Genomic DNA, 144,179 nt, shown 5'->3' with positions numbered 1-144,179 from the left:
GCGGAGACATATTTGTGAATATGTTTGCCAAGGGCCCTTGAGGCTATACTTGTAAATAGCCCGAAAGTCATATATGTATAAATATGACTTAGGGCAAACAGTTTTTTGTTGTTGCTTAATTTTCATGCGAAGTGAGAGCAGCCGAGAGAGAGAGAGAGAGAGAGAGAGACGAAGAGGTCGTTGCCTCTGTGTATTGCCGCCGCCTGTGGCGAAGACAGTGAGCTCAAGGTTGTTGCCTTGTAGCTTCACCAGTGTACATCCCTGTTCATAGTGATAGTTGGAGTTTGAGGACTCCCGTGGTTTTTCCCATTTAGGGTTTTCCACGTAAAACATCCAGTGTACCTTTCTCTCTATTGTTTTGTGCATTTTGTATTTCCTGTTTTCTGTGAGTTGATCCTATTCCTCGGTTGTGGCCGAGCACTGTTTTCAACAACATGGAGACCTCAAAGAAGAGATCTCCATGCATCAACCGGAAGGATTTGAGAAGAAAGGGAAGAAGCACCTGGTTTTCCAGCTGAAGAAGAGGTTATATAGATTGAAGCAAGCTCCCCGGCATTGGTACCGGATCGATTCCTTCATGACCAACAAAGGATACCACAAGACGCAGGCCCATCACTGCATGTTCTTGAAGAAATTTGATGGAGGAGATTTCCTGATACTCCTCCTATATGTGGATGATATGTTGATCATCGCACGAGACCAAGGCAAGATTCGGATGCGAAGAAGGCTCTGAACCAAACCTTCTCAATGAAAGACTTGGATCCGGCAAGACAGATATTGGGAATGCACAGCATCCGGGACCGGTCAACGAAGCTGTTGTGATTGTCACAGGAGAAGTACGTGACAAAGGTGCTTCAACGGTTCAACATGTCGGAGGCGAAACCGGTCGGATCGACACTTCCGACAAACTGCAAGCTATCCGGAAAACAAAGCCCGAGGAGAAAGGCAGAGAAGACGGACATGATCAAGATACCATATGCCTCAACTGTTGTTACCCGTTCCTTTGGGTGAACACCTTCGATAGATCTGCGGCTATTGGTATTCAAGGGTGTGGTACATGAAGGCTCGTAATAGAGGCGTTGAGGGAGAGACAGTGCTCAGAGAGAAAACACTAACGAGATTTGGACAGGCGTGGGCGGCACTCAAATCATAGGTATGAATCAAAGCACAGACTCATGGAGCAAAATGGGCACAAATCCGATATATTACTGTGACAAAAAAGATTACAGAACACGGCCTATGGCCGGTGACCTTACAAGTTTATCTAGTTACGGGGGACTAAGCTAGTGCTTCCGCCTATATTTTTCTTCTCCCTCCACTCTGAGGTACTGGTCCTCGTTTAAATAACTTTTCCCCTAATACACAGCCGAGCCGTCGGTGGCCCGTGATACTCGGACTCGGCGTTTGCTAATTTCCTAATTTTACATTTCTGTCCTCTGGACAACTCCTAGCACGCCCGTGGGACAAGACCTTGTCCGTTGGACCCACAACTTACAAAATACTAACAATATTAAAAAAATTGCCTTTTAGGCGTGATCCTCGTTTCATTCCTCTTTTAAGATGTCGAGGATGTTTTCGGGGTTCGGGGTGGTGGCAGGGTGGTCTGGTTGGACTGTCGATGCGGGGGGTTGAGTTTGGTCCGGGGGTGTCATATCTTCTCGGGCGTCCGCCGCAGGTGCGACCGATTCTTCTAGTGGGGGTGTGGGTTCGAGGGCGCTGACCTCTACTTCGATTGGATCTGGTACCGTGTGGGCGTCCATGGGATGTCTGTTGGCCTGGGCAAGTTCCTCCTGTGTCGTGTCCGTGATTTCCTTGCTGGAAGGTTCTTCCTTCTGCTCTGTGGCCGTTGGAGGGCTGGTGCGAATGGTTGCGAGTTGTTCTCGTTCGAAGGCTTCTGCTTCCACGCGAAACAACATCTGACCATCATTAAAGTCCTCCATTATTTGTTCGATTTCCGCGGTGTGAGATTTTGCCAAGGAGTGGTAATCCTCGGTTAAATCTGCACGTAGGTTTTGTATGCTGGCTTCATCCATTTTGTAGAAGCCGCGGCCCTCCTTCCATCGGTTCTCGGCGTCGGCGCGTAAAATATGCAATTCGGTAGCTTGGGCTGCCCATTCGTCTCCTGCGCGACTTAATGTTTCCTCGACCTTTTTGGTAAGGTGCTGGCGCTGTTTCTCGATCAATATTCTGATGCGTGTCTCATCCATGCCATGCTAATTCCTGTTTTAAGCCGTCGACCTCGGCCTGAATCTTCTGTGCTCTTAGCTCATAGATGGCTTGAGTGTTCTTTGCATCCGCGGTTACGAGCTGGAGAGCCTGCTCGTAGCGCTTGGTGAGTTCTTCGGTGGCTTGCTCCCGTTCTTTTTGACACGTGGCCCGGATTTGTTCCCGTTCGACGATTCTCTCTTCTTGTAGGGCGAAGTAGGAATCCGATAATTCGTCTTTTTGCTCCGAAAGTAGCTTGCATTTGATGAAAAACTCGTCAGCCATTTCTTTAAGGGTCGTACGCTAACTCTGCAGCTCGGCATTCTCCGCGATCATCCTCTCCTCCCGTTGGCGATTTCTTTCCTCCTGCCGATGGTTCCAGTCTTTCGCATTGTCAAGCGTGGCCTGTAGGTCTAGAACCTCCTTCTCTTTCTTCACCATTGTGGCTGCGTATTCCTCCAGCTTGCTTTTGAGTTCGGCTTCTTTGCCCGCGGCTTGCGCTTGTGCCCGGCCCAGTGCTTCGTTCTGCTCGTGTATCCTTTGGTCGGCCTGGGCTCTAATCTCGGCCATTTGCTTGGAAGCTTCTTCTTTTAGGCGAGCCATCGCCTCTTGATGTCGTTGTTCGTGTCTCTCGGTTTGCCGTTGTTCTTCTTTAAGCTCCGCGCGGTAATCCCAGAGCGGGGGTTCTGTCTGGGTTGCCACCTCCTTGGGTGCCCGAGGGGGTGGTATCTCGGTCTTTTCCATGGGCGTGGCTGCCTCGGTGTTGTGCAAGCATCGACCATTTGTAACGAGTCCGTTTGTGTACTGGCCTGCACCATCAGGATTGAGTCGGTGATGGTGCTTTCGTCCATCATTGTTATGCGTGGAGGCGTTGGGAGGGCCTCGGTGGTCGTGATCGGAAGGCTCAAGAGTTGTTGTTCCGGCCGGTTTTGCTCCCAGCCTGCCAGCTTCTGGTTCGCAGCGTGCCATAATTCTGTAGCCATCTTAGCCTGTTTTTGGGCTATTTTTATCTTTCGGGTCATGTCTTTGGCTGCCTGCGTAGTGCGATCCAGGTCCCGATATGCCTCGATAAGGGTCGTGTTCAACTCGGGGACCTCCATGAGGAGAGCAACTTGTTTTGCCTGCTTCTTTCTCCTGATTTTTTGTAAATCCTTGTCCTCCTGGGGCTCAATTTCACCTATTAGCGCACGTTGAATCATTTTTGTTTCGGCGTGCTCCTCCGCCATTCGAGCAGCTGCCACGACTTGGGCTTTGGCGAGGAAGTCGACCAGCTCGAATGTCGTACCGAGGCGTAGGAGCGCACTAAATTCGTAAGCCTCCGCGGGGAGGTCCTTATACCCGAGGACTTCATCGTCCGAGATCTACGTTGTCTGCCCATACTCGATCTTTCCCTGGTTCAGCGATGCCTCCTGAGGGATGATGGCCAGGTTGCTCTGTCTGAAACCTAAGGCTTGCTCCTGTTGTGGCTCTTTCTAGTCTTCCGAGGACTCGCGGCTGAGTCGTCTTCTCTTGCTCGGCTGTGTTTGGGGTTCCGGGGCCGGTAGTGTTGTTTCCTCCGCCTGCTTCCTTTTCTGGGGTCGTGGTGGTGCAACCTGTTGTGTGTTGGGGCGTGGGCTAGGCCCTGGGGAAGTTACCGAGGGGCGCGACGTTGGCTATCGAATGGTGATGTCATCGGCCGTGTGTCTTCCGCGGCTACCTCCTCCCATTCTTGGCAGATCTCGGAAACTGCCCTTTTTCGTTGTGGTTGGGTGGGTGGTGGTGCAGATGTGGGGTTTTGGTCGGCGGCAGGAGGTGAAGGCGATGTGGGCTCCTCCCATGCTTCGTAGCTGATGGCAACGAATTTCTCTCTCTGCCTTCGTGGTGGTGGTGGGGACGTGAGTGTGCGAGGGGAAGGAAGAGAAGAGGGTGGGTATAGAACCATCAAAAAGTGGGTAAGAATAGACAACATCTTCTTACCGGACTAAAATGAAGCTAAGGCGGCGCAGAGTCCCTCGCTTGTGATGATTCCCCAATCGATTATGTTTCCTTCATACGTGCTGATGATGATGGCTGCCTTGTTCTGCGGCATGCTCGTTGGGTTCGTATGCACGAACGCATACTCCATTAATATACGAGCAATCTCCCCGAAAGCTTTGTTTGGACCGCCATACGTGCGATATGCCTTCCTTGAGGCTGAGTACTCACCAAAGTACACCTTCATCTTTGATGCCGGGGGTATGTCGACCTCATGGTCCCCTCCCCGTTGCAGGTCCAAAACAACCCAAAACACGTTGTTGGTGATGGCTTCGGGACTTATACGTTTAGCCACACCTTGGGCATCTAGGTGCGCGGAGGCATCAATGATCTTCAGGTAACCGCCCATTCCTCGTTCCTGGAGCCATGCGCGGGTTTCTGTTGAAGCGGTAAGAGGCATGGTGGAGATGGAGACGGGGTTCGACTGTGTGGAAGTGTGAAGAAGAGTGATGAGGCGAGGGCGAGACACAGAGGAAACAGCAGGAAGGGGAAGTCCAGTAGAGGGGTTATGAGAGCGAACGAGGGCTTGAGAGCAAGAGCGTTTAGCGCGATGAGAGTGAGACGGGGTTTCTGAGCTTGAGAGCGATGGAGATGGGGAGCGATAATGAACTTCTGCGTCTGTGCTGCGTTTTGGAAATGGTTTTAGTAACTTACTCCTAGGGTTTTGTGCCTGAAGCGAATCCTGAAGATTCTGAGTCGTGGGTGCCATAATAAGTGACTGGCACCACGTGTCCTGAAGGTGAGTGGGGTGCTTCTAGTGCTTTGCATGTGCTTAAATAGGTACTAAATGAGTGGTGGCGAGGGGTGCTCCTAAAATTGTGGGTGCCTAGGTAGGTGGTGTAGGTGTAGCTAATTGGTGGCTAAACTATGGTTAATCCTTCCTACTACTACTTTTATTAATTTCAAGAAGGTGGGTGAGTCCTTATTCAGGGGGACACGTGGGCTCCTCCGTGCTGGTCTCCCGAAACTCGTTTGTGCCGTGTGGCTCGGTAAACGGGTTTGGTGGTGTAGTCCCTCGATATGGTCGAAGTCGGAAACCATTGGCCCAGCTTTTGACAGTGTCGCCGGCGAGTGTGCCGAGCTGGAACGTCCCGTTGAACTCGTCGATAATCCAGAATGGACCGGTCCACCGAAATCTTAATTTTCCCGGCATTGACCCGAGTCGTGTTTGAAAAAGAAGAACTGGTTTGCCGATGGTGAGCTCCTTCTCCAGCCCGTGTCGATGTCGATCCACGAAAGCCTTGCGTTGCCGTTGGCGTTGTTCGAGCTGGGCCATAATCTCTATCCTATCTTCGCCGAGTTCGAGGAGTTGTTCCAGCCGGGATTGCTTGGATTGGGCCTCGGGGAGCCGTGCTTTGACTTGAACTCGGAGGCTCGGGACTTGGAACTCGACGGGCATTACGACTTCTAACCCGAACGCCATTCGAAAGGGGGTTGATTGGATGCTTGTTTTGAAAGTCGTACGATACGCCCACAGCGCGCTCTGGAGTTTGTCATCCCAATCAGTCTTGTTTTCATTGACGATCTTCTTCAGTATGGTTTGGAGGATTTTATTGGTCGATTCCGCCAAGCCGTTCGCCAACGGGTAGTATGGGGTGCTTTTATTGTGCACCACCGCATAGTGGTGTGTAAGCTCACGTATTATATGATTGATGAAGTGCCCACCTTGATCACTAATGAGCTTGATTGGGCATCCGTAACGGCACCAGAGGTGCTCGTACACGAATTTAGCCGTGGATGCCGCCGTGTTATCTCGGAGTGCCTTAGCCTCGACCCATTTGGTGCAGTAATCCGTGGCAACGATAATATACCTATTCCCTGTTCGGGCCGCGGGTGGTTTGAAAGGGCCTACAAAATCAAAACCCCATTTTTGAAATGGGTCCAATGGAAGAATCGGCTGGTGTGGCATCCGTGACTGTTCCATTGGTTGCCCCAGTCGTTGGCACAAATCGCACTGCCGGCAAAACTGGTGAGCGTCTTTCTTCGTTGTCGGCCACCACAATCCACTTTGCCAAACTTTCCTTGCCGTGGAATCCCCGGCGTAGTGCCCCCTAGCTACTCCCTGGTGGGCTTCCTGAAGAACGACGTTCTTCTCGAATTGCCGAATCGCTCGGCGCCATATGCCGTCCGAGCCTTTGTGGTAGAGAAAGTCCGAGACGAGGCAAAAATTCCGGCTACGCACTGCTAGGCGTTTTCTCGTGTCAAGGGTCATGTGCTCGGGAGGTACACCGGTAGTGAGAAAATGGGTCATCTCCGTTATCGTCTGGTATCGTGGTCAGGTTAAATAGGCTGGCGTCCGGTAGCTCGTCGTACGTTGTTTTCGCCGGTTCTCCTGACTCAAGACGGCTCAAGTAGTCGGCGACGTCATGTTGTACCCCGGGTCGATGCTGAATCTGGAAATCAAACTCTTGTAGTAGGAGCATCCACCAAGCTAACCGTCCGGTGAGGGCTTGTTCATTGACCAAATAAAGAAGGGCCGAGTGATCCACGTGAAAGGTAAATTTTCGGCCCAAGAGGTAATGCCGAAATTTATTGATGCTATAAATCATACCGAGGGCCTCCCGCTCGGTGGTGGAGTAATTCTTGTCCGCGGTCGAGAGCCGTCGGCTGGCGTAGTACACGGGCCTATACCAAATCGGGTGTGCATTGCATCAGGGCACCTCCAATGGCGATGTCCGAAGCATCTACGAAGACATGAAACAGTTCGGACCAAACCGGGGACTGGACCACCAGGGCATGTGACAGCATTCGTTTCAGGGTCTGATAGGTCGTGTCCTCGATTGACGTCCATTGGAAAGGAAGGCGATGGACTGCCGCGTGTAAAGGTGTCGCGAAATCGGCCAGGTGTCGTATCATTCGGCTGTGCCACCGGATTTGTCCCAAAAAACGGCTTAGTGCCTTAGCGTTCGAGGGTGCGGTGGCGGTCAGGATTGCCTTTACTTTATCTGGGTCCATAGTGATGCCTTCTTCACTGACAATATGGCCGAGAAGGTTGCCGCTGGTGACTAAGAACGCGCATTTCGCTGGGTTTAAACTCAATCGAGCTTGGCGACATCGGTCCAGGCAGAGTCGTAACTGGATCATGTGTTCCCGTCGATGGCCATACACGGCAAAATCGTCGAGAAAGACTTGCATGAACGCCGGGATGTAGTCATGAAAGATTTCGGTGATGATGCGCTGGAACGTAGCCGGCGCCATTTTTAGACCGAACATCATAACTTCTGCTACAAAAACACCCCATTCCGTGAGGAAAGCGGTTTTCTCCTGATCCTCCGGGTGCATTCCTATCTGGTTATAGCCGTTGAACCCGTCGAGGAAACTGTAGCATTCGTTGCCGGCTACCGTGTCGAGGACGCTATCCGTGAATGGGAGAGGGAAACCGTCGGTGACTGTTGCCGCGTTAAGCTTCCGATAGTCGACGCAGACGCAGATTTTTCCGTTCTTCTTTGGGACAACTACGATCGGGCTCAACCATGTGGCCCGTTTAACAGGGCGAATGAAGCCGACTCGGAGTAGTTTGTCAATTTCCTCTTTGACTTTAGCGGCGTAGTTGGGTTTAATCCTATAGCGCCTCCGCTGAACCGACCGAGTGTCGGGTAAGATGTGAATTTGATGTTGGTAGTATTGAGGATCCAGCCCCTTCATATCACTATAAGACCAAGCGAAAACATCCTGGTAGTCAGTGAGTAATTTTACGAGGCATGCCCGTTCTCCGGTTGGTAGATTATTGGCAATTTGTAACGTACGGGGATTCTCGTCCGAACCGAGGTTTATTTTTTCCAGGGTTGATGCTTTCACTTGTTGTGAAATGGCGAGTTCGCGTTTGAAAGCCTCCCGAGCATGACGTAGCTCGGCAATTGTGGTTGAATCTGGTTCCTCCTGGGGTGGTGACTCCTCCATGACTTCCTCGTCTTTAGATGGCTCGATGGTTGGTAAGGCATTGATTTCGAAGAGAGGGATGATCGTGGGATGATCATCTAGGAAGTCATCGACCTCCTCATCGGCCAACCCGTCAAGCATATGGACCCCTTCCGCGTATAACGACGAAGTGTTGAGGGCGACAGGGACTCGTTCTTCAGTGATGATTCAGACTTTTGTCTTTCCTCTTCGGAACGAGATCATGTTGCGTTGCCAATGTTGCTTGATATTCGTTGTACGCAACCATGGTCGACCTAGTAAAATTGGGTAGGCGCCTTGTGTCTCCAGTCTTAGCACGACGGCCGAGATCGTGAACATGTGGCCTCCGAGTGTGAAGTCGAGATGGCGGATTAAACCAATGGGATGAACGGAGCGGGTGTCGGCCATCCGAAGCCAAAAGGGGCATGGTTCCCATTGATTCAGGCCGAGGTAACCACTAATAACGTTTACGCCGGATCCGCCGTCGATGATGCATCCGTGCAGGTCTTGTCCCTTAATGATGATTCACACGGCTGGGTTCTGAGAATCCATGAGTGGTGGACCGGTTCCTGCTTTGGTGAGGTGTACCGGTGGCGTCACCGGCTTACTATTGGCCTGGAGTGCCGCCAGGGTGTCCCGAAATCTCGGCATGAGTGGTAACAGTTTATGTAGGGACAACAAGATGCGGGAGTTGGTAAGAACATCCCATAGTTGGTCTTCCTCCGACGACGTGGATGGTGCCAAGGTTTGTGGTACTTCACTGGGCCCGTCTCTCATGTCAGTTTGCATGCGTACGACATTATTTTTATTGGCCGTGTCGATCCATTCTTTTGCTACCTGACGTACTTCATCCTGGATTTGCCACTGAGTAGTTTGCGCTTTACTCCGGGTAGTGACCGTTTGAACATCGGCCATGATACTGTTCACCGCGGGTGCCTTGCCACGGTTGGTTGTCGGACATTGCATGGCATAGTGGCCTGGTTGATTACATTTAAAACATGTCACGTTGGCCGAGCTGCTGGTGTCCGCTTGGTCATTGTGTGCAAGCTGTTGTTGTTGATTCTCGGTCTCATTTGGTGGTGGGTTGTTCCGAGGTGCATTGGAGTTGCGCTGTTCATTTTGAGGAGCGTCCCGTCGGCGGTTGTCATTAGGTCTTCTATTGTTGCGTGTGTTGCGGTTGCCGTTTCGCCGATCAATGCGTGAGTTCCTTCGGTCATACCGGTCATCGCGATCATCACCATATCGAGCATAATCGTCGTGCCGGTCATCGCGATAATGATCACGGCGGTCATCACGTCGGTAATCGTCGTCTCGGCACCGTCGATCCGGGGATCGCGGTCGGTCGTTATCCTGGTCTTGGTAGATATAACGCTCGTCCTGCCGAGAGTATGTATTTCGTGGCTCGATCTGGCGGACCGGTGCCGCCGTTGTGCGGTTCAGCATATTATATTCGCACTGCTCGACCATGTGAGCTCGAGACTGACAGATCGAACACTGTGGCCGGTGGGGACATTCGAGGGCCAGGTGCCCTGATCCTGAACACGCCGTGCATTGGAGGGCTTGGCGAAAGCGATTGTCCTCTTGGGGAAGACCGTTTTGCAAGGATGTCATCGAGAAGGCCGCGCCGTGCTGGTTCCGATCGAGGACGAGAACGCGCGCTATGACTTGTTCGATATTATGGTTGGCGAAATTTGTAAGTGCGAGAGTCGTTCATAGAGGCTCTCGTAAACTGGATAGGAAAGTGTCTGGTATATGTTGTGCCGAGACATCGTCGGCCACTTGTCTGTAGAGATCCTGGAACCGGATCGTGAACTGCGCGACCGTTTCGTGCGGTTCCTGGCATATAGAGAAGAATTGCCGGAGCAGTTCCCATTTAGGCACCTCGCGATGAAAAAGTTCAAGGAACTTTGTGCGCACGATTTGGAAAGTGGTGGCCTCTCCTATTTCGAGGCGAGAGTACCATCGTGCGGCCGGTCCATCGAGGGAGAGTGTGAACTCAGCAATCTTTGAGGCATCGATTTCGGCCGGCGTGAGGCGGTGCGTGGAGTGGTTAGCTTGCCACGTTGATATGAAGGCACGGATGTGTGACTCCGCGTCTGGTCCGTCGGTGTATCGTGGGTATGGGTACGGCATGATGTCGTACTGTGGGTCTTCTAGTAGCACCGCAAAAGGGTTTAGTTCCGGTTGATTGACCTCCGAAGGGCTCGACGAGGGTTTTGGTGGTGAATCAACTCGCGATCGAGTGTTCGGTGACGAGGATTGCACTGGACAAGCCTCGGATTGATCAAGAAAGGATTGGTCAGTGACAGCCGAGTCGGAAGTTCCTTCGACTGGCTCAGGGCGTCGGGCGGGTGGCCGAAACCTCGTGGTGCGAGAGGGCGCTGTAACGGCGGTTGGTGGTTACCTTCAAAGAAGTTCGTTGTGCACTCACAGCTGTAACCGGGCGTGCCAAATTGTGTTACCTGTTCCTTTGGGTGAACACCCGTTCCTTTGGGTGAACATGTTTGGATTGGTCAGTGACAGCCGAGTCGGAAGTTCCTTCGATTGGCTCAGGGCGTCGGGCGGGTGGTCGAGACCTCATGGTGCGAGAGGGCGCTGTAACGACAGCTGGTGGTTACCTTGAACGAAGTTCGTTGTGCACTCACAGCTGTAACCGGGCGTGCCAAATTGTGTTACCCGTTCCTTTGGGTGAACACCTTCGATAGATCTGCGGCTATCGGTATTCAAGGGCGTGGTACGTGAAGGCTCGTAACAGAGGCGTCGAGGGAGAGACAATGCTTAGAGAGAAAACACTAACGAGATCTGGACAGGCGTGGACGGCGCTCAAATCATAAGTATGAATCAAAGCATAGACTCATGGAGCAAAATGGGCACAAATCCGATATATTACTATGACAGAAAAGATTATAGAACACGGCCTATAGCCGGTGACCTTACAAGTTTATCTAGTTACGAGGGACTAAGCTAGTGCTTCCGCCTATATTTTTCTTCTCCCTCCACTCTAAGGTACTGGTCCTCGTTTAAATAACTTTTCCCCTAATACACAGCCGAGCCGTCAGTGGCCCGTGATACTCGGACTAGGCGTTTGCTAATTTCCTAATTTTACATTTCTGTCCTCTAGACAACAACCGTCGGAAGCTTGATGTACGCGATCGTATGTACCCGGCCGGATATCGGATATGCGGTCGGAGTGGTGAGCCAGTTCATGAGCAATCCTGGAAAAGAGCACTGGAATGCGGTCAAGTGGATACTCCGGTATCTGAAAGGCACCTCGAGTATGTGCCTCTAGTTCAACTCCAGTAATCCCCAATTTGACGGATTTACGGATTCAGATATGTCGGCTGATGCGGATACCAGCCGGACAACATCCGGATATGGCATGACTTATGCAGGGGGGGAGCTATTTCGTGGCAATTGAGGCTGCAGAAGATGGTTGTGTTATCAACCACGAAGGCAAAGTACATGGCATCTGTGGAAGCCGGCAAGGAGATAATCTAGATGAAGGACTTCATCGGAGAGCTAGGAATCCAACAAGAGGAATACCGGCTCTTTTGCGACAGTCCAAGTGCCATTCACCCTGCAAAGAACGCATCCTACCATTCCCGGACGAAACATATCCAGAGGAGGTACCACTGAATCCGGGAGAGAGTAGAAGATCAAGAGTTCATTCTGATGAAGATTCACACGGAGGAGAACGGGTCAAATATGTTGACCAAGGTGTTGACAACCGACAAGCTGGATGTGTGTTGAAAGCGGATCGGGCTGACGAGACATCTCATGCCGGAGTGAAGGGGAGATTGTTGGGAATTCGGTCCCTCTGGATGGGATCTAGTTATGAATGAAGAGGACCCGGTGAGAACCGGAAGAGATCCAGAACCCGAATAGGATGGACCTAGTGAGAACCGGAAGAGAAGACATATTTGTAAATATGTTTTGAGTAAGCCTATTGAGGCTATATTTGTAAATAGCCCTGTGTTCATATAAGTATAAATATGACTTAGGGCAATCACTTTATGTGTGGTTGTCATATTGTTGTATAGAGAGATAGGAAATACAGAGTTATACTCTGTTGTAACTACCGATTGGTGAAGATATAGAGCTCAAGGTCATTACCTCCGAGTGTCTGATTGTATCTTTCCTATATATAGTGATAACTTGGAGTCAGTGGGCTCCCGTGGTTTTTCCCATTATGGTTTTCCACGTAAACATTTTGTGTACTCTTTACTTCCCATTTCTGTGTTTCATTCTCATTGAAGTGATTCATTAGTCGGTTGTGGCAGAGCAATATTCCGTGCTATTCTCCACAGAGAAGAATGTGATCTATGTCGACACTTGGGGCAACCTACGGAGCTTGCAAGAATGCCTGACCAACCAGTACTCCCGCTTGACCTGTTTCAAAAATGGGGTCTCGATTTTGTCGGTCCCTTTACACCGGCATCAGCACGGAGATGCAACAAATACATTCTCGTGGAGATAGATTACTGCACAAAGTGGGTAGAAGCCAAACCATTACGGGACAATAATGCAACGTCCACGGCAATATTCCTTTATGAACACATCTGATGCCGTTTTGGTTGCCCAATAGAGCTCATAAGCGACCAAGGGAGCCATTTCTTGAATTTGGTCATCCACGAACTCGCGAACCATTACGTCGTAGTACACAAGAAGAGTACAACATATTGCCCACATGCAAATGGGTTAGCAGAATCCACGAATAAGACACTACAGACTATCCTGAAAAAGATAATGAATGAGAATAGAACAAAGTGGGACACAAATCTGCACAATGCCTTGTGGGCATACCGAACGAGGTACAAAACGAGTATACAACCCACACCTTTCCGGTTAGCGTTTGGGTTAGAGGCCGTAACGAATTCCAGGTACCCAGTTTGCGGATTCAAGTACGCGACAGACTGCCGGAAGGCTAGTCCGAGCAGACCCGGCTGCAACAACTTCTCGAACTAGGCAAAGCTCGGGTCCACAACATGGCCATATTGGAACAAGAGTAGTGACGGCGTAAGGCGTTCGTAGATCGACATCGGGGCACACGAGAGAAACACTTCAAGGTTGGGAAAGTCATACTGGTGTTTCAAACACACATGGGGCTAATGCCCGGAAAGTTACGATTCAGCTGGACAGGGCCGTACTAGATAATTGGGGCAGAAAATGGGACCTTTCAATTAGGTACCCTCTCCGGAGAAGTATTACGCCAAAAAGTGAACGGATTCTGATTGAAGCCTTACATGGGATCTACGTCCCCAAACCCGTTTCACGCCGTAACGGAGACGGTGAATGGATCCCACACTAACCAATAGCCGGGACCCACTAGTAACAAATGAAACAGTAATGTTGTACTTTACTATTGAAAAAAAAAAGAAAAAAAGAGAGAGAAGATATTCATGACTATTAAAAGGACTTTATGCATGCACAAATCCCAAAACCAAGAACACGTGTCACCACGATGTCACACAGGCCTATGAACCCTAAGGCACAAAAAGAAGGAAACAAAAGGTTTTCTGCACATTACAGAAAATAGCCTCCAGCCTTCTCTCTCCTTGTGCTCCTCGCTCTCCTTGCCCTCGTGCATACCACAGGCACCACGCACAATGCAGCTCACGTGCTTCACCCGTTCCACACAAATCTTGTCCACCCATGATGCCGATCACCATCTCGGCACCCTTGCGCAGGTGGCTCCTGGAAAAGGGGTTTGAGGGGTACATTCGGGTAGCAGAAGCGCCACCGCACCCTGATGCCCAAGACATCGCCATGAAGCTCAACATCGACACGGTGACAAATGCTAGTATCTGGAAGAAGTTGTTTTTGTCTACAACGGGTGAGAATCACTTCGAAATTCCTCCATCCGACAAATTGGAGAAGTATTTTGGACAATATTCGACATCTGCCAAGGCATACAGAACAAACAAAATCCCGAATCCATTTTTTCGGGAGATTGCAAAGTTCCTACTGGAAGTCGAATGCATACATGTTAACACCTACGGGATGCCGAAACAAAAGGCAGGCATTATCATCGACACATTTGAAGGTCACGCAGTAGATTGGGGAGTAATTACGGGATCAACGCTGCGAGAGGGACTACACGCATACCAAGCCGGAAAAAAGCTAAGGTTGATCATTCAACAGTACCATACGATATTGTTTCCACCGCGTGGACTTCCCGCCCCACCGACTAGCAAACCTACGCCCCCGTCACGATCAGCAAAACGACGACTAGTGGACCTGGCAACCACGGAATGGGAAGAAGAACCACAGCCTTCCGACCTCGTCGTGGAACCAAAGCAACCGGAACAACCAGTAGAGACCGTCGAAGCACCGACAACAAAGAGTGAGCAGGAACCGGAACACAACCGCGGAAGCCCAAAGCCTAAACGTCGTAGGCTAGATCGGAAGGATGGGCGCGGACTAGTAAAAGATACAGCCGCACCAAATGAAACTTCCACCCCCACAGAGCCCACAACTACATTCGAGATAAACAGTGAGCCATAGCCAATCATTACGGCTCAGTCTCAACGTGGCAAAGGAGTGCTCATAGCATAAAGAGAAGTCCTAAAATATTTGGACATTCCAGATACGGCCCATGAGTTCGGTGCACTATTGCAGTTTGGAACGACATACAAACTCATGGAATTCTTGGTGACACAACAGATCAAGGTGTCCCAGACAATGGCTGAGGAGCACGCTAAACAACAAATTATTGAGCGTGCGCTCACAAGCACGGCGGAAAGCAAAGATGAGAGGCCCCTTGCCAAGGTAGGCAGGGAGCGTAACGTGGGAATTCGCCATATGGGCATCGAATTACCTCCATTACATGCGACCCTGGTCGAGGTGCATAGAGAATTGGCGAGAGTCAGTGTGGGCGCCAAGGATATGGCTATTAAAAAAAAAATGTCTAGAAGAAAGTCAAGCTGACTCAAGACTAACTGCAAAAGGCACAAGAGGGCATTGCGCAATTAGAAAGCAACACGACAACGACGCAACATATCCCCGGACCTACCCCCAATGATAAAGAGTTGAACATTTTACGGGAGGAGGTTGAAGCTCAAATCTCCATAGTCGCAAAAGCGAAAAGGGCTACGTAGTTAGTCGAGACCAAGATCGACCGACTCCGCGCAGAACTCCGCTAGTCATCAGACAGAGAAGCGGATATCAGGGCCAAAGGACGGAGGGTAGCCAAAGCACTTGAGGATAAGGCCGACGCAGAGATAGCAGCCCATACCAGCACAAAGGAAGAAAAAAGAAAGTTGTAGGAGGAAGCAAAGAAGACAGAGGCCATCATTACGGGGCTTCACGAGTTAATAGAAAGTGTGGTACAATGAACAGCTCGTGCATGAACATGAACAAACGCATCAGGTAGAAATCTGCTTGAACAGTGAAATGGGACGACTCGAAGAACTACACTTAAAGGAGTCCCAAATATGGGCAAAGATGAAGAACCGCTATAAGGAAGCAACAACGGCCAATAAGCGTAACATCGAAAACCTCAAGAAGGCCTTGGATGAAGCGCAAGCCCGCTCCCAAATGCTAACGGACAATGTACATGTCCTCCTTCAAACAAATCGTGAGCAGTTTACAACGCAGTTGAAAGCAATGTTGGACAAAGGATGGGCGACATGGGCTACGCAAGCAATGGAATTGCACACCTACTGGATGGATTGGGAGAACCGCCGCAAAGACGGCAGAGGCTTCTACAAGTTAAATGAGGAAAGCATTGTGGCGGTACGAGAGTACCTCGCGCAGGATTATCAAACGCTAGCCGACCAACACTCTGAAGAACTCACGCAACTGTTAGAAGACTTCGGGGAAAGTCAGGAAGAAATCTTCCACTAGTTAATGGAGCTCGACAGCAAGAGCCAGAGGGTGGAGGAATTGAAAAGGGCGGAAACAATAACAGTACTAGACAGCGACACCGCCGAACAAAACGAGCCCTAACCTAACCCAAATGAGTAGAGAAGAGTAGCAACTACACCCATCAACCCCACAGACGTTATGAGTAGAGAAGAGTAGCGCTCAAATGCCTGCCCACGCCAAGAAGAGCCGTAGCCGGAGCTGAACATCCTCGACATTTTGGGCGACGAATAGGAAGCGGATGGGTTCAACATGCCATGGCACTGTGCCACAGGCATGTCGGGTGTTGTCCGTTGGAATTGTAACCGCCGGACATAATGCATGGAGAATAGAGTATTATATTAGGAGCGTTAAAGTAACGCGTGTAACGGTTGTACGCAGGGAGCATAACCGATTAGAAGCTCTGTGTATATGAGGAGCGAGAGACCATTGTAAAGAGCTAGCGTATTATGAGAGCTTCATTTTAATACAGTTTTATCTTTTCTGATCTTGGTATTCTGTCTATTGTTCTAGTGGTCGCTTGTGTCCGTACAAGACTGTGTTGCAGTAAACATAAGGTAAGTACAGGTTGGGTGCTACGCCCCTATGGAGGTTAGGTTGTAGACGTCTTCCCCTTACGCCTTATAAATCACACACTACGCATCCTTACTCCCTTGCACCACGATCACCTTGTAAGCTACCCCGAAGGACTAAGGGTGGACTGTGTTCCTAACTGGTAACACTAAGGTCATCAAAACAAAGCCTAGGATGACCACTCTTGTTGGGTGCTATCATAGAAGAAACGATTCCACTAGAGCTCATAACCGGATCTCATCGGGAAATGTTTGCATTCGATCTAATTTTTTCCCCTTAGCATCTTGTCATTCTAGGGTTTTCTTGGTTAGCGACACACAATCCCATTGTGGATTGGCGTAGACAATCCCTCAACTTCACAACTCGGATGGGCAAAGCTAATAGTATTGTGAAAGTTATTCGTGACACTGGTGCTTTACCCTTTCAGGTGAAATTGCTACGATGATCAAACCTTCAAACTCAATTCTTTCAAAACATTAGGAGTTCATTGATGTCTTTGAGAAACGGAATGTTGATCGATTGTTAGAGCATTGGTTGTACGACTGTCCAGTCGACATCCAAGACAGTGCTTGTCCTCCCTTTGGGCCAATCTACGAGTTATCCAAGGAAGATTTGGATGTGCTCTGTTCATTCGTCACTCAAGATCTCTAGCCAGGGCACCAATCTTGTTCGTCAAGAAAAAAGATAGCTCGTTCCGTCTATGTGTTGATTACTGAGAACTTAACAAGGTAACGATCCACAATCGCGACCCACTACATTTGGTTCCAGAGCTTTTGGATCGCCTTTAGCTCAAACGAGTTGTTGTTCGATCAACATTAGATTACTGTGACCGACAACAGAACAGTGTTGAACATTCTTTCAAGAAACTGTGGAAATACAAATGGAATACAAACTAATTGATTATGCAAACTACGATACAATATACTGTGATCGACTAATTGGCCTAATATAATTAGTAGTAGATTATAACTGAGTTGAACAGAACAATAAAATACTAACAGACTACTTGATGTACGCAATCCATCTGAGCATCGTGAGGTTCAGAGTTGTGCATTCAGAAACCATGCCGAGAAGGCAAGCAATCTATTGTCGTGAAGATTTCCGGCTACGGTGCGAAATCTAGATGGAATGGGCAAGTCAGCGATCTACAACATGTGCACATGTATAGTAGGAAAATGTGTATAGAATAAAAAGGGGGGATATTTATCCCACATTGTAATGTCCCTAACTCCTTGGACTATAAAATTAAGGAGGGGTCTCTTGTGAAGGGGTTGCCTATTTTGAGTTAGAAGGGTATACCACTTTGATCTAGGGTTTGGTAGTCTCTCTCTTCTTCGTTAGGGTTTCGGTTGGTCTAGGGTTCTTCTTCACCATATTCAGTTTATGGTTTCATTCTTCTTTTTTCCTATCCGGTTAGGGTTTGATCTAACGGTGTTTATATATGGCCTATAAGGCCATGTTTGTAAATGGTATGATGGTTTTCTTAAGGTAACTTGTCAGTGATTCTCGACTCGGTCTACTTCTCTTCTGTGTTAATCTCTTCTTCTTTCTCCTAACCCCTTTCTATTCCAAGACCCCCACGGTCCCGCCTAAGATCCTACACGTACCCGTGGAATACCGCGACACCGTCTCAATTATTACTTAACACCAGATCATGTGGAACAAGTAATATGTCATATTCTCTTTTGCTAGATGTTGGTGAGATGCTAAAAAATGCCATAATTTAGCATAATTTCGAAAATGTACAATGCATGCGTACCAGTTTTACGAAAACATAGTGGAATATATAACTAAATAAAATCCAAACAAAAGGTGAATTCTATACATCTTGTTTGTGTATCCATATGTAGATTATAGAGTATAACTGTATGCTAGTTTGAATACTAAACCTCTTTTTTTCGTATCCATATCTAAATTGTAGAATAGAACTATACGTTAGTTAAATTTTATTAACTGGTTTAGTGCTGAGGAAGAAAATAGTACCCCACTTGTGGGAATGGTATATCGATAATTTTATTGTATATTGTAATATAATCCATCACAATGTAATTGATGAGAGTGTCAATTATCTACTATTTGAAATCAACAACCTTTGAATGTATGTCGCTTGACACCTTCTATTATCAATATCATACAATCATTCTACAAGAAATGAGTAAGTATAATATCATGTTAATACCCCAAACTAGAAAAAAGCATGGTGACAATTCCTATTTATATAAAATTTATAATTCAAAAAATGATTAAGAAGTGAGATAATGGACCAATGAATAAATTAAACCTTAAATGATTTCTATTGTTCATGTCATATTCAAACAAGTCTAAAGTCAAAGATAGACATTTCTCAAAACTCCTCAAAGTATACATTATGCCATATAAATCAATCTGTAAGCTGATCTGGTATACTAGGCTCTTCAGGCACATCTGATTGTTCAAGATTGTTCTCATTAGTATCATCTCCATGCTCTCCTGAATCTTGCGTATTTTCAAATTGCGTTACATCTTCTAGGTCCACACGGTCCCTTGCTTCATCAATTGGTTCCATTGGTTCTCGTGAAGTCATTTGGAACGTCTCTATTTCATTGATGTGCTTAGCTCTGACTTCTTCATCTTGATCCGGATAGTCCTAGATTCCTATCATCCTCATTTTGATGAAGTTTACTTGTGCAGGGTCCTTCTCCAACGCAACACAGTTTCGGAACATCTTTAATGCACAAGCTATAGTAGTACCTAATAGCCGAATGGATGCGAAGAAGTACATATAAGAATTATAGTCTTAAACTTGATTGACAAAAATCTAAGTAAATTTACATTATATACTTGTGTCAGAGAACAAATCTAGAACCCAATCGCTTGGGTTCGAGAAGAGCTCTAGAAGGCGGTTGATTAATCTTTGAGGTTTTTTATAAGGGTTCACAAGACTCTTATCACCCGAAACATGTCATAATTTCTTTCTGACAACTAGGCACATGATATAATTCACCATGTTACGTTCGTTCACATGTGCTCTAGCCTTCTTCTTTGTTATTGAATCGTAGTAACCCACTCAAAAATGTTCGACCGCAGCAACCATACGGTCATCAAGCTACATGTGATATTTATTTTAATCCTATTGAGAAATAAATCCAATGAAATGGTTTAAAGGTTAAAATTTAAACATATAAAAACAAGTATCATAATGTGTAAAAACAAAGTGTAACACACCAATGCATGTGTTCGGTGGCATGACATTGTGACTTCAGAGTTGTTGTGATTGATAATGATTGACCCATGCTATGGAATATGATTATCCTCCATAACGGGGCCAATGTCAATTCTCCGACGTCCTTTACCATCTTCTCGATCTGGGGGGTTCTTGAAAGGCACATCAACATATGTTGATCCCGTAATTCAGAATCCATATGGTATGTCAGCTATAAGCAATGTGTAGTGCCTTCTCGGTAATCACTCGAGCATATTTGCCACTTCCCCATTGAATACACTGTAATGTAACTGTTTATGAGGATCAGACCTATGCAAAAAACTTTTCACTGTCTCCGAATCCTCTGGCAATTCCATCTCTTTTCCTTTGTCATTCTCTTCTCATACTTAGCATGTTCTAAGTGTGTGATAAAGGCACTTGGAATGCCATCATTACTATCAGATACTTTTTTTTTATCGAGGTGATTTCTGCAAGTATCGATTTTGTCAAGGGACAACATAAAATTTCAATGTATTTAAATTCAAATGACACCTACCCATTCTCTACAAACAATAAAATATTCCTCCGGTGCCTTGTAGGAAGAAGTTATCGGGCACGCTTGCTCCACTTCTTCCCATGTAGGTAAACTCAATTTTTGCATCATGAGTTCCTAAATCTTCATGTATACCTTGTGACTATAAAATAAATTTGAAATTTGAAATTAACAATCTATGGAAAAGATGAAGCAACAAATTATAGAGTATAACTTTTGTACTTACTTTTGCAACTCAGTGACCATCTCGTCTAAGTTGAATTCCTTGGCAACAACCCGAGATAGCACAAATATTAACAGTCTGTCGTCTTTAATACCCTGTAATGACCTCCAAAGTAAAAGCTTCATGTCTTCTATTAACTCTTCAATTACAATGTTACTTTTACGAGACTTCAATTTGATCTAAAGTAGTGGATCAATCATTCCCTTCTTTGACCTTTGCCCTTTCACCTCTTTACACTCCCACATGCGGAATATTTTGTCCTGAAGATCCCATACCTCTCCGGTCCTAAAAGCTAGTTGAAACCAGGAGTCATATTTTCGTAGCCCTTTCGATTTAGTACTCTCATCGATTGCAATCCCCACTTCAAGTAAACACTGGTGAGGCAAACAAGGGTGCAACTTCAAGCTAAAACGATCCAATGCATCTAGATCCTCATGATGAAAGAATTGGATCCATTTGATGCAAGACATTTTCTGCCTGTAATCATTATCGTTGAGGATATTCTTTTATTAACTATCTATAGGCTTCGGCCGAATGAGATCCTCCAATTACATAATATGTATAGTCATCGGCAGAGCTATACTTGAAGTTTGCTATTGTTGGACATTGATCTTGATCTACCATTACTAAAAATGGCATAACAGTAGCATAAGGATTAATCTTCATTTTTCTCTTCAAGTTCTGCACATGAAAAACGTGTGGCTCTCTAATTTCAAGGGGACATCTTCCCGTCAATGGATCGATTGTGTCACAAACGGGTAGACGGGGATAGGGACAAGAGGTTGAGCTAAATATTAAGAGAGAGAGAAAGATAGATATATAGATAGAGAGAGCATAGACAAGAGAACAAGAGAGAGAGAAGGTAGACAAAAGGGCGAGAACTCAATTATGCTTCCGTAACTAGTGTTGCTCACCGAAGTATTTATACAAGAATGTGGTGGTATGCATGTAAGCTAGGAAACATCTAGAGAGTGCATGAAGATGCATTCTCTAGAAGTTGTTTGAAAGTTCTTGTGATTAACCTACAATGTAATAAGTTGAAACTTATACAATAATGTATAGATGGATATAGCTCAACTGGTAAGGTTTCCCAATAAGGACAGGAGATCATGCGTTCAACCCCTTACATTCCATCAGGTCTATGACATTATCCTCCCTCTAAGGTCGCCTCCCAGGACCTGCGGCGGGCTTATGTGGGTATTGTTGATAAAAATCGCGAATGGCCTCCAGAGCATTTTGTAAATGTGTAACTGGTTCCCATGTGGCGACCAAAATGGGGTAACCTTTCCATAAGACCAAATATTGGAGTTTTCGACGACGATAGTGAGAGTCGAGGATTTGGTCAACCTCATATTCTTCCCCCGTCGACAATTCCACAGATGGCGATGGAGGAGGTTGTCGTCCGGTAGAGTTCAAGGAGGGAAATGTGAAAAACATCGTGAATCCTGAATGTTAGAGAAAGTGCTAACTGGAAGGCGACCGGGTTGATCCGCTCGATGATACAGAAGGGGCCTAGTCTTTTCTAGTCCAATTTTGAACAAGGACGTGTGGTGGCAATGTGGCAACATAACGGCCAAACCATCTCCCCGACTGCAAACGTCGGTGCAGCCAAGCGATGTCGGTCTGCTTAATCTTTATACTGGTCGCCAGAGACACGGAGCTCCAAGGAGAGGTCACCATGGACATCATGTAAAGTGCGGGCACGCATCTCTGCCGAAGGATTGACTGAAGTTGCAGGTATGGAAATGCTGAAACGAGGGTGAAATCCATAGTTTGCAAAGAAGGGGGAAACCTTAGTCGAAGCATGGATACTATTATTGTAGGCAAATTCCTCCATTGCAAGCAAGTCCACCCAATCCTCTTGTTGGTAGCTCACAGTACACCGAAGGTATTGTTGAAGGATTTGGTTGACTCGTTTGGTTTGTCCATTAGTTTGAGGATGGTATGCTGAGGACAAGTTTACAGAAGTCCTGAATGTTTGTAGAAGTCATCACCAAAAGTGGGAAATGAACTAAGAACCTAGATCAAAGGTGATATTCTCCGTAAACAGTGTAATCGAACAACAATTTTAAGAAGAAGGTTCACTATCTCTTCCCCCGAAATGGTTTTGGAACATGGGACAATGTGATCCATCTTCAAAAACTGATCGACAATGACTAGCACCATGTCATGACCACCAACCAAAGGGAGGTTGGTGATAAAGTCCATGGATAGAGAGACCCATGGCTGACTTGGAATGGGGAGCGGGTGGAGAAGACCGTATGGCTGATGGTGAGGTGTTTTGGACCAAGCAGATACATCACATGTCTTGATAAATTCCTTGACGAATTTCCAAGGTTGGGGCCACCAAAACCCTCAAGATAGCAATTCCATGGTTTTTGTGACCCTAAAGTGGCTAGCAAGAGGATCATCATGACAGTTTTGTAATAGCTGTGTACGACATAATCCTTGGGGAACGTACAAGAGATGATTACGATATAGTAACCCATCCCGGATTGTAAATTGGTTGAGATATGAGCTTTTCATGTGCGGAGATGGGTCATTAATGTGGGCTATGATTTCTTTGGCGAATGGGTCTCACGTGATTGCCGTGGCGATCTCGTTGAGCAAAGAATCATCATGCAACATGCAAGTGGCGAACATTTGAAGTTGATCAGCCCGCAACAAACAATGGGATTGTTGCGAATATGTATCATCTCTTGGGCACAATGCAAAATCAGGTCGCCAACAGAGGGCATCAACTTTCCCATGGTGAACTCCAGGTCGAAACAAGATCTCGAAGTCGTAGTCGGCGAGAAAAGATGACCATCGGGCTTGCCTCCGATTCAATGTACGGCTGGTGGTGAAGCAAATTAGATTTTTGTGGTTGGTCAGCACCTAGATATGATGTTGGGCCCCAGCCAAATAGGGCCGCCATTCGGCGAAGGCGGATATGATTGCTGCAAGCTCCTTGTCGTAGACCGGATAATTGATTTTCGGGATGATAAACTTCTGAGAGTAGAAGAAAACAGGATGTAGCGTGCCCTTGTCATTTGGTTGGGATAGGACAGCTTCAATGGCAAAGTCAAAGGCATCGGTTTCAACTTGGAAGGGCCTTGTGGGGTTGGGGTGGACCAACACTGGGGCTGTGAGAAAAGCTGCCTTCAGGGCATCAAAAGCACTTTGCACCGCAGAGGTCCAAAGAAATGGAGTATCTTTACTAGTAAGGATGATTAGAGGTTACACTAAAGATGAAAAACCATTGATAAATCATTGATAGAAATTTCCAAAACCAAGAAATGATTGTACCTCTTTCAACCGAGTAGGGACAACGTCAAATCGCAAGTTTCAAGAGAGTTGTCACCAACAACGTCCAAAGGCGGGTCATCGAGCTTCAAGAAGGGAATACAACATGGTCTGAGTTCGAGAAAGCAATATTAGCGAAGATTTGTCAAGGATGACTCAACATGTCTTGATGAAGTGGATAGAGAAGAAAAATAAGAAAATGAGCGCCTTGAGGGTATACGCCAAGTTTGACTAGATGTTTAATCATCTCCCCGCCACGGACCAAGTGCCACTTGAGGAGGAAAAGACTTTGTACTTCCTAAAAGTTGTGGATATGAAGGAAAGAAGAGAATTGGGGACTCTCCTCGAAGATGATGCCCAAGAAAACGGGCTTGTGGCAGACTAACTTGTGATGAAGTGAGCATGCAACAAGATCGACAAGCGTGGCCAATGGCTTGATGATATTGACTTGGTAAGGTCAAGCGTGGAAAAAACAAAACCATCTAAAGAAGTCGAGCCGCCAAAACAAAGCAACCTACATGAAAAGAAGATTGATGATGACTCAAGGATGAAGAAGGCCGCTTTGAGGGAGGATGAATGTTTCGGAACACACAACATGTTCAAAACATCAGATGATGGAGCAAGCTTAATTGAAGCTTGCATCAAGGAAGATAAATAGTGTGAGGTCGACATGATGGAGGATCTAGCCAATAAAATTGACATCAAGGAGGTGGTTATGAACAAGACAACAAGCATCGACAGTGACCACGGCCAAATTTTCTCCGCACTTGTTCCAAAGACTTGGGCGGTTGCATCCATGAACCAACGTGAGACCCAAGAGATGGAACGTGTCAGCGAGGAACCAAAGGTCAAAACTAATACATGCGACAAAGAGAGAAGCATAATCAAAGCTTGTTTTCATGAACATATACCAAAACTCCAAGAATTGTAATAAGGATTCGAACCCATGACCTTGTCAAAGATAATGTGTAGCTTCAACCACTAGGATACATCATATTACATTTTTTAAATTGTAAATTCTTATATTAGATCATGAAGAAATATATCTAATAGTCTGAAATGTGGCCACCACATAGGCTAACGCATGATTACCAAGTGTCATGCTTACATGAATGCCAAGTGGCATGCTTGCATGAATGACAAATGGTGAGCATGCGTGCCTATGAAGTGGCGAGCATGCATGTATCCAAAGCATGCTATATAAACATATAGCGAACTATTGATGAACCATTTCGGTTCAACGCCAGTCTTCGGCGTACTCTTGTAACCCTTGTCTCATTGCTAATACATGTTCAATATCTTATTTCTCTCTCATTCCTCTCTTATTTTCTATTTCTCATTCTTTTCTTCATGTTAAACTTGTCTTTGGCTACGGCCCTGACAGTTTATCCCCTTCCTTTGACGACGAGTTCCACGAGTCGCAATGCATGAACTAGGAGTTGGCTTATTTGGATATCGTTGATGAAATTCAGCTACCAGTTCTTTGGTATTATTGAGATTTTCAGCTGGCTTCCACGTTCGATCCGCGGGTGTATAACCCAGCCAATCAACAAAGTAATACAATTTTTTCTTCACAACTTTGGAGTCCAAAATGGATTTTACTTCATATTTAGGGCCTTCATCAAGCTCAATAGTAGGTGGAGGGGGAACAAAGCGATCTGGAATAGAGTTTGAAGTATAAGGTTCCAAGAGTGAGACATGGAACATTGGGTGAAGACGCATATGAGGAGGGAGATCGAGTTGAAAAGCAACTCCATTGATCTGTTTAGTGATTAAATATGGACCAAGGCGTTGATAATCTAGCTTGTTACAAGGCCTAGTGGTCTTCACATTACATCGTAAGAGCCATACACGGTCTCCAACTTGAAATTTGGGTTTTTCCGGTGATGAGTTGAGTTGATGGCGATCTGCAAATTTCTTATGGGTGGCTTGAGCGTGATGTAAATGATAAGAAAGAGCAATATGAATTTCTCGGATATGGCGATCCTCCGCAGCGGGGTTTTTCGAGATTCTTGGGTGGTCAAGAATTGTCCAACGGGGATGAACACCCGTGTTGGCAAAGAAGGGAGTAATTTTGGTAGAAGAATGAACTGAATTGTTGTAAGAAAACTCCGCAAAATGTAAATAATCTACCCAATCATCTTGTTGATAATTGATGAAGCAACGAAGGTATTGTTCCACGGTTTGATTGGTACGCTCGGTTTGACCATCAGTCTCTGGGTGATAGCTTGACGAGAGTTTACAATCAATTTGGAGGAGCCCAAACAAGTGTTTCCAAAATGTTGACATAAATTGTGGTCCTCGATCATCAGGAAGACCATGATGCCGAAACACTTCACGCATAACCAAATATGCCGTCTCTTGACTATTAATAGTCTTTGTGCATGGTAGAAAATGCGCCATCTTTGTGAACCAATCTACAACAGTCAGGATGGAATCAAAACCTTTGGAAGATGGAAGATCAGTAATGAAATCCATAGATAAAGACTTCCAAGGACCATCAGGAACTGGTAAGGGTTAGAGTAAACCATATGGTCGATGTCGAGGACACTTGGACCGACAACATGCATCACAACTACGAATGTAGTTTTCAACATAATTACGACGATGCGGCCACCAATAATTTCTAGAAACTAATTCCAATGTTTTGTGAACTCCAAAATGTCCAGCCATTGGCATGTCATGGCAATGTTGTAAAATAAGGAGTCAAGAGCGGCCATCAGGGACATAAAGCAAATTATTTCGAAAAAGTAAATTATCATGCCAACTGAACTGATTATAATCTTTACGAGAATTCATCGACCTTGAACAAGAAGCACGATCTGGAATAATATGATTCAAGACATCTTGGGCAAATTCATCTGCTTCAAGATCAGTACGAATCGTACTTATAAGTATCGAGTCCGTAGGTGTCTTAAAAGCATTAGTGACCATCACTTGTAAACGATCAGGACCAAGGAGGATCTGCTTTTGATGATCAAAAGTAGGTTCCCCTAAACAGGGTGCCATGTACGAACGCCAAGATAGCGCATCTGCCTTTCCCTGGTGTATTGCAGGGCAATACACAATCAAGAAATCAAAGCGTGTAAGAAATTGTGCCCAACGTGCCTGTCGACGATTTAAGACTTGAGCATTCTGGAAATACGTTATGTTCTTGTGATCATTATAGACAATGATTTTATGGGGAAAACCTTCCAAGAAGTGGCGCCAATGCTCAAAAGAGTCGACAAAAGCCAAAAGCTCCTTGTCGTGAATCTCATAATTAATTTCCGCAGCTTCAAATTTTCGCGAATGAAAAGCAACTGGATATAATAGCCCATTTTCTTTGGGTTGTGACAGGACACTCCCGAGTGCAAAATCTGATGCATCAGCTTCCAAAATAAAAGGCTTGCCTTGGTCAACATGGATCAAAATAGGAGCTGATGTGAACGCATGTTTTAGGCTTTCGATTGCCTCAGCAACACTAGAATTCCATATGAATGGTTGGTTTTTATGTGTTAATTGTGTAAGAAGCAACACCTTCTTTGAGTAGTTCCTGATCAATTTGCGATAAAAATTCGCAAATCCCAAGAAACATTGGACATCACGCACAGATTGTGGTGTTTCCCACTCTTGAATTGTTTGCACCTTTGCTGGATCCATAGATATTCCTTCTGGTGATACTATGTATCCTCGGAATTCCACTTGGTTGCGATCAAAACTACATTTCTCGCGTTTAGCATAGAGACCATATTCTTGTAATCGTTGTAGAACTTGGCATACATGCTCATCATGCTTTTCTTGAGTCTTGGAAAATATCAAGATATCATCCAAATAAATGATGGTGAATATATCCAAGAAGTCTCGGAAAATATCATTGGCCATATGTTGAAAAATCTCAGGAGCATTTGTAAGACCGAATGGCATAACTGTATACTCAAAATGCCCATTTCGAGTGCGAAATGCAGTTTTCCATTCATCACCCGGACGAATTCGAACTAGATTATAAGCACCTCTAAGATCGATCTTTGTAAGGTATTTGGCTCCACTCAACCGCTCCAAAAGTGTTGGTATTAAAGGCAAGGCATACCTGTTTCGAATTGTGATTTTGTTTAATCCTCGATAATCTACGACCAAACGAAGCGATCCATCTTTCTTCTTGACAAAAAATATTGGTGCGCCAGCAGGAGATTTGGAATGACGAATAAATCCGGTAGCTAAATTTTCATCGATATTGTCGCGAAGAACCTTGGGCTCTGCAGGTGATAAACTATAAATGGGTCCCCACAGTGGATCTTTTCCTGGCTGAAGATCAATAGGACAATCATAAGGTCAATGTTCTGGGAGTCTATCAGCTTTGTCCTTATTGAAGACATCTTGGAATTCTTGATACTTGGTTGGAAGAAAGGTACTCGACTTTTGTTGAGTTGGTGTTGGCATTGTTATTATCGCAAATATAAACATTTCTTCTTTGTCTCCCTCTTTGCGTAAGTTTTCCAAAGATATTGTTGAGATCTGATGGCATTCTAAATTTGGGTTATACGTAATAGGGAAATCTGATATATGGTTTTTCATGGATTCTAGGATAACTCGTTTTCTCCAGTCAATCTGGGGGTTGTGAAGCTCAAACCAAGGTAGACCAAGGACAATCGGATGCTCCAAACTATGTATGATATTGAATGAGATGACACAAGCTAAATCACCAAGAACTACACGAACTAATTTCGACTCTTCAGTTATATTTCCAAAGGCAATGGGTCGACCATCTATTACTGTGACTGATATTGGACAATGCAATGGTTTTAATAAGATATTATGTGTCAAGGCAAAATTCCGGTCCATGAAACAAGAGTTGGCTCCGGAATCTAAGAGAGCATATGCGAAGACCTGATGACATCTAGAGGTACTAAGCTCGACATGTGCGACAAAAACCCTATTAACTTGGTTTGATGAAATGGAACCATTACTATGGACTGACTCTACAAATTATGGGTTATCCAACCAAATGGCTCCTATTTTGGCTGGATTTACTCGTTTAACACCTCATCTTGTTGGCTAAGTACTTCAAAACGATTTGAAGGTGTAGGGCTATTAGGATTGTTAGATGTATTTGGAGAATTGAGATCCAAGTTAGTATTAGCACTTACTTGGTAAACTTGACGCCTAGGTCGATGGGGACAACTTATCGCTATATGTCCTGGACCACCACAATATAAACATAGGCGGCTCACCCAACGTCTCTGCTTTTCAGCTTCTGTTAAAGGTCCTCGACGACGTGTAGAATCAATTTCCATTGGAGTAGGACCACTTATTGAGCTAGATATAGGAACATGCATAGTTCCAGATGTAGGTAGTGATGTTACTGATGCATATGTCTGCTCTGATCGAGGTCGAGACCATTGTTGACGCTCACAGCGTCGCTCGAATAATCGATTGTCACATCGTACAGCTCGACTAATTGCCTGAGTAAGAGATTTTGGATCTTCATGAAAAGTGAGAAGCAAGTCTTTCACATCATTACGAAGTCCGTGACGAAATTGGTCCATCAATGCCTCTTCATCCCAAGGAATGTCACATGCAAGAAGGCGAAAATCAGCCGCATAGGCTGAGGCTGGGCGATCCCCTTGTCGCAACCTTCAAATCTTATTAATAGTTGTTCTCATGCTATCAGTATCTCCAAAACAAGCTTGGAACTCTTTAATAAACTCATCAAAACTATCCAAAATAGGGCACTTTTTCTCAAGTAACGACGCAAACCAAGCCAATGTTGTACCAGTTAATAGAGTTCCAACCAACACTACTCGTGTTGAATCTGTTGGTTATCAAGTGGGATGCATTTGAAATACTAGACGTACCTGATTTAGAAATCCTCGAAATTGTGATCGAGTACCATCAAACTTCGACGGGAGACTTATCTTGGGTTCTTTTGTCGAATTCGGTGCTTGTAATGCTTGTTGTCGCAATGTTATTAATGCCGCTTCAAGTTGGTGAACCCTTTGAGTTAATTCCTCTTGTTGTTGAGCTTTCTCGACATTCACTTGTTGTAAATCCCCGAGCAGCCTTTGATTCTCTTGCTCCAAAGCCATGAACTTGGTGTTCAAGCATTCAAGTTCACCTAGAACGCGCATATATTCTTGTTCACTTACTGCTGCCATGGTTATGAGAAGATAGGATGAGAGCTTCCTTGGAAAAGAAAAAAATTACAATGAAGAAGGTTAGGTATTCCGGTTCAAACTGTCAGGGCCGTAACCAAAGACAAGTTTAACATGAAGAAAAGAATGAGAAATAGAAAATAAGAGAGGAATGAGAGAGAAATAAGATATTGAACATATATTAGCAATGAGAACAAGGGTTACAAGAGTACGCCGAAGACTGGCGTTGAACCGGAATGGTTCATCAATAGTTCGCTATATGTTTATATAGCATGCTTTGGATACATGCATGATCGCCACCTCATAGGCACGCATGCTCACCATTTGTTATCCATGCAAGCATGCCACTTGGCATTCATGTAAGCATGACACTTGGTAATCATGTGTTACCCTATGCGGTGGCCACGTTTCACACTATTAGATATATATCTTCATGATCTAATATAAGAATTTACAATTTAATAAATGTAATATGATGTATCCTAGTGGTTGAAGCTATACATTATCTTTGACGACGTCATGGGTTTGCATCTTTATTACAAGTTTTGGAGTTTTGGTATATGTTCATGACACTTGCTCGATCAAGAGGGTCAATGGGTACAAGGCCCATGAGATTGAAGAGATAGCCACGAAAAATGACATCAAGTCAGAGGTGGCTATGGACGAATTAATGGCAGATGGCCACGTCGAGGATTCCTTCACACATGTTCCGGGGACTTGGGCAATTGCAGAGATCCAAGATGAGACCCAAGAAATGGAAGGTGGTAGTAAGGGGAAGGACCAAGATGGTGTGCACAACAAAGAGGCCGAGCAAAGGACAGAAAGGGATGACAATGGCGAAGTGGGCCATGTGGATCCAAAGGATGTGGTCGTGACATCTATTGTGGAGAACAATGGGTGCGACGCCTATATAGTTGATGAGGAAGCCACAAACGACAAGGTCAAGGAGGTGGGTGTGACCATCACAACAAGGACAAACAATGACCACATCGAAATTTTCTCCACACTTGTTCCAAAGACTTGGGTGGTTGTGTCCGAGAACCAATGTGAGACCCAAGAGAAGGTGATGACGAAGAACCAAAGGTTGAAGTTAATACATGCAACGAGGAGAGAAGCATAATCAAGGCGTGCTCGATAAAGAGGGTCAATGGGTATGAGGCCCATGAGTTTGAAGAGATAGCCATGGAGAATGACGTCAAGGCAAAGACGGTGAATGGCCATGAAGAACCTTTTCCTGCACTAGTTCTAGAGACTTGGGCATTAACCAATGTAAGACCCAAGAGATGGAAGGTGGCGGCAAGAAAGCAAAGGTCAATGCTGATTCGAACAACTTTAAGATGGAAAGGGCTAAGGGGAGCACGAAAAAGGCAAGCCATGGAAATGTATGGATACCTCCATGGTTGTTCTAGAGACCTGGGAATTAACCAATGTAAGACCCAAGAGAAGGACAGTGGAAGCGAGAAAGCAAGGGTTGAAGCTAATACATGTGTTGAAGAGGCCAAGAAAAGCACAACAAAAAAAATGCGAGGGCCAAGCGGCCCAAGAAGATTTGAAGGGTGTTCCTCAAGATACTGATGTAACATTCAACGTGAAGGAAGATACTATCATGACGATTGAGAAAGCAATGGTCAACTCTAACTTGAGAAGATACCACAAAGATGGACGAAGTGGGAAGCATGAAATATGGTTGCATAAGGACCTGCACTTAAAGGTACTACATGGGGTAGTCGATGCCATTATTAAGATAAAGACTTGTGGAGGAAGAAACAAAACAAAAATGCATGACGGGTCAAAGTGCCTTGAGCAAGAAGATGATTGAAACAAAGGTGGAACATGCATGAAACCTAAATGGTTATGCTTAAGAAGAGAACAAGGGACCATGACAACTAGTCATGCTAAAACAAAGAATGAGTGAATGATATGGTAGATTGGGTGGTGACAAACCTTCGAATAAAAAAAATAATGGACATGCTCGAAATGAAGGAATCGTATAATCACCATAGCCGAAATCTCGCACTCTCTCTTCTTGGCACGTACTAGAGGACGTGCAATTTGGTGGGGGGGGATGTCGTGAAGATTTTCGACAACGGTGTGAAAATTGTTTGGAACGAACAAAATCGAGAAGGTGTAATGTGTGCTCAAACATTTGTAAATATAAGATTAAAGCCTAGTAATATTTTGTGCATACATAGGGGTACAAGTAAGGTTTTGAACCTTGCACCTCAAAGATAAGACCCAATAAACTTACCCTTAAGCCAAGTCATTTTTTTAAAATTGTATTTTCATCATTATACTTTTCACATGTAAATTCTCATACATGAGAGCTTGAATGAGTGACATGGTTATCATGCATCACATGTAATGCATGAGCGACCAATGGCAAACATGCATCACATGCATTTCATGCATGTCTTGCACCCTCACATGCATCATATGCATGGGGGCATCTATAAAAGAGTGGAGGAAAAAGGAAAGGATATCAAGCAGGCTATGTATTAAATCAAGAGATTATAATAATAATAATAATTTAGTTATCCAATTGGAGATGTATCTTGTCTCTCAAAATTGAAGTTAAGTTCAATCTCTCTTTCTCTCTCAATTCCTCTTAGAATTGAAATCTTCGTCTCTCAATCTCTTTCTATCTATCTTAAATACTTCTCGCTAAAGCTAGTACAAACTTCGAATCCTTCTAGTCCAGGACCCTGGTGGTCCGGCTTCATTTCGTGAACACACGAGGATTTCCTCGACAACGGTGTCGTGAAGATTTCCGGCTATAGTGTGAAATCAAGGTGGAATGGGCAAGTCGGTGGTGTGCAACATGTGCACATGTATAGTAGGAAAACAGTGTATAGAATAAATGGGAGAATTTATCCCACATTGTAACGTGTCTCCCTCCTTGGGCTATAAAAGGAAGGGAGGGGTCTCTTGTAAGGGGTTGCCTATTTTGAGTGAGAGAGGTATACCACTTAGGTCGAGGGGTCTCTATTCAGTTTAGGGTTTCTTCTAGGGTTTCTTCATCCTCTTCTTTACTTAGGAGGTTAGGGTTTCTTGTAGCCGTTGGGTTTTTGGCCTATGCCGCCATGGATGTATTTGTTTGCGGATTCATAATATAACTTGCTTGCGTATCTTGTCTTGTTGAGGAATCTTGCCTCCGTCTATTCTATGTTAATGTGCTACTCTTCCTCTTCTCCTCTTGAGCTAAGGTTCCATTTTGTGTCTTATTCCTTCTCCTCTACTCCCAGTCCAAGACCCTTGTGGTCCCACCTCGGATCCTATACATACTCGCGGAATATCGCGACATCTTTGGTGAACCCGACGTGAAGAGGCGGCAAGGGAGGACGGAGATGGAAGACGAAGACTTCGACTTTGAGGAGATGATGGCGAAGATTGTGATGGATGCCCGACGGAAGAAGGTGAGGAAAGATGTGGCTCAACAAGCCGTCGAGAGGGTGCTTGATCGAGTCAGTCGATTCAACGGAGACGATGTCCCGAGGTTCATTGAAGCGTACAATGTTGAGATGACGAGGAGGGGTGTGGACGAAGCGATGCGGCTAGAATATTTTCGTCCAGTGGCGATCGTATCAGTGCACAAAGAGGTCAAGGAGCTTCAAGAAGCTCACGAGTCGTGGGAGTCCTTTGAGGGAACTCTACTGGAGGCATATGGATACGCGAAACCGGAGTGGGTATGCCGGCAACCTGATGGGGAGCAGTCGGCAACAACGTGGCCCGCGAGCGGCGGAGAAGAGAGGGCGGTGAGCGGCTACGAACTACCGTCGGAAGAGAGCTCGACGCGCGATCAACCGGAGGAGTACGACCTAGAGGCGTTGGTATGGGAGGTGTGCGAGAGTGTGAAGGCGAAGTTCGAAGCCGAAGAAGGGCTTATTATGGAGTCGGGCCGGAGACGATCGGAGGATGCGGAGGAAGAAGCCTCCCTATGCGTGGACGATGGGGCCTATGCGGAGGCCGGAAGAGCATGCAACGGCGACGATGTGGGAGAGGGTGCAGAGCAAGCAACCCTCTCGTCTTGCAGAAAAGGGACGGTCGTGGATAAGGCCGGTGACTACGAAGCGGGGAGCGCCACTTCGAGAGTGGGCGGAGGATTCGGGACATGGTGGCGGGGAGGAGACAAGCGGTGGTGCCGGGACCTTACCTACACCGATTCTAGAGACTCCGGCGTCCGGCCCGAGTGTTGGTGTGAGACCTAGAGTGACGAATGGTGGCGGCGGAAAGGCGGGCAACCAAGACGACGGCAAGGAGATCGAGGAAGAGGAGGCAACAAACGTAATCGAGGCTTCCGCGATCAGAGATGGGGTAACCACAAACAATGACGTCCAGATGGAGGTGGCTACGGACATAATGAGCAGCGGTGCCGGGATCTTACCCGCACCGGTTCTAGAGACTCCGGCGTCCGGCCCGAGAGCTGGTGTGAGACCTAGAGTGACGAACGGTGGCGGCGGCAAGGTGGGTGACCGAAACGAAGAGGAGGATGCAAGGCCCGGAATGGGCATATACAAGAGGACCGCAGGGGGTGCCCAAGAGCGGCAACAAGGAGAGAGTTGGGAACCGGACGGTGAACTGGGAAAAGAATGAAGCGGGGGCCGGTCAACTGGGCCCGAACCGAAGAAGAGTCGGCAAGACCGGAAGTGTTCGGTCGAACCCTTACCGGCCGATTACAATTATGGAAAAAAGCCGACCAAACCGGAACACGATCGGTCGGGACCGAACCAGGCAAGGACCAAGCCAGCATGATTGGAGATCGGGGAGGACGAGTCGCAACACATGGTGGGAGCCGGTGAGTGCGAGAAAGAGGCCAACGGGCATGACGACTACGGTTCCATGGACAACCGAAAACGGGCGGGACCCTCCACACCTATTCTAGAGACTTCGGCGATTGTGAATCGACGTAAGACCGGAGAGACGGCGGATGGCGGCGGAGCAGATGAGGTTACCGGAGCGAGTATCTGGTATGAAATAATGGACGAGTGGGGCCAAGACGGCAAGCCCGAGTCGGAACGGGCTACGGCAACAAAGGGAGAAGAGGCCGATGCGGAGATCAGGTCTACGGCGAGTGAAGGGCATAAAACGGAGCATGCACTACGGCCGGCGAAGGGCCAAGACGCAAGCATGCACCCAGAAGAGCGGCAACGAGTGACCGACAACGGCGAACCGGTCAAGCCTTTGAGAGGCAAGCACACGGCGAGAGACAGAGCAGTAAGGTGCCGTGATCGGCGTATGAACGGCGGGAGAGAAGGATGGTGCACGGAGAACAGAGGAGTACATGCCGGGAAGAGAAAGCGCATAGTCCCGGAGGACATGCAAGGTCAAGAGGGCGCAATTCGAGGTGAAGCAGTAACAAGAGCTGCGAAGGACACTGACATAGAGGTCGGTATGATGGTACGCTCTACCGCGAGAGAGCACAGCAAGCAAGGGAGAAGGCAGGAACGCGTACTGGGGTCACCTAAGGACCGAAGATCGAGTGCGCATTTGGGGGACGACAATGACACACGGAAAGAGCCTACGGAAGGTGAGCGCGGGATGGAAGGAGTTGGCACGAGGTATTCGGGAGGAGGAGACGGTCGAACCGAAGGAGGCACACACGCGACGCGGTATGCGGTACGCGGAATCCGGCGTGCGATCGGAGTGACCGGGGACCCGATCAGAGGACATACGCGGAGGACGAAGGAGGGGTGATCAGATCGGCAACGGGGTCCGGGAGGACCGATCGGGGAGGAAGGTGCGAACGTCGGATGGAACCGGCAGTTCAGGGACGTACGACGGATTGGGAGGCTACGGCGGCTCGTTTGGAAGGGACTGGCATGCTCGAAGTGGAAGACGAAGTCGAGCAAGGTCAACAAGGATGGCCGCGGAGGTGAGTTCCTAGAAGGAGGATAGGCGCGGTTTGGAAGTCGACGGGTCGGGGCCGGCAAGGCGGATCGGGTCCGATAAGCCGGCGAGACGGTTGGATGCCGGTAAGGCGGAGGACCAAGTTGATCACCGTCGCCGAAATATCTCACCCTTCTCCTTTCTTGGCACATACCGGTGGATGTGCGGTTTGGTGGGGGTGGATGTCGTGAAGATTTCCGGCTATAGTGTGAAATCGAGGTGGAATAGGCAAGTCGGTGGTGTGCAACATGTGCACATGTATAGTAGGAAAATGGTGTATACAATAAACGGGAGAATTTATCCCACATTGTAACGTCTCTTCCTCCTTGGACTATAAAAGGAAGGGAGGGGTCTCTTGTAAGGGGTTGCCTATTTTGAGTGAGAGAGGTATACCACTTAGGTCGAGCGTCTCTATTCGGTTCAGGGTTTCTTCTAGGGTTTCTTCATCTTCTTCTTTACTTAAGAGGTTAGGGTTTCTTGTAGCCGTTGGGTTTTGGCCTATGCCGCCATGGATGTATTTGTTTGCAGATTCATAATATAACTTGCTTGTGTATCTTGTCTTGTTGAGGCATCTTGCCTTCGTCTATTCTATGTTAATGTGGTACTCTTCCTCTTCTCCTCTTGAGCGAAGGTACCATTTTGTGTCTTATTCCTTCTCCTCTACTCCCTAGTCAAGGACCCCCATGGTCCCGCCTCAGATCCTACACGTACTCGCGGAATATCGCGACAACGGGTGTCAGAAGGGTCGGCATTGAGCTCCCCACCTAAATGCGGCATTGGTCAAAGTACACATGGAGCTCGCTTGGTCACCATCAGCGCCAAAGATATGGCGAAGGAAAATAAAAATCAATGGAAAACTATAAAACTAATGTAGCAACAAGTGGAGAATGTGCGACAAAGGATCACAGAGCTAGAGCGCGGCACACAAGAACAGGCAGAGCCAACTCCCATCTCCTCCTCCCATACACTGATACTCTAGACACTACGGTAGGAGGTCGAAGCCTAAACGGCGATCGCGGACAAAGAAAAATGGACCACAAAGAGGGCCGAAATGCAAATCGAACGGTTCTGGTTCAAACTTCGGCAATCATTGGACAGAGAAACTAATATTCGGCAAAAGGGCGCAAGGCCATCAAAACACTTCAAGAAAAGTTGAATGTCGAGATCGTTGCGCACAAACAAACATCCGTTGAACTCAACAAGCAAAAGGAGGAGGTAGAAAAGAAAGACGGAATCATCACATCGTTACCCGAGGCAACAAAGAAGAGGCGGGCGTGGTACGATGATCACCTCAAAAACGAACGTCAAGTCACTCAAGACATTGAAACCCGCTTGACTAGGGAAATTGGCTGGATGGAAGAACTCCATGAGAAGGAGTCACAAATATGGGAAGGGATGAAAGCTCAGTATGAAGAAACTACGATTGCCAACAAATGGAAGATCACCAACCTCAAGAAATGTCTCGAGAATTCACATGCACGTACACAAATGAGCATGGAGTGCATTCGTATCCTCCTCCAAACAAAGCAACAATGATTCACCACCCAACTACAAGCCACACTAAACAAAGGATGGGACGGATGGGCAACAAAGGCGGCTAAGCTCCACGCCTATCGGGCCGATTAGGAGAACTGCTAGAAGGAGGGAAAGGGCTTCTACAAGCTGAACGAGGAAAGCATTGCCACAATCCATGAAGACCTTACGCAAGACTAACAAACCTTGGTAGAACGTCATTCCGAAGAAATCACGTAGCTAATGGAGGCGTTTAGCGGTAGCCAAATCGACGCCTCTCTCCAACTCCAAGCCGTCAAAGCCAAACAGTGAAAGGTTGAAGATGAGAAAAGAGCGGCGGCAATCGTACTTCCAGACAACAACTCTAGGGAGCGTACGATTGACGATCCTACGCGAATAGACGACGAAATACCGGAGGTTACCATGGCATCGCAACCACCGGAGCCCACACGACGTGATCCCCTACACACACCAGAAGTCACGACCGAGGAAGCAACACGGGAGGAACCACTACTGGAATCTTTGGTCGAGGTCTAGCACAAGCAACAGGCGCCACTAATGTTTCCACGGACGAACCACCACAATCACAAACCCAAGAAGTAGTGTCAGAATCAACGGAACTTGAACACCTCCCTGAACCTACGGAACCAGGTGCACTACAGGAGCTCGGAGTGCCCGAGCCAATCAACGCCACGACAAACCCCGTCGTGACCGACATGAGCGACCGCCACGAACTAAATATCCTCAATATTTTCAACGATGAATAGAGGGAAAAAGTGGGTCTGACGTGCTAGCATTGTCCACAGGCGTGCCATGTGTTGGCTGCCTTGTTGCGATTTCGGTCCCTCCGGATGGGATCCGGATGAGTATTAGGAGGATTGGATCGGAAAAACCAGATAAAGAAACTCGATCCAGGAGGGATCCGGATGAGATCCGGAAACCGGAACCAGTGAATCCGGATGGGTCCGGTGTGAATCGGATCCAAGGACATATTTGTAAATATGTTAGGGTAAGCCTATTGAGGCCATATTTGTAAATAGTTGAAGGTCAAAAACAGCGCTCGGCCACAACCGAGCAATAGGATTACCTCACAGAAAACGGGAAATACACGAAATGCACGAAGACAATAGAGAGAAGAGTACACAGGATGTTTTACGTGGAAAACCCTAAATGGGAAAAACCACGGGAGTCCTCAAACTCCAACTATCACTATACTCAGAGATGTACAATGGTGAAGCTACAAGGCAACAACCTTGAGCTCACTGCCTTCGCCACAGGCGGCGGTATTACACAGAGGCGTCGACCTTTTCCTTCCTCTCTCTCTCTCTCTCGGCTGCTCTCACTTTGCTCTCTCTCGACTGAAAACATAAAAATGAGCAACAACAACGAACTGTTTGCCCTAAGTCATATTTATACACATATGACTTTCGGGCTATTTACAAATATAGCCTCAAGGGCTCTTGGCAAACATATTCACAAATATGTCCCCGCATCCGGATCTTTCTCCGGGTACATTCGTCATCCGGCTCCGTAACCGGGGTCTTCAGCATCCGGCTCCGTAGTCGGGGTCTCTTCATCCGGCTTCACGCCGGGTACTCTTCATCATCCGGTTCCGTAGTCGGGGTCTTTTCATCCGGCTTCATGCCGGGTACTCTTCATCATTCGGTTCCGTAACCGCAACCGGGCTTGCCGTCATTCATCTCCGGACATCCCATTCGGAGGGACCGAAATCCCAACAAACTCCCCCTTCACTTCGGCATGGGATGTCTCTCCAAACCAATCCTCTTCCGGCATGCTTCCAGCTTGTTGGGTGTGAGCACCTTGGTCAGCATATCCGACCCGTTGTCGTCCGTGTGGATCTTCGTCAGCACGAACTCCTTGTCTTCTATCCTTTCCCGGATCCAGTGGTATCTACGCTGGATGTGTTTCGTCCGGGAATGGTAGGCCGCGTTCTTTGCAAGGTGGATGGCACTCTGACTATCGCAGTAGAGTCGATACTCCTCCTGCCGGATACCGAGCTCTCTAATGAAGTCCTTCATCCATATTATTTCCTTGCCGGCTTCAACAGCCGCCATGTACTCCGCCTCTGTGGTTGACAACGCAACCGTCTTCTGCAGCCTCGACTGCCACGAAACAGCTCCCCCTGCATACGTCATCACATACCCTGATGTGGACCGGCTGGTATCTGCATCAGCCGACATATCCGAATCGGTAAAGCCGTCGAGTTCGGGCTTACCAGAGCCGAATCGGAGGCACACGTTTGCCGTGCCCTTCAGATATCGAAGTATCCACTTGACCGCGTTCCAGTGTTCTTTGCCGGGATTGCTCATGTACCGGCTCACCACTCCGACTGCGTATCCTATGTCCGGTCTTGTACACACCATTGCGTACATCAAGCTTCCGATGGCAGAGGCATATGGTACCTTCATCATGTCCTCTTTCTCAGCCTTTGTCTTGGGGCTTTGCTTGCTGGACAACTTGCAGTTTGCCGCGAGAGTTGATCCGACCGGTCTTGCTTCCGACATGTTGAACCGGTGAAGCACCTTTGTTACGTACTTCTCCTGTGACAGCCACAACTACTTCTTCTTCCGGTCTCGGATGATGTGCATCCCTAGTATTTGCCTCGCCGGACCCAGGTCCTTCATTGAGAAGGTTCGGTGAAGAGCCTTCTTCAGCATCCGTATCTTAACCTGGTCTCGTCCGACGATCAACATGTCGTCCACGTACAGGAGGAGTATTAGAAAGTCTCCTCCTTCGAACTTCTTCACAAACACGCAGTGGTCGGACTGCGTTTTGAGGTACCCTTCGTCGGTCATGAAAGAGTCGAACTTCCGGTACCATTGCCGGGGAGCCTGCTTCAGTTCGTAAAGGCTCTTCTTCAACCGGCATACCAGGTGCTCCTTCCCTTTCTTCTCGAATCCTTCCGGTTGCTGCATGTACATCTCTTCTTCGAGGTCACCGTGAAGGAATGCCGTCTTCACGTCCATCTGTTCTACCTCGAGGTCCATGCTTGCTGCTATGCTCAGCACCGTCCGGATGGAGGTCATCTTCACTACCGGGGCAAATATCTCGTCGAAGTCGACGCCCTTCTTCTGCTGAAACCCCTTCACCACGATCCTGGCTTTGTATCTCGGGGGGTTTCCGGCATCTCCCGGTTTCAGCTTGAACACCCACTTGTTTCGAAGTGCCCGCTTTCCTTTCGGCAACTCCACAAGTTCATATGTGTGGTTCTCATGCAGGGAATCCATCTCCTCCTGCATGGCACTTAACCACCTGCGGCTATGGGTGTCATTCTTTGCTTCTTCAAAGCTCTCCGGCTCCCCCTCGTCGGTTAGCAGCACGTGCTCAGGTTCTGGAAATCTCCGGGGGGGCCTTCTCTCTCTTAGAGGATATCTCCGTTCCGGAGCTTCGGTAACCGGTTCTTCCGATTCTTCTTCGTCCGAATCCATTTCGGGATCGGGGCCGGTTCCGGTATCATTTTCATCTTCTTCGGCCGGTTCTGTTTCTTCACCGTCTTCGGCCGGATCCTCGAGTGCTAACCGGTCCCTTGCCGGTCGGGACTGCTCCTCGTAGAGTTGATTCTCACCGGTCGACTTGGAGCTCTTCATCTTCTTCTCCGACTCCCAGTTGGCGAGCGTCTTGTCCTCCATGAAGATGATATCTCGACTCCTGAATATCTTCTTGTCGACCGGGTCCCATACTCGGTAGCCGAACTCGTCGTCGCCGTAGCCGAGGAATATGCATGGCCGGGTCTTTGGATCTAACTTTCCTCTCCGGTCCTTTGCAACATGCACATATGCAAGACACCCGAACACCTTCAGATGCCGGTAGGATAATTCCCTACCGGTCCACACTCTCTGCGGCGTGTCTCCGTCCAAAGGTACTGAGGGTGATCTGTTTATCACGTATGTCGCCGTCGACATTGCCTCAGCCCAGAACCCCTTGGATAATTTCGCATGCGCCAGCATACTCCGGACCCTCTCCATTATGGTCCGGTTCATCCTCTCGGCCAGCCCGTTCAGTTCCGGCGTCTTCGGCACAGTAAACTCGAGCCGGATTCCCTTCGAGCGATAGTACTCCTCGAACTGCCCCCGGTATTCCCCTCCGTTATCCGCTCGTATCGCTTTCAGCTTCTAGCCGGATTCTCTTTCCACTCTCGCGTGGAGTTCTCTGAAGACGGACAATACTTGGTCCTTTGTCTTCAACGGTGCCGTCCACAGCTTCCGGCTATGGTCATCTATGAATGTTACGAAGTACTGGGCTCCGCCATGTGACTTCGCTTCTACTTGACACACATCAGTGTGCACCAACTCCAATGGTGCGCTACGTCTCGTCGGTGGCCTTGAGTGGAAGGAGGCTCGGTTCTGCTTACCGGCCAGGCAATCGGTGCACTTCTCCAGATGCACATGCTTCACTGGAATGAGGTTGTCTTCTGCAAGCCTCTTCATCCCCTTCTCGCTCATGTGGCACAGTCTCTTGTGCCACAGCTCACCGGCAGTGTCGGCTGCCACGTTCAGCTCCTCCGGACATAGCCGGGAATTCATCAGGTACAGTGTGTTGACCTTCCGTGCCCGAGCCACTATCAGGCTCCCCTTGCTGAACTTCATGACACCGTTCCGGATGCTACCCGTGTAGCCTTCATCGTCTAGCCTGCCGGCCGAAATCAGGTTCAATCGAACCTCCGGAACGTGTCGAACATCCTTCAGCAGCATCTTGCATCCGGTTGATGTCATCAGCCACACGTCTCCTATGCCGGCGATCCGGCATGTACCTTCATTTCCCATCCGGACACAGCCGTGCTCACCGGCTGTGTAGGATGAGAAGTATTTCTTCTCCGGGGTCAGGTGGAACGATGCTCCGGAATCGACCACCCAGGTCATATCTTCGCCGGCAAGGTTCAGCTCCCTTTCTTCGGTAATGAGCATTATCTCTTCTTCACTTGCCGCGAGTGCCGTCGTTCCTTTCCGGTCCTGCCCTCGCCGATCCGGACCTCTCCGGTCCGTGGATCCCCGGTATGCACCGTTTCGATCCGGTGACTTCTTCGAATCGGTGTCGTCGGCTCCGTTGTCTTTTCGGTAATGCCGACAATTCTTCCGGAAGTGCCCCGGCTTCCCACAGTGGAAGCATGTGGGTCTTCCTCTTGACTGCGACCGGGTCCCCGACTTCTCCCGTCTTTGCGGACTCCGGTTCCGTTGTCTTCCCCGTTCCGATTCGGTAAGCAGCGCCTTCGAGTCGGAGGCCGGTTCTTTATCTCTCCGACGCGCTTCTTCGTTCAAAATACTTGTCTTTACCGTTTGTAGGGACAAGTTATCTTCGGTGCAGGAAGTGCTGAGAGTCACCACCAAGTTCTCCCAGCTTTCCGGCAATGTACACATCAGGATGATGGCTTGCATTGCATCCTCCAACGGGAACTTGATCGCCGCAAGCTGGTTCACGAATCCCATGAACGTGCTCACGTGTTCCACCATATTCTCGCCGTCCCGGTACTTGAGGTTCACTATCTTCCTCATCAGGGAGGTCCGGTTCAACGCATTCTTCCTCTCGTAGAGGCCCGACAGCTTCTTCCACATCTCATATGCGTTGGTGTCGTTCGCCACATGTTGTAGGACGCTTACATCGACATATTGCCGGATCGTCGCTACGGCTTTCCGGTTCAGGAGCTTCCACTCCGACTCTATTACTCCCTTGGGTATCTCGGCATTGTCGATCGGTTCGTACAGGTCTCGGACGATGAGAAGGTCTTCCATCTTTATCTTCCAATCGGCGTAGTTCTGTGAGTTCAACACCATCATGCCCGGAGGCCCACTACCGCCGCCTTCCATTTTCTGTGTTACCGTCGCTCTGATACCAGTTTGAAGGTCAAAAACAACGCTCGGCCACAACCGAGCAATAGGATTACCTCACAGAAAACGGGAAATACACGAAATGCACGAAGACAATAGAGAGAAGAGTACACAGGATGTTTTACGTGGAAAACCCTAAATGGGAAAAACCACGGGAGTCCTCAAACTCCAACTATCACTATACTCAGAGATGTACAATGGTGAAGCTACAAGGCAACAACCTTGAGCTCACTGCCTTCGCCACAGGCGGCGGTATTACACAGAGGCGTCGACCTCTTCCTTCCTCTCTCTCTCTCTCTCTCGGCTGCTCTCACTTTGCTCTCTCTCGACTGAAAACATAAAAATGAGCAACAACAACGAACTGTTTGCCCTAAGTCATATTTATACACATATGACTTTCGGGCTATTTACAAATATAGCCTCAAGGGCTCTTGGCAAACATATTCACAAATATGTCCCCGCATCCGGATCTTTCTCCGGGTACATTCGTCATCCGGCTCCGTAACCGGGGTCTTCAGCATCCGGCTCCGTAGTCGGGGTCTCTTCATCCGGCTTCACGCTGGGTACTCTTCATCATCCGGTTCCATAGTCGGGGTCTCTTCATCCGGCTTCATGCCGGGTACTCTTCATCATTCGGTTCCGTAACCGCAACCGGGCTTGCCGTCATTCATCTCCGGACATCCCATTCGGAGGGACCGAAATCCCAACAATAGTCCTAAGATCATAAGTATAAATATGACTTAGGGCAATCATTTTGTATTATGCTGAAGTTGTAGAGTCATTTAGTGTATGCATGTAACTGTTGTATAGAGAGAGAGAGAGAGAGAGTGAGTGAGTGAGTGAGAAAGAAACTAAATTAGTTTCGGTTGTAACCGCCGCTTGGTGAAGCCATAGAGCTCGAGGTTGTTGCCTTTGAGTCTCTGCTTTTTACCTTTTCATATAGTGATATTGTTGAGAGACAAGCTCAACATCGGCCGGATCGGCTGAGCAAGCCGAGGACCGGATTAGTTGGGACCGATCGGTTAGGTCGGACCGGCGCGTAAAACGAATACGCAAACCGGTGCGTAACGAGAGGCCGTATCGGTGCGTAAACCAAAAGGCCATTAGAAGAGATATTCCTCGTAAGGAATAGTTTGGGGAGTAAGTGTCGAGGCTCATTTATGAGCAGTCAAGTACTGTCAGCACTTGTGTCAGCCCGATTGTCAGGGCTTGTATAAAAGGTGTGATGGAAATAAACGAAACTTTCCACACTTCTCCTCTCGGCCACAACCAAGGAAACACACGAATCGTTGTTGCAGAAAATGGGAAATGCGAAAAATAGAGAGGACACACGATTTATCGTGGAAAACCCTGTACGGGAAAAAACCACGAGAGTACAAGACTCCAAACCAACACTATACAAAGAGAAGTATACAATGGCGAGCTGCAAGGCGACGACCTTGAGCTCGCTGTCCTCACCACAGGCGGCGGAAATACACAGAGGCGTCGTCCTCTTCCTCTCTCGCGCTCTATCTCTCTCTCTCTCTCACGGCTGCTCTCTCTTCACTCCTCTAGAGTGGAAAAACAGAAAAATGAATAGCAACACAAAAACTGTTTGCCCTAAGTCATATTTATACATATATGACTTTGGGGCTATTTACAACTATAGCCTCAGGGGCCCTTAGCAGACATATTCACGGATATGTCCCTGCATCCGGATCTCTTCTTCGGGTACATTCGTCATCCGACTCCGAAGTCGGGGTCTTCATCATCCGGTTCCGAAACCGAAACCGGGCTGGTCGGCATTCATCTCCGATATCCGACCATCCCATCCGAAGGGACCGTAATCCCAACAAACTCCCCCTTCACTTCGGCATGGGATGTCTCTCCAATCCGATCCTCTTCCGGCATGCTTCCAGCTTGTCGGGTGTGAGCACCTTGGTCAGCATATCCGACCCGTTCTCGTCCGTGTGGACCTTCGTCAGCACGAACTCCTTGTCTTCTATCCTTTCCCGGATCTAGTGATATCTTCGCTGGATGTGCTTCGTCCGGGAGTGATAGGCCGCGTTCTTCGCAAGGTGGATTGCACTCTGACTGTCGCAGTAGAGTCGGTACTCCTCCTGCCGGATACCGAGCTCTCTAATGAAGTCCTTCATCCATATTATTTCCTTGCCGACTTCAACAGCTGCCATGTACTCCGCCTCCGTGGTTGACAACGCAACCGTTTTCTGCAGCCTCGACTGCCACGAAACGGCTCCCCCTGCATACGTCATCACATACCCTGATGTGGACCGGCTGGTATCTGCATCAGCCGACATATCCGAATCGGTGAAGCCGTCGAGTTCGGGCTTACCGGAGCCGAATCGGAGGCACACGTTTGCCGTGCCCTTCAGGTATCGGAGTATCCACTTGGCCGCGTTCCAATGCTCTTTGCCGGGATTGCTCATGTACCGGCTCACCACTCCGACTGCATATCCGATGTCCGGTCTCGTACACACCATGGCGTACATCAAGCTCCCGACGGCTGAGGCATACGGCACTTTCATCATATCCTCCTTTTCAGCCTTTGTCTTGGGACTTTGCTTGCTGGACAGCTTGCAGTTTGCCGGGAGGGTCGATCCGACCGGTCTTGCTTCCGACATGTTGAACCGTTTAAGCACCTTTGTCACGTACTTCTCCTGTGACAGCCACAACTACTTCTTCTTCCGGTCCCGGATGATGTGCATCCCTAGTATTTGCCTCGCCGGACCCAGGTCCTTCATTGAGAAGGTTCGGTGAAGAGCCTTCTTCAGCATCCGTATCTTGACCTGGTCCCGTCCGACGATCAACATGTCGTCCACGTACAGGAGGAGTATTAGAGAGTCTCCTCCTTCGAACTTCTTCACAAACACGCAGTGGTCGGACTGCGTTTTGAGGTACCCTTCGTTGGTCATGAAGGAGTCGAACTTCCGGTACCATTGCCGGGGAGCCTGCTTCAGTCCGTAAAGGCTCTTCTTCAACCGGCATACCAGGTGCTCCTTCCCTTTCTTCTCGAATCCTTCCGGTTGCTGCATGTAGATCTCTTCTTCGAGGTCACCGTGAAGGAATGCCGTCTTCACGTCCATCTGTTCTACCTCGAGGTCCATGCTTGCCGCTATGCTCAGCACCGTCCGGATGGAGGTCATCTTCACTACCGGGGCAAATATCTCGTCGAAGTCGACGCCCTTCTTCTGCTGAAACCCCTTCACCACGATCCTGGCTTTGTATCTAGGGGGGTTTCCGGCATCTCCCGGTTTCAGCTTGAACACCCACTTGTTACGGAGTGCCCGTTTTCCTTTCGGCAGCTCCACAAGTTCATGTGTGGTTCTCATGGAGGGAATCCATCTCCTCCTGCATGGCACTTAACCACCTGCGGCTATGGGTGTCATGCTTCGCTTCTTCAACGCTCTCCGGCTCCCCCTCGTCGGTTAGCAGCACGTGCTCTGGTTCCGGAAATCTCCGGGGGGCCCTTCTCTCTCTTAGAGGATATCTCCGTTCTGGAGCTTCGGTAATCGGTTCCTCCGATTCTTCTTCATCCGAGTCCATTTCGGGATCGGGGCCGGTTCCGGTATCATTTTCATCTTCTTCGGCCGGTTCTGTTTCTTCACCGTCTTCGGCCGGATCCTCGAGTGCTAACCGGTCCCTTGCCGGTCGGGACTGCTCTTCGTAGAGTTGATCCTCACCGGTCGACTTGGAGCTCTTCATCTTCTTCTCCGACTCCCAGTCGGCGAGTGTCTTGTCCTCCATGAAGATGATGTCTCGACTCCTGAATATCTTCTTGTCGACCGGGTCCCATACTCGGTAGCCGAACTCGTCGTCGCCGTAACCGAGGAATATGCATGGCCGGGTCTTTGGATCTAGCTTTCCTCTCCGGTCCTTTGCCACATGCACGTATGCGAGACACCCGAACACCTTCAGATGCCGGTAGGATACTTCCCTACCGGTCCACACTCTCTGCGGCGTGTCTCCGTCCAAAGGTACTGAGGGTGATCTGTTTATCACATATGTCGCCGTCGACATTGCCTCAGCCCAAAATCCCTTGGGTAATTTCGCATGCGCCAGCATACTCCGGACCCTCTCCATTATGGTCCGGTTCATCCTCTCGGCCAGCCCGTTCAGTTCCGGCGTCTTCGGCACAGTAAACTCGAGTCGGATTCCCTTCGAGCGACAGTACTCCTGGAACTGCCCCCGGTATTCCCCTCCGTTATCCGCTCGTATCGCTTTCAGCTTCTTGCCGGATTCTCTTTCCACTCTCGCGTGGAGTTCTTTGAAGACACACAACACTTGGTCCTTTGTCTTCAACGGTGCCGTCTACAGCTTCCGGCTGTGATCATCAATGAATGTTACGAAGTACTGGGCTCCGCCATGTGACTTCGTTTCTACCTGACACACATCAGTGTGCACCAACTCCAATGGTGCGCCACGTCTCGTCGGTGGCCTTGAGTGGAAAGAGGTTCGGTTCTGCTTACCGGCCAGGCAATCGGTGCACTTCTCCAGGTGCACATGCTTCACTGGAATAAGGTTGTCTTCTGCAAGCCTCTTCATCCCCTTCTCACTCATGTGGCACAGTCTCTTGTGCCACAGCTCACCGGCAGTGTCGGCTGCCACGTTCAACTCTTCCAGACACAACCGGGCATTCATCAGGTACAGTGTGTTGATCTTCCGGGCCCGAGCCACTATCAGGCTCCCTTTGCTGAACTTCATTACGCCGTTCCGGATGCTACCTGTGTAGCCTTCATCGTCTAGCCTGCCGGCCGAAATCAGGTTCAATCGAACCTCCGGAACGTGTCGGACATCCTTCAGCAGCATTTTGCATCCGGTCGGGGTTGTCAACCACACGTCTCCTATGCCGGCAATCCGGCACGTACCTTCATTTCCCATCCGAACACAGCCATGCTCACCGGCTGTGTAGGATGAGAAGTATCTTCTTTCCGGGGTCAGGTGGAACGACGCTCCGGAATCGACCACCCAGGTCGTCTCATCGCCGGCAATGTTTAGTTCACCTTCTTCGGTGATGAGCATGATTTCTTCCTCACTTGCCGCGAGTGCCGTTGTTCCTTTCCGGTCCTGCCCTCGCCGATCCGAACCTCTCCGGTCCGTGGCTCCCCGGTATGCACCGTTTCTCTCCGGTGACTTCTTCGAATCGGTGTCGTCGGCTCCGTTGTCTTTTCGGTAATGCCGACAATTCTTTCGGAAATGCCCCGGCTTCCCACAGTGGAAGCATGTGGGCCTTCCTCTTGACTGCGACCGGGTCCCCGACTTCTCCCGTCTTTGCGGACTCCGGTTCCAGTGTCTTCCCCGATCCGATTCGGTAAGCAGCGCCTTCGAGTCGGAGGCCGGTTCTTTGTCTCTCCGACGCGCTTCTTCGTTCAAAATACTTGTCTTTACCGTTTGTAAGGACAAGTTATCTTCGGTGCAGGAGGTGCTGAGAGTCACCACCAAGTTCTCCCAGCTTTCCGACAATGTACACATCAGGATGATGGCTTGCATTGCATCCTCCAACGGGAACTTGATCGCCGCAAGCTGATTCACGAATCCCATGAACGTGCTTACGTGTTCTACCATACTCTCGCCATCCCGGTACTTGAGATTCACTATCTTCCTCATCAGGGAGGTCCGGTTCAATGCATTCTTCCTCTCATAGAGGCCCGACAGCTTCCGCCACATCTCATATGCATTGGTGTCGTTCGCCACATGTTGTAGAACGCTCACGTCTACGTATTGCCGAATGGTTGGAACGGCTTTCCGGTTCAGAAGCCTCCATTCCGACTCAAGTACCCCTTTCGGTATTTCCGACCTGTCAATCGGTTCGTACAGGTCCCGAACAATCAGAAGATCCTCCATCTTGATCTTCCAGTCGGCGTAATTCTGCGCATTCAGCACCATCATCCCCGGCTGCCCGCTGCCGCCGCCTTCCATTTTCTGCAGCAGCTCGCTCTGATACCAAATTGATGGAAATAAACGAAACTTTCCACACTTCTCCTCTCGGCCACAACCAAGGAAACACACGAATCGTTGTTGCAGAAAATGGGAAATGCGAAAAATAGAGAGGACACACGATTTATCGTGGAAAACCCTGTACGGGAAAAAACCACGGGAGTACAAGACTCCAAACCAACACTATACAAAGAGAAGTATACAATGGCGAGCTGCAAGGCGACGACCTTGAGCTCGCTGTCCTTGCCACAGGCGGCGGAAATACACAGAGGCGTCATCCTCTTCCTCTCTCGCGCTCTATCTCTCTCTCTCTCTCACGGCTGCTCTCTCTTCACTCCTCTAGAGTGGAAAAACAGAAAAATGAATAGCAACACAAAAACTGTTTGCCCTAAGTCATATTTATACATATATGACTTTGGGGCTATTTACAACTATAGCCTCAGGGGCCCTTAGCAGACATATTCACGGATATGTCCCTGCATCCGGATCTCTTCTTCGGGTACATTCGTCATCCGACTCCGAAGTCGGGGTCTTCATCATCCGGTTCCGAAACCGAAACCGGGCTGGTCGGCATTCATCTCTGATATCCGACCATCCCATCCGAAGGGACCGTAATCCCAACAAGGTGCTCACTGAGCACGGTGTATGTACAGAGAGTTAGTATTTTTTGAATTGAGTTTTTGTGTGTTCTCTCTCTGTCTCTCCCGCGTACTGTGCATACTCAAGCTCTCCATTAAACTTTTACTGTACAGAGAGTTAGTATTTTCTGTGTGTTTGGTTTTCTATTGCTTCCGCACATAATCTTTTACATGGTATCAGAGCGCGAGGGTTGAGAACCTCTACAGCCAACATAGCTTGAAAGAAAAACCAACCAAGAAGAACAGGCAAAACCGATGGATAGAGGCATGGCTAGCTCGCTTCCGACGGAAAAGCTCGATAGAAACAACTACGCGTCTTGGTCTTACAAGATGCACCAATACCTTCTTGGACACGGTTACTGGAGCTATGTCGATGGAGCAAATGACACAGCACCCGATTCGACACACAAAGACTTCCCGGCGTGGGAACAATCGGCGAGCAGAGTGTGGTACTGTTTCGCATCTTGTGTGGGCGAACAACTATTAAGCTACGTTCGGGATGCAAAAACGTTGAAGGGTGCATGGGAAAATCTGAAGAAGATCTTCGCCGCGAACACCACAACCTGGAAGCTTCAGCTCCGACAGGAGTTGAGCAACCTACGACAACGCAATTTGTCGGTGGCCGATTATACCTCGAAGATCAAGGACATATGCGACTCCTTAACTTCCATCGATGTGAACATTGAGGAAAGCGAAGTCTGTCTCGGGGATTTGGCATCAAAGTTCGGAGCATCCGAACTGCTATGTGTACACGGGAGAATACGTAGTCGATGCTCCTTATAGAGGAGAACCACGCGGGTGCGTCGACAAGCACGCATGCCAACAGCAACATGCTGTACACGGAGGGAGATAGGCAATGGAGATGGCCGACGGGATCAAGGAAGCAGGCACCGAAGTGATGCCGACAACAATTATGGACCCTCCGGAAACAGGGGGGAGTCGAGGCGACGAGAACCGGCAAGGGAAATCCGCCGCGGAATGCTGGTACTGTGGCAAGAAAGGCCACAGGGAGAGCGAGTGCTGGAAAAAGTGCGCCGATTCAGAGAGAACCGAGTCCGGAAAAGGTTCCGGACAGACCGACAAAGGAAATCAACAACGATCGCACTACGCCGAAGGATCCGGAGAAGCCGGGAAAGGGTCTGTCTTGGTGACGAGACACAAAGCAAACTCGATGAAGAAGATCACCCCGAAGTCGGAGGAGGTGTGGTACATCGACTCTGGCGCGTCAAATCACATGACGAGCCATAAGGAGTGGTTCTCGTACCTAGAAAAACCGATGCAACCGGGAGTAGTCACAACCAAAGACGACACTCTGCATCTGATCCCGAATGTCGGAGAAGTTCCCCTGAGCCATGTCGGGCAGAAAGGGAAACTCATGAACGTGCTACATGTTCTGACAATCACGAAGAACTTGGTGCCGGTCGGACAGATCGTCGACCAAGGGATGGAGGTCTGGTTTACACACCTCGGGTGCGTCATTGAGGAAGAAGGCCGTGTTATTGCGCAAGGGCGCAGAGATGGGAGGATGTTCATTCTCGACTCTACTGACGGTGGCGCCGCAATGTTCGCGAAGGGACAAAAAGTCGAGTCGGACATGGACTTGTGGCACAAGCGGATAGGCCAAGTCAACTACCAGCGGCTTCAGGACCTGCAATCAAAACAGGTGGTGTTCGGATTGCCCAAATTTAGTGGCCGGAAGGCACAAATTTGTGAAGCCTGCCAGCTTAGGAAGCAACACCGACTTCCCTTCCCCAACGAGCATAACCGGAGCCGGAACAAGCTCGACTTGATACACTCCGATGTGTGGGGGCCGGCACAAAACGTTAGTCTTGGCAGGAGCCGATATTTCGTCTCCTTCATCGACGACTACACGCGGCACACGTGGATCTACCTCATTGAGAGGAAGAGCGAAGTCTTCGACTATTTCCGAGACCTCAAAGGGTTCGTGGAAACGGAAACAGGAAGAAAGATCAAGTGCCTGCGGTCGGATGGCGGCAAAAAATACTTTTCCGGTCAATTCAACGGTTATCTACAATAGATCGGAATTCGGCGCTAATTCAATTGTACATACACGCCGGAGCAAAACGGCGTGGTCGAGAGGAAAAATCGATCGGTTGTGGAAGCGGCACGAGCAATGCTAGAGGAGAAGAGCTTGCCCAAGTTCTACCGGGCCGAGGCTGTAAGGACCGCAGTATACATCCAAAACCGGATCGGAGAAAAAGTGTCTGTGTATGAGCTGTATTTCGGAATGAAGCTGAACTTGCGACACTTACGAGTTTTTGGTAGCATTATGTATGTGCATGTGCCTAAGGAGAAACAGAGAAAGTTGGACGCAAAGGCCGAGAAATGTATCTTGGTCGTTTACTCGGACGAGCATAAGGGTTATAAGTGTTATAACCCGCGCACCAAACAAGCGCGTGTGAGCCGCGACGTTGTGTTTGACAGGTCCGGGTCCTCGTACTTGCCTCCGACTCCGGACCTCACCTCCAATCCGAGTTCTGACGATGAGGTCAGCGAGATTGAGATGCCTCCAGATGAGCCTGAAATTGGGACCTGCGAAGAGAGTCCGATTTCGTTTCGGTTAAGTGGACGGAATGGACAACTGAGTCGGTTCGACCAGTCCGATGTAGAGCCAGCGAGTAGTGGAGACTCGATCGTGCATTCCTTGTGCAGGAAGCCGAGGAGACAGCTTACGCGCAAAGAGAAAGGGAAGAAGAAGGTGTCGAATTCCGGCACGGATAGGAACGAGTCAGACCGACGCGAGTCCGACTCCGAGGGAAGCGGTGATGGGTCTTCAAGAGCGAAGCCGCATCAGCCGAGAAGACCTCGACATCGGCTAATGACCGATTACGCCAATCTACCCGCCAGAAGAACCCAGTTGTGCGGTTCGGATACAACGAGTAGATGGCGCATCATTATGTGTACATGACCCGTGTAGCGGAAGTGTGTGAGCCGGAGAGCTACGTAAAAGCGGTTAAGGACGCAAATTGGCGCGCCGCGATGGAGGAAGAGATGCACGCATTGGCGGAAAACAAGACCTGGGACCTAGTTAACGCACCGAAGGGTGTGAAGCCGATCGGATGTAGGTAGGTGTACAAGGTCAAGTACAACACTAACGGCTTGGTCAACCGATACAAGGCCCGGTTAGTGGCAAAAGGCTACACGCAGAAACACGACATGGACTATGATGAGACGTTTGCACCAGTCGCGAAGATGACGATCGTCCGTGTTTTGCTCGCGGTAGTTGCGGCAAAGGGGTGGCACTTACATCAGATGGATGTAAAGAATGTGTTCCTACAAGGTGAGCTTGAGGAACAGGTGTACATGGAACAGCCCCCCGGATTTCACTACGGAACGAACACGTCGGCAGTGTGCCGATTGAAGAAGTCCCTTTACGGACTAAAGCAAGCACCGTGTGCCTAGAACGCGAAGATCACGCAGCAACTGCATCGGATGGGCTTTGCAACGTCAAAATCAGACTCTTCCCTGTTCATCCGGAAAGGTCGACTCGGTCCAGTCAATATTTTACTATATGTTGATGACTTGGTCATCACCAGCGCAGACCTAGGTGAAATCGACCGCGTGAAGCTCCAGCTTGCTGCATCGTTCGACATGAAGCATCCGGGGAATCTTCATTACTTCCTCGGGATCGAAGTGATCCGTACCCCCGAAGGCATATTGATCAGCCAACGCCATTATGTGCTGAGTATGCTCTTCAAATTCGGGATGACCGACTATAAGTCCATCTCGACTCCTCTGGATAGAACTGTCAAGCTTCGCCCCAATTCCGGAAAGGTATGCGACCCGACGAGGTTCCGACAAATTGTCAGAAGCCTTATCTACTTGACAATCACCCAACCCGATCTCAGTTATCCGGTCTGGGTGATGAGTCAGTTCATGGCACGACCTACCAAGGAGCACCTTCAGTGTGCGCAACGCGTACTGCGGTATGTAAGCGGCACTAAGGACCGAGGACTGCTATATCGGACCCGTACAACCTTGCAGTTGGTCGGCTACACTAATGCTGATTGGGCTGGCAACGCCGCCGATCGCTGATCCACGTCCGGATACGCTGTCGAGGTATTCCTCACGGATGCGTGGAATGAGGCGGGGCCTCGGGGGTCTTGTACCGAAGAGCAAGAGACAAGGGAGAAGGGAAAGGACCCACTACGCACGAGCGTAGATTCACAGGGACACGACCCTTCGACACAAAGACGCGAGTGGGACACCGACGCCGAGAGACACGAATGTATGTATATATATATATTAACAAAGACAAACAACAAGAAGCACGAAGTCGGTTACAACCGACCAAGCCGGCGAACAGATGCTGATGCCTGTTCGTAAGCGCTCAGAATGAAGGGAGTAGGTTGGAGGTGCTGCCGGAAGCACTCGGGCATTCCTCAGAGCAGCGCGAGCCTCCCGAAAACCTGCACAGAAAGAAGCTACGGCGTATGGAAGAGAGAGAAGCCTTCGGCTGACAACCGGACAACACTTCTTCCTCTCTAACCGCGATCCCCGTCCTCTCTTCGTCTCCCTCCTTTTATAGGCAAGGAAGGATCTGTTTCCCATTAACTTCCTACCTACCGAATCTACCTACCGAATCTACCTACCTAGGATCTTCTATGTACCTAATTCTCTCTTATGTACAACATACGGCGTTCGTGCATGAAGAGCCGGTTCCTATGCTCCGGTGCACCGATTCCGCTTGTGGACGGTTTTCTTCATGACATCCGCCCCCACCTAACCGCGCATCCACCGGCATGCGCCAAATTGAGTTGGGACGGAGAAAACCGGTCCAGCCTTCATTCCCCGCCCGTCGGTTCTTCCTCGGTTTCGGATCGTTCGTCGTCGCGGTCCAGGTTAACCGGATTCGGCTCGTCGTCGTGACGCTTCTTGAACGCTTTGATCCGCTTCCCAGCTACCGGTATCGCCATTCTCGTGCCGTCAAGTTCCGCCAGATGGTAAGTCCCGTTGTCGTTGGCGCTTTGTACCACGTAAGGCCCGAACCACCTTCTTGCGAACTTCCGTGTCGCTCGGTGCTGGTTGTCGAGGCTGCTGTCGTAGACTAGCACCCAATCGCCTTCCTCGATCTTCTTTGGTCGGAGCCGGTGCGTCCGGTCGAACCGGGCTTTGTTCCTCGTCCTTGCCACCCGAAGCTTTCCCACAGCCTGCTCCACGTCCTTCGGTCTTCGCTCGAGCTGTCGCATGCGCGCCGCCAACAGTTCCTCCCGGCTCATCTCGTCTCTCCAGTCCACGGTTGCCCATGAGGAGATCGTACGTTCCATCGGCATGATCGGCTTCTGCCCAAACATGAGCTCTGCCGGCATGAATCCGGTTACCGAACTGTGCGTAGTTCGGTCCGCCCACAACGCGTAAGGCAACAGCTACGGCCAGTTCCCGACTTGACCTCCGCATGCCCGAACTAACGCCTTGACGATCGGTCCGTGTCCGCGCTCCACCTTCCCATTCGCCTCCAGATTGTACGCAGTGGTAAGCGAGAGCTTGACTTCTAGCCGGTCGAATAGCTCCTCGGCCTCTTTGGCGTCCAACTCCCCGCGATCAGCCACGATCTTCCCAACACACCCGTACCGGCATATCACGTCCTCGATCAGGAACCAACATACGGCCGCGGTCGTTTTGTTCTGAAGGGCTCGGCCTTCCACCTGGTTCGTCAGATCTTCCCGAGCCAGGACCAGATACCGCATTTGTCCTACTCCCATCGGCATCGTCACGAGATCTACCATCCATTTGAAGTGGATGGTCGGAGGGTACGTAGGGTGAAGCTCGTCCCGATGTCGGACTATGGAGTGCATCTGACAGCTCTCACAAGTTGTCACGAACCGATGCACGTCCCGGTACAGTCCCGACCACCAGTACTTCCCCTTTATCTTCTCGAACGTGGCCCACGTTCCGCGGTGTCCAGCGCAAGGGCTGTCGTGGTAGGCCGTCAGCAGCTCCTCTTGTTCTTCCTTCATCGCCACCACCCGGAGCGGGACGCCGTTCCTCTTCTTCGGGTGCTTCCATAAGTATCCGTCTCGGAGAAAGAATCGGTATGCTTTCTTCCGGATCCGGTTGGCCTCATCCCTCGTCCATGACGCATCCGGCGTCATTGTCCTCAAAAACCCACCGATCTGTAGCCACTCGCCGTCGTACTTGCTCTCGTCGAAGCTGTTAAGTGCCGGAGTGCTCGCCCCATCGGTCTTCATGTACACCGCCTCAAAAAAGTCCACGCCGACTTCTTCGTCCTCCGAAACCATGCCGCCCTCGTCATCAAACCTCGCCCTCGAAAGCATGTCGGCCATGGCGTTGTCCTTTCCGGAAATGTGTCGTATTTCCGGATCCAGGGACTTGATGTACGTTATCCACCTGAGCATCGCCAGGTCCGGTGTCGCGCATCCGGAAACCATGCCGAGAATTGGGAGGCCATCCGTCTCGATAATCACTTCTGTCCCGATCAGGTAGTCTTTGTCAGCCTTTACTGCCGAAACGATACCCCAGAGTTCGCGTTTAATCTAGGCGTACCCTCGTTGTCGCTCACTGAGGACCTTCGCGCCGAATCGAATCGGGAACCGAATGCCGTCCTCGTCTTCTTGGTTGACGACCCATCCGATCCCGGTCGGACTCGTATCCACCGTTATGTATACCGGGGTACCCTTCTCGTAGACAGCCTTCCGGAGCGTCGGTGATGCAGCAAGAGCTTCCTTCAGCTTCCGGACCGACTCCGTGTGCTCGTCTCGCCACTCGAATTTTCGCCCTTTCTTCAGCAACCCGTATAGCGGCTCCGCAATGTGGGCGTAATGCAGGATCCATATGTGGTAGAATGCGCACGCCCCCAGGAACCTCCGAACTTCCGTAACCGAGCTACAGTCGGTCTTCATCGTGGAGATGGCTTCTACTTTTGCCGGAGACGGCTTCTGGCCATATGGTCCACATAGGTGTCCGACCACCAGGATTTCTGATTGCCCGAAGGCCGATTTCTCCCCGGAGAAGGTGAGCCTCGCAACCTCTAGCCTTTGTAGCACCTTCTCGCAGTCGTCGATGTGTGTTGCCACGAATCGCCGGCATCCGTCCGGCCCGAGTGTCTCGTCCTTCTCTTCCACCGGGCACCCCTTGATCGGGATGTCGTCTAGAAATGGCATGGTGATGTCTGGGATGCAATCCCTCAGTACCTTGTTCATTGCATTCACCATGTGGGCCACCGAGTTGGTCCCTCCTTGTGGCACTAGGCCGAGGGGGGTTCGCATCGTCGTAATGTCTCTGCTCTCCACGGCTAGCTGGAACTGGTCGTACCCCGAATACAAATCACCGACCGAGTAAATCGACCTTCCGGCGAGACCTTCCCGCGAAGGCCTCCGCGAACTCGTCTATGGTCAGTCCGATTCCTGCGTTCCGAATGGTCACTCTATTGACCGGCTGCAGGTCTTGAATGAAGCGCAATGTTCCGTTTTTCTTTGGTACGGTAAACCATCGGTTCGAGTATGGGGCACTTGACGGTTCGAGAATGCCCATATCGACTTTCTGCCTCAATAGCTCCATCAACTTCGGGATATGAGCTCTCGGTACTGGAATCGGCTTGAGATTCCACGGTACATGCGGTACCGTGAATATCACCATCGGCTCCACGATTGTCGGGTCTACGCACCCGATCTCTTCCGGCGAGAATGCGAAGGCTTTCCCGTGCCTTCCGAGCATTCTCCGAAACCGGTCTTCCTCCGCCGGCAGTAAGAACCCGCCCCCACCGATTTTGAGCTCCCGGAGCGTCCCGTCGGTGAAGGTGTGACCTATGCAGACCGGATCTCGTAAACTGGGGTCCGACGCAACCCCTCTGATTCGGGATTCTCTGCCCTCCAGTAAGGGTGCCGCGACTGGCCTTACCTTCCGGTCCACAGTCTTGTACTTCGTGCTAACTCGGGCCGTCCGATCCGGCTCGAGCCCCTGACTGAAGTTCGCGATGACTTCGTACATCTCTTCGGAACATACCGGTATCGTCCGATCTTCGTTAAGGTCTTCTCCGGCTACCTTCCTCAGCATTCCCAAGGTGTCGTCGAAGGAGACCGCCTCCACGGCTCCGCTGATTTCCTCGTCCGGGCCGAGAAATCCGCACGCTCGAAGTCGCACTTCCGCCCTTGCCTTTTCTCGGCTAACGATGCCGACTATCATACACCCTCCGTTGTTGGAGACGCAAAATTTTTTACTTATCGTACAGGGTTTCTTCGGTTTTGGTTCTATCGTACAACTGTGGGGTCTTTCCCGAGTGTCCGGACTGTCTCGGCCCCACGCCTTGGCAGCCCTCTCTAAAATCCTCCCGGTTCTCGCCACCGAGGGATTCGCGGTTTCGCTCGTGATTCGGTCGCACCGTCAGGAATTGGACCGAATGGCGCCCGTCCTGGCTTTTGACCCTCGTGTAGGCCGAACCGTTGTCTACCACCTTGGTCTCCATCCGCGCCGCCGTGATGTATGGTTCCCCTAATATGACCGGGTGCGAAGACGTCTCCTGTACGAAGAAGTGCTGGTCAATCTCGACGTCGCCGATCTTGACTCGCACGTTCGAGCAGGCCCAGTGCAGTTCCTCGGTGGCGCGCGCCGCCGCCCGTATCTTCCACCTGTGCTTGGTGTTGATCGGCCACTTTCCCTTCTTATAGAAGTCCATGGACATCAGGTTTATTTCCGAACCGTGGTCCACCAATGCCACCACCGGTTCCCGAACATCTCCGATCTTTACCGGGGTCTGCGTGGTCGCTCGGGCCCAGTGTGGCCTTGAATAGTGGCTCTCCGCCCACATCTTCCAGTGCCAAGTCGTCGATGTGCGTCGTCCGTACCTGCACCGGTCTTTCCGGTTCCGTCTCCGTCGATAGCCTCTTCCGCTTCACCAAGTCCACAATGGAGTCGTGGAACTCCTTCTTAGCGATCCCTAGCACCTCCCACAATGACATCTCCACTTTGCTGTCGAGGATCCGTTCTTCTAGGACCTTTCGTAGGTCCGTGGTCCTTTCTATTTCCATCCCCAGTCGGTATCCGCCCTTCCTGGGGTTATCTTGCGCGCTGGACCCACCGGCATCGTTCCGTCGTTGCCCAAATCGGGTCTCGTACCGTTGTGAGGGCCCGGCCGCTCCGGCTTTCCCCACTCGTTTGTCTTCTACCAGAGCCTCGTAGTTCCGGCAGGCGGCTTCTACGAAGCCCGTCTTCTCCTCGACCGGGTCGCTCCACCCGGTTATTTCCCGGACCCGTCTCTCAGCGCGGTCCGCTTCATCTTTCCTCAACCGTGCGCCGGCGAGGCCTTCCAGCATTGCCGACCAGGATCCGTCTTTGCTCTCCTTTCGGGCCTCGCTGCCCCCGACCCGAATACCGGCCGACGCCGAGTAGTGGATGGCCTCCACGTGTCGGGCCGCTGCCTCTTCCATCAGTCTCTTCATACCTCCTCGCCCGTCATTCCGGTTCAAGGCCCTTCTAGTATCGCCGGCGTGCACCCGGCCTTCCCATAGGTACACCACCCAGTTCCTCAACGCCTCTATGAAATCGCCGCAGTCCTTCCGAATGTGGCCGACCTCGTCGCACCACATGCACCTGTTCCCTGCTGCCGGTCGTCGGTCACGAGCCAGTTCGCCGCCTTCCCTTCGAGTCTGGGCGATCTGGAGATCCTTTAGTGCCCGCGTCAACTCCTCCAGCGTTGCTCCTCCGGACGAGTCATTGATCACGCCGGTCGGAGCCGAACCGGTTTCGAGCCACTCCCAGGTCTCTGCCCTTCGCCCTTGTGGTGCCGGTTCAAGCCTCCTTGCTGTGACAGAGCCCGCTCCGGTCGCCCCATTGTCAGCCCATTCTCGCCGTTTGTCGAAACGGCCACAAACTCTCTTCACCGCAGCCCAGTCGGTCGTCAGCCCGTCTTCGGTTTCTAGCAAGGAGCCGACTTGATCCCGGTCCCGCTCGTCCACCGACTTGACGAACAGTAGGACCCGGCTCGTATCCAGAACGGTTCGGTCAAGCACCGAAAGGCGCGCAAAGCGTTCCTCAAACTCCCGAAGGAGTGCCGACGCGTTTCTTCCCTTGCCGGGGGACTCCACCCATTCCATGAAGTCCCGTTTCGAAAGCCGGAGCGCGTCGTCCAGCCCGTATTTTTCTAGGAGTCGGCCTTCGAACTCCTCCCAGGTACGGCTCTCCGCCCGTACCTCGAGCACCTCCGCATGGATGCTCGGCATCGCCACTCGAGGGAACCCGACAAGACGCCTCTCTTCCAGAATGTCCCGCATCAGCATTTCTGCCCCGTAGGACGCCAAATACTTCGTGGCATCCTTTCCGCTGAACCGGCCTATCGTACCAACGACCACCTCAATGGCTCTGTCGAGGGCGCCGGTGCCCTCGCGTGCGCTCAATATCCGATCCACGGCCGAAGCCATGGCCTCCGCAAGATCCGACCCCTTCATCTTCTGCTCTTCTGCCGCCTCCTTCACGTCGGGTTCACCAAGATGTCGAGGTATTCCTCGCGGATGCGTGGAATGAGGCGGGGCCTCGGGGGTCTTGTACCGAAGAGCAAGAGACAAGGGAGAAGGGAAAGGACCCACTACGCGCGAGCGTAGATTCACAGGGACACGGCCCTTCGACACAAAGACGCGAGTGGGACACCGACGCCGAGAGACACGAATGTATGTATATATATATATTAACAAAGACAAACAACAAGAAGCACGAAGTTGGTTACAACCGACCAGGCCGGCGAACAGATGCCGATGCCTGTTCGTAAGCACTCAGAAAGAAGGGAGTAGGTTGGAGGTGCTGCCGGAAGCACTCGGGCATTCCTCAGAGCAGCACGAGCCTCCCGAAAACCTGCACAGAAAGAAGCTACGGCGTATGGAAGAGAGAGAAGCCTTCGGCTGACAACCCGACAGCACTTCGTCCTCTCTAACCGCGATCCCCGTCCTCTCTTCGTCTCCCTCCTTTTATAGGCAAGGAAGGAGCCGTTTCCCATTAACTTCCTACCTACCGAATCTATCTACCTAGGATCTTCTATGTACCTAATTCTCTCTTATGTACAACATAAGGCGTTCGTGCATGAAGAGCCGGTTCCTACGCTACGGTGCACCGATTCCGCTTGTGGACGGTTTTCTTCACGATAACGCGTTCTCTCTTGGGAGTGTCGCGATAGCGTGGAGCAGTAAGAAGCAGCCGACAGTTGCGTTGTCGAGCACCGAAGTTGAGTACCGAGGAGCGGCTATCGTGACATGCGAAGCCATATGGTTGCAGTGGCTACTTAAGGACCTACAAAAGGAGGTGTCCGATCCGACGACGATCTACTGCGCCAACCTCAACAGCATCTAGCTCGCGAAGAACCCCGTTTTCCACGCACGGACCCAGCACATTGAGGTGCACTACCATTTTGTCCGTGAGCATGTCCTTTCTAGTGAAGTTGAACTTCAGTATGTTCCGACGGATCGGCAAACTGCCGACATCTTCACCAAGCCTCTTGGTCTGGACAAGTTGCGTCAATTCTCGGGTACGCTTGGGTTGCGTCACCTCGACGTGCCGAACGTCTGGGGGAGAGACGTCCCAAATGACCACGGAAGAGGGAGAGAAGTTCTGAAAGACGAAGACCGCGACACCGAGTCGGATGACGAATTCGACTTCGGATGATGAAGAAGCCGAGGGCGGATCCGCGGAAGAGTCCAAAAGCGGACGTAAGGGGAGCAGCCGAAAGAAAGAGCCGAAGCGAATCAAGTATGGGGGAGATGACGCCGTCAAGGGCAAGAAGACCGAAGACGAGTTGGAGATAGCCAACTCGGATGAGAGCGAAAACCGGTCGAAGGTAGCCGAGTCGGCTCGGATGTTTGATTTGGATACACTGAATCAACCGAGGGCCAAGCAGAAAGGAAGGCAGCAGGAGAAGCGCCAACACCGCGACAACAAGGGAGCTATGAAGGGCCGTGGGAGTAGACAAGCCGACCGGAAGGGTCGAAGTGCGCGGAGTCGAACAGGCTGAGGAGCATGAGCGAGGCGTGGAGCTAGGAGGAACCGGAGTAGTGATCCGGAAGATCCCTAAGAGCCTCAAGTTGAGCTTGAGGGGGAGTGTTAAGAGACAAGCTCAACATCAGCCGGATCGGCTGAGCAAGCCGAGGACCGGATCGGTTGGGACCGATCGATTAAGCCGAACCAGTTGGGACCGATCGATTAGTTCAGAGTTCAGAGTCTGTGGGCTCCCATGGTTTTTCCCGATTAGGGTTTTCCACGTAAACATCTTGTGTCCTCTATTGTTCACTATGTACATGTATTAACCTCTATTCCTGTTTACTGTGTGTGTTCTTCTATCCAGTGATTCAAGACTCGGTTGTGGCCGAGCAATATTCCGCACTAGTTCTCATCACGTTGTCTTGAAGATCCGTGACTACGCGCGGATCGTGAGGCGGAACCGCCGGGGTTCTGGACCGGAAGGATTCAAAGTCGGTACAAGCTTTGGCGTAAGCTTTAGCGAGAAAGTACTTAAGATAGATTGGGAAAGAGAGAAGTTGAGATCACATGATTGAGAGAGATTGATTGAAGTTTTAACTTTAGATTTAAGAAACAAGTTACACGATCAATTTGATAACGAATTTCTTCCTCTAAATTTTCATAATAAAAAAAACCGTGTCTTTTCTCCTCCCCCTTCCCTCTTTTATAGATGCTCTCATGCATATGATGCATGTGAGGGTACAAGACATGCATAAATTGCATGTTTGCCATTTGGCGCTTATGTATTACATGTGGTGCATGATAACCATGTCACTCATATTTAGCTCTCATGTATGAGAATTTACATGTAAAAGAACTATGATAGAAATATAATTTCAACTAAATAGCATGGCTTAATGGTAAGCCAATTGACTCCTAACTTGGAGGTGCAAGGTTCGAATCCTTACTTGCCTTCCTTGTATACATATATGTATATATATTTATTTATCTAGTCGCCGGATTGCCGTCGGATCACCGGCTCCATCACCGGTCCGGTTTTGGTTGGCCAAAATGCTTTACGAGTAGCTAGCCCATCTCCACTCTTAGTTCAAGTTACCTTGAACTCTCTATGCTCCACACATAGACACAAAGATAATATCTTTTGCTCCACCTTATATATGATGAGAGTTGTATTTGTCGTGCCTATGTGGGATATCTCACAATTTTCTCCTTTCCTTTTACAAACTTTATACCCTCATATCTTGACATTTAGTTGTCTATTTCTCGTGTAATACCGGATGTCGTCGCCGGATACCGGTGCCGGATGCCGGTGCCGTCGCCGGATGCCGTCGCCGGATGCCGCCGCCGGATTGCCGTCGGATGCCATCGGATCACCGTTGTCGGATCACCGGCTCCATCGCCGGTCCGGTTTTGGTTGACCAAAACCCTTTATGAGTAGCTAGCCCACCTCCACTCTTAGTTCAAGTTACCTTGAACTCTCTATGCTCTACACATAGACACAAAGATAATATCTTTTGCTCTACCTTATATATGATGAGAGCTGTATTTGTCGTGCCTATGTGGTATATCTCACAATTTTCTCCTTTCCTTTTACAAACTTTATACCCTCATATCTTGACATTTAGTTGTCTATTTCTCGTGTAATACCGGATGTCGTCGCCGGATACCGGTGCCGGATGCCGGTGCCGTCGCCGGATGCCGTCGCCGGATGCCGCCGCCGGATTGCCGTCGGATGCCATCGGATCACCGTTGTCGGATCACCGGCTCCATCGCCGGTCCGGTTTTGGTTGGCCAAAACCCTTTATGAGTAGCTAGCCCACCTCCACTCTTAGTTCAAGTTACCTTGAACTCTCTATGCTCTACACATAGACACAAAGATAATATCTTTTGCTCTACCTTATATATGATGAGAGCTGTATTTGTCGTGCCTATGTGGTATATCTCACAATTTTCTCCTTTCCTTTTACAAACTTTATACCCTCATATCTTGACATTTAGTTGTCCGTTTCTCGTGTAATAAAGTGCATTCGAAACCTCCATCATTTTGTACTTAGATATTAAATCTATTTAAAATGTTATCTTCACAATTATTGTACTATGTGATTCATACTCGATTTCGTACGTTTTATGGGATTTTCACACTATTGCCGAAAATCTTCACGACAACGCCTAAGTCGACCAAGTGGGAAAAGGTGAAGGAAAAGGAAGGCCCACATATAGGGTTAGCTGTAGCGTTGTCGTGAAGGATTCCGACCATAAAGTGGAATGGGGCCGGACGCGCGTGAACAGGTATGTGCATGGATGCACACAAAAGTTAAGCTATTATGTATGAACATATGTAAATAACATAGGACTAGTAAGTGCTAAGGAGTAGGATTTAATGGGTACTTTAAGTCTCGCACGGATAGAGAGAGGAATATCAGGATTTGATGTGAGGAAATCGAGGGAGATCTCTACCGGAAAATGACTACCTTTATTGGTGATGGAACGGCTCCCCATGCCCTGTGCACTATAAAAGGGGAGGCTCGAGATTGTGTTAGAAATCGACGATTTGGGGAGGATGAAGCATTGTCACTTTGAGGACAAGCTCTCTCACTCTCTCTGTGTCTTGTGCTCTATTCTAAAGGTGAAGCCTCTGATCATGCAGGAAGCCCGTGAGCTCTCGACTAGAGGTTCATCGTTCCGTCTCTATGCGTGTGTGTGTTCAGAGAGCACGTAGCTTTGATACCGATTGTATACTCCCCTTGCTTTAATCTATTTCATTTCATTGTTAAATCTTATTGCTCTCTTCATATTGCATTCGCATCCCCATCCTACCTTTGTCCGCTGCTCACATTTACCTGAGTCCTGAGTCGTGTGATTGTTGCTCATTATTCGATAACCGATCTGGCACATACACACAGTAGACCTTCCTACTCCCACAGGCCCCTTGGTTCAAGACCCCTGTGGTCCCGCCCAAGATCTTACACATGCCCGCGAATTTTCGCGACATCTTTGGTGAACTTGACGTGAAAGAGGGCTGCAAAGAAGTTCAAAATGGGGGGAATTGAACTCGCAGAGGCAATGGCGGTGGCGGTGGCGGTCAACCGCCTGGTGAAAAGGAGGAAAAGGAATAAAATCCCCTTAAATCATGTTGTGCCTCTTTCTACCCTTTTGGCCCACGCCTTTACTTCATCCTTTTTCCCTTGTTTACATGCATTTCCAACACTCGGCACATCACATAACAATTGAGCGTCCACGTCGGCTTGTGACAATCTTTGTGACACATGGTTTGCCTGCCGTATGGTAAAGAAATCAAGCACATGTGCTTCAGCATCAGGCTCGTCGTTATACTTTAAGGGTAAGGAATTGTGTCTTCTTCTTGAAATCTAATTGGCTCGTTGAATTGGTCATTCGGTATTAGGGACTCGTTGCTTGTGTGGCAGTTACTTGATTGTTCAACTTGATTGTCAAACGTTTCACCATCCGAACTACTGTCAGGGGAAATCTCTAAGCTAGGAAATACTGTAAAATCTTCTTCAACCTCTTGTCAGATTCGTTCCCGACATGTTGGATTTGGCCAATTACATGGTGCTCTATGTCTCGCAGATGTGTTGTCATCACTCAGATTGAACAACATCCATCCTCCAATGTTCACTGTCTCACACAAATCAAACCTTGCAAGAGAAATTGTGTTGTTCTATTCTCTAGAAAAGCACGGATCGAATCCTTGATCCCTAAGTATCCATCACCAAAGGTTGTGGTTGGAGGTATGGACTTAACAATTAGAAACTATTAGAAAGGTTAAGTTCATAAGTTATGCCGGATCGGCTACTCAAGATAGTTGTATAGAACACTGCCCAAATCACCTACAACCAATCGGCTCTGCACAATACACTAAGAATTATAAACTCAAAAAACATAGACACAATAATCTCCAAACATAATTCTCTGTTAAATCAATAACAACTTATAGACCAATAGTTTGTATAATGCTCATGCATTACATCAAGAATACAATGTCGTTTTGACAACTAACACAATAGTTATAACTACCTAATATTTACATTCGGCTATATATATATATATATATGTCGACATATAGTAATTTTCGGCATATAATATTACTTGGCTATTCAGTTATGTTCTTGTTCGGCTTCACACTTGTCCGGCTACATATTCTTTGGCTATACTTCATTTAGCCTTTTGGCCCTTTCCTACTCTAGGTCGACCTTCCTAGGCAACAATACGTTTGGATGAAGCGGTGAGGTGACTGAAGCTTCTTCTGATGATGATTAAGAGATGGAGCTACCTCGTCCATATGGATCTGCCGATGGTATGGAATTTAAATCATTGATTCAATTGTTTATTTACGTTGATTCCATTTGGATTCGATGACGGTGTATAGCGAAGGTAATCAATGAAAGTACAGTGAAGGGGGCCGTCCTGCCAGTGCTCCAAGGATGAGCAGGCTCCTGGGGACCACATTTCTCTGATGAAGTTTCAAGAATTTAACATTTCTATTATAACTATTGAGTACATTTAAAAAGAGCTTATACATTTGGTTTTCAAGTGGGGCCAGTTACCACTTGAGTGTGTTGGTTCATTAGAAGAAACCTTTACTCCAAGTCTATTATTTCTCGTGGAGGCTCATGCTCTTCATTGTTATGGGATGTGATCCTTTGTTGTCGATATGCGGAACTGTGAAGTTTCACTTGGCGTGTATAATACGCTAGAATGACAACACAAACAAGGCCGCAGAGACCTGTCGCAGTTCCCATCGCTATGTTGTACTCTGGTTGGGGAGCTTGATCCCCAAATGCTGCAAAACCTGCAGTTATAAATGCTACCGTGGCTCCCGCCAATGAGAACATGAGGAGAAATGCAATGTACATGATACCCCTTTGAAGCTCGAACACTACTTGGCCGATGTAGATCGTGGGTGTGAGTAACAGGATCCCGACGCTTAAACCCATGGCTGCAACTGCGAAGACGAATGACAAGCTGTTGGTGATCCAGAAGGTAATCATCGCCCTGTTTCCGAACACATGCGAGGGCACTTGCAACCATCCGGCAAATGTGATACCTGCTATCAATGCCGAACCCACCAAGATTGCATTCACAGATTGCACATACACTTCCCTATCCTTCAGCAATTTGTCTTCGTATTCATTGAATTCCTTCTGCCTCATCAGGGTCTGCATCATTACCTCATTCTTCTGGTTAAATGCGATATGGAATGCTGTCATCCCTGCACCATCCACTACGCTCGGGCTTGGTTTCTTGAACCTCATCCGACAACCGACCATCTCTTGCTTGTGCTTCTTTCCCTTGCAACAGCTGAGGGAGCAGATAAAGAGCCTGTCTACAATGTCCACTCGATTGTGTATCACTGCCCAATGCAGGCATGACCTCTTCTCCACTGCATCCGGTTGATTCAAAGTGAACTCCAATCTTGAATCCAGTATGAAGTTCAAGACCTCGTGTTTGCCAAGGTAAAGAGCCAGATATGCAAGGAGAGAATTCGTCCATGGTTGCTTCAGGACTTGCTTTGCCTCGCCGCCTACCTCCTGTCTCCATTGCTCGAGTCTATACAGAAGCTCCCCTTGCATAGATTCCAAACGGAATTGTGAAGTCGTCCCATCAGACGCTAGTTCATCATATAGCTGTCTGTTGCCCATGAAAGCTTCGTATAATCCACAATTCATGACCAACAGCTTTGTGAAGTCCCGTTCCTCCCCAATCAGCCCCTCGAAGATCACCTTCAACATATGCTTTCCGGCCTTGTGCAAGAATGGGTTCCCTTCTTCATCAACATGCTCTAATACTTCCTTACTTGATGGATGACCTTGTAGATGTTTTGGCCGAATACCGGCTGCAGCTAAGTAAAGCCTTTTGAGCAAAGATTCATCTGTGCAATGAAGAGCGGCATAATGCAGAATGGTTTTGCAGGGGTACAACTTTTCCCTGTAATACATCATCTCCTTCTCGATTCTCCTATCGTCGATGCGCGAGAAAAGGGCCCGGAACATCTCTGGATCTTCGCAAAACCCCAGAGGAATCATGTTCTTACCATTTTGGAGGGTAAGCGAGGCTCCTGCTTCGACGAGTCGGGCAGCGACCTCTTTGTGCCCATGAAGAACAGCGAGGTGCAAGGGTCTGTTGTAACTCACCTCATCAGGGAGGTTGCAATCAGCAGCAGCAGGATGCTTGCTGACAAGCCACTCCACAGCTTCAATGTTCCCATGGAGAGCAGCTAAATGCAAGGCAGAGTAGCCCCCCTTAGTTCTCACATGGATGAGGTCCTCCCCATTTCTTTTTGTGCAGATTTGACCCAATACATCCAATCCATGGCCATTCCTGACAGCCACATGGAGAGGAAGCTCTCCGTTACTCTCATCGAACTTAGTGATCACGGTATCAAACTTGGAGTCAGAAAGTTCCCCAAGGAGATTCACGATCTCTTGGCCACGACCTTCCTCTGCATACATCCGCAAGTCTCTTGCAATGTTGTCTATCCACATCCTTTGTCCTTGCCAGTAGTAATGCAGAAAGAAGAAGACACGCTAACGTCAGTTAAAATTCATCCACGCCTGCATTTATATATATGAATGAATGTATGTACATATGTATGTATTTTTATGCATGTATGTATGATTTATGTATGTATGTATGTATGTATGTATGCTGCATGCATGCGTGTATGTGTATGTATGTATGTATCAATCCAAACTAGCTGTATGTATCAATCCAAACGAAAAATTGCAAAATAAAAACCAATCGACTAAAGTTTGAATTATTCTGTCCTTCATATTGAAATTTCTCTGTCGTTTGTCTTCATTTGAATATTGTTTCAATTGCTATTCATCAATGCTACTGACCAAATAAAATAATAATCAATTGGATGCCCAAAAAAGAAAAGAGAAAGGAGAGACTTGAGAGCATGTGCTTAATCATTGTTCACTTTTTACTACGTCATGGGTCCATGTGTTTTGTACATGTAGCTTGATCACAAGTCATCTTAGTGAGGATTGTGAAGATCAACTTACAATATATATGTCAGGTTTTCCACTAATCTCTCCCGTCACAACTTTTTACCTTTGGCCCAAAATTACATTCGCTAAACTTAAACGAGCTAAATATACACTTCTGAAAATGACATTATTATATTTATTGGTGAATTATAGATAAATTGACTGTTATATGGTCTCAAGCTTTCAATTATTCTTTGCCAACTATCGATATTAAATTAGGCTTACTTTTACAAATGTAAATCAAGCTCCTTTCCTCATTTCTATCCTCGAATAACAATATACAAATTTGTTTCAATAATTGGTTCAAGAGCATGCCAAAATCTTATCCAAATTTCTATAGAGGCCAATAAAAAATTCATGGAAGGAAAAGGAAGCAAGGCATTGCACTTGAAAAGAGGAAGAAAATGCCCCCAAACATTTGAATTTATGCTATGTATAAAACTTCAATGTGCCAAAACAACAAGATGCTAAAGCCACCATAAATGGGAATGTAAATTGGATTTGTTGTTTTCTCGTTTATCTTCATTGGAATATATCTATCCTATGCAGTTCAAGATGGAGGATGCTTGCTCATAAGCCATTGTACTACATCAATGTCCTCTTCAAAGCACTTAAATGCAAGTAGAGTAGTCGGCCGTTAGCTCTCATATTGATGATGTTTTTTGCATTTCCTATATTCAAAATTATGTGATTCAATACACCTACATCAGTCATTTGTGTCGACAATAGAAGCTCCCCTATGCTCTCATCAGATGTCATGATCACGAAGTTTATGTTCGCTTGGTCTTGGTTGCAAAGCTCGTTCATGGCACAGCTAATCTCACATATATTGGCTATCACAAAATACTTGTACAAGTTTTTTGCGATCTCTTCTTTCGACATTCCTTGCGATCGTGATCTCCCCTTATTCGTACTACTCATTGCCATTGTGGCAAGTCGCCCAATGTCAATTTTTTCTTTACAAAAAATAAGATACACTTGAGAAGCTAACTAGACTTAGACTATTAGCATTGAGTGAGCACTCAATATAGAACCCCATATATATTGTCTCGCTTCAATGCCTTCGCTAGTCATGTTCAAGATGTACTCCACACTTTGAATAGAAACATGCAACAATACCCCCATAATTAATAAATTTGGGGTGGAAGTAGAGATCACCCCACCACGTCATCTTGTTGATGTCATAGTTGATTGAGCATACCATCACTTGCAAAAGTCACCATTATTACTTGTCCTGGGATCAAATTTTGAACTCTGTGTCATTCAATTTTTGAACTTTTTGTCAGACCTAGGACAACCAAATGCACCATGTATGTTTGTGTTTGTACGTATATATGTATGTATTTGTCAATCCTACCTAGCCTTATTCCAAAATTTAGCTCCATGTTATTTTCTACTTCTTGGTCATCCTTCACTTCCACTAGTAAGTCTCCAATCAGACACAAGAACAAGATACTGAAGTAACTAGAAATGGCAAAGTGAAAACCAACCAAAGAAAGTTTGATTACTTCTCTTACTCATATTGAATTTGCTTTCATTTGTCCCGATTTGAATAATATAGCTTCACTTGTTATTCATCAAACATGATACCCACCCCATGAAATAATAATCAATTGGATAATCTAAAAAGAAAAGGGAAAGGAGAGAGAGGATCTGCTCAATCATCACCAACTTTTTACTATGCCATCCATATATATACAAAATGATCATTTGGATTCATTTGCAACTTCATTGTCTAGTTGCTGGTGATGCTCAAGATCTAGTCCACGGTTTGAATAGTAAAATGTAACAATACCTCCATAAATGAAAAAAATTTGTAGTTGAGGTAAACACCATGCTTCCCACCACATTATCTTGTCGATGCCGTAGTTGACCGACCATACCCTGGCAGGCAATTTGGAAGTCAACATTATTAGTTGCATGTAATATGTGTATGTATGTCTGTATGTATATGTGCGTATGTATGTCCGTGTATGTATGTATGTATGTATGTATGTGTATGTATGTATGTATGTATGTGTCAATCCTAGAACTGGAAAGGTTTGAGGGGTTTTCAATTAACTCTCTCCGTCTGTTAATTAGACCAGACGAAACAATCAGATCACTTAGGTTCATACATATAATTATCATGGCTGCAGAGGCTGCAACATCCCAGCATCATCATCATCAACAACAACAACGTCAGAATCTTCAACCGTCTCAGCCTTTAAAGGCTGCAGTTCTTGACAGTTTGAAGCAGCTCTTCCTCATCCTTCCTAGATGAGGAGACTGTAGCTCCACCTAATCATGATCATGATCAGAATCTTCCACCGCCTTACCGCCTGATCAAATTTTGTTGGGATTCCAATGAAAGCGGAGATGCGTGTCAGAAATCGAAGGAAGCTCTCAAGGATTTAAACCCTCTCTCAATTCCTTGGGAACCACAGCTAGAGCAGCGGCGCTCTCATCTCATGAATGATCTCAGCGATAAGAACCTGTTCCTCATCCATATAGAGAGAGGTAAAACAATAGAGTACGTGTCAGTCATACTCCAGGGGCGGACATGATTGGGGGAGCAACGACATCATGGTCAATTTAAGAGGTGACACTACTCCGGAGCAGAGGATGAACTACCTCAAGTATGCCGCCAATTTTAGGGGTGGAGCAGTTCATCTCCCGCATCTAACGGTTCTCACCCGAGAAGAACAGTCCGCTTGGCTGGATGCTCTCTATCGGTCTTCAGAGCGTAATGAGGCGCCAAAGAGCCTACTCGTCTCCAAGTGCGATTTCGACCTTTATGAGGTCCTTACTGCCTTCAAGAAGTTCAAAGGCCTCGACCATCTTTCGCTGCAGTGGATGAGGATTAACGATCAGTGCATAGAAGTGTTGCGCGACTTTAGCTCCCTCACTAGCTTCCACCTTGAAGGTATAGACGTCTCCGGAAAATTTGTTGCAGAATTGGCAGAACTTCGTCCGTCACACTTATCCCTCACATCCTCTCTCCAGAGATTGCATATAGATTCCATATCCATTGACTGGGGAAGGAGCATTGGTTTTCTGCACAATTGGCCGAAGCTCCAAGAGCTCTCTCTAAGCAGTTATACTAGAGATATGAGAGAGGAGGAGCTAATCAATTTCATGGAGCACCTAGCACCACCGTTCATAGGAGAGCAGACATCTGGCAGCGATTCAGCATCGCCTCTTCACTTATACAGCCTTGATATGCAGCGTAACTCAGTAGAGAGTCCTCATTTAGGTTACTCCTCAAAGGAATTAAGCCGATCTGCTGTTGTTGCGGTCGTGGATGCTCTTGCTCGATCTGGCCTTCCTTTCTTTCAGTATCCTAAGATGGATCCCGCCATCCAAGCCCAGCTATGGAGGAACCAGCGCAATCACATCCTGAGATTAGGTTGGGAGCTGGTGCCTGCCACTTCCATGCCATTGGTCATCTGTGGAGATCAATTTTCAGGCAAAACACTCACTCTCTAACATTTACATTACACTACATTATTTGATCTCAGAAGCCAATTTAGCCTAAAGCTTTCATTTTGCATAATTTCTTTGGCGTAGGAAAGACTACCTTTGTGTCCACCTTGATTTCCATCTATGAACGCATGCCGTTTCGCAGACGTCATAAACGCAGAATTTCATCTTTCCGCACACGAGCACGAGGAATCAAGGTCCGCACCACCCATCCACCCTGCATACCATCAATGAGAAGTAAGCTGAGAGATATTAGAATCCCCCAAGGTACCCAGGCTGACCCCATACAGAGAATCGCGGTCAGAGCCATCGAAAGAGAGGGAATTAGACTCTCGCTGTGGGTCATACCAGGCCAACAACAATTCCCTGCTTTCCATGATTGTATGTTCCCCGACATGCCATCGCTGTGGGTGTTTGTTTGGAGTCCTGTGCTGAGCGAAAATAGCGATCGACCTCACCTATGAAAACTATGGCAGACTTCGAAGCCAGCTTCAGGTACTGGCTCAGGTTCCTCGCCTCCAAAAGGCTGTGAAAAACAGAGACAGGGAGAAAGAAGAATGATTTCTGAGTTTTCTATATTCTGGTTGTTCTTCTCTCTACATTAGAGAGAAGCGTGTGTTGTTTTAATACAAGATTTATGTGACTCTTCATATCAAGAGTCATAACTGTTTATTTTTGTTATTTTTACAATTTTATTCTTTTCCTTATTTTCCAACACTCCTCCCTAAGGAAAATAATCAAAATTCTAAGCTTTGATCTTCGGCTTTTGTATGATTGAGTAGTCCAATGTTTTTGCAACATTGTAGATGTTTATGACTTGCTACTGGCTTTGTTAAGAAATCTGCCCACATCAAAGTTGATGGCATAAACTTTATGTTGATCTTCTTTTCTTCAATCATGTCTCTTAAGAAATGATGCTTAAAAGATATGTGACGTATGTTGTCGCTGATTCTTGGGTTGCTTGCTAACTTCAAGCATGACTGATTGTCACAGTAGATTTCTATTGGTTTTTCTTCGTCAAAGTTTATTTCTTCTAATATGGCTTTTAGCCAAATTCCTTCTTTTGCAGCTAGGGTAGCGGCAACATATTCTGCTTCTGTCGAAGATAGTGAAACTGTAGCTTGTTTTTTCGATCTCCACGCAATCGCTCCTCCGGCAAAGGTGTAGACATAGCCACTTGTGGATTTTCGGTCATCCACATCTCCTCCCCAGTCGGCGTCGGTCCATCCATGAAGCGTAGTTGAGGGGTTCATCCATCCACACAAGTTTGATTGGATTGACGCCGAATGCATAGATTGAAAAGTAAGACACAAGTGTTTAGTATGTTTAAGATATCTAAGAATTCTCTTAAGTGCTTGCCAATGTTTTGGACCAGGGTTTGTCATAAAACGTGATAGTAATCCTGTACTAAAGCATAAGTCTGGTCTCGTGCTGCTAACTAGATATCGTATGGAGCCTATTACTTGTCTATATGGAATGTTTTCCATTTCAGTTTCTTCTATGAGTGATTTTGGGCTATCTTCGATGGACAACTTAAGTGTGGTAGGAAGTGGGGTAGATATGGGTTTGCAATGTTCCATATTAAAACGTTTTAGAATATTATCAATGTATCGAGATTGTGAGAGTGAGATTTGTCCTAGACTTGTATTTCTTTTTACTTCTATTCCTAGAAAATAGGTCATGGGTCCAAGATCGGTGATAGGAAAAGCTGATTTCAACTCTTGTTTACAAAGATTTAAATAAGATAGAGAATTTGATAATAAGGGAAAATTGTCCACATATACTCCTAATATGATGAAGTTGGATGCCGATTTTCTAAGATATATGTTAGGTTCACTTTTAAGTCTACAATAGCCACATTTTATTAGAAAAGTGTGGAGACGATAGTACCAGGCTCGGGGTGATTGTCGTAGGCCGTAGATAGACTTCCGAAGTTTGCAGACGTGTGTTGGAAATTGTGTATTTTGAAAATACGGGGGTTGCGCCATATAGACCTCTTCTTCAAGGTCACCATGTAAAAACGCGGTTTGAACGTCCAAGTGATGAAGCTCAAGCTTTTTAGCCGCAGCGATGGCCACAAGTAGTCGAAAAGATGTTATTCGGAGTGTGGGACTAAAAGTATCTGTGAAGTCTATTCCGGGTACTTGTGTGAAACCTCGAGCAACTAGTCTTGCTTTGAAACGGACAGGTTGTCCTTGGGGGTCATACTTTATTCGGAGTACCCACTTGCAAGTGATGATTTTACGGTCGGTGGGTTTTTCCACTAGGTCCCATGTTTTATTTTTTGTGAGGGAATGCATTTCATCTTTCATTGCGGTTATCCAGTGATCTGCATTTTGGCTTTGAAGTGCTTCTTCGACGTTGGTAGGTTCTTCAAAATCGGTATGTGGGCTATCTACGTCGTCGAGGTTGGATGTATGCCCCGTGTCGAGATCGCTAAAATGACACTCTAGTTCGTCTAATTCTTGGTAGATGTCCGATAGTTTTCTTAGACGTCTAGGAGGTGTAGTGTCAGTGTTAGGGATGGGCTGATGTTTAGTTTGTGGAGCGTGTGGAGAGTTGAAGTCGTTGAAAATCTTTGGGTTTGACAGAATAGGTGGGTGCCCAATGTTTGAGTGGTCATTTCTGTTGTGGGAACTGAGTGAAGGATGCGGGATTGGTGACGTGATTTTCAGGTTCCGGCTGTGTAGGTCAGCGATGGGCTGTTCAGAAAAATCGCGATGGTCTATCTGTGTCGGTCGCACGAGGCCGTGACTGTCTTTTCCATCCTCGTCAGAAGACCTGGTTCTGTAGGTAGTAGAGGATGAAGCCTCATCATTTGCAGGCAGGGGCGACTGTGGGCGAGGGTTAAGCAAGCGTGCAGAGGATGGAGTTAGTCGGATATGATCATCTTTCTTGGCCTGTTGTGATGGAGAGTTTCGGACAGGTCGCTTTGCCGAGGTAAATTTCTGATTTTTGTTCACATTATTATTGTCTTCACAGAAGGAGGACGATTGTGCATCATGTGATGAGTTTGTTTGGGTGTCCAAAAACGTGGAGTCATATTCATCATCAGAAGAATGATGATGTGAGGGTGCTGTCAGGCTGAGAGAAATTGAGGATGGTGTGGCGGCTATACTAGAGAAGCCGTGATGCGGATCATGTAGAGAGTGTTCGTCAAGTTGTATTGGCCAGGAGGTGACATTACCTTGATGGTGTTTATCTGTTTCTGTGTTTGTTAAGTAATTGTTGGGACTCTTATGTTGTTGAAGAATGTTATCTTCATCAAATAGGACACTTCTACTGAAAAAAAATGTGTTTGTATCAGGGTTATATAGGCGATAGGCTTTGTAACCATGGGCGTCGCCATAGCCGACGAAGATCGCTTTCTTGGCTTTTGTGTCAAGTTTCTTTCTTTTGGTGTCTGGTATGTGAGCAAATGCAGGACAACCGAATATTTTCAGATTTTGGAGGTGTGGTTTATATCCATACCAGAGTTCGAATGGGGTGAGGAAGCCTAAGGAGTGATGGTAGATTCGATTTTGGATATAGCAAGCGGTCGCAATAGCTTCTTCCTAGAATTTCGATTCTAGTTTTGCGGCATGTAGCATGCTGCGAGCAGCATTTAACAAGCTTCTATTTTTTCTTTCTGCAGTGCCGTTTTGTTGTGGTGTGTGAGGAACAGACCTCCAATGGTGGATTCCTTGTGATTTGCAGAAGTTTATAAATTCCGTTGAGTGATATTCCCCTCCACCATCAGTTTGTAGGGATTTTAGTTTATGGTTAGTGAGATTTTCAGCGAGGTGAAGGTAATTTTTGAATGCAGATAGGGCTTGATTTTTTGTTTTTAAGAAAGTAATAACGGTGAATTTACTATAGTCATCGATAAAGCTTATGAAGTATACTGATCCACTAAATTATTGATTTTGTAGGAAAAGGGCCGCAAAGATCACTGTGGACGAGTTGTAGGGGTTGACTACTTGTGGTTTGTCGGCGCGGAAAAGGATGTTGGGGCATTTTTCCAAGAATGCACCCTTCACAGATTTTCAAGTTTGTGAGGTGGGCTTTTGGAAGGCCTAGTGCCATATTATGAAATTGCATATTTTTTATGGCTTGTAGATGAGTGTGTGTGAGTCGATGGTGCCACAGATTCGTTAAAGTAGATTGTTCATTTGTTGATGTATAGTGTGCTTCTAAAGTGATGGTTGTGGGTGTGCATGGGATGCGATAGAGTCCATCGTCTAGATGTTTACAGATGTATTTAGTTATCTGTCCATCCGGGTTTCTATGCTTAATTTGAGCATATGTTTCTTCGAACTTAATGGAGGTGCCATTTTTTGTTGCTTGACAAACGGATAATAAATTTTTTGTGATTCCAGGGACAAAATAAACATTGTCTACTATGAGAACTTGATTGTTTCCCAGAAAGAGGTTTACGTCCCCTTTTCCTAAGGCATTTAGCCTACCATTATTACCAAACACGACGGGAATTGGTGATGGTAAGGGGTTATAGTTTGTTATGGATTGTTTGTTATTTGTCATGTGATGAGTGGCACCGGTATCAAAATACCAGGTGTTGTCAGATTTCTGTTTTGTGTTGATTCCTGCTGTTAAAGCTTCAGCAAGGAATGCTTGCATGAGGTCATCATAACCGTCGTCAATTTTTTCCTTATTTGTTTCAGTTTGGTATGATTCATCTTCTGAAATTTCTTCAGCTAAGTGGGCTTCTACTCGAGATCTAGATCTCTGATATGGTTGTTTAATTCTGGTTTGTCTAAACCGACATTGACTGTTTGTATGTCCAGATTTCTTGCAAATGGTGCAGAAAATTTGTGAGAACCGAAGGCCTCCGGTTTGTGATCTAAAATTTTCTGGGTAATATCTGGGCTTGTGTTCAATTCTTTGATTTTGAGAGGGTTGTTTGCTACGGTATGCTATCATTGCTAATGTGTGTTGTGTTTGTTCCGGTCGACGTGCCTTTTTCATTGCCTCTTCTTGTCTTATACAGTTTATGAGGTCAATGAGGGTTGTGTTTGTGTTGAAATTTTGGGTGGTGACGAAAGTGCTCCATGATGGTGGCAGTGCACCTAATAGGAGAAGTCTTTGCAATTTGGACTCTATTTCAACTCCGGACGTAAGACAATCATCTAGTTTGCGTTTCCATGAATTTATGAATGCACACATATCCTCTTCGTCTTGCATCTTTAAAATTACTAACGAGTTTAGAGTCATGACCTGATTTCCGTCTGTGGTTGGTTCGAATTCGTTTTTCAGGTCGATCCACATGGCGTTTGCAGTGCAGCAATTTCTGATCGCGTCGGCTTGTTGGTCCTCCAGATTTGACATAATTTCTAGCTTTGCTGCTAGATCTTTTTCTTCCCATGCCGCGTAGTTCGGGTCTGACGTTGTGGGTTGTGTCTCTTTGCCTTCAACAACTGGCCATAATTTTAGTTGTTTGAATATGAGGGTCATTTTGCTGCTCCAGACTCTGTAGTTGGTGCTGTTCAATTTGCTTAGTGCTGTTCAATTTGCTTATTGTTGTTTTTCTATACAGGAGGTTTTGGGATGATGAAGGAATTGCTTGAGCCATGGTTGAACAGAAAAATCAGAACAACCAGGAATGTACAGATCTTTAAAAGATAAGAATTCTGGCCTGCAGAATGATTTATTGATTCTGTTGGTTGTTTCTCTATGAAGTCTATGAGAAAAGATAGAATTCTTGAATAATTTGTTGATTCTGTTCTCTGTTTTTCTATAATTGTATATAGAACCTTGCTCTGATACCATGTGAAAAACAGAGACAGGGAGAAAGAAGAATGATTTCTGAGTTTTCTATATTCTGGTTGTTCTTCTCTCTACATTAGAGAGAAGCGTGTGTTGTTTTAATACAAGATTTATGTGACTCTTCATATCAAGAGTCATAACTGTTTATTTTTGTTATTTTTACAATTTTATTCTTTTCCTTATTTTCCAACAAAGGCGCCAATCCAACACTACTCTTAAAGTGATGGTGGTGTTCACAAGAGCAGATCAAATGGTGTCGGTCTCAAGATCTCTCTCACCATGCATTCATTCACTTCGATCAGATTTCCTAGGGGTGATCTACATTGCCGACCCTCCTTTCGAAGTTGATGCGAGACAGGAGGACTCCGTCAAACCTGTAGCAGAGCATTTGTTCAAAGTTGCCAGAGAGATGCTCCAAGGTGTTAAGCAGTACAGAGTTTGCGCAGAAGTAAGCAGACAATTGTCCAAGCATTTGAAGAGAACAAATGAGCGAATCATTACATGGAGCAAGTTTACTAAAATTTGTAAGATGTGTAAACCTTCTAGTCTCAATGGTTCAATCAATTTGAATACGATTGCGTCAGATTTGAGCGAGTTGGGAAGCATCATATACACCAACAAAACCACGGTCATTATTATTGATCCCAACTGGTTCTACAATCACATCATTGCCAGCCTGGTTCGCTTCACAAAGTCTGAACCATCTGATGATACCCTTGTGTTTAACAATGGATGTGTAGTTCAAGAATTCCTAGAAGAGAACTTGGGATCCACTATTGGATTTAAAGTAGAGGGATCACTTGTGCTAAGATTGATGAAAGCTATGCATTTATGTTGCAAAGTTGGCATTGATCATGCCAGTGCCTATGAAAACAATGTGGACCTTATCTTTATCCCAGCCATATTGCCAAATGTTGGTGTGCATCAGCTTCAATGGGATTCACCATGCAACTTAGATGATAATGATGACAATGATACTTTTGTGTATAGGGGACGGAGGTTAGAGTGCGAAAATAAAGACCTTACCTTTCTTACACCAGGAATCTTTCCTAGGATTCAAATCTTATTTAACAATGCTTTCGAATAAAATGCTAACATTATGCTTGGGAGAGATTCCATATCCATCCGTTTTGCAGACAAGGAGATCATTGTGGTGTTGTGCCAAGCAAAATCAAACTATGTCATAGATGTGTTGGTTCGAGCTGTAAACAATACTGAAAATTTAGAAGATATGCCAAGAACCTTAGCTTACGTGGAGAAGCATATTATCAATAGCTTGATTACAATACTAGCTCAACCCACCGGCATCCAAGGGGTGAAGTTAATAGAGAGCGTCATTCGACCCGAATGCTTACTTGATCCATCAAGGGCACAAGACCGAGAAGATCAATGCATGAAAATAACTTATTTAAAGGAACAACTAAGAGAAAAGCTTGAACGAGGGGAGCCAGAACGTTATGATTGGAAGTCACGCAATACGCATATGCCTTGTCCTCAAACGAACTATGATTTAATTGATCTCCTCGGTTTTGAGAATTATTGGGGAATTCTTATTTCATGTAAAGCATGGCTGGAGCTAGTGTCGGGGGATGGATTACTGAAACATGAGGAAGACAATGTACTTGAGCAACCCCAAAGTCATCAAAATTTGACCATCACTAGCTTAAAAAATAACCTGGCACAAGAGCGTCAAATATTAGAAGACGCAATTGAGGTACAATGTAGCAAGTTCGCGATAAAGGTAAAATCAGAAGAGGCAATTGAGGTACAATATAGCCGGTATATGGGAACAACCATCTCAAATTTATATAATAATGTGGATGCCACTAATAATGAGTTCTTACAGGTAGCCAAGAGGCTAAGCGAAAACAATAAGAAGCTAGGGGAAATACATGAAAACTTTCAATGTGTGCGGAAGGATGTGATGACCAAGATTAAGAAATCTATAGGTAAGCTGTTGAAGCTCCCTATGGAGAATGAGGATGTGATGCAACTCCCTCGTGTCGCCATCCTTACGACCAATGGTGACAAAGGAATAGCTAATCCAGTGACTTCACTCTCAGGAGTGACCTCGGTGAGAATCCAATTGTATTGCGAGGATCAGATACTGCCACACCCAGTGCAAAACCAACCTGGCATCACCCTCACCTCCTGGTCAAAATCTCAATCAGAGTGTCTCTCCAAAGCTCTTTCATATATCAATGGTTTCTTTTATGTTTTGAGTGTGGCCATGATACTGGGTATTGACTCTATTGATCCCCTTCCAAACCCTCCTATACCTGATTGGAGTAGCCATCGCGAACTGGCAAAACAGTATCCTCTGCTATCAAGTACAATTGAATCAATAATGGATATATCCACCTCTTCAACAATGTCTTCCCAATGTCCAACCATGATAGAATGTTTCAATGAATGGCAAAAGTGGCTGGAATCCGTCCTGGTGGAAAATGGAGGTCTGACAGACCAAAACATAGCTGAGAGGTTCGGTCTCAGGCGAGCAATTTATGATGATAAAATCAGCGGGAGTTCTCAAGTTGCATGGTTTAATTTAATTTCAGAAAGAAGTCCTAATGATACTTACAAAGACCCTTATATTCAATAGGATAAACAGTGGCGTTCTAAGGTGAAGAAGTGAGAACAAAAGGAGAGAAGAAAAAAACCGGTACACATAAAAATCCCGTCCCGTAGGTGTTTGTTTGTGGCACATGAATTCGACATGCTCCAATCGACAGCCATACAAACTTCGATTGGGCTGCAAATTCTGAGGGGTTATTCATGCCATCAAGAAACTCACATCCAATGGTTGGATCGATGGTTTCCTGTCCTCTATATCAGGTTCTAATGATTTGTGTCTCTTGCTCGTCTCTTTGTTGTTCTGTCTTGTTGGATGGAGATTGTTGCATATTGTCAATAAAGAAGAAAAAACTATTATTATGAATCATATCATAGGCTTATGGTGTTCCCTCAGAATATTATTTATAAATTCACATTTAAACTCAGTTAAATTAGTAATCTTCAATATGTAAAGATGATGGTTTTTAGAAAATGTTGTATAAATCAATACGACTGGATTCAAACCCAAGTAATTATTTGTTGTTGCATTCATTACAAAAACTTACATCAATATCTTCTTATTTGCTCCTACAAAATTGTTTTAAAAGATGTTTTGTCCAATTTAAAAGAAGTGAAAATAATAGTACTGTAATGCCTACACTTAAAATCAGCACTTTGGGTCACCAATTGATTTGGTCTATGTTTTAATCTTGATCTCTAGAATACCGATGGGTTTCCTTTAAATTGGCGAACACCCTTGGTCATCCAAGGAAATAAAGGAAATTTTGAGTTTTCTTTACTTTTTAAACACTAAGGCTTGACAAACGAAGATATGGTCGGATGGGGATGTCATGGGCATTGTACAAATTGTTCAACCTGTCTCTAAAATCTCAAAGTTACAAGAAAATATTGCAAGGTACAAATGCAATTGAATGGCACAGATAAATTTTCCACCTAGTTCTATACTAGCTTTGAGCATGGGCATAGCTTTCCATAGATTGAATATGTGCACCATTGCTCAGGCAATTACTATGAGATCAAAGAATGATACCACTGATTTCAACATAGATTTTTTAGTGAAGGATGAAAAGCTATTGCTAGATCATAGTCTATAGATAAGCCGACATGGAGAATGCCTATCGTAGATAGGATGATACTTTGAGTGGCTGAATAGTTGTTAGATTATAGACGATGAATTATAGAAATGAGCACTACCACAGGAGATGATGATCAGAGAGTCACAATATGTTGTTACATGTGGACCTCACATGCATAGATCAGCAGGTCACTTCTATTTCAGACACATATGGATGGAGCCTATGCATATGGAATTCGATCCCTATCACGTGAAATCGTCCATCATGATCTGAGGTATCCCTAGCTAAGTGTAGAAAACGTGGCTCCTAACTATAGCTACCCATTTAGCTTTCATGCGTCGAGTAGAATCAAATAATATATATGGACTCCATTTTCTTTTGAATCAAAAAGTTTAAAAAAGAAAAAACAGTCGAAGAAATTTAGTGCTCTGTTTCTCTCTCCGTCTATTCATTTCTCATCTTATTGTTCATAATAGTGCATATATCAATCGTAAGTTGTGAATGATGCAATATACATCTTTTGGGTTCTGTTTCTTGCCCACTTGAGTGATGAATGGAATGATTCTATATCCTTACTCTAGAATTTTCAATTACTAAGCAAATGCCTAGAATTATACATTCCATGTAATAGAATTTTTGTTGCATCTAACCCACTATAATAAGTGTATGTAAAATATTGACATCTTCTGCTCCGCAGTTTTATCCATCTCTTGATACTTTGATTCATGACGGAATTCAGGTTAATCTGCCAGGGTAAAAACAACCCAGCTAAACAATGTCTTTCAACCCATTAGTGGAAGTGTCTTGGTGGTAGAATTCATCTCAATTGGAAGCACAGGTTTGAATCTCGCTTCTGTCTCAATTCTCAATTATCATTCCTTGGTTTTTCTGGATCCCACATTATTTAGAATTTCATATGTTATGGTTTACAAAGTTCAGAAAGATCAGAAAAGGATAGTTGTGTCATTGCATTTTCTCTTTCTCTCTGCCTCTCTCTCTCTCTCTCTCTCTGTCTGTGTCTCTCTCAAGTTACTATCTCATTCTTATGATTCATCTACAATTGATCCCGTCTATAAGTATATGTACTATTAATCACAGATACAAAAAAGCAAATCAAACAATTATGCGAGGCACACCACGAAATGCGATATAAGAAATCGAGATTCAGTCAAGGATGTAGCAGAATGTATCATCAACGTTGATTTTGGAGCTCATCTAAGAAAGCATGCATTGTCCGCATTGGGACAAAGGGAGCATCAATTTGAATCTACACCTATGTTTCTAGGGCAATGACAATCAATTTGAATCTACACCTATTCTCATGAATGTTTCATCCTATGTAGACTTTGTTTGTCTTAGGCATGGAGTAATAATGAGTTTGTTGGAGGTGTGCCTTTTCTTTTCTGGCCATAGATCTTTATAAACTAGTCTCCATACATTTTGCTCATAATTTGTCTTTATGTAGCTTTTTGATGGAATATCTTTGTAAACTATTGTAATTGTTAAATTTTACTATGATGAAATGATGTAAAGAATGGGAAATCTATGAGTCATTGTGTTGTACCAACCATTGACACCCACCCTTATAGCTCAATGAAAACATCAAACTAAAAGAAATACCAAACTAGGCTTTAGACCGCTTGGAAGAACTCTTTTTTTGAATTGTGTTTATTAGAATGCATTGTGGTTGGTATTGTCAATAGCATGTGCCATGAACTACTAGGCATTTTGGTTTTAAGAGTGTTACGGGCATGACCATATAATATCCCGCGGTGAGAATTTACCGTAGTATTCTATACATGTGGATAAGTGTGAGGATTAAACGAGAGTGTAAAGAAGGGGAGGATTACTTTTAATCCTTGGGATTGAGACAACCCATTAAGCCAAGTGTGAACTTGCCTAGGAGCCTTGGGTATCGCTATAAATAAGAGGCCTAGCTACCCTCATTGGATCATCTGGTTGACTACGTCGAGACTCTGTCTTGTGGTGGATCAACTCTTGTAGCGAGTGCGCCAGCACCAACTACGACTCGACGCCACGGTGGTGGTATGGGACGTCGATCGAGGCTCGAGTCCGTCTCGATCCCTTCGTTCGGGGGTGGTCGGGTGGATCGGCACCTTTCTTTCTCTCTCTCCTTTCTATCTATTTATCTATTTTCTATCCTTATCTCATGCTTACATTAGTCTATGTCTGTAACAAAGAGAGTCATCGTAGAGGATGTAATTTGGAATTGTGGGTATTTAGAATGCATTCATGGCACCCTTGTGATCAACATCAAACACTTATCCATCAATCATTAATAATCTTCGGTAGAGTTCCTAATCGTGATAATATAAGTTATTAGATTAATATGGCCATTGCCATAGGCTATGCAATCTTATCAAGAGTTTTATGAATATCCCAGTAATAACATACTCGAACTGTTTGGACTCTTCCTCTCCTCTGATTCAATGAGCATTTGTGGTCACTTTGACAAATACTTTTTTTGCTTCAGTTTGGAGGTAGGGTTGTGTTACATGAACATATATTGATTATCTATGTACGTATTTCTTGATAATCTATCTTTCTACATTTATTTATCTATGTATCGATCGATGATCTAAGGATGTATGTATCTTTGATCAGTTTATGAGGTTGCTATGATGAATGAATTTGTTTGATGTCTCCTGAATAATTCAAGGCTAAGGAGATAAACTTTGGAGGGTGATGATGGAGAGAGGTAGAGATATTTGTGATCATTTAGGTAATGTTAAGGTTTCTTTGTACGTAAATCAATTTCATAAATGTAACACAAATTTCATACATTTTGCAGTCAAATAAATTTTGGGGTTTAGTTATACAAATGCCATGGTTCACAACCACTTGAAATGTGGCTCGACAGAGACTGGGAGAAGGAGATGGGAAAGGGAGATGGAATGGGAGACAGACATACATACACAACATGAGAGCGGAAGGAGAGATATACATGAGAGGATCTTCATGGCTACTTCAGAGAAGGTTTGCACCACTGCTTCATTTTCTGGTTTTGGTTTTGGGGTAGGGAGTATGATATTACAACTTGGGATTACTTGGTGGTTGCTATGTCTTAGTCCTCTCAATTGGAATGATTTGTTCCTTTATTTAAGAACAACCTTAAACAGTACCTAAATAGAAATGGTACAAATTGGAGGTTCATGTAGACTAGTGGTTTACTACGCATGAAATCAATAACCATTTACTTTTTGGAACTGATTGTGTATGGAAAATTTGATGACTACCAAAGATGTTGTGTAAGATGATGTTTCAACAGATTTTAAACTTCAGTATGAAACTATTTTTAATATGTAGTGGTATGTCACTTGCAGGTTGTTCATGTTGTAGAGGAACAAGAACTGAAATTTCGTTTGAATCTATAAAGAATCAAGAGATGGATTCTTGTGAAGCGGAAGAGATGTGAGTTATGTGTGTGTGTAAGAGAGAGAAAGAAAGAAAGAAAGAAAGATGTATTAACGTCTTCTAAGGCCAAATTTGGCCCATGAGACAATTGGTTTACAACAATAGAGTATTTATCCAGTCATCATAACTAAAAATAAAATTAAGTAAAAAAAAATAGAACTTAAACTAAAAGAGTTCTAGTAGTGTACAATATGTAGTATACTCGAAAGTGACTATACACTAAGCCTAATTTTATTTCCACCCAAGCCTCTCGAAAAGAAGTGGGGGGTCAAAGGGTCTTGATGTGGGTTCCAATGTAGAGAGTGCCCTAGCCATGGCTTCTAGGTGGTGTAGCTCACGTTCCCTTATTTTTAATATTGCTTCCACATCACGTTGAGTTGTTTTGAAACCCGGCACCCGAGGACGTCTGGTTCTTCTCTGGTTTTCTGCCTCATCAATGGAAAGGCCGGGTGGTGCAAGTGTATCGGCATTCGTTGTCTCTTCAGGTTCCTGAAAAACTGCATTTGTTACATGTTCGTGATCATTAGCAACATTATTGTCAACATTTTGTAATTTATTCTCTCTGTGTTGTTTTAGCTCTAGAATGTATTTGCCTAATTTCTTTATATCTAGAGTATCTAATAGTTTGGGGAGGGTGGGAGATGGACCAAGTATGTCTTGGTATTTTGCCCTTATCTCGGCATAGGTTGGACACTTGCATGTAAAGTGGTACTCATCCTCTATCTCTATGTGACATAACCTACATATCCTTTCCTCCCTAGGGACTCCACTAGTACGGCCATTTTCAATCTCAAGTTGGTGAGACGATATTCTAAGTTGTCCAATGGCAACCCTTAGTGCATGTGGTAAGAATACATCTAGATATTTTGGCCGTGTGATAAAACCTAACTCAGAGAAGTGCATGAAGTGTTTCTTATAGTACGACATTTTAGATGGGAGTGGCTCTAGTGGGGTGATCCATTTACACCGAGTGTAAATTTGCCATATTTCTTGGCGTATTACTTTATTGCGGTTCTCATGAGAGATTAAGGTGTTATCACTCGTGTGGTTGTACCTAAGGGGAGGTAGGTTATTAATGTCTAGACCATTCGCAAGAAGCCAAGTCACCATCATGCTATACCATGAGCTAGTATAGCCGGACTCATACAATGATCGAGAGGCCTTAAAGGCTTGATGAGATATTCTATCATGTGGTTGGCTATGTATCCTATCAATAAAGACTACAAGTTGAAAAAGTGCCTCTACTAGCATTGGGGGTAACGTGAACTCGGCCCTAATAATGTCATGTGGTACAGTCGATTTGCTTCGGAGTTGGCGTGATAGCATCATCACCAATGGTCTCTCTAATTGCGTCCACATGAAGGATGGTAATCCTGGAGCCCAAACCGCTGATGCATACATGAGGGAGGGGGTCACTAATGAGTCAAAGAGCCACCCTTTAGTCCGTGGCTCTTGAAAGTGTGCTTGGTGGCATTGTCTCTCTAGGAGTGAGAGGGATGCATGTCCTCTCGTGAGTCTATCCTTCGCTGCCTGTGTCATCGAAAATTTACCTGAGCGGGCACTAAAAGTGACTCCGAGATATACGTACGATCCAACCACCTCGACTGGGCTATGAGAGATAGTTAGGTGACACTTAGCTCTAACTTGGGCCGATGTGTGGAAGATAAGGACTTTCGTTTTCCCTAGATTCACTACCAATCCTCGTTGTACACAAAAGTCATCTAAGGCATTGAGGTGCCTCTGTAGGTCGTGTTCGGATTTAGAGAGCAAAACTATGTCATCCGCATAGAGCAAGATACGAACCTGCGTATCCCCAAGGACCACTCCGGTGCCTCCCTCACGAGCAATAAAATCTGTGATCTCATCAATGTAGATCCCAAAAAGCGTCGGTGATAGGGGGCAACCTTGTTTTACACCAATAGTGCTAGTGAAACGATTGGATAGGCCACCTGGGCATCGGACACACCCGGACACTTGTTCATATAGTGCGTAGATGGCCCATACCATATCATCTGGTATCCTCAAGCTTTTAAGTCTATCAGACAACCGATCTCTAGGGACTGTGTCAAAGGCTTTGCGGAAGTCCACAAAACAACAATATAATCTCTTCTTGCGAGCCCTAGTTTGGTCAATTAGGCATCTAAGTGTGAAGATGTGATCAATAGTGGAGAAGGCTCGTCTAAAGCCAGCTTGTTCAGGTGCACGAAGGTTTAGGGTCTCCATGTAGTCGCTAAGCTCTGCTTCCATTACTGCACCATATAACTTAGCAAGGGTATGGCCTATCATAATGGTCCTATATGTATTTGGGTCCATGGGGTCCCCCCCTTTATGTATGGGGGTCACTGTATTCATAGTCCACTGTGGTGGAAAACCCTCCGCAAGGGCACGATTGAAGATTAGAGTTAGCAAGGGAGCTAGGCACTCTCTCGCATATATAATGTGTTCTGCTCGCAATCATGTGTGGTCCATGGACTTCCTATGTTGTAATTTCTTTATGACCTTCATGACCCTAGAGGTCGTGAAAAGTGTCCCTGTGGTAGGCCGGGGTGTGGAAGGCATTGGAAAAGGTGGTTGGTTTGGGATTTGGTAAAGTCTCTCTGTATATGTGTGCCAAGTTTCGGGATCTTCGATGTTTGTGGTCTTGGCTCCCGTAGTCTCTTCCATGCCGTGGTGCAATCGCTACTCATGAGCATATGGTAGAGTTCCCAGTATTGGGATGCCTCCCACGCTCGTCTCTTACGACGTGTCATCTTATGCATTTCTTTGCGAGCTTGTGTGGAGGTAATACTACCATTGAGTTGCGATACTGTAAGTTTTCTATGTAGGTCCCTACAATCCTCGTCATACCATTTATTTTGTGGCATTGATCCTGATCTACCTTGATTTGAGTGTTTTGTATATGGGAAACTGCTAGCTGCTGCGGAGTGAAGGATGTGTGTGAGTTTTGTACTAAGGCTTTCTAACGGTAGAGAGGGATCAATGGAGGGGAGATGGGCCTGAACATGTTGACTAGAGAGAGAGAGAGAGAGAGAGAGAGAGAGAGAGAGAGAGAGAGAAACACAGAGAATACGCAAGGTAAAAGTCTATTGACAAAGGAGAAAGACTCAACATTATACAAGGTGGGAGGAGGGTGCTTTATGTAGACACCCTCTCTCTTCATTAACTACAAGCCTCATGGAGCATGGGGAATGTGAAAGCTCATAAGTTATGTGTCATAGAATATGATTCTATGACTCATACTAAATGCTAGAATACAAAGTGGTGACCATTGGAGTGTCTCTTCACTCTTAAGGCGAGTTCACACACTAGACCAAGTTGAGCTTGATTCTCAACACGCCCCCTCAAGCTCAAGTCAGGTCGGTTTCAGACGGTATCCGAAATCCGCTTCAACTCGCGTTCCGAAGTCCGCGTCAACTCGCGTCGGCTCGCTTTATGCGGAGTTGCGGAATCCGTGCTCCAACTTGCGTTGTGCAAAGTCTTTGCTTCGGCTTGTGTCTTTCTTCGTGGCTTTGCGCGGTAGATCGGCTCTTCGCTGCTTCGTTGCGTGGTTGCGGAATTCACGTGTTATTGCGTAGTGTCTTCAGTACTCCCCCTCAAGCTTGGCAGGTCAAGGATCGTCAATCCGAGATCGGTCATGAATTGCCACAGCTTGTCCGCTCCTAAGGCTTTAATGAAGATGTCGGCCATTTGAAGATTGGTGCTAATGTGTTGTAGGTCGACATCGCCAGCCAGAACGCGATCTCGGATGAAATGATAGTGCACTTCGATGTGCTTTGTCCGCGCGTGGAACATCGGGTTCCGAGCTAGATAGATACTGCTCATGTTGTCGCAGTAAAGGGAAATCAGATCCTTGATGGGTACGCCCAGATCATTCAAAATCCTCTTGAGCCATACGGCTTCACACGTAGCTACGACTGCACCCCTGTATTTTGCCTCCGTACTCGAAAGAGCGACGGTAGGGTACTTCTTGCTACTCCAGGATATTGCTCCGCTGCCGAGGGAGAAAACAAATCCGGAGGTTGATCTTCTATCAGCTTTGTAGCCGGCCCAATCGGCATCTGTGTATCCCTCGAGTCGTATTGGCATTGCGGTCTTTTAGAGGATGTCGTAATCCATTGTGCCGCTCACGTATCGTAGAACTCGCTCAGCGCAATCCAAGTGAGTATCATGTGGTGTTTGCATGAATTGGCTAAGGAGACTGACCGGATAACTAAGATCGGGTCGAGTGATCGTGAGGTAGATGAGGCTCCCGATGAGTTGCCGATACTGAGTCGGCTCACACGCTTTGGTGTCGGAGTTCGCATCTAGTTTGAGATTACGATCGAGCGGGGTTGCCACCGATTTGCACTCAGCCATCCCAAACTTGTATAACAACTTGAGGATGTAGTGTCGTTGAGAGATCATGATTCCGGCCGGAGTCCGAATTACCTCGATGCCGAGGAAGTAGTGGAGCTCCTTCATGTCCGTCATCTCGAACTTGTCGGAAAGGAGGGATTTGACCTTAGTCATTTCGACGAGATGCTCACCTCCAATGACTAGGTCATCCACATATAAAATGATGATGATCAGACTTGCGGAATCGCTTCGTATGTAGAGGGAGTTGTCTGATTTTGACATACGGAAACCGATTTGATGAAGATATTGCGTTATCTTCGAATGCTAAGCACGCAGTGCTTGCTTGAGGCCGTAGAGTGGCTTCTTGATTCGGCAAACAGCTTTCGGATGGGTGCTCGAGTTGAAGCCGGGTGGTTGGATCATGTACACCTCCTCTTCTAATTCGCCTTGAAGAAAGGTGTTCTTGACGTCCATTTGATGGAGGTGCCACCCTTTCACCGCGACAATCGCAATTACGGTCTGTACCGTCGTCATCTTTGTCACCGGGGCAAAGGTCTCTTTGTAATCGACACCATGCGTCTAAGCGTATCCTTTCGCTACGAGTCGAGCTTTGTAGCGGTTTACGGAGCCATCGGTGTTATACTTCACCTTTTAGATCCATCTGCATCCGATCGCCTTTTTGTGTGGTGAGGTGGGAACGAGATTCCACATCTTGTTCTTCCGTAGTGCCTGCATTTCCTTGTTCATTGCTTCAATCCATCGTAGGTCCTTTGCGGCTTTCAAAAAGGTTTCCGGCTCCCATACTGTCGCTACCTTCATCATAAAGGCGTAATGGTACGCCATATAATCGTTGTAGCCGAATCGGCTTACGGGGTTCTTTTCACAAGTGGATCGGCGGAGCTTTTCATTTGCAGAGATGAGGGCTTTCTTAGCTCCGATTGGTACCTCGAAATCGTCGAACTCACTGTCGAGTGAGTGAGTTGAGTCATCGTCGTCGAAGCGATCGTCTTCATATTCTGCCATTTTCGCCTTGCCTTTGTCCATCTTCGGGCTACGCCGTGATGTGCTTTGATCGCTTAACGGCTCTTGTGGTCCGCTCAGTCGGGTCGTGATCGGACTTTCTTCGATCATGCGCGTAGGGCAATCTTCATCCTCGATCTCTTGTTCGGCGAATTCCGGGTCGAGCGGAGTCGGAGTTGGAGTTGTCTCTGGTGCGTACCAGGATGCGAACTCGTCAAAAACGACGTCTCGATTTACTCGAGATTTTCGAGTTGAGGGGTTGTAGCACTTGTACCCCTTTTGCTCCAATGAGTATCCCACGAGAATACATTTCTCCAACTTTGGGTCAAGCTTTTGATGCTTCTCGTCGGGGATGTACACGTACGCTATCGCGCTGAATATCCGGATGTGCGATAAGTCCGGCTTCTTTCCGAAGTATTTTTCGTGCGGAGTGACCTCGTGCATGCCGAATGTTGTGCACCGGTTCATTAGGTAGACGGCCGTATTTGCAGCTTCGGCCCAATATGACTTGGGCATATGCTTCTCGTTCATCATGGCCCGCACTACTTCGAGGATGTGCCAATGTTTGTGCTCGACTACTCCGTTTTGTTGCAGAGTGTGTCGGCAAGTGAATTCTCGCCGAATTCCTTCCTTTCGTAGATACGTCGTGAATTCGTCCGAGAAGTACTCCTTGCCACCATCCGATCGAAGGCATCGTACATGTCAGCTCATGGCTTTCTCGGCTTCATTCTTGAATGTTTGGAAGTGTCCGAACACTTCGCTCTTTTGCCGCATCGGGTAGATCCAAGTGTACCTAGAGAAGTCGTCGATGAAGAGCACGTAATATCGGCATCCGCCGAATGTCGCGGTTTGTGCCGGTCCCCATACGTCGGAATGGACTACGTCGAGTAGACCTTTGCTCACGTTCCGCTCTTTCGGGAATGGGTGTCGGTGTTGCTTGCCAAATTGGCACGCTTCGCATACACCTTCAATCTCCTTCTCTTTGAATTTCGGGAGTCCGATGACGACTCCTTTCGATTTCATTGCTTTGAGCTTTTGGATATTTATATGGCCAATCCGCTTGTGCCATAGCTCTATGTCGGAGTCGGCTTTCGTGTTTTTCACGAACATAGCGGATTTCATCTCGCGTGAATCAAGAATGAACATCTAGCCCTCTCTTCGTCCGCGTGCGATGAGTCGGCCCTCTTTTTCGATGAAGCAACCGCCTTGATTAAATCAAACTTGCATCCCTTGCTCTACAATTTGGCCGATAGAGACCAAATTCTTCGTAATGGTCGGTACATGCAAGACATTTTTAATGTAATTTTGCTTAACTTCTTTTCCGAACGGAACATTGCCAATGTGCCGAATCGGGTGTGTAGTGTCATCTCTAGTTTCGACATAACCAGGTCACTCCGGCTCTCGAAGTTCTCGGAACCATTCTTGATGCGATGTCATATGGTTCGAGGCACCAGAATCGACGAACCATACGTCTTCAGGATCGGAGGCACTAGTTGAGGTAGTGGCCGACATAGAGTTTGCTCTATATTTCATCATGAACATTCCGCCACGATCGAAGTTGTGTGCATACATTCCACTACGATCTTCGTAGTCCGAGTTGTGCCCGTACATTCCGCTATACTCTTCGTAGTCGGAATTGTGCGCGTAATTCGTGAGTTGTCGGCTTGTGGAAGCCGATTCACGCATCTTCTTTCGGCACTCTTCTTCGTGGTGGCCGAGCTTTCTGCAATATCCGCATTCGATTGCGTTTTGACGGCTCGGGCCGGAGTGGAAGCTCCCCCTTCTTGCGAAGGTTCCTCGTTGGCCTCTGTTTTGTGGCCGAAATTGGGAGTTGTTGTTGTAGGTCGGACCTCGTCCGCCTTGTCCTTGGCCGAATCGGCCTCTCGCTCGTCTGCGTCCTCTTCCTTCATTAGAGTGCGTGTAGAGCATGTGGCCTTCCGACTCATTGCTCCTTGTATGCACGTGGTTTTCTTCGACCAATAACATTGATTGGAGCTCGAAGAAGGAGGGAGATTTCTCCCGTGCTAGAATGGCGGTTCGCATCGCGCCGAATCGTGGTGCGAGGCCGCCGAGGCATATTTGAACCATCTTATCATCATCGATATTTACGGTTATTGAGCCGAGCGAATCGCAAAGCTCCTTCATCTTTGAGGTGTATGTTGTGATGAACATGTCCCTTTGTTGAATGTTGTTCAACTCTTGGCGGAGTTGAAGCTTCCTCACGGTCATGTTGGCGGCAAAAATCTTTCGTAGATTTTCCCACGCTTCCTTCGACATCTTGGCTTCTCGAATGTAACCGAGCATGTGGTCGTGAACACATGTCTCCAAACAATACATCACGCGGCTTGCGGCTTGCTCCCATGTCGCGTATCCGGGAGCCGCTTCGGCGGGTCAGTCTTCATGCGTTCCTTTGATGTAGCTCCAATAGCCTTGTCCGACAAGGTATTGGTGCATCTTGTACTCCCAAGATGCGAAGTTGTTTCGATCCAACTTCTCGGTAGGGAGAGCGCTCCCCATTTGAGTATTCATTATGTCGATTCTTCTTCTTCTTCTTCTCTCTTCGAATGCGTGCTATGTAGCGAAGCTACGATAGCGATGAGCCAGTTCTTGGTCGTCGGCGTGGAGCACAACACACAATCACGATGAGGCGAGTGGGCTAGATCGAGCTACCAAATCGCTCTGATACCATGTAAAGAATCAAGAGATGGATTCTTGTGAAGTGGAAGAGATGTGAGTTATGTGTGTGTGTAAGAGAGAGAGAGAGAGAGAGAGAGAGAGAGAGAGAGAGAGAGAGAGTGAAACATAGAGAATACGCAAGGTAAAAGTCTATTGACAAAGGAGAAAGACTCAACATTATACAAGGTGGGAGGAGGGTGCTTTATGTAGACACCCTCTCTCTTCATTAACTACAAGCCTCATGGAGCATGGGGAATGTGAAAGCTCATAAGTTATGTGTCATAGAATATGATTCTATGACTCATACTAAATGCTAGAATACAAAGTGGTGACATAATGGTGACTCTTGACCGTTGGAGTGTTTCTTCACTCTCAAGGTGAGTTCACACACTAGACCAACTTGAGCTTGATTCTCAACAGAATCACTCCGTTAGGTATGTAGGCTCAAATGCCCTACATTATGCAATGTACCTATAGCAAACCATACCTAGCTGTTTAACATACCTTAAAAGCATGGGATCCATTCACATGGGCTTGTACGAACGGCTATTTTGAACCATCTTTAAAACATAAAACGAGGCAATAACAAATCTTCTTGTTGTTAAATATATATATAAGATCACACCCTACATCTATTAAGATAGTGACCATTATATTTTCAATCCACTTATAAGTAACTACGATGGAATACAATAATCTACACTACCTAATCTTGATTAAGATGAAAGTTGGATCATGACAGTGATTTATTATCTCTTCATTCTTCTATCGTGTATATAGAAACATCATAAAGTCTCTTTGTGATTAAGTCATAGTTAATTCAGGTGAAAGCAATCGTTTCCTAGAGTAAGATTTGATCTGCTTCGTAGCTAGTTTATAGTATTATATTTCCAAAGTGGTTGACACTCAATGCCACTCATCTCACCAACAAAAGGTTAGATAATGATACGAGCAATCTAAACAAGAACAACCAATTAAGAAGTAGTATTCTATAGGCACATTGAAAACCATTACATGCTCGAACTCCAACAAGAAATTCATGAACTACAAAAACATTGGGTGGTTAATTATTAAAATGCATCTATAACTTGATCCAGGTCACTAATGTTGAGAAGTGGAGATCTCCTTCAGCTGTTCAAACCCAAATCAAGTGTAGGAATAGTTTGACCCAAGAAACTTGGCAAAGCCCAAAACGTATTTGAGCATATTGAGAAACTGAACATATCAACTTGATCATGGTTTTGTGGATTCAATTGTGAACGGAAACTAGATCAACCTAAAAGTTGTTCAAATGTCCAATTTTGAACGTGATTAAACTTCATTTGTATATGTAAGCTTGATTGAGTGCATCTTATTATTTCACTATGTGCATAGACTCAACCAAGTCTGGAACTTGAGTCTTGTACCTTAAACTCACTTGAGTTTATTGTTAGTTAACTGCTCTGAATCAATTAAGCACACCAACCTAAAACTGGATGACATTTGTATACTTTACTTCGAGAAACAATTTGCTTCAAAGTCCCACGAAAAATAACTATACTTTCATTAATTCTCCTTAATTAATTTGCATATCTATAATGAGCCTAATTACAGAACTATCTATTTCATTATTGGGCCTAAATTTACAAATTTAAACCAAGCCCATTTTCGTTTCACATTTGCGTCCTCTACTTTATTACACGATGCAAAAGTGGCCAACACCTTCCCAATTTTCTTAGAGTCCAGTCACAAGTCATGGAAGGAAAAGGAAACGCGGCATTGCACTTTAAAAGATAATTAACATGCCCCAAACTTTAGACTTTATGCTATAAGAGTAAACATCAATCTGAGAGAAGACCAAGATGCCAAAGCCATAAATCACAACAATGCCGAATTATTCAAATCCTTCTTGTCTCATTCATATTGAAATTATTTTGACGTTTGACATTCAAATAGTGTAAATGAGAAACCTTTTTAACCAATGGGGGACCAACAATTGGATAGAAAACACTCAAGTATTCCTTTTTAACAAAGGTAACCCTCAACTAAAAGAAGTGTTTAGTACATGTATAAAAAATAAAAAAGCGTCTTAGTAAACTTGTTATCTTTCACTAAAAATGGCATGTTATGATATCCATTACATGCTTCAAAGATTTCGACTCACTTTTCAACTTTTTATCCACTCCTTCACATTTTTCTTCTGTTCATTTAGTCCACACACATATGCTCTTTCTCTTTTGTCATAAGTCTTATTCATTACAATCGGATCATATGGGCATCTCTCTTGAAGAATCTTATTGTGAAACAGTCATATGTTGTGCAATAGATTGGGAATCATATGGGCATCTGCCTTGAAGAAACTTACTCTTGAACAATCAGAAGAATCATATTTGGATCAACCAAATCCAAACAACAGCAGTACTTGCTTTTAGTTAGAACAATCATATGTGCAATAGCTTGGATGGCAACTTGGATGACCCAAATACAAATAACAGTAAGCTTTTAGTTTAGCTTATTTTTTCTATTTGACCATATGAAAACTCCCACTTTTCAAAGCTTCTGTGGATGCAACTAAAGTTCTACCAAATGTGCGTTTAAATACTAAACTACTCAATGTAGGTGTCAACATTTTGGTGATGCAAGAACCCTAGAACTTGTTACCGGCCGACAAAGGAGTCTAGAGTGGGAAACGGAGAGTTAATTAAGTAGTAGGAATGTGGTTGTAATTAAGCTATGAGTGTGGACGGACGGACCGGAAACGGTATGCCGTTCCGGATCCGGACCGATCGCGAACAGGTGCGGATGGCACCGTTTTGTAATACAGACCGGAAACCTATTTAAAGGCCCGGATACAATGTAATAGTTGGCGGTTAATTAATGAAAGCTTAAGCGTTGTTATCTCTCTGTGTTAATTGCCGTTCTGTCTTAATTGTTATATCTTATGCGTGTGTTATGAAAGACGATCCTAATAAGTAACTTAATTAAGTCGGATTAAGCATTGAAGTCTAATCCGGTTGCCGTAACACCCTTTGGTGAAGTGTCTCCCGTAGACACCCTGTGTTAGGCCATTGTCCGGCCCGAAGAGTTAACACAGTTTTTGGCGACCACGATTCCTGTTTTTGCAGCGAACGACGGCACGGATGGATGTCTAGATCAACGCACGACCTAGTTACAGATCGAACTCGACGCCTTGCCGAAAGGCAAAGGAGACGCGAGGCTTTCCAGCAAGCGGCGCAGGAAATTAGAGCGGATCGCTCGTTTTCCAACGAAATCCGGAGAGTAGCGGAGGACTCCCTCTGGTTACAGCAAACATCGCACCCGGACGACGGCAGCAGCCTAGGCAGCCTCCGGGAAACCGAATCCCTTCTCCACGCGTTGGCAAACGGAGAAGGCGAAGCAGAAGCCTTTTCAGCATATGAATCGAATTCCGAAGGGGAATACAACGTGCACATGAACTACCGTAGCAGCAACGAAACCCCGGGCGGACCGGAGGACGAAGGATCGGATACCTTACGGACACCGGAACCGGAAGTGCTAACGCTGGAACCCCCGGAAGTCGAAGAGGAGAGGCCTCCGTCACCAAAGGAAGAGGAAAAACCACCGACGCCGGAAACAAATCGGGAAAGACCACCGACACCGGAGAAGATTCCGGAACGAGCACCAACACTGCCAGCCCGCGCACCAATACCGGACGATGACATGTCGTTCCAGTACTCCAAGTATAGAGATGATCCGGACGCGGAAGCTCATGTGCACGCCTTTGAACAGACATGGGAAGCCAACCATGTGTCCCAGCGATTGACCCCGGAGGAAGAAGAACGCTCTAAGATAGCGGAATTTGGCGTCACATTGGAGGGACCGGCAGCAAGATGGCGCCGGACGTAGGACCCGTCTACCATCAACACCTTTGCAGATTTAAAAGCTAAATTCTTGCATTTTTTTCAAAAGGAGGTGGACCAGACCGTAATGGTAGGCTTATTTTATACCATCCGGCAAGAGGCAGGGGAGAGCATTCCCCAATTTGTCATCCGGTTTCAACGGATGCATAGTCAGCTTGCCCGCGCACCCCCGGAGGAGGAATTACGGACTATATTCCTAAACGCGCTCCCGGAGGAGGTTTGCACGGTAATCGACTTCCGCACAAGTATCATCGACCAGGTCATTGACCGGGTGAGAGAGATGGAAAAGACAAGCTCCTGGCTCACACTGGGAGCACTTCAACGGGCGTTACCGTCCGATGAAGACCTCCGGTTTCGGCAAGCAATACAGTGCACAACCTGCTTGAATTCCGGACACTCGGCTCTAGAATGCACTATGAGGACGCAATGTGTAATCTGTCAATCCAAGAGCCATACGACGGATAGGTGCGAGTATAATCTGTTGAATCGGCAAGCACCGCCCGTCCGACAAATTGAGCCACGCAGCAACCGGGATGAAGAAGACGAACGCTGGCGGCGAATGGACCGTGACCGACCGGCACAGGATGTCTGGTATGGCGATCGACGGGAAAATGAAGTCCGGTACGGTGATCGGCGGGATAACTATGACCGACATGATCGGTACCAGGATTACAATAGACGATACGAACATTACGACCAGGAGCACTCCCCCGGGTATCGTCAGCAACGGGAGGAATACGGCAGATATAACGGGCAACCCCGTCAAGAGTACCGTAATAAGAAGAGCTATAACAAAAAACGACATTTTAAAAAAGGCGGCTACCCCCGGGATCCGGAACAAGGAGCTCCAAGCAGCCAACCGGTACAAAACCCCGCCCGTACCGCAGGACCTGCACCAGGTACAACAGACAATGCCGAATCTAGCAATACCCGGAAGGCCTACTGCTACTACTGCCGACAGGAAGGCCATTATAGTAACCAATGCCTGGTGAAGAGCTATGAAAAACGACCGGCGGTAAATATGGTAGTCCCTGAGGTGGCAGATCTGCAGCAGGTGACCACAAGGTCGAAGGGCATGGCCAAAGAATGGGAGACACAGGAGACCATCCGGAAACAAGCAACGGAATGGGTAAAGAAAGCAAACGAGCAGAATGTCACAGACTTACAGCGGCAAAAGGAGAACACCGCAGGGCTTGCCGGCGGTAATCACTCCGAGAACGAGACATGGCAGGCGTTGCAAGAATGCCAGATTACGTTACCACTAGGAAGACTCTACAACTCGTGCCAAGATTCACGGAAGGACTGAAGACGGCCATGACGGCAGGAGAACCATCACCGGCACCGGTACTCTTCTCGAATCCGGAGGAGGGACCAATGGTTGTGGACACCAGCAGTCCGGTAATCACTGCCATTGTAAAAGGGAAAGAACTCCCCGGCACAGTTATAGACGAAGGCTCTGGGGTGAATGTAATAAGCCTCCAGACGTGCGATGACCTAGGAATCCACGAGTGGGAGCCGTGTCCGTTCTGGTTGCGGATGGCCGATACAAGCTCAGTGCGGCCGACAGGATTAATACGGAAATTAGAAGTCACCGTCGGCGGTCATACATTTCACATCTCGGCCGTAGTGCTACAATTACAGGCACAAGGCGCATACCCGCTATTGCTAGGGCGGCCATGGTTGAAAATGGCACATATCAAACAGAATTGGCGAAAAAATATAATTACCTTCCTGCGAGGAAAAGCCAAGGTACGGGTACCAACACAGCCAAGGACGAGCACTGGCAAGGAATGTACACCGTTGTATGCGGAATGCGTCAACATGCTAGAAGGGTTAGCGAACGAAGAAGAAGCTCAATACCTGCAGGAAAACCCGAAGATCATACCCCTCTTTGAAATTGGCATTGCCGAAGCAGTAGCACCATACTTACCGCAACCGGAAGAGGCTGAAGCAGAACCGGATAAAGACGCAATCCGGGAGTCACGGCAAGCGCAGGAAGCGTTGGAACGGGAAATGGCCGTTTCACAACGCGTGAAAGCGTCGCAACTGGAAGAGGTGAACCTAGGCACCACGGACGAAGCAAAACCGGTGCACATCGCCAAGGAGATGAAGTCCGAAGACAAAACGGCGATGATAACACTTCTCACGGAATTTCGTGATGTGTTCGCCTGGTCATACGAAGACATGCGAGGACTCGACCCTCAGTTATACCAGCATCAAGTGCACTTGAGCAAGGACGCAAAACCAGTGGCACAAAGACGGTACCGGATGAATCCCAATTATGCCGCCAAAGTTAAGGAGGAAATCGACAAACTACTAAGAGTTGGCTTTATCCGTCCGGTAAAGAAAGCGACATGGCTGAGCCCGATTGTAGTCGTACCGAAGAAGAACAAAAAAATTCGAGTTTGCGTAGACTACCAGAAACTCAATGCGGCTACAATAACGGATGCGTTTCCACTTCCGTTCACAGATGGAGTGTTGGATGCCGTCACCGGCCATGAAGTCTATAGCTTCCTAGACGGATTCAGCGGGTATAATCAGATCCGGATGCACCCCGACGACCAAGAGAAAACGGCATTCGTCACCGAATAGGGGGTCTTTGTGGCCGTGGTGATGATGTTCGGACTCAAAACGGCACCGGCAACATTTCAACGAATCATCATGGAAATCTTTGGTGAATATATACCGGCTTTTATGCAGGTTTTCCTTGACGATTTCGTCGTCTATAGCCGGGAGGAGGACCATTTTCATCACCTTCATCTTTGTCTAGAAAAGTGTAGAGCGTACTGGCTAAGCTTGAATCCGGCAAAGTGTGTATTTGGCGTGTCCAGTGGAACTTTATTAGGACATATTGTGAGCCAGGAAGGTATTGCAGTCGACCCGGACAAAGTGAAAGCCATATTAGAAGCACCGGCGCCGGCAACGGCAAAGGCATTAAGCCGGTTCTTAGGCCAGATCCGGTGGCACAGCCGGATGCTTCGATACTTGGCCGACCTGGCTACACCATTGTATGCCGCCGTACATTGGACACCATTCCAGTGGACCGACACTAAGGATAGGGCGTATAAGGCCCTCAAGGTACTATTGTCGCATGCACCGGTAGTACAGCCTCCGGATTGGAGTAAAGAGTTTCACGTGTTCGTGGACGCCTCCGACATCGTAATCGGAAGCGTACTAATGCAGCTTACGGAACCAAAGTGGCACCGGCCAGTGTACTATGCCAGCCGGAAGCTATCCCAAGCAGAACGGAACTACTCTACTACGGAACGGGAAGCCCTAGGGATGATCTACAGTGTGACAAAGTTTCGGCATTATTTATTGGGAAGGAAGTTTTCCTTCCATGTAGATCATTCGGCACTCCTCTACGTGGTGTCCAAAGCCTCACTCACCAGCAAATTGGCCCGGTGGACCTTACTGTTACAGGAGTTCGAGTTTGAAATATTCCACCGACCCGGTATACAGCATGCCGTGGCGGATTACTTAAGCCGATTAGAGTCCGGAGAGACGGGTAACGGAGTAGCGGATGAGTTTCCAGATGTAGAGCTGTTTCGAGTCACTATGGAGACGGCAGCAGATGAGACGGTGGCACAGGAAGACAAATGGCTCACAAATATGCACTAGTTTCTGAGCACAGGACTGCCTCCGGAAGAGATGAACCGGGACGAACGGAAACGCTTGGCGGTGCAAAGCCGACATTTCTGTTTACTGCAAGACACACTGTACCACAAGGGCGCAGACGGCATATGGAGACGGGCGGTGCGCAGCGATGAAAAGGAACTGATACTGAGGGAAGCCCACTGCGGAGTTGCCGGTGGTCACTATGCCGGAGATGCGACAGCCAGAAAAATATGGCAAAGTGGCCTATGGTGGCCAACGACATTAAGAGATGCGGTACGATACGCAAAAGAATGTGACCTATGCCAGAGAATGCGGTACGGTACGGTACGGCAGCCAACGAAGCAGGCTCGTATGCCACACCAGCCGGTACTACCACTCGAGCCATTCCAAAAGTGGGGGCTGGACTTTGTAGGACCGTTCAAGCCACCGACAATAAGAACGGGTAATCGGTACGTTATCATTGCTACGGATTACTGCACGAAATGGGTGGAGGCCAAAGCTTTACGGGATAACACCGCTGCGTCAACGGCGAAGTTTCTATATGAGTACATCTGGTGCCGTTACGGATGCCCAATTGAATTAATAAGTGACCAAGGGGGGCACTTTCTAGGCCAAGTAGTGGAAAGCCTGACGACATTCTATGCCGTTGTCCACAAACGGAGCACACCTTACTATCCACAGGCGAACGGTTTAGCGGAATCAACAAACAAGACGCTCCAGAATATCCTCCGGAAGATCATCAACGAAAACCGGACGGATTGGGACACAAAGCTACATAGCGCGCTTTGGGCATACCGGACGGCATACAAAACGAGCATCCAAACAACACCATTCCGGTTAGCGTTCGGACTAGAGGCGGTCATGCCGGTAGAATTCCAAGTACCTAGCTTACGGATCCAGCTATGGGAACGGCTGAACGAGAAGGAGTCGGAGGCAATAAGGTTGACAGCGCTGTGTGAGCTCGAGGAACAACGACTGGCCAGCATCCTACATTTAGAATTGGAGCAACGGCGACGGAAAGCATTTGTCGACCGGCACAGGAAAGGTAACGAAAAAATGTTCGCAATCGGCAAACCGGTGTTAGTATTCCAAACCCGGATGGGCAAGATGTCGGGTAAACTACGGTTTAGATGGACCGGACCGTATTGGCTAACACGGGAGTATAATGGGTCCTACCAATTAGGGACACTTGCCGGCGAAGTACTAGGCAAATGGGTCAACGGATTCCGGTTGAAGGCATATAGAGGACCGATGCCTAAGAACCCATTTGAGCAAAGGACCGACACCAGTGAGGGAAACGGCAACCACAAAGACGGCAGAGAAGGCGAGCTGGTAACTGGGGAGAATGAGGCCGGTAAGGGTCCGAGAGGACCGACGGACAAGTGACGTCACACTAATAATAATAATAACTATAAATAAATAAATAAATAAAAAACAATCATGCAAAAGCGAGGAATGAATGGATGAAAGAGCGAGGAGCGAAAAGGTACGTAGTGGGCATTTAAAGCGCCACCACAGGACATAATGCTATTTTAGTACATGACATGCACACACTCGAAAAAGGCGCCAGAATGCACAGACAAAAACCACTGCGCGTAGAGACCCTCTACTTTCGCGAACCCAGGAGCACAGAAGCACCAAGACGCTGCAAGATCATCAGACGAGAATCTGCGCACAGAGAACCCCCACCTTCTGAACTCTCTCTTTCTCAACCTCACTCTCATCACCATCCAACCTCGCCACCGCCATCCGACCTCGACATAGACATGGACCCGCAAACGTTGTCGGAAGCCGCCAAGACATGGCTAAAGCAACACGGGCTCGAGGGCTTCTTGATGATGATGGAAGTACCGCCACACGAAGAAGCCGACAAAGTGATCAAAGAAATCGATACAGAGGTCATAACGGTAGAGGCGATTCGAGCGTTAACAGGCCTTCCGGAGGGAGGCATACTCACGATCGACAATCCAACCCCGGAGCAACTCATTAGGTATTTTGGTGAGTACTCTCTAGCCAGCAAGGGCTACCGGACACAGGGCGGCGGAGATATGTTGTTCCGCGAAATTGCTCGTGTGCTCCATGAATACGGCCACGTGTGACGAGAACCCAGCGTTCCTTATGCGCAACGCTCGGCCACAACCGAGATTATTTTCATACACAGAAAATGGGAAATAGAACACGACACAAAGAGGAAGACAAATACACAGGAGGTTTACCTGGAAAACCCCAAACTAGGGGAAAAACCACGGCAGCCCACGGGCTGCAAACTGTCACTATGTAAGAATGTACAAAACTGTGAGTTCATGGAGGCAACGACCTCGTGCTCACGATCTTCGCCACAAGCGGCGGTTACAACAGAGGCAAAGACCTCGTCTCTCTCTCTCTCTCTCTCTGTACAGTTGCGCGCTCTCACTTCTTCTTGCACCAACAAGGAAGAATAACAACAACCACCTACTTAGTTTGCCCTAAGTCATATTTATACTAATATGACTTTTCGGCTATTTACAAATGTAGCCACGATGGGCTCTCAGAAACATATTTACGAATATGTCTCTTCCTCCGGTTCATACCGGGTCTACACCATCCGGCTCTCCGTAGTCGGGTACTCCTCATCCGGTTCATACCGGGTCTGCATCATCCGGCTCTCCGTAGCCGGGTACTCCTCATCCGGTTCGTACCGGGCCTGCACCATCCAGTTCATACCGGGTACTCCTCATCCGGTTCGTACCGGGCTTGCACCATCAAGTTCATACCGGGTCTGCATCATCCGATCTCGGCCTCGGCCGAGTCTGTTCATCGGCACTGTTCTTCTCCCTTCCCATCCGGAGGGACCTGTCTCCCAACAACGTGTACCCTAGACCCCCTGTCATGCCGCAGAACCGGGCAGGGATGATCATCGCCACCTATGAAGGGATCAAGGTGGATTGGCCGGTATTGATCGCAGACGGGTTGTGTGCGGCGATCGAGATCGTCAGAGGCAAAGATGGCAAAGAAGGCCGAGACGGACGGAGGATATGGCACGTCGTAACGCAGTGGCTCACCTTGCTTGTGCCACCCGTCCAGACCGTCCAACCCAAGAAGTGAGGAAGAGTGGCAGACGGCACCCCAAGGACGGCTTCCAAACGGCAACAGTTGTTGGCCTCTAAGGCCACTAAGGGAAAGGTGGCGGATGCAGAACAGGCGGTAGCCAGAAGCGGCAGCCAGAAGTGCCCAACGGAGGCGCAGGAGGAACCACCGGCACGGCCCATAAAGGTCACACTCCGCCGACCGGTGAATAGAGAAGCGGACCCCTTGGCGGCAAAACTCAATGCCGGAGCTCAGGAGGAGGAAATAGAGGAGGAGCCCACGGAGCACCTCCAGCGACGGTCGTCGGCAAGGATCGTTGAGACAGCCGGGAAACGTTCGGACCCTCAGACGGAGGGAACACTGGCTCCCCTTAGTGAGACTCCCACGCCAAGGAAGGAACCGGAACCGGTGCATATGGCATCAGAAATAGAAGCCCCGGCACCACCGGCAACACCGGCAAGTGCCATCCCGCCAGAGCAGGAAAGGTCAATGCAGCCTCCCTCGGTCAGCCAAGAAGAAACGCAAGGGGAACCAAGGCAGCAGGGTGGTCCACGGGCGGAAACGGAACTGCAACTCGGTGCAACCAGGCGGGACCACCCCTCTACAAGTGAGCCCATCTGTCAAACCTCCATGCAAGCACAACAAGGCACCGGTAGCCTGTGGCTCCGGTGGATAGGCGAACAGATAGCCGGAGCAGTGGGGTATATTGAGGCGGAAGAAAGAGCGCAAAGCGAACTGTTGCTCGTCACAACCGAACAACTAGAGACGGCCCGGTCCAGAATCCGGTGCCTTGAAAAAGACTTGGATCAGGTCACGACAGAGATGGCCAAAATGGCCTTAACGGCAACACAGATCCAATCACCGGTGACTCCGGCAAGTGTACAGAATAAAGAAACGGAACGACCTGTACATAGCAAGAAGACCCCGGCAACGGAAACCGTCCCGGCGAGAGATGCGGCGCAAGCCCAGGAGCTTGCGGAATTGAGAGATGAACTTGCCGTACAAGAAACGCTAAGGAGCTGTGAACGAGAATTGAAGACGGCGGCCGAAGCCGAATTAAAGAAGACTGCTGAGAACCTCCGCCGGGCAGAGGAGAGCCTCCGGAAAGGCCATCAAGCGTACGACCGGCTAAAGGAGGAGAAAGACAAAGTGTTGCAGGAAAAGGACAAGCTGCGGAAAACGGCGGAAACAGAGATTGAACGGCTAAAGGAAGAGCTCCGCCAGCAGAAGGACCATGAGGACCGGGCCTGTCGTTAGATCAACGCACGGCTCAAGCAAAAGACGGATGATTTTGAGCACCTACACCGGGACTACAAACGGCTGGAAACGGAGCATAAAGAACGGATGGCCGAGCTCCAGCAAGCAGTTGATCGGGCCGCGACGGCGATCGCCGACGAACGGGCGGAAAATACAAGACGCTTGGACAAGGCGTTGAAGGTCCGGATGGAGCTCTAGAGGCAGCAACAGGAAGACAAAGAGAGAGCGTCAACAGTATTGCAGAAATTACAAAGCACATATCAAAGGCAATTGACGCATTACAAGGCGTAGGCGGAGGACAACGTCAAAATCATCAAACAAATGAAGGAGGAACGGCAAGCGGCAGAAACCAAATCACAATTGGGAACGAGCCGGATTCAGTCCATCCTCCGGGCATGGCTGAATCAGACAAAACACTTGATTGATGAAAGCTCCGTAAAATGGTGGACAAAGTGGGCACAAAATGCGGCGGAACTCCAGTTGCTACGAGCGGATGTGGCAAACCGGCGGAAGGAAGGAGATGACTGTTATACGTTGACTTCCGAGGACTTCACCGCCATACGGGACGAGCTGGTCGACGACTTCCAAGTCCTGGCAGATGAACAGCTGGCGCAGGTCAGGCAGCTCGTAGCTCAGCTAGACGATGATAGGCTGGACGCTCAAATCCAGTTTGAAAGCTACGAGCGGTCCCGGGTGCGGGAAGAAAAAGCACGGGAAGCGGCAACGGTTAACCTTAGTGATGAGGGACTGTCGCCGGCTGAGGGCCAGCCGGGTACCAGTCAACCGGAGACCACTACGACGCAGGGAGCAACGACAGAGACGCCGGTGTCAGAGCAACAAACGGAGGAGCAGCCGTAGTAACCACCAACGAACCCGCCGCAGCAGACATCAACAGAGCAGCAACAACAACAACAACAACAAACACTTCCAGATGAACCATTGGAGCCTCTCGAACAAAGCATTCTGGATATTTTGGACGAAGAATAGCAAGGGTCGGTTGTGGATTCGACGTACAAGGTACTGTACCACGGGCGTGCCATGTGTTATCTGCCGACAAAGGAGTCCAGAGTGGGAAACGGAGAGTTAATTAAGTAGTAGGAATGTGGTTGTAATTAAGCTATGAGTGTGGACGAACGGACCGGAAACAGTATGCCGTTCCGGATCCGGACCGATCCCGAACAGGTGCGGATGGCACCGTTTTGTAATACAGACCGGAAACCTATTTAAAGGCCCGGATACAATGTAATAGTTGGCGGTTAATTAATGAAAGCTTAAGCGTTGTTATCTCTTTGTGTTAATTGCCATTCTGTCTTAATTGTTATATTTTACGCGTGTGTTATGAAAGACGATCCTAATAAGTAACTTAATTAAGTCGGATTAAGCGTTGAAGTCTAATCCGGTTGCCGTAACACCCTTTGGTGAAGTGTCTCCCGTAGACACCCTGTGTTAGGCCATTGTCCGGCCCGAAGAGTTAACAGAACTCTGAATTCCATGTAATGGGCATGCATTCGCAAATGCACTAGTGAAAGGATCTCTTTGCTACCCACTTGGAACATTCTTGCATACTACTGCAAATAGAGGAGGTGTTGAAGAAAGGGATAACTATCACAACTCTTGGGTTGACCTTCGTCTTTTTGGGGTTGATTATAAAGGGTACGTTATTTTAAGACCTATGGGTAAATTCACGACAAAGGCCAAAAGGGCCTTAACCTCGTGCATTCATTCCTCATTAACTTATATTTGTTAATTGGTAATTGGAATTATACAATGATATATGTTAGTTAATATTGGGCCTAGTTTTATAGCTTTCCTTTCTATATTTCTATCTTCTAATTACATCATGCAAGGGATAGGAAACACAACAATAAATTGAAAAGACAAATAATATGCCGAGACATTTGGCAGAAGATGAAGATCCTAAAAGGAATTGCAAACGGCATGTGCATCTATCCATGAAATTCGTCTTTCTCTCACTCATATGGAATATGTTTTGTCATTTGAACCATTAAAATATATAGTTTCAACTCTCTTTCATCAAAGACTCTAATGAAGAGATCAACTTTAACTATGCTTCCTTCCACCTCATGCGTTAAAAGATCCTACTTTCTTGGAAGGACTGAAAAGTGGATGTTAATTTGCAACAACTTTTCTCCCATCAACTAAATGGTGCCCAAAAAGCAAAGGGAAGGAAGACAACAAAAAGTGAGGGGGTGTGTTTTGTATTATTTTCTTAATATTGAATTACATACACACTAAAAAGGGTCATGATATGTGGCTATGATATTATTGAGTCGAATATTGACACCACAATAATATGAGCAAGCCATCATGTGATACCTCATAAACACCAAATAAATCATTAGAACAAATCCCATGATATAATGTGGATATCAAACACCACCAAATATGATATTCACACCACTCCATAATATTGTTTAAAACAAAACATATCCCTACCAGGGAATAGTAGATGGATAGGATGGAGAAACTTGAACTAACAAGACATATCCCTACCACATATGATAGGGCATCACCATTACTCACAACATAAAATGTATGTATGTGGATGTAGGAATGCAGAGACTTTAATTAACCTCTGACCGAATAGTCAACCAACATATGATAGGATATCGACCACTGAGAAATGCCAACCAACATAACTCGAGCGGTGAGACGATCACAAATCTTCCCCTTGTATTAACAACTACCAGGAAAGGAAATTGTTAAATGACTTGAATTATTTTTTGTGGTTTATGAAAAGCCACGTCCCTCAACTACATGAAGTATATATAAAGGTCCATGCAAAAGTTAGTGTAGTAAGGGCTATATATAAAGGTCCATGCATGCATCATTATCATGCAAAAGTTAGTAAAGTGAGGGCTATATATATAGAGGTCCATGGATGCATCATTATCATGCAAAAGTTAGTGAAGTGAGGGCTATAAATATAGGCAGCCTTAGTCATTTGATAAGAGACCACCAAAAGTTGTAGGCTTGTGAGATTTGAGAGAATTAGAGAGTTGGGAACACCATTTTAGAGAGAAAATTCTTTAGAGAGAATTATGAGGTTATTCTCTTGGGTGTTGAGTTTAATTAGAGAACAATTTCTCTAATTGTTGTAAACTCTCTCTTACATTTTTCTTATAGTGGAATCACTCTCCTTTCCGTGGACATAGGCTAATTTAGCCGAACCACATAAATACTCGTGTCATTTATTTCTCCGCTCCAATATTATCATATTATTGTCTTCTATTTAATCTAATGTACTATTTGATCCGAGTGTCACCCTAACAAATTGGTATCAGAGCCTTGGTTGTTAGTACATTAGTTTTGGTATTTTTCTTGTTAGTCAAGATGTCGATGACAAAATTTGATGTCAAGAAGTTCGATCGAAAAATCAACTTCTCTCTTTGGCAAGTAAGGATGCGCACTATCCTTGTGCAGAACGGAGTTCAGAAGGCTTTAGGTGTAAAGCCCGACGGTATGACGGACACTAGGTGGGAGGAGATGGACGAGAAGGCCCGCTCAGCGATTCAACTGTCTTTGGCAAATGAAGTTTTGCGGGAGGTAATCTCTGAGGAGACAGCGAAGTCACTATGACAAAAATTGGAGTCTCTGTATCTGAAAAAGACTCTGACGAACAAGCTTTATAAAAAACAGTGCTTGTATTCACTACGGATGAGTGAAGGTACATCTCTTAGTTCTCATATTGATGAATTTGAATCTATTATCATGGATTTGCAAAATCTTGATGTTATCATTGATGATGAAGATAAGGCATTGTTGTTGTTGTGTTCATTACCCCAATCATATAGACATTTTAGAGAAACTATGTTGTATGGGAAAAATACTATTTCTCTAAAAGATGTCAAATTTTCTTTGGAAACTAAAGAAAAGATTGATCATGATATCACTGGACAAACAAGTGATAGTCAGGCACAGGGTTTATATGTAAGGGGTAGATCTAAACAAAAAGGGAACAATAGAGATAGGCCTAAATCTAGATCTAAATCCAGAAGTAGATCTGTTGTGTGTTGGCACTATAAGGAACCAGGGCATGTTCGCAGCGCAAGAATTGTGATAAGTTGCATAGAAAAAAGAATACTCCACAAGATAGAAATAAGGATGCAGGTAAGGCTATTGTTGCTGAAGTAGGAGGTGATGTTGATGTGCTCCTTGTGACGGAAAAGTCAATCACGTTGAACGATGAGTGGATTATGGATACTAGTTGTTCTTATCATATGTGTCCCAATCAGGAGTGGTTTTCATCATATGAGTCTATTGATGGAGGAGTAGTTTTGATGGGGAATAATGCTCCTTGCAAAACTATTGGAATACGAACAGTACGGATCCGGATGGCTGATGGGATTGTCAGAACATTGACTGATGTGAGGCATGTTCCTGATCTGAAGAAGAATCTCATCTCATTGGGCACCCTCGATGCCAACGGGTGCAATTTCTCAGCTGAAGGTGGAGTATTAAAAGTTAGCAAAGGTGCGTTGGTTGTGACGAAGGCTAGAAAAGTAGGAAGCTTGTACGTATTACATGGCTCGACAGTGACAGCTTCTGTAGCAATTTCTTCATCGTCTATGTTAGATTCTGATGTTACGAAGTTATGGCACATGAGGCTCGGGCATATGAGCGAGAAAGGTTTAACCTTGTTGAGCAAACGAGGACTACTTTGTGGCCAAAGTATAGGAAAGATGGATTTTTGTGAGCACTGTGTATTCGGAAAGCAAAAGAGACTCAGCTTTGGCACTGAAATCCATAAGACTAGAGGTTCTTTGGATTATATTCACTCTGATTTGTGGGGACCAACACTAGTTCCATTGAAAGGAGGAACTCGATATCTTTTGACTTTTATTGATGCTTTTTCAAGAAAAGTTTGGGTTTATTTTCTTAAACACAAAAGTGATGTGTTTGATACTTTCAAGAAGTGGAAAATTATGATCGAGAAGCAGACGGGAAAGCAGATTAGAAGACTTCGAATTGATAATGGTTTGGAATTTTGCGGAGGAGATTTTAACAAGTTTTGCGAGGCTAAAGGAATTTCCAAACATCACATAGTAGTTAAAACACCGCAACAGAATGGCGTAGCTGAGCGTATGAACAGAACTCTTTTGGAGAGGGCTCGTTGTATGCTTTCCAATGCTGGGTTGTCCAAAGACTTTTGGGCTGAAGCAGTTTCCACGACATGTTTCCTAGTGAATTGTTCACCGTCAACGGCAATTGAATTCAAAACTCCTGAAGAGGTATAGTCCGGTAAACCTGCTAATTATTCAAATTTGAGAATATTTGGATGTCCTGCTTATATGCATGTTAGTGAAGGAAAATTGGAACATCAAGCTAGAAAATGTATTTTTCTTGGTTATGCTTCTGGGTTGAAAGGATATAGGTTGTGGTGTCCTAATTCTAAGTCACCTAAATTCGCAATTAGTAGAGATGTTACTTTTGATGAATCTGCTCTACGAAATCCTAGAAAGGAGCCTGTGGTTTCTTCTAATATATATAAGACAGGGAGTACATCAAAGCAGGTGGAGCTTGAAGTTCCAAGTCCACCAGTGATGGCTGAAACACCTGCTCCTGAATCTGTAGAAGAGGAGCCTGATGTCATAGAAGAAGCACCTCCTGAGGAAGAACGAAGTATTGCAAGAGACAAACCAAGAAGAGAAATCAGACCACCACAGAGATATGCTGATATTGTTGCATATGCTTTATCAGTTGGAGAAGAAACAAATTCGATTGGCAAGCCAACTTCTTACTCTGAAGCCGTTTCTTCTGTTGATTCCACCAAGTGGTTGTTTTCTATGCTAGAAGAAATTGAGTCTCTTTATAAAAACGAAACTTGGGTACTTGTGAAGCCACCAATTAGACAAAGGATTGTTGGCTGTAAATGGATCTTCAAAATAAAGGCAGGAATTCCTGGAGTGGGGAAAGCAAGGTACAAGGCACGGTTAGTAGCTAAAGGCTACATTTAGGTACCAGGTGTTGATTTTAATGATATTTTCTCACCTGTTATGAAACATAGTTCTATTCGTGTCTTGCTTGCATTAGTTGCTATGCATGATTTGGAGTTAGAACAGCTTGATGTAAAAATTGCATTTTTGCATGGTGAACTTGAAGAAGACATTTACATGCAACAACCAGAAGGGTTTGTTGTTGAAGGAAAAGAAGATCATGTTTGCCTGTTGAAGAAATCGTTATACGGTTTAAAACAGTCTTCGAGACAGTGGTACAAGTGATTTGATTCCTTCATGGTTGGCAACGGATACTCAAGAAGCAGTTATGACAGTTGTGTCTATTTCAGGAAGACTCATGATGGTTTATTTATTTATTTACTTCTTTATATTGATGATATGTTGATTGCTACTAAAAATATGTCGGATATTGAAGAATTAAAGAAGCAGTTGAACATAGTGTTCGAAATGAGGAATCTTGGTGCAGCAAAAAAGATCCTTGGCATGAAAATCGAAAGAGATCGTAAAGGTGGAAAGCTATATTTAACTCAGAAGAGTTATATTGAGAAAGTTTTGGAGAGGTTTGGTATGAAAAATGCTAAACCAGTATCGATTCCGTTTGCGGTGCATTTTAAGTTATCAGCTTCTTTATCACCAAAGTCAGATAATGAAAAGAGATACATGACAAGAGTTCCCTACTCTAGTGCAGTTGGTAGCATGATGTATACTATGGTTTGCATGTGTCCAAGTATTTCACATGCTATGAGTGTGGTCAGTAGATATATGGCTTGTCCTAGAAAATCACATTGGAATGCAGTGAAATGGATTCAAAGATATTTGCGTGGGACTTCAGACGCTTATCTAGAGTTTGGCAAGAGTAGTAGTTCTCTAGTTGGCTATGTTGACTCTGACTATGCTGGTGATCTTCATAATAGAAGATCACTGACAAGGTATGTATTCACTCTGGGTGGAAGTGCAGTTAGCTGGAAAGCTTCATTGCGGCCCGTGGTTGCATTATCAACGACAAGGTAGAGTACATTGCAATGACAGAGGTGATTAAAGAAGGGATCTGGTTAAGAGGCTTACTTGGGGAGCTCAGTTCTTGTTCGGACAAGGTCGACATTTTATGTGATAGTCAAAGTGCCATTCATTTGACTAAAGATCAGATGTTCCATGAAAGAACCAAGCACATCGATATCAAGTATGACTTTGTTCGTGATGTTATTTCGCAGGGTGATATCTTAGCGAAAAAGATTTCAACTCATGAAAATCCCGCAGACATGTTGACGAAGCCTCTTCCAAGAATCAAGTTCAAGCATTGCTTGAATTTGATTGGTGTTGCCCATAATTAAGTTATTTGAAGGTGGAGTGAGACTACTATGAAATTCAAGTCAAGGTGGAGATTTGTTAAATTAATTGAATTATTTTTTGTGGTTTATGAAAAGCCATGTCTCTCAACTACATGAAGTATATATAAAGGTCCATGCAAAAGTTAGTGTAGTAAGGGCTATATATAGAGGTTCATGCAAAAGTTAGTGTAGTAAGGGCTATATATAGAGGTCCATGCATGCATCATTATCATGCAAAAGTTAGTAAAGTGAGGGCTATATATATAGAGGTCCATGCATGCATCATTATCATGCAAAAGTTAGTGTAGTGAGGGCTATAAATATAGGCAGCCTTAGTCATTTGATAAGAGACCACCAAGAGTTGTAGGCTTGTTAGATTTGAGAGAATTAGAGAGTTGGGAACACCATTTTAGAGAGAAAATTCTTTAGAGAGAATTGTGAGGTTATTGTCTTGGGTATTGTGTTTAATTAGAGAATAATTTCTCTAATTGTTGTAAACCCTCTCTTACATTTTTCTTATAGTGGAATCACTCTCCTTTCCGTGGACGTAGGCTAATTTAGTCGAACCACATAAATACTCGTGTCATTTATTTCTCCACTCCTATATTATCATATTATTGTCTTCTATTTAATCTAATGTACTATTTAATCCGAGTGTGACCCTAACAGAAATAGATTAAGATAGAGAAGAAGAAACCTCAGTCCACACATTTTCCATTAGAGAGAGAAGGAGTTTTATTAATTTCCGTCCATTCTCTTCTCTTCTTATTCATGGAGCACCTCCCACCCCCTCACCAGTTCATCGCAACGAAGTGGGAATTCGATGAGGTGAGAGAAGCTGTCGAGAAATCGAGAGCAGCTCTACTGAACCTCTCTTCAATCTCAATCTCAACCTCAACGTCTACTCATGATGTAGACTTAATTAATCTTCCCAATGTTGAGAACCTCTTCCTCGTCGATACCACCAAACTTGGAAGAGGGGATGATATATTAATGGTCGTATGGTCCTTTTGAATCTACAAGATAATCTAACTGGAGAGGAGGAGGGGGCTTGGGTGAAGGCTCTCTCTCTCTTGCAGCAGATCGTGATGTGGCACCCAGCAGCCTCTTCATCGAGTCATATAAATTCAGGGATGCTCATGCTCTTCTGAGTGCCCTCAAGAAAAACAAACGCCTCAAACATCTCTCCCTTCAGTGGACCTTCTTCATCCCTCACATTCACATTCACCCCTCGCAGCCTCTCTCCACAGACTGCATTTAAATCTAAAATCCATTGACTGGAGAAGGATCATTGGTTTCCTGCGCCACTGGCCGAACCTCAAAGAGCTCTCTCTCTCTCTCTAGATGGTTCTAGCAAATATATGACAGAGGAGTATGAGAGAAATTAAAGAGAGAAAAGAAAGAGAGAAGAGAGGAGAGAGAGAGAGAGAGCAAAATTGTAATGTTTTAATTAGTGTAAAGTTACATCATCACGTTATGTGGGAGAGGGTACTAAAAGGGAACAAGCGCAATTATATGTTGAGTTCTGATCAGAAGCGAGTGAATGCAACCTCCATGCGATTGTTCATCTGCGGAGATCCATTCGCAGGTAACCAAAACAGACAACACTCTCAAATATTGAAAATCAGTCAGCAGGCTAGATTGATGAGGTGTAATCACACTAAACCATTGCAATGTATAATTTGCTTATTTTGATTGCTGCAGGAAAGACTACCCTTGTATGCACCATGCGTTCCATCTATGGCCGCAAGACAGATAAGCTGAAAGCCCTGTTTACAGGAGATCGTACACAAGGAATCGAGGTGCAGGCCATCAAGAAGGATGGAATCCGAGTGTCTGTGTGGGACATGGCAGGCCAACAACAGTTCCACGCATTCCATGACTGCATGTTCCCAGACATAGGATCAAGCTCTTATCATGTTCCATCCATGTTCATGTTCGTTTGGAGCCCCATCCAGAGCCAAACTAGCAAGAAAGGATCAGAGAAAGAAGTAGAGGAATTCGAAGCAAGCTTCAGGTACTAGCTCAAGTTCCTCGCCTGCAAAAGCCGTCAATCCAACATTGCCCTCAAAGTGATCGTGGTATTCACACGATCAGATCAAATTGATCTTATCTCAAGCAATGTCTCACCTTCCATTGATTCTCTTAGATCAGAATTTGAATGGCTAATTGATATCGTTGACCCTCCATTTGAAGTGATGCAAGAAACAAGGATTGTGTCAAAGCTGTAGGAGATCGTATTTTCAGAATTGCCAAAGAGGTGCTCAAAGGTATTGAGCTCTATGACATATGCACACAGGTAAGCAAACATCTCTAGAATCATTCAAAGAACACAGACGAACAAATCATCACATGGACAAAATTCAGCGAAATCTGCAATACAGATAGTCAACTTTCCAATTCCACTAATGAGAAAGCTAAACTAAATATAATCGCCTTATCCTTGAATGAGTCTGGTAATATCATCTACATAAACGGAATCAAGCACATCGTTCTCAATCCCAACTGGTTCTGCAATCAGATCATGGGCCACCTCATTGGTTTCCCAAACTCAAAAGGATCACCTAAAGGTCACATTAGAAAATGGATACTTCACTCGGGATCTCCTTGAGCGAAAGTTTGTATCCTTTACAAGATCTAAAGTAAACCGCTCAATACTGGTAGACTTGATGGAAGCCATGCACTTATGTTGCAAAGTCCCCAATACAACGACAAAGTGGATCATTATCCCTGCCATATTGTCCAAGGATGAGGTTGGGGGACAACCCCATTGGACCCCAATGGATGATGATAAAGATACTTTAGTGTATATGGGCAGAAGACTAGAGTGTGAGAATAGTGACTGCACATTTCTTACGCCGGGATTATTTCCAAGGATTCAAGTATTATTTAACAATGTCATCCAATCTGAGTATGATGAAGCTCAAGTCACTTTGGGCAAGGATTTCATATCCATACGTTTACCAAAGAAAGAGATAATCATCGTAATATGCCAAGCAAAATCAAACTATGTGATAGATGTGTTGGTTCGAGCTCAAAGTAATACCAAAGAAAACACACTAAGTACCTTAGCATTTGTGGAGAAGCATATCATCAACACCTTGATCACAATATGTGCACAACCCACTGGCATACAAGGGGTTAAGTTGATCGAGAGTGTCATCAGGCCTAATTGTTTATGTGATCCATCAAACGCACCAAAAAGAGAAGATCAATGTGTGAAAATAACTTACTTGAAGGAACAACTACGAGAAAAATTTGAGGAAGGCAAGGAAGAATTTTATGATTGGAAATGTACTAGAGACATGTATCATTCTCTCACGAGTGCTTTTATAGATCTCTTAAGGTCGGAGTATTATGAGGAGGTCTTCAACTCATGTAAACAATGGTTTGAGGTGGAGGTGGAGAATGCATTGTTGGAGAATGATGAATTCAATGTATCTAGGCAATATCAAAATCATGAAAATGTGATCACGTCCAAGTTGAACCTTGAAAACCATTTGTTGCAAGAAGGTCAGACATCAGAAGATACAATAGAGGTACAAGTTATTAAGTTTATGGTAATGTCAATTTTAAGTTTACGTCGTGTGGTGGATGCCACTCATGAAGGGGTCCTAGAGTTACATGATAAGGTGGATCAAATGACCAATAACCTAAAGGAAATACATAATGAACTTCAATGTATGAGGAGAGATGCTATTAGCAAGGTTGAGAAATCTGTAAGCAAGCTTTTGGATATGTTGCGGGCATGACCATATAATATCCCGTGGTGAGAATTTACCGTAGTATTCTATACACATGGATAAGTATGAGGGTTAAAAAAGAGTGTAAAGAAGGGGAGGATTACTTTTAATCCTTGGGATTGAGACAACCCATTAGGCCAAGTGTGAACATGGTTGGGGACCTTGGGTATCGCTATAAATAAGAGGCCTAGCTACCCTCATTTGATCATCTTGTTGACTACGTCGAGACTTTGTCTTGTGGTGGGTCAACTCTTGTAGCGAGCGTGCCAGCACTAGGTATGACTCGACGCCATGGTGATGGTATGGGACGCCGATCGAGGCTCGAGTCCGTCTCAACACCTTTGCTCGGGGGTGGTCGAGTGGATCAGCACCCTTCTTTCTCTCTCTCCTTTCTATCTATCTATCTATCTATATTCTATCTTTATCTAATGCTTACATTCGACTATGTCTCTAATAGGATATGGCTCTAGATAGTGAAGCTGAGAAGCAACTCCCTCGTGTTTCCTTCCTTATGTTTAAATATGGTAACTCGACACTTCAAAGGCTTTTGAGATTCATGGCTCAACTTTTGGAAGGGGATTTTGTGACAATCTGTTTATATTGTGAACATAAGAGATTGCCACATCCAGTGAAAGGCCAACCTGGCATCACCCTCACTTGCTTGTTAGAGTTTAGATTAAGGACTCTAAATACAGCTCTTCCTTATATCAATGGTTTCCTTCGTGTTTTGATAATAGCTGCTACACTCGGTATTTCCTCTGTGGTTCCAGTTGCAAGCTCCCTGATTGTTCCCCCCAATTCAAACAACTAGCGAATGGATACCCCATGATACAAAATATTATTAAAACAAACAAAGATACATATCTAAGTACATTAAAGTCTGCTTCCAAAGAGTGGCAAAAGTGCTTGGCATCGATATTGGAGGAAAATGGAGGATTGACTGACGAGAACATAGCTAAGAAGTTCCTTCTCAAACGTACCAACTATAAAGTGGACGGGAGAACTCAAGTTGCATGGTTATGTGAGACACACTATAAAGGAAAAAAACCCTTCTCACTAGGCTAAAGTATATCCTTCTATATGTGTTTAAATAGATATCATTTTCTCATTGGTTTGAAAAGCTTACTTTTCTTGAAAACTTTTGTGTTCCTTAACTACACCTAAATGGGCTTATGTAACTAAAAGAAATCAATGTGTCTCTTTTAGGTATGTTGCACAAGTGCACGTCTTTCACTTGCTCAAAGTCGTATCTCTTTAAGGAGATGAACATGCAAGAATGGTTCTCAAGCACTATTGAGCTATAACAAAAATTTGTGTATTAGGCTTAAGAAAACACTTCCTAATCTCTCTCAAATAATTATCTTAACAAACTAAATATTTAATGTGATAATGTTGCTTCAACAATCTCCTAGAGCATCTAAATGATATACAAAACACTAATACAAAATAGGGTGTTATCGACGCAAAAAATGTCTCTAGTACCTTTGATGCACACACCTAATACGTATGTTACATATTGACAATGTGAGCGATGTAGTATAGGCATCATATAACGACATGAATGCCTTTGTCGTAGACCTACAGCTTTTGTGTGTCGCAAGGGGACACATTATACACGTGACTTAGTTGCAGCTGACTAAAAACTGATAAATTGGTGAAGCCTCTAATGTTATTCCTTTTCATTTGTTCTATTGTTAAAGTATTGGTCTTTTTGTGTCTTTCTCTGTCTTTTATACCTCTCTTGTTGTTTCTTGCTTTGAACCTAAATGCTAAAACCAACCCACCTAAACAATGTCTTTCAACCCATTAGTGTGGGGGTGTCTCGGTCCTAGAATTAGTATCACTTAGAAGCTCAGGTTTGAATTCTCAATTATCATTCCTCGGTTTTACTGGATCCCACACTATTTAGAGTTGTATATGATATGCTTTACACAGTTCAGAAAGATCAGAAAACGATAGTTGAGTCAATGCATTCTCTCTCTCTCTCTCTATCTCATTCTTATGATTCATCTACAATTGATCCCGTCTACAAGTATATGTACGATTAATCACAGATACAGAAAATCAAATCAAACGATTATGTGAGGCACGCCACGAAATGCGATCAAAGAAATCGAGATTCAGTCAAGGATGTGGCGGAATGTATCTTCAACATTGATTTTGTAGCTCATCTAAGAAAGCATCCATTGTCCTCATTAGCTCAGAGGGAGCATCACTTTGAATAACATTATCGTAATATTCTCAAGAATGTTTCATCCTATGTAAACTTTGTTTGTCTGAGACGAGTAATAATGTGTTTGTTGGAGGTGTGCCCTTCCTTTTCTGGCCATAGATCTTTATAAACTAGTCATCCATACATTTAGTTCATAATTTGTCTCAATGTAGCTTTTTGATGGAATATCTTCGTAACTATTGCAATTGTTGATTTTCACTATGATGAAATGTTGTAAAAGAATGGGAAATCTATCACTCATTGTGTTGTACCAACCATTGACACCCACCCTTATAGCTCAATGAAAGCATCAAACGAAAAGAAATGCTAAACTATGCTTTAAATCGCTTGGAAGAACTCTTTTTTTGAATTGTGTTTATTAGAATGTGTGGTGGTCGGTATTGTCAATAGCATGAACCACAAGGTATTCTGGTTTTAAGAGAGTCATGGTAGAGAATGTAATTTGGATTTGTGGGCATTTAGAATGCATTCTTGGCACCATTGTGATCAACATAAAACGCTTATCCATCAATCATTAATAATCTTCTGTAGAGTTTCTAACTGTGATAATATAAGTTGTTAGATTAATATGGCCATTGGCATAGGCTATGCAATTTTATCGAGAGTTTTATGAATAAGGCTTGTTAGCATTTTAAAGAGAATGTCACACAAATTATTCGCTAAAGAGAAAATAAGGACCTTATGTTTTCAATGTTAAGGGTCATATTCCAACTTCGTATTCCCAAAAAAGTTGTGTTTAACGGCTGAAGCTAGAAAAAACAGAGAAGGTTGTTTTTCCCATGAGTGCGGAGCAACTACATGTGTTATTTTAGTGATTAAATTGGTCAATTGATCTGCCTTTTCTCCCACAAGGGTGGAGCAGGAGCATTTGGGCAACTAATGAGAACATTGGTGCATTTGGGGAAATAAAGAAAAACACAGTAGCACTCTGTGGAGTTTTACCTTTAATACTAATGGTAGTGATAATCAAACGAGATTCATAATCATCGTCATGAAAGAACAATCTGAGCTCAAGAATTTATACCAATACACCACAACATTAGTCCGATTTTCGCTTCAATTCTTAGTATTCACATCCAAACGGCTAGAAAAGTTCCACCAAAACCTCAAACTAAAGAATTCATTATAAAAAACGAAATGTTACTCAAATTATAGCTAGAACCACTCTAGAGATTACTGAAACAATCAAACTACCTAAAGAATACCTAGAACATCACAAAATTAAAACTCAAACCTCATCTGCCCACCCACCTAAAGTCATACATTATCCAAACCTAATCTCATGTGTCTTGAAACCCATACAGAAATCATACCATATCCAAACCAAATCTACGTTCAAAATCCATAGCTTTGCGAACTCTAGTTTACTAGTTTTCAAACCTAAAGCATTCCTTATCCAAAACCTAATTTATTTTGTGCAAACTAAAACATAATAGTTTATTGAAACCTTTGCTCTACCATTTCTTACCCCATCTAAACCATGCCTAAATTGTACATCTCAAATCCATCTAAAAGCATTGCTACATTTAAAAAATCCCTTAAATTGTACATTTCTCCTAACATAATCTGTCTTGCCAATCCATAAAAGAGTATCACCTAGATTATGCTAAAATAGGAGTCCATCAAGCACTAAAGTACCTTAACTAAGCACCATAAAACATGCTGAAGATCCATCAAATCCTAATATAACTTTACAAACCCACATAAGATCATACATCATCCAAATCCTAATCCAAATATCTCCCCAAGAAAGAGCTCTCTTCCATCTTTAATAGGTTTTAAGAGAGGCTTGATCAAAATAGTAAGTTTCTTTTGTAGCACATGACCTTGATACTTGATTGATGCAAAATTCCTTTCCATTTTTAAAGAACCATACCTCGACCTTACACACCATTCCTTATTATAGATCACTGTTCTCCCTTCATTGTCAACTCTCACTCATAACGTAAGCTCTTCAATAATTGAACTAAGTATGCTTGTTGCTTTTAAGTTCATTATTTTCATTGTCTTGATGTTTATCTTGTCTCTCATCCTTCGTCTTACATTCAATCTTTTGTATAGATTTAGTTTAACACACCACTAGATTGAAATGATTATTAACCTGCCAAGAAAGGAATCAAGACAAGCGAAAGGAAAGATATACATGAGAGGATCTTCATGGCTACTTTGGAGAAAGTTTGCACCACTGCTTCATTTTCTGGTTTTGGGGTAGGGAATATGATGTGGTCCACAATGACTTTCATGAAATAGATATGTTTCAAGACACGACATATGATATTACAACTTGGGATTAGGTTGCTATTTTTTAGTCCTCTCGATTGGAATGATTTGTTCCTTTATCAAAGAAGAACCTTAAGCATTACCTGAATAGAAATGGCACAAATTGGAGGTTTAGGTAGACTAGTGGTTTACTACAAATGAAGTCAATCACCATTTACTTTTTGAACTGATTGTATATGGAAATTTGATGACTACCAAAGATGCTATGTGTAAGATTATGTTTCAACAGATTTTAAACTTCAGTACGATTTTTCTTTTTAACATGTAGTGGGATGTCACTTGCAGGTTGTTCATGTTGTAGAGGAACAAGAACTGAAATTTCGTTTGAATCACTCCGTTAGGTATGTAGGCTCAAATGCCCTACATTATGCAATGTACCTATAGCAAACGATACCTAGCTGTTTAACAAACATTAAAAGCATGGGATCCATCCACATGGGCTTGTATGAACGGCTATTGCTCAGAAGAGCTGAGGAAGATAGATATGGTCCATTTACGTACCTTTCCATTTTTAAAGAACCATTCCTAAACCTTACACCTCGTTCCTTATTATAGATCAATGTTCTCCCTTCATCATCCATTATAAATTTGAACAATTGACCTCTCACTCATAACATGAGCCCTTTGGTGATTAAACTATGTTTGTTGTTTTTAAGTTCATTATTTTCATTGTCTTCAAGTCGATCTTGTCTCTTGTCCTTGTCTTACATTCAATCTTTTCTATAGATTTAGTATAACTCAATTCCTCATGTGCGCTCATCACATCAGGACAAGGAATGGGAAAGGCAACACGACACTACATTGAAAAGATGAATAACTTGCCAAGAAAGGAAACACGGTACTATGTTGAAATGACGAATAACCTACCAAAACTTTTGACTTTATAGTATGAGTAAACCCCAAGTACTATGTTGAAATGACGAATAACCTACCAAAACTTTTGACTTTATAGTATGAGTAAACCCCAAGTGTCGCAAAAGACAAAGATGCCAAAAGGCACTACAAGTGGCATGTGTATCAATCAATGAATTCTTTTTCTCTCACTCATATTGGATTTGTTTTGTCATCTTGCAATCAAATGAAGAGATGTAATAGTAATCAAGATAGATGGACAAATCTTAACTACACTTACGATCACCTCAATGCATTAAAAGATTGACTTTCGCAAGGCCCCCAAAAGTGGATGTTAATTTGCGTTGACTTTTTTAGATCAACCAAGATGACGGTAAAGGAGACAACAAAAAGTGTCGGGTTGTGTTTTCACAACAAAAACTTTGATATTACATGGTGTTGATATTGGACTAAATATCAACACCAATGATATTTGAACGCATTCTGTGATACGCAATGAACAAAAATAAATCACCAAAACACATTGTATGATATCAAACACCATCAACTATAATATTCACATCACCACATGAAACAACACATATCCCTACCACACAATGAAAAATACCAAATTTGCATCACATTAATCACATACCACAAGTACATTGATAGGATGGAGAAACTTTGAATACTTATCGTCCAACACCATGCTTGGATCACCCAAATCCAAACAACAACAGTATTTGCTTTTAGTTAGAACAATCATATGTGCAATAGCTTGGATGGCAACTTGGATCACCCAAATCCAAATAACAATAAGCTTTTAGTTTAGCTTAATTTTTCTATTTGACCATACAAAAATTCCTACTTTTCAAAGCTTATGTGGATGCAATCTAAAGCATTACCAAATGTGGGTTTTAATACTAAACTACTCAGTGTAGGTGTCAACATTTTGGTGATGCAAGAACACTAGAACTCTCAATTCCATGTAATGGGCATGCATTCGCAAATGCACTAGTGAAAGGCTCTCTTTGCTACCCATTTGGAACATTCTTGCATACTAATGCAAATGGAGGAGCTGTTGAAGAAAGGGATAACTATCAAAAATCTTGGGTTGTCCTTTGTCTTATTGGGTTGGATATATAGGGTACGTTATTTTAAGACCTAAGGGTAAATTCACCACAAAGGAAAAAATGGCCTGAACCTTGTACATTCATTCCTCATTAACTTATATTTGTTAGTCGGTAATTGGAATTATACAATGATAATATTGGGCCTAGTTTTACAGATTTCCTTTCTACAATTCTATCTTCTACTTCCGTACACAATCTTCTTTTCTACAAATGGCCCACGAGATGACCAACATCTTATCCAAAACTCCTTAGAGGCCAACCAAAAGGTCATGCAAGGGAAAGGAAACACAACAATAAATTGAAAAGACAAAAAATATGCGGAGACTTTTGATAGAAGAGGAAGATGCTAAAAGGAATTGCAAAAGGCATGTGCATCTATCCATGAAATTGGTCTTTCTCTCACTCATATGGAATATGTTTTGTCATTTGAACCATTCAAATATATAGTTTGAACTCCATTTCATCAAACAATAATGAAGAGATCAACTTTAGCTATGCTTCCCTCCACCTCATGCATTGAAAGATCCAGCTTTCTGGACGGACCGAAAAGTGGATGTTAATTTGCATCAACTTTTCTCCCATCAACCAAGTTGCCCAGAAACCTCAACTAAATGGTGCCCAAAAAGCCAAGGAAAGGGAGACATGTGGTATCGACACCACAATAATATGAGCAAGTCATCGTGTGATACCTCATAAACACCAAATAAATCACGAGAACACATCTCGTGATATAATGTGGATATCAAACACCACCAAATATGATATTCACACCACTCCATGATACTGTATAAAACAAAACATATCCCTCCCAGGGAAGAGTAGATGGAAAAAATTGAACTAGCAAAACATATCCCTGCCACATATGATAGGGCATCACCAATTACTCACACAAATGTAGATGGATATAGGAATGGAGAGACTTTCATTAACATCTGATCGAAGAGTCAACCAAGATATGATAGGATATCGACCGGTGAGAAATGTCAGCCAATATAACTTGAGCGGCGAGGCGAGATGATCATACACATCTTCCATTTGTGTGAACAACTATGTACATGGAAAGGGAATAAGATTAAGATAGAGAAGAAGAAAGCTCAGTGGCACCCATTTTTCTATTAGAGAGAGAGAGGAGTTTATCCTTGTTGCTAAACTTGACAGGACTCTAAATTCGTCCTCGTTTTATTAATTTGCGTCCATTCTCTTCACTTCTTATTCATGGAGCGTCTCCCACCCCCTCACAAACTCACCTACAGGGAGTGGACATACGATAAGATAAGAGACGCGGTGGAGAAATCGAGAGCAGCAGCTCTATTCAACCTCAGATCTTCAATCTCAACCTCAACGTCTACTCATGATGTAGACTTAATTAATCTTCCCAATGTTGAGAACCTCTTCCTAGTGGATACCACCGATTTTGATCAAGAGGAAAGGTGGCTAATTCAGACGTCATTTGGTGAAGATGAAAAATGGGAATGGGGGAGCAGAGACATGATGTTCGATTTCAGACATGATGATGATGATAATGATGATAATGCATCTACTACTACTACTACTACTACTACTACTACTACTACACAAGAACAAGAACAACAACGGCGGTTGGCCATCCTCACGGCCGCCGCCAATCACTCCGGCCATCTCCTACTGTATAATTTGGAACTCAGCGAAGAGGAGAACAGGTGTTGGGTGGAGGCTCTCTCTCTCGCTGCAGATCGTCATGCGGGCCCCAGCAGCCTCCTCATCAAGGCAGATGAATTCAGGGATGCTCATGGTCTTCTGCGTGCCCTCAAGAAAAACAAACGTCTCAAACATCTCTCCCTTCGCTTTATGGAAATGAGTGATGAATGCTTTGAGGTGTTATGCGACTTTACCTCCCTCACATCCCTCCACCTTGACCGTGTGAGAGTATCTTCAGAAGAAGAGTTTGTGGTGAAATTGGCGGAGCTTCATCCCTCGCATTCACCCCTCGCAGCCTCTCTCCACAGGCTGCACATAAATTGTGGTTATCGCATTGACTGGAGAAGGAGCACAGGTTTCCTGCGCCACTGGCCGCAGCTCAAAGAGCTGTCTCTAATCAGTTGGGGCGGGAGAAAGGAGGAGGAGCTAATGGATTTCATGGATAGCCTAGAACCCCCAAAGAAAGGGGCAGAGACAGCTGGCAACATCCATTCATCTCTTCCTCGATTATACAGCCTTGACGTTGGTCCTCCTGCAAATGATTTAAGCCGATCTGCTGTTGCTGCAGTGGTGGATGCGCTTGCTCGATCCGGCCTTCCTTTCTTTGGAACATTAGGGTTTCAGGATCCTGCCATTCAGGCGCAGCTGTGGAGGAACCAGCGCAATTTCTTGTTGGGATCAGACTTGAAGCGAGTGCCTGCTACTTCCATGCGATTGTTCATCTGCGGAGATCCATTCGCAGGTAAAAAAAAAAAAAACAGAGAACACTCTCAAATATTGACAAATCAAAACAGCAGGCAATATTGATGGGGCGTAATCACACTAAACCATTGTAATGCATAATTTTCTTATTTTGATTGCTCCAGGAAAGACTACCCTTGTATCCACCATGCGTTCCATCTATACACTCAGGAGAGATCAACTGCAAGACCTGTTTACCCGAAGAGGTCGCACACATGGAATCGAGGTGCAGACCATAAAAAAGGATGGAATCCGAGTGTCTGTGTGGGACATGGCAGGCCAACAACAGTTCCACGCATTCCACGACTGCATGTTCCCAGACATAGGAACCAGCTCTTATCAGTTCCCATCCATGTTCATGTTTGTTTGGAGCCCCATGGATAGCGAAAGTAGCGACAGAGGAGAAAGGAAAAACGCAGCCAACTTCGAAGCAAGCTTCAGGTACTGGCTCAAGTTCCTCGCCTCCAAAAGCCCTCAATCCAACATTGCCATCAAAGTGGTGGTGGTATTCACACGATCAGATCAAATTGATCTCATCTCAAGCTCCCTCTCACCTTCCATTGAATCTCTTCGATCAGATTTCAAAAGGGTGATTGACATCGTGGACCCTCCATTTGAAGTGGATGCAAGAAAGAAAGATTCTGTCAAAGCTGTAGGAGAATGCATTTTCAGAATTGCCAAAGAGTTGCTCCAAGGTATCGAGCTCTACGACATCTGCTCGCGAGTAAGTAAACATCTCTGGGATCATTCAAAGAATACAAATGAACAAATCATTACATGGACCAAATTTATTGAAATCTGCAATATTGACCGTCAGCTTTCCAAGCTCACCGGTGACAAAGCTAAGCTAAATATAATTGCCTTATCCTTGAATGAATCTGGTAACATCATATACATAAACAAAATCAAGCACATAGTTCTCAATCCAAACTGGTTTTGCAATCAAATCATGGGCAACTTCATTGGTTTCCCAAACTCGAAAGGCTCATCTAAGGGTACCATTGTATTCGACAATGGATACATCCCTCGTCATTTCCTTGAGCAGAAGTTTGAATCCATTATAAGACCTAAAGTGAACAGTTCATTGCTGGTAGAGTTGATGGAAGCCATGCACTTATGTTGCAAAGTTCCCAAGGTCCCCGATACCACAGGAGAGTGGATCTTTATCCCAGCCATATTGTCCAAGGATGAGGCTAGAGAACAACCCCAATGGACTCCAATGGATGATGATAAGGATACTTTAGTGTATATGGGAAGAAGACTAGGGTGCGAGAACGACGACTGCACGTTTCTTACACCAGGACTGTTTCCGAGGATTCAAGTGTTATTTAACAATGCCTTCCAATCTGAGGATGATAAAGCTCAGGTCACTTTGGGCAAGGATTTCATATCCATACGATACCCAAAAACTGAGATAATCATCATGCTATGTCAAGCAAAATCAAACTATGTGATAGATGTGTTGGTTCGAGCACAGAGTAATACGAAAGAAAACACGTTAAGTACCTTAGCTTTTGTGGAAAAGCATATTATCAACACCTTGATCACAATATGTGCACAACCCACTGGCATACAAGGGGTTAGGCTGATCGAGAGTGTCATCCGGCCCGATTGTTTATGTGATCCATCAGATGCACCAAAAAGAGAAGACCAATGTGTGAAAATAACTTACTTGAAGGAACAACTTCGAGAAAAATTTGAGAAAGGCAAGGAAGAATTTTATGATTGGAAATGTACTAGAGACATGTATCATTCTCTCACGAGTGCATTTATAGATCTCTTAGGGTCAGAGTATTATGAGGAGGTCTTCAACTCATGTAAACAATGGTTTGAGGTGGAGATGGAGGATGCATTGTTGGCGAATGAGAAAGGCGATATATCTAGGCAACATCAAAGTCGTGAGATCACACCCAACATTGAAAACCAGTTGGTGCAAGAAGGTAAGATATCAGAAGACACAATAGATGTACAATCTAGTAAGTTTATGGTAAGGTCAATAAATTTAAGTTTACGTCGTAAGGTGGATGCCACTCATGATGAGGTTCTAAAGTTAAATGATAAGGTGGATGCCATTCATCAAGAGGTTCTGAAGTTAAATGATAAGGTGGATCAAATGACTAATAAGCTAGAGGAAATTCATAAAGAACTTCAATGTTTGAGGAAAGACGTTATTAGCAAGGTTGAGAAATCTGTAAACAAGCTTTTAGAGATGGCTCTAGATAATGAAGATAAGAAGCAACTCCCTCGTGTTGCCTTCCTTATGTTTAAATCTGGTAACTCGGCACTTCAAAGACTTAGGACATTCATGGCTAAACTTTTGGACGAGGACTCTGTGACAATCCATTTATATTGTGAACATAAGAGATTGCCACATCCAGTGAAAGGCCAACCTGGTATCACCCTCACTTGCTTTTCAGAGGCTCAATTAAAGACGCTAAATAAAGCTCTTCCTTATATCAATGGTTTCCTTCGTATTTTGATACTAGCTGCTAGACTTGGTATTTCTTCTGTGGTTCCACTTGCAGGCTGCTTGATTCCTAATCGGTTCCCCCACCTCAAACAACAAGGCAATGTATATCCCCTTATACAAAATACAATTAAATCAAAGAAAGATAGATATTTAAATACATTAGAGTCTGCTTCGAAAGAGTGGCAAAAGTGTTTGGTGTCGATATTGGAGGAAAATGGAGGTTTGACAGATGCGAACATAGCTAAGAAGTTCCTTCTCAAACCTTCTAGCTATGAAGTTGATGGTAGAACTCAAGTTGAATGGTTATGTGAGACACACTATAAAGGAAAAAGGCCCTTTTCACTAGGCTAAAGTGTATCCTTCTATATGTTTTTTAATAGATATCGTTTTCTCATTGGTTTGAAAACCTTATTTTGATAAATTAACATTTTCTCATTGGTTTGATAAATAACATTTTCTAAATGATAAATAGGTGAAGCATCGCTTATTATTTGTTTTCATTTGTTCCATTGTTAAAGTATTGATCTCTTTATGTCCTTTTCTGTCTTTTAGCTCTCTCTTGTTGTGTCTGGCTTTGAACCTAAATGTTAAAGGTTCTCGCTCTTTTACTATGATCGTTCACACTCTCATACTCAGAAATCCATGCTTCAAGCTCACATTCACTCACTAACACTCTGCACATCCAAAAAATGAGGCATGTAAATCCATGTTCAATTTTGCCTTCCTTTTAAACGTTTTGGCTTAAATGGCTTGGTTCTAAATGGTTCAAATTATACGTCTTCTAGCTCTCTCTTGTTGTCTGTTGCTTTGAAGCTAAATGTTAAAAGTTCTCGCTCTTTTACTATGATTGTTCATACTATCATACTCTAAAATTCACACTTCAAGCTCACTTTCACTCTCTACCACTCTTTTCCACTATGCACATCCAAAAAATGAGGCATGTAAATCCCGGTTCAATTTCACCTACTATTAAAACGTTTTGGCTTAAATGGCTTGGTTCTAAATGGTTCAATTTATATGGCTTTGTAATTTCTTTGATTCAAGAAAAAGCACTGGACCGAAACCAAACTAGGCCCATCGCTATAATGCATGAGGGCACAATCAAAGAAATTTACACATGCACAAAAAATTACATTGATACGTGCACACACATATTGAAAGTTGGTGCAAGGGTTGGGATACTTTATGGTAATTCTTCACACATAAGTTCCATATTTACCTAAAACATAAGATCCACATGTGTGTTTGCATATACTTATGCATATCTAGATTCGAATGTGATTGTTAATTTGTGTTTGTGTAGGTGTATGTGAATTATCATCCACACTACTTTGAAATACAACAAAATTTTAATAGCAAAATTTCTCTACAAGACATTGCATAAGCTAGCAAAGTCTTGTTCAAACCTCAAAGTAATGATGATTACGCATGCCAAGTAACAATGGCAATGTATGGTACAATTGTTCCAATAATTTTACACAAAGAATAGGCACTACTATAGTGAATCCTATGCTTCTTATCTAATTGTTTCTAAACTCTTAAAACATCTCTATATTCTAGAGCATACATATGTAATTCATAATAGGAAATGATTCATCATTAACATATCTAATAAAAAAATAGTCACCTTCAATAAACCATCATCATAGATTTAAAGACTATTTATTGAGAATCTCCCATCATTCTAAATTTTAATCATCAAATTGTAAGTTGAGATACACAATCAATAAATAGATTTGAATTGTTTATGAACCACTTGATCGAACGTCTTGTTCACAATCTAATACCCCCCCCTTAAAGAATCTTTCAATGCTCACAGCTCCCTATTACGTGCTTCTAATATGTACATGAAATTGTTTGTTGATTAAAGTATACAAGGATCTTGGAGCCATATACAAATTAGCGCGATAGGAAAGAGAGAAATCAATTAATCTACATGTCCAAACCCCTTTACACAGTTTTACAAAAAGTATACTTTCATTAACCCAAAGGAATATATTTGAAAAGAAGACAAATATTTCTTTTGTCAAAAGAACCTTTTGAGAGCAATGGTGATCATTATATGAAGAGTCCAACATATTCTATTCAACTACCAATGTTGGGCTGTTTACATCAAAAGTCATGCAATCTTCGTTATCTCCAAGTTGATGTGAACTAGATGCTATTGCTAGATTTTCTTATTGATGATTGAACCTTTCATTTCATGTGTACTGTCCACACTCCTCTTACCATGATCCATATGATCCATATGCAAGGGTGTTGGTCTAACAAATGAGAACTGATTTTTGGTGATACCTGCTTTGCCATACTCTGGATGCTCCGCTAAAAAGCTGAACAAAAAACTTCGACAAAGGAATCTCTTAGAGAGAATGTAATATAATTTCACCACCGAGATTTATAAAATGCTAGAAGCATTGCTAGTAGAACTCAAGAATATATATAAATACCGTTCAACATCTGGCAGGGAGCGTAATCTCTTCCGTGTTGGGGACTTGTAGTATCTGTTCACATCATTAAAAAGCATTAGACGTAAGGTGAGGCCAATAACCAGCAATACACCAACAAAACTTCAGTTGGCACATAATAAACCAAATGTGTACAATAGAATATGGTATATAAATTTTGCTTTGCATGTACATTCCTACTAGAACCAATACATTTAACCTAATAAAACAGCATACACTGATATACCCAAAAGTATAGTTGAATATCCTTGATGGAAATATGATACATAAACCCTTCATAGTTCAAAGATAGTACCATGAGATTGAAGCTGTGATTTACTTAAGATATTTCTAGCAGGCCACATTCTCTCACTTCACCCACTAGGAAACTAGGAATCTCTAAAAGCACTTATATTCATATAACAAGCAGGGAGAACTAATATGTTCCACAATACCCACACCTATAATTGTAATGATGGCTCTCTATGTTTCTAGAATAAGATAACCAATTTCCAAAAGAAATGTAAGGTATGCTATACCAGTCACATACCACATATTCATACAAATCATGCCATTCAAAACTCTGAAACTGGTAATACCTTTAATACCTTTATCTATGTATCCATCGATGATCTATCTATCTATCTATGTATCTTTGATTACGTTATGAGGCTGCTATGATGAATGAATTTGTTTGATGTCTCGTTAATAATTCAAGGCTAAGGAGATAAATTTTGGAGGGTGATGATGGAGAGAGGTAGAGATATTTGTGATCATTTAGGTAATGTTAAGGTTTCTATGTACTTAAATCAATTTCATAAATGTAACACAAATTTCATACATTTTGCAGTCAAATAAATTTTGGGTTTTAGTTATACAAACGTCATGGTTCACCACAACCACGTGAAATGTGTCTAGACAGAGACAGGGAGAAGGAGATGGGAAAGGGAGAGGGAGAGGGAGACAGACATACAGACACAACATGATAGCGAAAGGAGAGATATACATGAGAGGATCTTCATGGCTGCTTCGGAGAAGGTTTACACCACTGCTTCATTTTCTGGTTTTTGGGTATGGAGTCTGATGTGGTCTCACAATGACTGGCAAGATTTGAGAGGAGACTTTCATGACAGAGATGGGTTTCAAGACACGAGATATGATATTAAAACTTGAGATTACTTGGTGGTTGCTATGTTTTAGTCCTCTCAATTGGAATGATTTGTTCCATTATAAAAGAAGAGGCTTAAATAGTACCTGAATAGAAATGGTACAAATTGGAGGTTCAGGTAGACTAGTAGGCTACCCATGAAGTCGATCACCATTACTTTTGGAACTGATGCTATATGGAAATTTGATGACTATCAAGGATATTATGTGTAAGATGATTTTTCAACAGATCTTAAACTTCAGCATAAATCTACTTTTAACACTCTGGAGATAGAAGAAACTACACGGGGGTATATGGTGGTATACTCATGAAATACTCAAGGTGGGGTGGGGCGATGGATTTTATGGCTGTTTGTGCTGCACAAGGGGCTAAACTGTCATTTCATGGCTTCTTTTTCTTCCTCCTTCTATCATCTCCACTTTATCTCTGTTTCACTGCATCGATGGAGATCTCTATTTCGTCCACTCCGCTCAGGGTACTAATGCCTCAAGACTTGACATGAATCTTCCTCTGTTGTTTCTCTTCCTCTTCCATATCTGCTTCTTCAGGAAGGCCAATTCTATTTTATTCCTGTGTTTATTTATTTTAAATCTTTTTATCTGAATTGCGGGGTTAGAGTCTAGACATAATCAGTCTTAAAATTTCTTTTAAGGTCACATTAAAACCATATCCTTTCTTCTTGTGTTTGGCTAAATAAATGGATGACACCATTATCCATATGATCCGCAAAGACCTCACCGAGGACTTTCATGCCTTGGCCGATGTGCATACCATAGCCATCGGAAGTCTCCTCGAGGAATTCAACGACGATCAAATGTTGTTGATGCTCGACACAGGACGAGCCATGAATGACAACTCCCCAGACCAACCAGAAGCAGCCAACGCACGACAACAAGAGCTGGAGCGTGACACCCCAACCTCCCCGGCATCCCAGATCGATGCGAAAAAGGAGCCAGACATAAATGAGCAAGACATTTCAGCCGCACAGGAAAGACCAAGCGCACCGCAACCCGGCCCCGCGACGACTCCAAACGAGGAGACGACCCATCCAAACCACACTGAGGGCATCCTTGAGATTTTAAATGAGGATTAAAATGTAACATAGTCATTTTATGGATTTCGATTATTGTATTGCTCGATTATTGTGGGTTCGACGTGCCAAGGCACTGTCCCACGAGCGTGCCAGGTGTTGTCCGTGGGCCAAATTTGTAATTCTAAGAAATGTAATAGGAAGTAGGTCAAAGTAGGTGAACAACCGTAAGGAATGAAGACAGTCGTAAACCCCTCTACGGCAGCGGCCTACACAACATTGGAGTTGATTTCCGAACCTCGACCAATAATAATCGGGCAGTCGCAACGTGGTAAGGGCGTGCTCACCATGGAGAGCGAAGTTTTGTCCTACCCAAATATTCTGGACACGACCCACGAGTTCGGTGCCCTTTTGTAGTTCAACACCACCTTTGAGTTAATGGAATTCCTAGCAACACAACAGATTAAAGTGTCCCAACGAATGGTCGAGGAACACGCTGAACGCCAAATGATCGAGCGCGTGTTGAACCAAACAACGGAAAGTGAAGATGAAGGCCCATTAGCAAGGGGGGGGGGGAGAAAGAGAAGTGCCGGTAGTCGCCGTGTAGCCATAGAACTCCCTCCGCTAAATATGGCCTTAGTGGAGGTACATAGGGAGTTGGCAATAGTTACCATTGGGGCCAAAGATATAGCTGCCAAGAACAAAAATTTATGGAAGACCATAAAGGTAGCCCAGAAGTAGTTGGATGAGGCGCAACACCGAATTACGGAGCTCGAAAACAGCGCACCAGCGATGCAAACAACTCCCGTCCCCGCCTCCCAGGTAGTTGAGTTGCTGGCTCTACGGGAGGAGGTAGAGGCCCAAGCGGCATTACAGCCAAGGCAAAATGAGCTACTCAGCTAGCCGAATTAGAGATCGACTACCTTAGGTCGGAACTCCGCCAATCTTTGGACAGGGAAGCAGAAATTCGAGTGAAAGGACGCAAGGTGGTTAAGGCATTGCAAGACAAGCTTGATGCCGAAATTGCCATGCATGGCCGAACAAACGCCGAGTTGAACACACTCAATGAGGAGGGAACCAAGAAAGAAGGAACCATCACGACGTTAAGAGAAGGGGCACAGAAAAGGCAAGCGTGGTATAACAAACAACTTGAGCATGAGTGCCAAACAACCAGAGATGTCGAAATACGCCTCAACAATGAGATGGGCCGACTAGAGGGACTCCATGAGAAGGAGTCTCAGATATGGTCACAAATGAAAATGCATTATGAAGAAGCAGTGACACTCAACAAACGCAAAATCGAAAACCTAAAAAAGGCTCTTGAGGATTTGCAAGCTTGCACTCACTTCAACATGGAACATATTCGCACCCTCCTCCACAGAAAATGTGATTGGTTTACGACCCAACTCCAAGCGGCCATGGACAGAGGTTGGGTCGGAAGGGCGAAACAGGTGGTGGAACTACACACTTACAGGGTGGATTGGGATAATCAACGAAGGACGGGAAAGATTTTTACAAGTTGAGCGAGGATAACATCGCTAATGTCGGAGAAGACCTAATGCAGGACTACTAGGCCTTGGCCGACGGCCACACCGAGGAAATAGTGTAGCTATTAGAAGATTTTGGTGAAAGCTAGGAGGAGACGTTATGCCAGTTGCACGACATCAGCAACAAACAACAAAGAGCAGAGGAAACGAAAAAGATGGAGGCGGCACCCATGCCAAGCGGCGTTTCCCACACCCCGACAACTACTGCGGAAGAAGGACCTCAAGAGGAACCACGACCGGAAACCTTCACACCGCAACCACCAGACTCCGTAGAGCATCACGAGAGTCCGCATGAACAAGAGGTAGCCCCGGAGGTTACTACAACACCCGCTCCAAACGAAATTCCCCATACCTCGATGGCTACCGTAGAAGAGGGACCTCAGGAGGAACCACGACGAGACACCTTCACACCAGACCCGCTAGAGTTAAAAAGCGAACCTGACCGTACTTTTGTAGGTGTAGACGAAGAAATATGGGTAGAACCAATGGGGAAGTCACTACCCGAGGATTCAACGGCTGACCAATAGGAGGGAGAGGCGCATGCCGTAGAGGACACAACATGATGACCACAGCCAGAGTTGGAGAACTTCGAGCCGAACCACGGTATGGCACCTACCATCACAACGAACAACGAGGACCGACCAGAATCCAATATCCTCGATATTTTTGACGAGGAGTAATCAAGGAGGAGGGGTCCGACGTACTATGGCACTGTCCCACAAGCGTGCCAAGTGTTGTCCACCGGAGTGGGACTAGTGGGAAACGATGTAAAGAACGAAGGGGGACTAGGGTATAAGTGTAGCCTCGTAATAATGGAAGCGTTAGGAAGTATACATGCATGTAACGCTCTACGCACTGAGAGTAATTGTCCATGCCCTGTATATACAAAGGGCACGGGAACACTGTCAGGGGGGCGTAGTTATTTTTGTAAGTTTGGAATATAGTCGTGTTGTCTTTCTAAACTGTGTGTCTATGCTAACCTTATGTATCTGTGGAGGTGGTAATTAAGGGTGTCTGTGTAAAGAGCGACGTCACGGTACGAAGGAGCTCGGTTGTAGCTGTCTCATGTACCACTCTTCTTCCCTTGCTTATACCCCCTGGCGTAGAGATTAGGCATAGTAAGTGATCTAGACCTTTTACGCTCGCTATTCCCTATACTACAATCTTCTTGAACCATACCCTGAAGGACTGAGGGTAGGCCGTGTTAACCTAGTCGGTAACACCGGCTTGTAGCAGGGAAGCGGTTTAGATCTATTAGTCAGGGATTGTCAATCTGAGGTCTGACATGAATTGCTGAAGCTTGTCGGCTGTCTGAAGATTCGTGTTGACGTGTAGAAGATCGACATCTCCGGCTTGAACACGCTCTCGAATGCAGTGGTAGAGCACTTCGATATGCTTTGTCCATGCATGGAACATCAGGTTTCGAGCCAAATATATACTATTCATTTGTCGCAATAAATGGGAGTTGGATCCTTGATTGGAACACCTAGATCCTTCAAAATCCTCTTGAGCCATACGGCTTCACATGCAGCTACGGTTGCGCCCCTATATTCGGCCTCCGTACTCGAGAGTGCGACAGTAGGCTGCTTCTTACTACTCCAAGATATTGCTCCACTACCGAGCGAGAAGACAAATCCGGAGGTCGATGGTCGATCAACTTTGTGCCCAGCCCAATCGGCATCCGTGTACCCTTCGAGTCGAATTGGTGTGGCGGATGCGTAGAGGATGTCGTAATCCATTGTGCCACTCATGTATCGTAATACTCGCTTCGCGCAATTGAAATGGATATTTTGCAAAGTTTGCATGAATTGGCTAAGGAGGCCGACCGGATAGTTGAGGTCGGGTCGCGTGATCGTGCGATAGATGAGGCTCCCGATCAGTTGTCGATATTAAGTCGGCTCACACTCGTCTGTGCCGGTGTCGTGTGATTTTTTACACATGATAAGAAAAGTAATGAAATAATTATGTTAGGTTAGCTTAAATGGATTAGTACGAAAGATGGACGTCTTCAAGAGCTTCATAATGCATTTTACTACACATGAAATGGATAAACAAGTATCAAGTTATGGGAGTGTGAAGTTTGAGAGGATTGGGAAAAACAAAACTGTGAGATATCCCACATAGATAGGACAACAGTGGATCCCATATTATATAGCAAGAGCCAGAACCTATTACTATATGTCTATGTGTGAAGCACAGAATGTTCAAGGTGATTTGGGCAAAACTGTGTAGATAAATGGCTCAAATGATTTTGGGTCACGACGTACGGCCCGGTCGGGACGCGCCTGCGTGTGGATGCGTACACTGCGCGTTGTCGAGATATTTCGCAAGTGCGTGTGGAAACGAGGCGGGACCGCGGGGGTCTCGAACCAAAGAGCAAGCGAGGGAGGAGAAAGAGAGAGAACCGGCTGCGCAGGACCGGGGATACACAGGGACACGGCCCTTCAACACGGAGAACGCGAACAGACACCGACACAGACAGATGCGAATGACTAAATACGTATATTAACAAAAATGGCTAACACGACTACAACCCTCGATGGTGCACAGGTTGGTTACAACCGAACAGGCCGGCGAACAGATGCCGATGCCTGTTCGCTTCGACGCACAAAGGGGTAGCAGGTCGGAGGTGCTGCCGGAAGCACTCGGGCGTCCCTCGAAACAGCGCGTGCCTCCTCGGAACCCTGCACAGGAAAGCTATGGAGCTCAAGAAGGAAGGAAACAGAGAGAGAAGCGTCTAGAAACGGTCCGACAGCACTTCGTCCTCTCCCCGCGAGATCCCTGCAACAACTCTTTCCTGCTCCTTATATAGGCCGACGAGCAGGCCGTCATGTCAGCTTTATTCCCTGTCCCTTTTGGACAGGGATCCGCTCCGTTCTTCGCGCATCCGCGTAGTTACGCCGCCGACTCGTACAGTTCGCGCGCGCGACCCGAAAGACTGTTCGCGCGGTCTTTGTCTCCACTCGTGTTAGGGCCCGTTCCTGCCGATTATCCTCCTAATTCGCTTCTATGTACAACTTGGAGCGTGCGCGCGTGAAGAACTGGTTCCCACGCCTTGGTGCGCCGATTCCGCTTATGGACGGTTTTCTTCACGACATCGGCCCCCACCTAACCGCGCATCCTCCGGTATGCGCCAAGAGAGTTGGGACGGAGAAAACCGACCCGTCTTCATTCCTCGCCCGTCGGTTCTTCCTCGTTTTCGGATCGTTCGTCACTGCTGACTAGGAGAGCCAGGTCTGGCTCGTCGTCGTGTCGCTTCTTGAACGCTTTGATCCGCTTCCCTGCAACCGGTACCGCCATTCTCGTGCCGTCGAGTTCCGCCAGGTGATATGTCCCGTTGTCATTGGCGCTCCGTACCACGTAAGGCCCGAACCACCTTCGTGCGAACTTCCGTGTAGCTCGGTGCTGGTTGTCGAGGCTGCTGTCGTAGACGAGCACCCAGTCACCTTCTTCGATTTTCTTCGGTCGGAGCCGGTGCGTTCGGTCGAACCTGGCTTTGTTCTTTGTCCTCGCCACCCGGAGCTTCTCCGTAGCCAGCTTCACGTCCTTCGGTCTCCGCTCGAGTTGTCGTATACGCGCGGCCAACAACTCCTCCCGGTTCATCTCGTCCCTCCAGTCGACCGTTGCCCACGAGGAGATCGTCCGTTCCATCGGCATGATCGGCTTCTGGCCGAACATGAGCTCCGTCGGCATGTACCCGGTTACCGAACTGTGCGTGGTCCGGTCTGCCCACAAAGCATAAGGTAGCAGTCGCGGCCAGTTACCGACTCGGCCTCCGCATGCCCGAACCAACGCCTTGACGATCGGTCCATGTCCGCGCTCCACCTTTCCATTCGCCTCCGGATTGTACGCAGTGGTGAGCGAGAGCTTGACTCCCAGCCGGTCGAACAACTCCGCGGCTTCTTCGGCGTCCAACTCCCCTCGGTCAGCCACGATCTTCCCGACGCACCCGTACCGGCATATCACGTCCTCGATTAGGAACCGACATACGGCTGCGGTCGTTTTGTTCGGAAGGGCCCGGCCTTCCACCTGGTTCGTCAGATCCTCCCGCGCTAGGACCAGGTACCGCATCTGTCCTACCCCCATTGGCATCGTCACCAGATCTACCATCCATTTGAAGTGGATGGTCGGAGGGTACGTAGGGTGAAGCTCGTCTCGATGTCGGACTATGGAGTGCATCTGACAGCTCTCGCAAGTTGTCACGAACCGATGCACGTCCTGGTACTGCCCCAGCCACCAATACTTCCCCTTTAGTTTCTCAAACGTAGCCCATGTTCCACGGTGTCCAGCCCAAGGGCTGTCGTGGTAGGCCGCTAGCAGCTCCTCCTGATCTTCCTTCATCGCCACCACCCGGAGCGGAGCGCCGTCCCTCTTCTTCGGGTGCTTCCATAGATAGCCATCCCGGAGAAAGAACCGGTGCGCTTTCTTCCGGATCCGGTTGGCCTCGTCCTTCGTCCATGACGCATCGGGCGTCATTGTCTTCAAAAACCCACCGATCTGCAGCCACTCCCCGTCGTACTTGCTCGCTTCGAAGTCGTTAAGCGCCGGAGTGCTTGTTCCGTCGGTTGTTACATATGCAGTCTCGAAGAAGTCCACGCCGACCTCTTCGTCCTCCGAAACCATGCCGCCCTCGTCATCGAATCTCGCCCTTGAAAGCATGTCGGCCATGGCGTTGTCTTTCCCGGAAATGTGTCTTATTTCTGGGTCCAGGGACTTGATGTACGCTATCCACCTGAGCATTGCCAGGTCCGGCGTCGCGCATCCGGAAACCATGCCGAGAATCGGCATGCAATCCGTCTCTATGATTACCTCTGTCCCGATCAGATAGTCCTTGTCGGCCTTCACCGCCAAAACGATACCCCAGAGTTCGCGTTTAACCTGGGCGTATCCTCGCTGCCGCTCACTGAGGACCTTCGCGCCGAATCGGATCGGAAACCGATTGCCGTCCTCGTCTTCTTGGTTGACGACCCACCCGATTCCGGTCGGACTCGTGTCAACCGTTATGTACACTGGGGTGCCCTTCCTGTAGACGGCCTTTCGGAGCGCCGGTGCTGCCGAAAGAGCCTCCTTCAGCTTCCGGACCGACTCCGTGTGCTTGTCTAGCCATTCGAATCTTCGCCCTTTCTTCAATAATCCGTACAGCGGCTCCGCGACGTGCGCGTAATGCGGGATCCATATGTGGTAGAAGGCGCATGCTCCCAAGAATCTTCGTACTTCCGTGACCGAGCTGCAATCAGCCTTCATCGCGGAGATGGCTTCTACCTTTGCCGGAGACGGTTTCCGGCCATATGGTCCACATAAATGCCCGACCACCATGATTTCCGACTGCCCGAAGGCTGACTTCTCCCCCGAGAAGGTGAGCCTCGCTTCCTCTAGCCTTTGCAGCACCTTCTCGCAGTCGTCGATGTGCGTCATCACGAATCGCCGGCATCCGTCCGGCCCGATCGTCTCGTCCTTCTCTTCTACCGGGCATCCCTTGATCGGGATGTCGTCTAGAAACGGCATGGTGATGTCCGGGATGCAGTCCCTCAGCACCTTGTTCATTGCATTCACCATGTGGGCCACCGAGTTGGTCCCTCCTTGCGGCAGCGTACACATCCGCACTAGGCCGAGGGGAGTTCGCATCGTCGTAATGTCTCTGCTCTCCACGGCTAGCTGGAACTGGTCGTACCCTGAGTATAGATCACCGACCGAGTAAATCGACCTTCCGGCGAAGGCCTCCACGAACTCGTCTATGGTCGGTCCGATCCCTGCGTTCCGAATGGTCACTCTATTGACCGGCTGCAGGTCCTGAATGAAGCGCAACGATCCGTTTTTCTTTGGTACGGTAAACCATCGGTTTGAATACGGGGCGCTCGACGGCTCGAGAATGCCCATATCAACTTTCTGCTTCAACAGCTCCATCAACTTCGGGATGTGAGCTCTCGGAACCGGAATTGGCTTGAGATTCCACGGTACATGCGGTACCGTGAATATCACCATCGGCTCTACGATCGTCGGGTCTACGCACCCGATTTCCTCCGGTGAGAATGCGAAGGCTTTCCCGTGCCTTCCGAGCATTCTCCGAAACCGGTCTTCCTCCACCGGCAGTAGGAACCCACCCCCACCAATCTTCAGCTCGCGGAGCGTCTCGTTGGTGAAGGTGTGTCCTATGCAGGCCGGATCTCGTAAGCTGGGGTCCGATGCAACCCCTTTGATTCGGGATTCGCTGCCCTCCGGTAAGGGCGCCGCAACTGGCCTCACCTTCCGGTCCACAGTCTTGTACTTGGTGCTAACTCGGGCCGTCCGTTCCGACTCGAGCCCTCGACCGAAGTCCGCGATGACTTTGTACATTTCTTCGGAACATACCGGTATCGTCCGGTCTTCGTTAAGGTCTTCTTCGACTACCTTCCCCAGCATTCCCAAGGTGTCGTCGAAGGAGACTGCCTCCACGGCTTCGTTGATTTCTTCGTCAGGGCCGAGAACTCCGCACGCCCGAAGTCTCCCCTCCGTCTTTGTTTTCTCTCGGCCGGCGATGCCGACCATCGTACATGCTCCGCTGTCGGAGAAGCAAAATTTCCTAACTATTGTACACGGTTTTATCGTACAGATGTGGGGTTTTCCCGGAGCATCCGGACTGTCGCGGCCCCACGCCTTGACAGTCCTCTCTAAAAATCCTCTCGGTTTTCGGAACTGAGGGAGTCGCGGTTACGTTCGTGGTTCGGCCGTACCGTCAGAAACTGGACCGAATGGCGCCCGTCTTGGCTTTTGACCCTCGCGTAGGCCAAACCATTGTCCAACACCTTGGTCTCCATTCGCGCCGCCGTGATGTACGGCTCTCCCAGTATGACCGGATGCGAAGATGTCTCCTGCACGAAGAAGTGCTGGTCAATCTCGACGTCGCCGATCTTGACTCGCACATTCGGACAGGCCCCGTGCAGTTCCTCGGTGGCGCGCGTTGCTGCCCTTATTTTCCACCCGTGCTTGGTGTTGATTGGTCATTTGCCCTTCTTATAGAAGTCCATGGACATCAAATTGATCTCCGATCCGTGGTCCACCAAAGCTATCACCGGTTCCTGGACATCGCCGATCTTCACCGGGGTTTCCGTGGTCGCTCGGGCCCAGTGTGGTCTCGAATAGTGGCTTTCCGCCCACTCGTCTCCCAGCGCCATGTCGTCTAGGTGCGTCGTCCGCACTTCCATCGGTCTTTCCGGTTCTGTCTCCGTTGACAGCCTCTTCCGTTTCACCAAGTCCACGATGGAGTCGTGGAACTCCTTCTTGGCGATTCCCAGCACCTCTCGTAACGACAGCTCCACCTTGCTGTCGAGGATCCGTTCCTCCAGGACCTTTCGTAAGTCCGTGGTCCTTTCTATCTCCGTCCCCAGACGGTACCCGCCCTTCTGGGGTTTATCTTGCGTACCGGCCCCGCCGGCTTCGTCCCGTCGTGGCCCGGACCGGGTCTCGTATCGTTGTGAGGGCCCGGTCGTCCCGGGTTTCCCCACCCGCTTCTCTTCTACCAGAGCCTCGTAGTTCTGGCAAGCGGCTTCCACGAAGCCCGTCCTTTCCTCGACCGGGTCGCTCCATCCGGTCATCTCCCATACCCGTTTCTCCGCACGGTCCGATTCCTCCCCTTTAAGCCTTGCACCGGCAAGGCCTTCCAGCATCGTCGGCCAGAATCCGGCTTTGCTTTCCCTTCGGGCCTCGCCGCCCCCGACTCGAATGCCGGCCGACGCCGAGTAGTGGACGGTTTCCGCGTGTCGGGCCGCCGCCTCTTCCATCAACCCTTTCATACCACCTCGGCCGTCGTTTCGGCTCAGGGCCCTTCGGGTGTCGCTGGCATGCACCCGTCCTTCCCACAGGTACACCACCCTGTTCCTCAGCGCCTCCGCGAAGTCGCCGCAGTCCTTCCGAATGTGGCCGACTTCATTGCACCACATGCACCTGTTTCCTGCCACCGGCCGTCGGTCACGAGCCGGTTCGCCACCTTCCCTTCGGGCTTGCGCGATTTGGAGGTCCTTTATCGCCCTCGTCAATTCCTCCAGCGCCGCTCCTCCGGTTGAGCCTCTGACTACGCCGGTCGAAGCCGAACCGGTTTCCAACCACTCTCGGGTGTCTTCCTTTCGCCCCTGTGGCGCTGGTTCGAGCTTCCTTGCTGCGACCGAGCCCGACCCGGTTGCCCCGTTATCCGCCCATTCTCGCCGTTTGTCGAAACGGCCACAGACTTTCTTGACAACCGCCCAGTCGGTAGTGAGCCCGTCTTCGGTTTCCAGCAAGAGGCCCACTTGCTCCCAATCCCGCTCGTCGACCGACTTGACAAACAGCAAGACCCGGCTCGTGTCCAGGATGGTTCGGTCGAGCGCCGAAAGGCGCGCAAAGTTTTCCTCGAACTCCCGGAGGAGTGCCGACGCGTTTCTTCCCTTCCCCGGGGACTCCACCCATTCCATGAACCTTCGCTTCGAAAGCCGGAGCGCGTCGTCCAACCCGTATTTCTCTAGGAGCCGACCTTCGAACTCCTCCCAGGTACGGCTCTCCGCCCGCACCTCGAGCACCTCCGCATGGATGCTCGGCATCGCCACTCGGGGAAATCCGGCAAGACGCCTTTCTTCCGGAATGTCCCGCATCAGCATCTCTGCACCGTAGGACGCCAAATACTTCGTGGCATCCTTCCCATCGAACCGGCCGATCGTGCCGACGACCGCCTCAATAGCTCTGTCGAGGGCACCGGTGCCCTCGCGCGCGTTTACAATCCGATCCACGGCCGAAGCCATGGCCTCTGCAAGGTCCGACCCCCTCATCTTCTGCTCTTCTGCCGCCTCCTTCACGTCGGGTTCACCAAAGATGTCGAGATATTTCGCAAGTGCGTGTGGAAACGAGGCGGGACCGCGGGGGTCTCGAACCAAAGAGCAAGCGAGGGAGGAGAAAGAGAGAGAACCGGCTGCGCAGGACCGGGGATACACAGGGACACGGCCCTTCAACACGGAGAACGCGAACAGACACCGACACAGACAGATGCGAATGACTAAATACGTATATTAACAAAAATGGCTAACACGACTACAACCCTCGATGGTGCACAGGTTGGTTACAACCGAACAGGCCGGCGAACAGATGCCGATGCCTGTTCGCTTCGACGCACAAAGGGGTAGCAGGTCGGAGGTGCTGCCGGAAGCACTCGGGCGTCCCTCGAAACAGCGCGTGCCTCCTCGGAACCCTGCACAGGAAAGCTATGGAGCTCAAGAAGGAAGGAAACAGAGAGAGAAGCGTCCAGAAACGGTCCGACAGCACTTCGTCCTCTCCCCGCGAGATCCCTGCAACAGCTCTTTCCTGCTCCTTATATAGGCCGACGAGCAGGCCGTCATGTCAGCTTTATTCCCTGTCCCTTTTGGACAGGGATCCGCTCCGTTCTTCGCGCATCCGCGTAGTTATGCCGCCGACTCGTACAGTTCGCGCGCGCGACCGAAAGACTGTTCGCGCGGTCTTTGTCTCCACTCGTGTTAGGGCCCGTTCCTGCCGATTATCCTCCTAATTCGCTTCTATGTACAACTTGGAGCGTGCGCGCGTGAAGAACCGGTTCCCACGCCTTGGTGCGCCGATTCCGCTTATGGACGGTTTTCTTCACGACAGCGTGCGGACGTGTTTACGGTTTGGTTGCGACGCACGTACGGATTATGCACGAGCTGAATTTTATGGATGATTGTGGATCATGTGGCCGAATTATACGAATGGTCGCATGCAACTAAAAGTAAAGGTCAAGCAACTAAAAAAGGCGAAGCAACTAAAAAAGGAGGCCATGCAACTAAAAATAAAGGCCAAGCAACTAGAAATAGAGGCCATGCAACTAGATGGGGACACATGCAAAGGAACATGGGAGGCTATGATCAAGAAGGAACTCCGTATATGTTCCACTTTTTCTTTTTCTTTTTTCTCTTCCCATTCTCTTCTTCTCTCTCCCATCCCTTGAGGAAAAATAATCTCTCATATTCATATCGGACCACTCCTTACATGATGGTTGGCTCCTTTCTTTCAAGGATGATCTTTCAGATTCATATCCAATCCATTGTAACTGTCATGGCAAGACTCGAACCCATGACTTTATGCTACATGGGTCGAGCTCTTACCATTAGATTATGAATTGTATTTTGTAGGATATTATTTTCATTTATACTTTATCATAGAAAATTGATGTATATTCCAGATCTCTCTGGAACATTCTAAAAGCTTCAGGATTATTCCTAAAAACACTATAAAAGGAGGCACAAGGCATTGTTTTGAACCAAATTGGTTCAACGCCAGTCTTAAGCCTCTTAGCCGCTTGTACTTATCTTTTCACATAATATATTAGTTGCTGTCATCATCTCTCTCTCTCTCTCATTCTCGCTATCTCTCTCTCTCTCCTCTTCTCGCTTCCTCTCTTGGGAATCTTACGTAGTCCCGTCCTCTTAGTACTAATAGTACTGTTGTTCTTAGTACTAATTCCATCTCTGTTTTAGTACTATTCCTGACAGTTTGAACCAATTTTCCTCCTCTAGCCTACTTGTCACTCTCCCTCATCCTCCTACCCTTTTCCCTATACTATGGCTACTGTTAGTGCCCAAGAATACCAATCCGTTTTCTCCGAGCTACAGTGCCTAAAAGAAAAGTTTGTTGCCCTGGAACAAGAAAACCAACGGCTGATAGGGGATCTGCAACAAATCGCTCTAGAAAAACAACAAACGCAACAACAACATGGGGAGTTAGCGTTACGGGTACAACA

General features: G+C 46.2%; 3 protein-coding genes, 3 long non-coding RNA genes and 1 pseudogene across 9 annotated transcripts; 5 read left to right on the top strand and 2 right to left on the bottom strand.

Moving 5' to 3' along the window:
* Positions 1-65,584: 65,584 nt before the first annotated feature.
* Positions 65,585-68,231, bottom strand: LOC147866002 (uncharacterized). Its single transcript, XM_087316362.1, has one exon. The coding sequence runs from the start codon at positions 68,172-68,174 to the stop codon at positions 66,270-66,272; it is 1,905 nt and encodes a 634-aa protein (XP_087172488.1). The 5' UTR covers positions 68,175-68,231; the 3' UTR covers positions 65,585-66,269.
* Positions 68,232-71,999: 3,768 nt separating this feature from the next.
* Positions 72,000-80,908, top strand: LOC147866000 (uncharacterized). Its single transcript, XM_087316361.1, has 3 exons — positions 72,000-72,132; positions 72,234-72,671; positions 78,105-80,908. The coding sequence occupies exon 3, from the start codon at positions 79,009-79,011 to the stop codon at positions 80,509-80,511; it is 1,503 nt and encodes a 500-aa protein (XP_087172487.1). The 5' UTR covers positions 72,000-72,132; positions 72,234-72,671; positions 78,105-79,008; the 3' UTR covers positions 80,512-80,908.
* LOC147866001 (uncharacterized) lies at positions 75,004-77,617 on the top strand. Of its 3 annotated transcripts, XR_015529554.1 has the most exons (6): positions 75,004-75,086; positions 75,781-75,934; positions 76,058-76,179; positions 76,505-77,000; positions 77,134-77,259; positions 77,400-77,617. It is a non-coding gene; the product is annotated as an uncharacterized LOC147866001 (long non-coding RNA). The 3 variants fall into 3 exon arrangements; XR_015529553.1 differs by having other exon boundaries at positions 76,505-77,259; XR_015529552.1 differs by lacking the exons at positions 76,505-77,000; positions 77,134-77,259.
* A 3,062-nt stretch (positions 80,909-83,970) lies between the features above and the next one.
* On the top strand, positions 83,971-130,977 carry LOC147865996 (uncharacterized). Its single transcript, XR_015529460.1, has 3 exons — positions 83,971-84,098; positions 130,421-130,483; positions 130,553-130,977. It is a non-coding gene; the product is annotated as an uncharacterized LOC147865996 (long non-coding RNA).
* On the top strand, positions 113,627-117,193 carry LOC147865999 (protein TORNADO 1-like; annotated as a pseudogene). The gene is made up of 3 exons (XR_015529575.1): positions 113,627-113,738; positions 113,855-115,896; positions 116,351-117,193. The product of XR_015529575.1 is annotated as a protein TORNADO 1-like (transcript).
* On the top strand, positions 123,067-127,758 carry LOC147865998 (protein TORNADO 1-like). Its single transcript, XM_087316360.1, has 2 exons — positions 123,067-124,789; positions 124,914-127,758. Exons 1-2 carry the CDS (start codon positions 123,586-123,588, stop codon positions 127,607-127,609), a joined length of 3,900 nt encoding a protein of 1,299 aa, XP_087172486.1. The 5' UTR covers positions 123,067-123,585; the 3' UTR covers positions 127,610-127,758.
* Positions 129,158-130,289, bottom strand: LOC147865997 (uncharacterized). Its single transcript, XR_015529551.1, has 2 exons — positions 129,706-130,289; positions 129,158-129,588 (listed from the first exon to the last, which is right to left on the bottom strand). It is a non-coding gene; the product is annotated as an uncharacterized LOC147865997 (long non-coding RNA).
* Positions 130,978-144,179: the final 13,202 nt, after the last annotated feature.

Source organism: Azolla caroliniana, unplaced genomic scaffold (assembly GCF_043228905.1).
Source record: "Azolla caroliniana isolate FFs.n. ecotype wild unplaced genomic scaffold, voAzoCaro1.0.p SCAF_3, whole genome shotgun sequence".
In the NCBI taxonomy this organism is placed as follows: domain Eukaryota; kingdom Viridiplantae; phylum Streptophyta; class Polypodiopsida; order Salviniales; family Salviniaceae; genus Azolla; species Azolla caroliniana.
The sequence above is the reverse complement of the archived record's forward strand: the minus strand, read 5'-3'. Positions and strand labels throughout refer to the sequence as shown.

What these genes read in the sequence shown, in the direction of transcription:
- LOC147866002 (XM_087316362.1), bottom strand. Translation starts at nt 68,174, where the DNA reads ATGTGGATAGACAACATTGCAAGAGACTTGCGGATGTATGCAGAGGAA.
- LOC147866000 (XM_087316361.1), top strand. Translation starts at nt 79,009, where the DNA reads ATGCTTGGGAGAGATTCCATATCCATCCGTTTTGCAGACAAGGAGATC.
- LOC147865998 (XM_087316360.1), top strand. Translation starts at nt 123,586, where the DNA reads ATGGAGCGTCTCCCACCCCCTCACAAACTCACCTACAGGGAGTGGACA. An exon ending in CTGCGGAGATCCATTCGCAG is followed by an intron (nt 124,790 to 124,913) that starts GTAAAAAAAAAA and finishes TGATTGCTCCAG; the next exon opens with GAAAGACTACCCTTGTATCC.